Genomic DNA, 144179 nt, shown 5'->3' with positions numbered 1-144179 from the left:
CTGCTCCTAGAAGTACAAGGGCTTCATTCTACGACGAAACACATTCTGCTTCAACACCTGCATTTGGTGCATTTTGTTCCTTCCTTTAACATAGAAATTTCTCACTTCCATATCTAACTTTCAGACTGAACATCCCCTGGCTTTAATTCTCCACTCTCGCCCATTAAGTAGTTCTGATTAATTCTGTTTATCATGAAGAAAAAGCAATATAAGGCTACAGGAAAGGTCTCAAAAATAGGCATTTTCAACCACATCAATGCTACCCATAACAACTTTCTATGATGATGGAAGCATTCTATATCCGGGCTGTCCAATAGGGAAGCCGTTAGCCATATATGGCTATTGACCACTTAACATGTGACTAGTAAGACTGAGAAACTGAATTGTATTTATTGATAATTTCAATTAATTTAAATATAAATCTAAATATCCAAATGTGGATAGTAGCTACAATATTAGACAGTACAGAATAGATATATCATCTCCAAGAAATTCCTTGTTCTATTTATTTGGAATCTATGTGGCTTTTATGTCCTGCCACACTCATGTGTGCCATGCATGTAGGATGCTAAAAGCCAAATTAAATATTTTTCTGGGAAAGTTAAAAGGAACTCTGAACCCATTGTATACATATGACAAGTAAGGCACCTTGTGGCTAAATGACTTGAATCAGGTCACCCAAAATTGAAACCATTCCCAGGTAAATACACAAAGCTGCAGGAAGTCCTGAACTCTCGCTCTGGGTCTCCCTAAGCATGCGACCTTGGGCAAGCCAGCTTCCTCTTTCACTTCTTGGAAGGAAAGGGGGTAGACTAGATACTTTCAGGTCCCTTTATCAACACTAAAAGCCTTAATTTCAATTTTTCCCCCATTAAAATCTAGAAGCTGTAGACACAGTCCAGGCTGGTGAGTAAAACTTGCCTGGTGAGACCTGGAGCAAACTGAACATACACCCCAGCCAGTCATACAGCTGGGAATGTTAGCCCATCATCTGGAGATGCTGATTTCCAAAAAGACCTCAGAAATCCTTTTTTTACTGTTGGAGTCTAAAGCAATTTTTAACAAAATCTCTGTGAGCTAAACAAATCTCATCTGTGGGCAGGGTGTGACTTAGCTTGCTTCAGATAGGTTATAGCTAAAAACCTGGAGCTCTCAAACTGTCCCTTCAAGTGCCCCCCCCTTTCAGAATTTTCTGACCTTCTCCACACCCCCATATTGTTCTCTGTTTAAATGTCTATTTCCAAATGTCTATTTCTATTTCTATTTCTCTGTTTAAATGTCTCCTCCTCTGGGTTCCAAACAGGATTTAAGTTAAACTACCGATTGTTAGATCAAGCCATGACACTGCTCTGATTGTGAAAGTGGCTTTGTTTCTAATAACCAGCACAGAGAGAAAAGTTATCATAATGTGTCAATGATAACTGGCAGATGCCCCATCTCTCCTTTATCATTTGTGATGCTAGGAAGGGAATTCAAGTCTTTTTTGATTCATTAACTTTGTGTTTTATGGGAAATACATTCAACTCATTCTCAGATAAAATTGCAAATAATTACCGTCTCGAAAATTTAACCTTTCCCTGAAGCAGTACTTACGTGTCAACTCCACATATCTTACTGCAGTAAAAGAGCATAAACACCAGGTGGCAGCATTGTATCACTAAAGCTGCTCAGACCTTGAAATTGAGGTATGTTTATAAATCTTCTTGCCTTCTAGAGCTCTTCTTAGCTGATAAACTTCTTTAGAATTTATTTTTCATCAATTATTGTTATTTGAAATTTATTGTTATGATGGCTTAGCCATTAACCTGAAATAGGCCTTAAATTTTTGGAATGTTCAGTTACCAACAACTTTGAGTTTAAATGGTATAAAACTGCCTAAGGAAAATTTTTTTAATGAATTTGTTTTAAGCAGTGCCCTTGCTTATTTCTAATCTTATTTGCGTTATAGGGAATGATGAATATTGCATTTTGGAAGATAAATTCTGGATGGTTAAGATTCATGTCTGGAATCCCAGCACTGCATATTAGCTCAGGAAACAGCCTAGATAATAAGCAAAGAATCTCTTTTAAAATCCAGTAGTTGCACTTCCATGTATTCTGGAAATAAAGCCTAAATTCAGATCTCAACTGTAATGCTTAAAAACTGCTCTCCAGCCAACTGAGAATCAGTCTTTTCTTCCATCCCCCCCCCCCCCCCGCCATCACCCACTCATCCTCAACTTTGTTTTCAGTCTGCCACAGGAAACCACCTTCTCCTCGCAATTGAAACAAAGTATGTATTTTACCACAACAAAAAAATTGTGTATGTGGGTGTAAATAGAAAGATAGATATCCATTATGCCATTTTCTACTTAACAAGTAACAGTAATTCCTTAATATCATCAAATATCCAGAAGGTATTCTAATTTTCAATTGTTTCATAAATGTCCTCAATTCTTTAAAAAAACAAAACAATTTTGCATACATTTTATGCTTGCTGGCCCTCCCCTTACACAGTTACAGCTGGCTGAAGTCTCACTTTTGGACTAGGGAACCCCTTGTTGGGAGGAGCAGGGCCAACGCCAGAAGAAGGTTTTGCCTTGGGCTGTTTGACCCTGAGGGCTAACTCCCAAAGTGACCTCTCCCAAAACGAAGGGCAAATCTCCCCCATCCCCATTCTTAGAGGAGGCGCAGAAGCAAATTCCTGGCAATTGGAGAGTAGCCATTTTTATCCTGGATTCCAACAATCATGAGTTCAAAGATAACTCAACTCTCAGAGCGCCCTGACACAAATTAGCATTATTTTAACTATAAAGAGAAAACCATATCTCTCTTCTCTTCTTTTACTCTCTTTTCATTTCATGAGGCAAGAAGCTAATACATTGACTCATTCATTCCTGCCAGTCCTACAAGCCCCTTAGAAAGTTAAGGAAGTCATGAACTCTCTCTACACACACAAAAAAAGCTGCCGTGCCCTAGAGCAAAGAGTGTATTTTCAGAGGACTGAGGGATCAAGGACCCACCGCTGGCCCCAGGGTAAGAATCTTTGGCAGTTTCAACCTCTGTGGCCTGTGAGAGTTGTGCTTTGCACACAGGACAATGAAAGAATGCATTAAGCCAAGCAGACTGACAATCTCTCTCCTCAAACTAAACACCACTTCCTAGCAGGTTTGTTTGTTGTTCGCTTGTCATTTTATTTTGTATTGTTCTGTTTTCTCCACACAAGGCCTGCGGGGGATCTGCAGTGTGTCTGAGAGCCATACAGAAAACCATATCCAGGAAAGCAAGTCAGAAAGCCAAGGCAAAGTGCCAAGCTCTCAGATTTTGTCGGTGGGTGACAAAATTGGGCCACACATTCCACACGGCAGTTTGGAAATCTACCAAGAGACTTCAACTTCTGCACATGCCTTGACCTGGCAATCCTAATTCTAGAAATTTATCCTAAGGAGATAACTGTGACTGTGCAGGTGATGCAGCCAAAAGGCTAGTCATTAGAAATAAACAGTCTGACAATGTGGAAAACATTAAACTAATTATGCTACATCCATTACACAAAATAATATTCAGCCTTTTATACTGGTTTGATAAAGGTTAGTGATAATATTGAAATGTGTTTGCTATATTAAGTAGGAAAAGCAGATTCTAAAATAGTTTATGCTGTATGACTCTTTTTGATAACATATCCTGGAATGATATATATAAAATGGCTAATAAATGACTGATGCCTCCAGACGATAGAATTATGGTTGGTTTTATATTTTCTCCCTTTTTTCCTTTGATTCTTATTTTTTCTCACCTGTATTTTTCTATAATAAATACATATTGCTTGTATAATAAAGAAAAGTTAGTAAGTATGTTCCAGACACAAGTACAGTCTGAGGATCCTTGCTGATTAAGGTCAGTGGCCCAAAGAAACAGGAAATTTGGAAAGAAAGAGAGGTAGGCACTTGTCAAGCATAAGCATCAACAAGGAGATTGAACCCAAGGCAACACCTATCCCAACACAGCAAGGTTTCAAGGTAGAGGCCAGAAAGGAGAAATCCCAAGAGCCGCAGGTCATGTCAGAGACCAGAGATGCTGCAGGTAAACAGATGTGATAATGTTGACACCTACCCACCCCCTTATTTTCTCCTTCTCCTGAAGTGATTCTTGATACATAAACTCTCTTTATGTAAAGCTAATAAGGAAATAAATCTGAGTTTCTAGAGCTTTATAAAAAGTGGCTCCCAAAGTCTTAGCCTGGGGAAAAGAAAATTTTTACTTTTGCATGCATATCCCTGCCCAAGTCCAGAGGAAATTGCCATGTATAGAGGAGAGAACTCAGCCCTTTCCCAGATAAAGAAGATTAATAGCAGGCTCCAGCTTTTCTGTCAATGGTACTTTTAAAAAAGGTACTTTGTTTTATGTAAGAACATTTGAACCTATTCCTTTGTAAGTCAGACACGTATTAACTCAGACACGTATTAAATTCTCAGAATAGGTCCCTTAGATTTGTGGGCCTCGACTGATTTTTCTCCTATAATCCATGTTTCTAGTCTTGTCTGCCTTTTCACAATGGGCTCAGGTGCTCGAAGACTCCATCTCCAAAGCATGGGTCTCTGCGGAGACGACCCATAAACCCATCAATGACACTCTCTTTAAAAAAAAAAAAAAAAAAAAATATCAAGAATTCCTCATTTCCATGAGTTAAAGATTATCCCTTGTGAAAACATTAGCTAGGACCAAAAACTCAGTGTCAACATTACGGGTATAGTAATTTGACTTACGTTTTGAGCTCCCACTTTGCTACGATGGTAAAAATTCAGTTGTTATTAATTGGGAATTCCATCCTTTTCATTAGTTGTATCTACGTTTGGAAGAGTTTATATAAAGCCAAGGCCTTGAGAGCTGCGCTCCTGGTTCTGCATCATCAGCCATGAAGGCGTCCCCCAGGCTGTACCCAGCTGCCCCAAGGGCTGGCACGAAGGAACTTCCACAAACTTTGACTCACTTCGTTTGAGTTTCCAGGAAGTTCATCAACCTTGTGCCAATGCTTGTTTCCTCAAACCAAATATCAAAGGGTCTAGCCACGTCTGATGAATTCCATGAAGGAGGGAATCTTTACCCTAGACAGAAAAAGAAAAAAAAAAAAAAAAAATCATTCTGTGGATTCCACAGCTAGTGTCTATTGTTTTCTTTACCCGCGTGTTTTTCCTAGGTCTTTTTGTACCAAAAAGCGAGTTGTAACTCGTCTTTATTCAACTCTCTGAAATCTTCCAATTTTTTTTTTACATTTTAATGATTCTAAATTACACACTCTGGAGTATGATTAATTTAGACTTAGCGTGTACTTATCTGGCTTTAAGTCACACTGGTATGTATGCCATCTTCCCAAATGGATATATCATCCCAAGCCTAGCACTAGGAACTTTATAGGACATTTCTGTGCCTCTGTTCCCCTGTCAATCCACATTGTAGTAGGTGTTCAATAATCACAGGCCATGCTGTGATTCCCTTGTGGCTAAGGCAGCAGCAGAGAGCACTGTCCAGAGTGTGGCCAGTGAACTATGAGGGCTGGGTTTGAACACCAGCTCTGCCATACTAACTGGGCAATCTTGAGCAAATTACTTGTGTTCTCCCTGCCTTAGTTTCCTCTTCCGAAGAATGAAGTAGTAATAGTATCCGTCACGTAGAGTTGTTTAAAGGATTAAATAACATAATGTACATCAAGTACATAGAAAAGTGTGCAGCCACAAATATAGGCCATTTTTAACATTTCCATGAAATCAGGTTATAAATCAGGCCATTCTAAAAGGAATCATGTTTTCTCACTCTACAGAAGTGCTACACACCTGTATACTTTTCTTGGTTTTGGGGGTTGTAAGGGATTGGGTGTGTTTTTTCATTTGTACAAAGACTAGCATCAAATGGACTAATGGCTAGACCAGAAAAATTCTACATAAACAAAAATTAATTACAAAAATGTAAACCTTTGTAATTAATCAAAATAGCAATATGACTCAAATTCCATACTAATACACCAACCAAACCTCTATTTCTGGCATAAGTAAAACTTCATCTTAACAAATCTTGCCACCAACACCCCACTCTCACTAGATGGCAATGCCCATATATACCAGGAGTGTCTAAGTATAAAAAGACCCATATAAAGGAAAAGGTAATAATTGTGCATGCCTTCACTTAACAGCACACCTCCAGAGAAAAAAACTCATATATTTTATATAGAGTGTACCAGACTGGTGAGGAGGGCTTACCCTTTTGACAAAGACCCTAAGGAATTATAATTTGCAAGATATATTCCTTTGACAATTTGGATACTGACTCTTTCAGGTTTGCAATATACAATGTTGGGGTTTTTGTCTTCTGAACTCTCCTATGAAAAAGTCACCACTCAGAGACAAGCAAGGGCTTCTTAGCCAGGTAACTATGTGTGTGTTGATTTAAAATCCTTCCAAAGATAACCCTCTCTGCTGTGAAGAGGCCTTCTTAGCACTGCACAATTCATTCATCATCCTTAGCTTCTGCTGAAAAAAAGTTAGCTGTTCACCTCTCCCTAAAGATCAAATCCACTGTGTTCAGGACAAATTGCTTCCTTCTTAGAACTTCAAAAAAAATATAGTTACTTCTAAGTCCTAATGAAGATATATTACTTCAAAAGCTATAAAACAGAACTCCCAGATACAGCTTTTGAGTGAATCCCAAGAAAGGTCAGTTAGGTTGTAGACATAAGAGGTTTATGCTGCCTCAAATCAATCCCTTAAAGTGTTCCTCCAAGATCTCTGCAGTCTGTGCTAACCAGCAGCCTTGGAGGGTCAAGGAAGGGCCATCCGCTGGAAACGACTTGCATCTCTGATATAGCAACAGAACAATGAGATGATTTTTTTTCCTTAAAGGAGGATACTTCTACACTCCTTTCATGCAATACGTTCAGAGGGGAGGACCAAAATGGCAGCAGAAAATGCTTTCCACAAAAGATGCAATAACAATTCTCTTTACTCAAGCCCTTAGAGGGGAAGTAGCTAAGAGTTTTCTACCAGACAAGGAGACACTCAGAGACATCAAGGTCCAGAAGAGTTCAAATCTCCTCCACTCAATCAGGTACAAAGATACCACTTTGAAAGACATATACCAGCTCCCTCTTTTCTCCGAGAACTTCAAAGTGGTGTACATCCCAGTCGGAGGTCTTCACAGCACCTTTATGGAAAAGTGAGGAGGAAATAAAGGGCGATCCTGAGCAATTTTCAAAAGGCCATTCAGCAAGACAGCGGCAGATAAGGGAACAGTCTTCCTGATTCTGATAACTCTATTTCATTTTCTCTAACACAAAAAGTGATCCTGGAGGCCCAACCATTAGATGACCACAGTAACACAAATTGTTCTTTTTAAGAAACCCAGCTGAAAATGTTATGGGAAAAGCAAAATATCACCTCAACAGGGTCTTTCCTGTCCTTAAGATACTCCAGGCCACAGTAATCTCTCCTGACTCTGGGAAGTACACAGTCAGGTCAGTGGTTTTCAAACTTGGCTCCGTGAAGCCCCTTTAGAGAGCACCGGGGGAGTAAGAAGAGCCAGATGGAACTCTGCCTTTCCACCCCAACTTCAGCCAGAAAATCTCTAAGCTTATCTGCTCAAAGGGGTCCATGATTTTTAAATATCTTTTAACAATCTAGGATAACTATATTTCTTTAAAAATGAAGGAACAGAAGCAAAAAGAAGTTAAATAACCAGAGAGAAGCACTGTTGAAAGAATGAGTGGTGGAAATCAATATGTAAATCAAGCAACCAATGCCTGGGTGTAAAGAAGAAAAGAAGGTGAGCTTGGATGGTCCTAAGACCCAGGAGAATGAGCACTTTGAAGAGGTGATCCTCACAAGGGCAGAGTACAAACCCAAGAGGGACTTTGCTGATTGGCTTAACATTGGTGCCTCTTCCTTTGAACCTCATTTTCTTATAACACTGAAATAGCAAATGGTACCATGACTATTGACCTCTTTCATCATAAATATATTTATCCTCCTGCCAATTAACCTCAGTGATTTGTTTCCTTTTCTTCTGTTTCAATTCTAAATTCCTCCTTTCCTTGGCTACCTCTTCAAACCCCGACCCTTCTATGAGGTTTTATTCTGAATTAGTAAAGCCAGTTTGGTCCCAAACAATTGCATGTAAATTATATTATCCAAAAGCATCAATTCAATCTTGCATCTGTGGCACATTCTGTCTTGTGAAAAACTTAGGAAAGAATATTTACAATAATACTGTTAGTTCCCTTCATACACTGGTACAGTGGAACCAGATGATACAAGGAATCACAGAGCTGGAAGGGTCCCTAAGAAGCCATTCAAACCACCACCACTATCTTCAAAGAGCAACATCCTAGACTCTTGACAATAAGAAACGATTTGAAACACACCCAGAGATAAACTTTAACACACACTTCAGATAAAATTGTTCCCCTGCCTTCTCTTCTCAGTTCCCATTTCTACATTCTGTCCTCATATTTTTATTTTTTATTTCTATTTGTTATCTTTTGACCCTTCTTTATACTCCTCTTGGTTCTGCATATCCCCCCCCTCCTCTTGAAATGCCAGACCATCCACTAGGTTTCAGTAAATAAGAACATTTTTCTAAGTTTCTACATACTAAATTCTTAACTGGGCATCTGAGTTGCTTTTTCCCAAATTACTTGAAAGCCTACTAGCAAGTAAAGAGTATTGGTAACATTTTAGTATATTCTATATAATCTTTCATTTTTTTTATGTAGAAGGATGGATAGATACATACATAGATAGATTCAGAATCTTATTGCATATGTTTTTGTAAACTTTTTTATTCAACAATATCTTTTGGACATCCTTCTATATTAATAAGTCAACATTGTTGTTTTCATGCTTTTATAGTATTCCATCAACTGTGTGCAATGACTTATTTAAATAGAGGATGAATTCTGCCTTCCAAGAAGTTGCTTCCTTAGTCTAGCTCAGAGTTTTGATTATTCCAACAGTTCCTAACTGACCTCCTTGTCTGCTTTCCCCTCTATAACCCACCATCCGTATCATTGCTGACCTCATCTTCCTAAAACACAGGGAGGATCATGCTTCTCCTCTTCTTACAATCCTTCTGCTGCTCTTTGGGTAAAATCCAAACTCCTTCCCAGGGCATCCAAGCCCCCAAACCTGTCTCTAGCCTAGGCTTCCTGCTCCATTCCCAGCCTCCCGTTTCCCCCAGCCCCTAACATAACAGACTTTTCATCATTTACTGCTCACTGCATGGAAATTCAAGCCTCTGTGCTTTTCCTGCTACTTATAAAGTCCTCCCCACCTTGTCTACCTGTTAAATTCCCAGTGCTCTTAAGATCTTCCTCTATAGCATCTGTGGCACCAGGACAGTCACTTTTTTCTGTGTGTATGAAGCCATTTCTAAATTTCTATATAATGGCACTTATATTGTGTCATAATTTTTTATGTATATGTTTATCTCTCCCACAATTCTGGCTTTATCCTTAATGTTTTATACAGCAACTGCCACTCAATAAAAGTTTATTGAACTAAATTCAATCCCTCAACCTGTGGACCAGGCTTACAAGATAGGATAAAGCATTCAATTTAATTTAAATTCTGGATCCCAGGGATGAACTGCATTTCCACCCATCACAGTTGCATCCCTGATACAACAACGGCAATTGAAATTGCTAATTTATTTTTCATCCAACAATTTCCAGCTTGAAAGTAACACCCCAGATATGCAGGGGATAGAGTCTTAAGGACAGTGTCATTGATATTATTTCCACTCTTTCTACTAGTAGGAGGGAACGGTGAATTCAGGCATTATGTCCAACATTCTATTACAATCCACAAATGTCCTGGAAGAGGCACCAATTGTGGGAGCAGTCAGTACTGTTCTAGAAAACAATAAAAGTCTGACAACAACGTATAAATAATATTTAAATGTGAATTTTGACAAGTATGAAGTATTTCATTAGTTTTATCAGTATATATGACTTCCTTTTCCCTTTCCCTTTCAAGAAAGAATATACAACTCTCTGAACAGAATCAACCAAGAAGTATCAAATGGCATAGTCTTTGATTATGTTTTCAGGGGGTGAAAAAAAAGAGAAGTTGTCTAGATAACATTGGCTTCAGTGATATCAATGTTTAGTTTTCAGTTTCCTCTTAGGGCTTCTTGGCTTAGTGGAGCATAGCGATTCTTTTTTCAATAAAATACAGTCTTACAGCACTGCAATACTAATCATGTTGTATTTTGCTTTGCTTTGTATTGTTTTCATTGTTTCTGATTGCCACTGATTTACTGGATGTTTGACCTCCTAAGTGTGGTTTACATGGAGACCAAAACCCAATAAAATCAAAATCAACACTGAAATAAAGTGGGTCTGAAAAAATAAATAAATGTTGCCAACTTAACGATTCCTTACTTGACAAACCACTAGAGATACCCAATCTCAGATTTCCCTTGAGAGTCAATGAGAACCATTTTTCCTTTATTGTTCTATTTTTTAAAGAACTGTAACAAAGAAATAGCAAAGTGCAAAAATCATAAATGTACAGCTCAATAAATTCTCACAAAGCAAGCCCACCAATGTAACCAGTACCTAGTGAGGCACCCCAAAAGCCCCACTACGTAACCCCTATTCTGGTCAGACTATAGATGGACTTTGCCTATATTCTAATTTTACGTAAATGGATTCATACTGTGCGTACTCTTTTGTGTCCAGTTTCTTTCACTCCAAGTTATACTGGTGAGATTCGTCTTTGTTTTCACTTGTGGCAACAGTGTGTTCACTGTCACTGCCATAGAGAACTACCCATTTTTTGTTATTGTTTCAAGAGCATCTAAACAAACAAGTGCTCTGAGGAAAACACATGGATCCCAGAGTTAGAATACAAGAGCTTTAGTCAAAAGAGGAAACAGTGACTAAGATGACCTTTTGAAACAGCTTGAAGTCAATTGTCAAGAAGCAGCTGTCTGAGCAGAGAAGCAGAATAGTAAAAAGCACCCTGTGAGATAAGCCAGAATAGCAGGTTTGGAAAGAAATGCCCAGAACTGAGCCAGGGATCCTGGTTCAAAAGAAAATAAACGTTGGCCTTCTGAAAAGGTTTTGATCTAGGCTGGTTCTGCCTCGTGTCTTTAGCACAGTCTTTCTTTCTCCGCCTGTGGGGTTCTCCCTCCAGAGCCCCATGGTTGTGAAGGCAGCACCTCTGTAAGGGGTCAGATTTTACCACACCTTTTCACGCACTGTTTGATATTTAATCAAAAAGTCCTCGCATAAAAAGACATCTGGGCTTCCCTGGTGGCACAGTGGTTGAGAATCTGCCTGCTAATGCAGGGGACACGGGTTCGAGCCCTGGTCTGGGAAGATCCCACATGCTGCGGAGCAACTAGGCCCGTGAGCCACAATTACGGAGCCTGCGCGTCTGGAGCCTGTGCTCCGCAACAAGAGAGGCCACGATAGTGAGAGGCCCGCACACCGCGATGGAGAGTGGCCCCCGCTTGCCACAATTAGAGACAAAGCCCTCGCACAGAAACGAAGACCCAACACAGCCATAAATTAATTAATTAATTAAAAAAAAAAAAGATGGGAGTCCCTTTCCTCACAATGAGAGACTGAGTCAGCTTGTGACTGCTTTGACAAACAGAAGTAGGCAGAAGTGACAGTGTGTGACTGACCTCAGGTTTCTAGAGGCCTTGTAATTTTGCTCTCACCCTCCTGGACCTGCTGATTCCACGGGAGATTCCACTTGAGCTCACCTGCTGGAGGAGGATGTCGGTGTAGCAAAGACAAGCCCTCTCGTCTGAAGTCCCTGACTGTGACGGGGAAATCCTGGTTGAGTGAAATCCATTTCTCCTGCCTTCACTACTCAAGGTCATTTTAAAACTTGCATGTCCTTTAAGTAGCACATAACCTAAGCAATAAGATGTTTGCTTGCGTCACGCTCCAGGAACGTGGAGTCAGCTGTGTCTAATTCGAGCTGAGCTGGTTAAAACTGGATAGGACCTTCTAACCTCCAACTGAGCCTGCGCCGGGTGTCTGCTCGGTGCCCGTTTGAACGTGCAGAGGGCTGGAGCTGAGTTACGCCTGCGCAGAATGGCAATTACGGCGCGTTTTTCCAATCAGCGCTCCCCACGCCTCAGATCCAGCCCGTGAATACCCCGTTTCTTTATCACGTAAATACCACAACCCCTTACCCTCCGGGTGGCATATTTAAGATTTGTTTGGTCTCCTTACTTGGCTGCCTTTTGAATAAACCCACTCCCTGCTGCAAACCTGTCTCAGCATTTTGGCGTGCTGTGCATCGGGCAAAACAAACCTGGTTCGGTAAGAATGATTAATGTACATGTCAACTCAACTGGCCTGAGAGATGCCCAGAGAGCTGGTAAAACATTATTTCTGGGTGTGTCTATGAGGGCAGTTCTGGAAGAGATTAGCATTTAATTCAGTAGACTGAGTGAAGAGATCTGAGCTCACCAACGCGGGCGGGCATCCTCCAACCGGTTGGAACATAAAGGCAAAGCAAGGGCAAATTATTTCTCTGTTTGAACTAGGACATCCATCGTCTCCTGCCCTCAGTCATCAGAGCTCCAGAGTCTCAGCCTTCAGACTCAGATTGAATTATACCACCGGCTTGCCAGGTTCTTCAGCCTGCAGGTAGCAGATTGTGGGACTTCTCGGCCTCCATAGCTGTAAGCCAATTCCTATAGTAGATCTCCTCCAATATGTTTATATATATCCTACTGGTTCTGTTTATCTGGAGAATCCTGACTAACGTACAGTTGATCCTTGAATGATGCGAGGGTTAGGGGTACCGAGGCTCCACACACTTGAAAATCCACATATAATTTAAACTCAGTGCTCCACATACACTGTTCCCCTGCAGCCGAGGTTCCTTCACATCCTAGGTTTAACCAACCTCGGACACATAGTACCGTAGAATTTACTACGGAAAATATCCACGTCTTAGTGGACCCCCGTACTTCAAATCCATGTTGTTCAAGAGTCATCTGTACTAACTAACAAACCCTCAGAAGACTTCTTGAATATACCCCAGGTAAGAGCAGCAAAAGAATTGACTAGCTGAGCCCAGCCCAACTTTTTGAACAAATAAGTTTTTGATTTAAGCCACTAAATTTGAGGAAGTTTTGTTTTGCAGCAAGAGATAACTGAGACGAGTACCCAGAGCCCGTCTCAGTTACCTCTTGTTTTGTTATGTAACATAACAAATGAGTAAGGAAACTGGCTGGTGTATTGGGGGTTACTATCATGTCTCCAACTTTAAATTTCTACAGCACTTTGCTGCCAAATTTAGGCCCAACTTATTTCTAATCAGAACAGCTCTAATTAACTCCTGGTATCTGTGTCTGCCCGCATTTACTTCCTATACCAATCTAATCTCCGTGTTGCCACCAAAGTATCTAGGATCCGAATTAAAATTCTCCCTGCTATCACGCCTCCATTTAAACACTTCTGTCTATGGGATAAAATTCTGAGCCTGCCTTTCAAAATCCTTTATAATGAAGCCATTATCCCACCAGCTAGGGTTGCTCCCAAAGGTGTTAGCCTCCCCGTGCTTCCATGCTGGGCACATACCATGGCCTAGAAAGTTCCTCACAACGTGTGTAACACCAAAGGAAACCCCGAGGCATTAGGTGAAGTACTTAATGGGAGACAATGTCACCTTAAAATTAGTGGAAGCCTGCATGGAATTGTCCAGTACAGCCACAGGTGAAATCACAGGGCAGCCAACCAAATGGGAATCAATGTGCCACTGTCGCTGCTGTTCCATGTCTAAGGTCATATCTGAAGATCCATTTCCTTGGGAAGTCTCAGGAAGCCTTATATCAAAGTTCTCCTGGGAAATTCCAGGAGCTCCCAAGGTGGTTGTGCAAATCCTGGATTCCCATGAATCAGTAATGGGATAAATTGACATCATGTGTTTCGTGATCCAGAGAAGAACTCAAACATCACTTCTTGCCAAAAATGGATAACCTGAACTTAGTCAAGAGGAAACAAAGGCAAAAATAAATAAATGGGACCTAATTAAACTTAAAAGCTTTTGCACAGCAAAGGAAACTATTGAAAAAATGAAAAGACAACCTACTGAACAGGAGAAAATATCTGCAAATAATAGGATCAAAATATATATCCAAAATATAATCCAATATCCAATATATAAATATATATTGGATATTATATATCCAATAATATATATCCAATTGGATATATATATTATATATAATATATATTATATATAATATATATATAATATATATCCATATATTGGATAATATATATCCAATATATAAATATATAATCCAATATCCAAAATATAATCCAATATCCAAAATATATAAGCAGGGACTTCCCTGGTGGTGCAGTGGTTAAGAATCCGCCTGCCAATGCAGGGGACACAGGTTCAATCCCTGGTCCAGGAAGATCGCACATGCCGCTGAGCAACTAAGCCTGTGCAACACAACTACTGAGCCTGCACTCTAGAGCCCACGAGCCACAGCTACTGAGCCCACACGCCTCAACTACTGAAGCCCGTGCGCCTAGAGCCCGTGCTCTGCAACAAGAGAAGCCACCGCAATGAGAAGCCTGCGCACTGCAAGGAAGAGTAGCCCCCACTTGCCGCAACTAGAGAAAGCCCGCGCACAGCAACAAAGAAAGACCCAACGCAGCCAAAAATAAAATAAATAAATTTATTTAAAATATATATAAGCAGCTGATACAATTCAATATCAAAAAATGACTCAATTTAAAAATGGGTAGAACACCTGAATAGACATAATTCCAAAAAAGACATACAGATGACCAACAGGCATGTGAAAAGATGCTCAACATTGTTCATCATCAGAGAAATGCAAATCAAATCCACGAGACTTTGCCTCACACTTGTCAGAATGGCTATCATCAAAGAGACCATAAATAATAATGTTAGAGAAGATGCGGAGAAAAGGGAACCCTCATACACTGTTGGTGGGAATGTAAATTGGTGCAGCCAATGGAGTTTCCTCAAAAAACTAAAAATAGAACTACCATGTGGTCGAGCAGTTTCACTCCTGGGTGTATATCTGAAGAAAACAAAAACACTTACTCGAAAAGATGAACCCCAATGTTCATAGCAGCATTATTTATATTTGCCAAGATACGGATACAACCTAAATGTCCATCAGCACAAATGGATAAAGAAGATGTGATATATCTTCAAGACATAGGGGTAGGGGATTAAGAGGTACAAACTGCTATGTATAAATAAGCTACAGGGATATATGGTACATCACAGGGGATATAGCCAATATTTTATAATAACTAAAAATGGAGTATAATCTATAAAATTTTTGAATCACTATGTTGTACACCTGAAACTAATATTGTAAATCAACTATACCTCAATAAGATAAAAATTTTTTAAAACACAAATTGATATTGTAAAAATAACTGTTCAGTATTTTTCAAAGGGTCAAATCAAGTTTATTGAAAGACAAAGACTAAGGGGCATCACAGATTGAAGACTAAGGAGACATTAATTAAATGCAACATGAGAGTCTGGATTGAATTGCAGACCAAGAAAAGAGCATTAGTGGAACAATTGAAAAATTCAAATAAAGTGTATGTGCCAGGTAATGGTATTGTATCAATGTTAGTTTGCTGATTTTGATCATTGTGGTGTGCTTTTGTAAGGTATTATCACTTGGGGAAACTGGATGAAAGATTATGAAAATTTTTGCTATGTTTGCAAATATTTTGTAAATCTGAGATGATTTAAACCTTCAAAATGAGAGGGTAAAAAGTTTTAATTATTAAAACCAATAGGACAGAAGATGATGGACAATTGAAGAGGACCCTTGAAAATAGATTACAAATGACATCTGTCCCATTTAGTTGGCTATTGTCTGACCAGAGCAATTATTAGCCACACTGGTTTGGGACTACCCTACCCCAATCCCCATACACACACAACTTCTCAACTCTGTTTTGATTTGAATATGTCACAAAATGCTCAAAATTTCACAACAGTATTGCTCAAAATTCACTTTGATCTTATTGTGTAAAATATCCTGTATAAATACTTCTTACAAGGGAGAAAGGAAAAGAGAGGGAAAGTCATACAAACAACAAGAGGCTATTTCCAAAAAGGTAGTTTTAAAACCATCAGCTAAAGTAGAATCACCTGGGTAACTTGTTTTTAAAAACTCTCATGCCCAAGACCCACATCGAACCTAGAGAATCAGCATCTATAGGAGTGGAGTATTTGTGTGAGTTCACTGTATGATTCTGAGACATACGAGGGAAGTCTGAGAACTACCATTTAAGAAAATGACTGGTCTCTAAAACGGGATTCATTAACCACTAGATGGTGCCAGGATTCTGAAGATGGAACTTTCCGTGTACATTTCCCTTTGAGTAAACAGTATATTCATTTTCCCTTTTATCTCTCTCCCCCACATCTCCCCAACTTTTAGAAGAAGGGTATAACACACCAAAATAAATACTCAGCATCAGTGTGACACTTTCTCCTTGAATTTATTTTGGTTGTAATAGTCTTGCTCTGAGTGGGTCTTGGGGAAGGCTGATATAGGGCTTGTTTTTCCCCTAGCATCTTCCTTTCTGAGTGCCAATGTTTCGAAGAAGGAAATCCGCTGTGAGTAGTGGCTTCATCAACAATGAGTGATGGACTAAGAAAGAATTATGTGACAAATTCCTGAAAGCTGTATTTAACCATTTGTAGCTTTTATCTCTGCCCTTTCCCAAAAACCATGACTTCAAAAATATACCAGAATCATCAGTTTATTCTGTCCTAACTCCCACTGTCTCTATGCAAAAGTATTTAACTTCTTTAACAGTTTATCCTTTTTTATTTCCAGAGTTTCTTCACATTAAAAAAATCCTGTGTGACGATAATCTCATTTCAGAATTTTTCTGAAGAGTACATTTGTTTGAAATCTGCTCAAGGATATGTATGTAGCCTTACACGTGTTTAAGTATTTTTAAATGTGTACTGAACAGAAAAAAAGCTGGAAAGCCGACCAAGACAACGAATTTCTTTTATTAACCCTGCAAATACCTACTGAGTAATGATATATAGCAGGCACTGTGATACCTACTAGCATAGATATACAGGGTTGACCAAAACAGACAAGATAGAAATCTCATGGACTTGCATTCTAGTTGAGAGAAACATGTAAATCAACAAAATAATGAGAGAGTGGCAACTCTTTTAAAAAATAAAGCAGAGTGATGTGACAGTTTCTACACAATGTAAGATTATTTTTGACAGGGTGGTCAGGGAAGGCATCCCTGAAGAGGTGCCATTTGGACCAGGAGTGAATGATGACAAGAAGAGCTGGAGATCCAGCTATCTAGGCAGAGGGTAGAGCAAGTGCCAAAGTCTGGGGGTAGGAACAACATCGGCTATGTTGCAGATCAAAAAGAAAGACAGTTGAAGGAAGCGTCAGCCAAATGAGGTTGAAGACGTGAGCAAAGACCTGATCAGGACCATAGATTGCAATTTAAAGTTTGTTTGTTTTGTTTTGTTTTGTTTTGTTTGATGTGGACCATTTTTAAAGTCTTTATTGAATTTGTTACAATATTGCTTCTGTTTTATGTTCTGGTTTTTTGGCCACAAGGCATGTGGGATCTTTTTTTTTTTTTTTTTTAATAAATTTATTTATTTATTTATTTTAGCTGTGTTGGGTCTTCATTTCTGTGCGAGGGCTTTCTCTAGTTGCAGCAAGCGGGGGTCATTCCTCATTGCGGTGCGTGGGCCTCTCACTATCGCGGCCTCTCCTGTTGCGGAGCACAGGCTCCAGACGCGCAGGCTCAGTAGTTGTGGCTCACGGGCCCAGTTGCTCCCCGGCATGTGGGATCTTCCCAGACCAGGGCTCGAACCCGTGTCCCCTGCATTGGCAGGCAGACTCTCAACCACTGTGCCACCAGGGAAGCCCGGCATGTGGGATCTTAGCTGACCAGGGGTCGAACCCGCACCCCTGCATTGGAAGGTGAAGTCTTAACCACTGGACCACCAGGAAAGTCCCTAGATTGCAATTTAGATTGTTGGGTTTTTTTTTTTCTTACATAAAATGGGAAATCATCAGAACGTTTTTTGTTTGTTTGTTTTAATTAATTTATTTATTTATTTATTTATTTTTGGCTGTGTTGGGTCTTCGTTTCTGTGTGCGGGCTTTCTCCAGTTGCGGCGAGTGGGGGCCACTCTTCATCGCGATGCGCTGGCCTCTCACTGTCGCGGCCTCTCCCATTGCGGAGCACAGGCTCCAGACGCGCAGGCTCAGTAGTTGTGGCTCCCAGGCTTAGTTGCTCCACGGCATGTGGGATCTTCCCAGACCAGGGCTCGAACCCGTGTCCCCTGCATTGGCAGGCAGATTCTTAACCACTGCGCCACCAGGGAAGCCCCATCAGAACATTTTAAGGAGGAAATCAATACTGTTTCTTTTTCTTTCTTTTTTAAGATCATCTTGGTTCCTGTTGGTAGAGGGGCATGGTGGAAGCAGAGAGAACAATTGCAATACTGCTGCAGTCGTCTAGATAAGGGATGATGGTAGCTGGATTAGAGATAAGAATGGAATGGAGAGAAGTGGTCAAACTCTAGATGTGCTCTGAAAGTATGGCCAATCAGACTTGCTGGTGGAGTGCTTGTGGGGAGTGAAGGGGTGAGAGAAATCAACAACACGTAAATTGCTGTCTGATCAACCAGATGGGTGGGGAAGCTACTTACTTAGGGTAAAATGGGACAAGCAAGGTTTGGAGGAGAGCTGTGACTTTAAGATTCTGGTTTGGTAACAGTAATTCTGAGATGTTTATTTAATATGGGAAAAGTTAGGAGGAGATTATAAGATTTGATAGTCATCAGCATACAAACAGAATTTAGAGCCATAAGGCTGAATATCACCTAGAGAACAATATTGATAAGCTGAGAATAATAATACTCCCTATGGTTATTGCAAGGAATAAATGAGGAATATATAAAATATCTAAGTGCCCAACAGAGTAGACAATCAACAAAATATGATTTTTCTTCCCTATTTCATTCCTTGGTAAAAGTGGACTCTGCAGTAAATTACAACAGAAATAAAATCTTTCCATTAGCTCAGATGTCTTTACAGCCAAAGGAAATCTTAATAATCATCTGTCTCCACATTTCCAAAATGAGGTTCTTCTAAGGTGTTCACAGGTTTCCAGGATCTCTGTTAAGCCTGAGTTAATAAAGTTTAACAAATTTCTTACAACAAGGACCTATTGTATAGCATAGGGAACTATAATCAATATCTTGTAACCTATAATGGAAAATAATCTGAAAAAAGATATAGATATATAGATACATATGTATGTATAAGTGAATCACTTTGATGCACACCTGAAACCCTAAATCAACTATACTTCAATCTTAAAAAATAATAAATAAAATTTAAAAAAATAAAGTTTAACAGATTTCTTAAATGCAGGTCCTCACAAAGCTCTCTAAGGAACGAAACTTGTACCCAGCATTTCCCAACTTTCATACAGGCTGGAGAAAGTGTAACAGGGAAGAACAAAATCTGACTCCATGTTGGATCTGTTTCTTTTACTTTAATCTTTGCTCTCCGTTACTTTTGCTACTATAATCACTAAAATGATGTTGTCTATAGTTATTGGCATACATAATGGCCTCCCTTGGGGAACCCTGCCCCTCTACCTAAATGTTAAACTAAAGTGCCTTTATTCAGCTCACAGGGAAATATTTCGACCCTGCCCACTTGTGAATGGCTTCAAGAAAGAAGAAATTAACGCATCCCCTCCCTGAAGCTGGCCAAACCATGAGATATTTTGCAAGACTTATGGCCTTTTTATTTTACTTCCTCACCTCCTCCCCCTCTCTGTTCTATAAAAGAAACTAGCATCCAGACCGTGATAAGATGGTACTCTAGGATATTAGTCCGCCATCTTCATGGACGCCCGGCTTTCTGAATAAAGTCGTATTCCTTGCCTCAACACCTCGTGTCCCGATTTATTGGCCTGTGGTGTGGCGAGCAGAGTGAGCTTGGACTTGGTAACAAAAGTGTCCACAGACCACACTATAGGAAAGCACTGATTTACTCCAAGCCCACATTTTACAGATGAGACATCTGAGGACAAGGGGGATAAAGTCTCCTAGCTTGGAGCTCGTTATAACAGAATATACCATTGCTAAGATACTGCTATTGTTACTAACATCACCCCAACTTTCCCACCAGCCTTCCCCTCTGAGTAGTCTGTTCCTTCCCTTTTCCTAAAAGCTGAGTTTATGAGGTGTCCATAGTAAGCTTTCAGGTTGATGAGATGCCTATAGAAGGCCTCAAGTTCCTTTATATGTCTGGATAGCACCCATGTGGTTTATGAGGAGTTGCCTAAGAATGACTGTGCTTTATATCCATAATACAGAGTGGGAGGTAGATTTTTTTTTTTTAAGCATCAAGTAGATGATCAAATTGTTACTATATTTACGGCTTCACCTGCAGTCATGTGTGTGACTTTGGATCCTTCACATCATGTAAAATTCCTGAACTTTCATTTATCTGGATGTTAATAATAAGGACAATAAAATGAGGGTTAATATTTTTTTTTTTTTATAATTTTTATTTATTTATTTATTTATTTATTTTTAATTTATGGCTATGTCGGGTCTTCGTTTCTGTGCGAGGGCTTTCTCTAGTTGTGGCAAGTGGGAGCCACTCTTCATCGCTGTGCGCGGGCCTCTCACTATCGCGGCCTCTCTTGTTGCGGAACACAGGCTCCAGACACGCAGGCTCAGTAATTGTGGCTCACGGGCCCAGCTGCTCCGCGGCATGTGGGATCTTCCCAGACCAGGGCTCGAACTCGCGTCCCCTGCATTGGCAGGCAGACTCTCAACCACTGCGCCACCAGGGAAGCCCGAGGGTTAATATTTGATAAAGCTTTGGCTCATAACTCAAAGTTTCTAAATCAGTAGAAAGTATCTTTTACCAGTGGTCAAAAGTACATTGAACTAACTTTTTAAAAAGCAGTACCTTCTGTTTTTCCCTAATTTCTTTCCCTAACTGTAAGGTTAAGCCTCGGAGAGAAAGAACAGAGCTTTGACGAGGGCCCTTTCTCATTACAGTTTTGCAGAGAAGAAAACTGGAGCACACAGACATCAAACCTTAGCGTGTCTGAGGGCCCATAACATGTCAGGCATGAGCTGGATTGGAAGCCAGCTTCGTCTTACACTGAAGAAGGCGTGCTAGACTCAATGCAAAAACCTGGAGCGCAGTCGAGGGAGAGGTGAGAAGGACGTCTGGAACAGACCTGACAAGAGTGAGTAGCCGGCTGGTGCTGCTGTAGGCTTTTCATGGGGAGTAGGAGGACTGAAGGGAAGGCTGGGGAGGAGGGGCACGTGGTGGCAACAGTGTGCAGGTCTACCAAGTACGATTTTAAGATCTTTAAAAGATGTCCTCTACCCACCTTTCCTTATTTCTGATGATAAGAGGCTTCTGAAACATATTCAGCTATTATCCCAGGAAGATTCCACTGCACTCCCTAAGTTCCCCCTGCTCACTTACTGAAACCGAAGCCTTTCAGAGTGACTTTCGTGTAACTCAAGCAGTTGACAGCAGTTAAAATAAAATTGCCCCTAGGAGGCGCTGTTATCATCTTACCGCATTAATAATATGAATGTAGAATCTGAAGCAGTTAGCTATTGCTCTATAACAAACCATCTCAAAACATATGGGTTTAAAACAACTACTTATTATTTATGAATCCACAGCTTAGCAGGTAGTTCTACTGATCTAGGCCAATTAGATTTTGGCTGGGCTCAGTCATGTGTCAGATGGCAGGTCAACTGGGAGCTGAGTGTTCTATGAAAGCTGGAATGACTCATCTCTGCTCCACGTGGTCTCACCTGGAGCATGCCCCTAATTCAGGCATGTTGTCATGGTGACCATAGAGAAGCCAAAGAGGAAGCAGAAACACGCACGGCTTCTTGACTCAGACCTGTCACAATATTACAGTGTACTGGCCAAAGCAAGCCACAAAGGCAGCCCAAGTTAGAGGGGCAGGGACTCCAAAGTTATCAGACAAACAGTATGGATACAGAGAAGCCATTAATTTAATTGAGATCATCAATGCCTTCAATCTAACACAGGACAGAAGAGCACATTCTGCTTGAAAGAGTAGGAAAAGGAGGATAGAGAATAAAAGTTATGTGTATTTTTAATAATCTCACGCATAGAAGTCTCTAGTTCTAGTATCTAATCTTGAACTCAAGTAAATTGCACTCTTTCTTCTCTATGTAAATCTTCATCTTAGTGTTTCCTATACAAATAAATGTTCTCCCCACATACAATTTGTTCTGCAATGGTCTTAGATTAAAATGAATTAAATATTTTAAAATATTTACATTTGAGTTCAGCCAATTAGACTTTTGTTTGAAATAGAGTAAAAAAAGAATTTTAATGTCATTTTATTATTCTCCTAGTTAATGAGCAACTTCAGTGTTTGCATTAGTGTCATGGTGGAACAGCTAAAAAGAAGGAAGAATAAAAAAGATCAACTTCCATGATGAATGCAGTATAAAACATGTTCTTTAAAAAAAGTATATTCTGATTATAGAAAGCACAGATGAGACACGGGCAATAAAATATTGATATTTTATCAATATTTTGAGAATATCAAATTTGTTATGTTGGGTATGTTTAATTCAAATGACTATGAAAGTTGTTATATTTGGCATGTTTAATTTAGATAATGCACAGTCATGAACTTTTGGGCGTAAACTGAAGACTATTTAGGGAGAATTAGGGTGGAACCTCTGAGGTAGCAGATACTCACTGTCTTCTAAAGTGAGGAAAGACATCAGGATTGGAGTAAGACATAGATCACCGTGAATAAGGGGTCAATGAAAGTAACCCCACACCAGCCTCAAGATAAGACGAAGTTCCTGAGGTGAGAAGTTATTATTATCTTAGCAGTCACGTAGAATGTCTCTGTGGTCAATTGCTGACCCTCACATGTAGGTCTCAGGTGTGGCTGATCCGTCCCTCTGACCATACTCTGAAAGAGAAACCTTCTGATATACCACTTGTGAGGGAAGAACAGGCGACTTGGCTGAAAGGGTTGTTATTGACCAGATCAGGAGTAAACTCAAAGTTCCTTCCTGGCACTCCTCAGAGTTTCTTGAAGATTAGCTGGCCTCTGGAAGATGTGGAAAAGAGAATAGGCCCTGCCAGCAAAGAGGAGCATGCAGCAGACATTCCAAGCACAACTCATGCCCTAGAAGAGTAGGCTCCAGGGGAAAGCAGTGAAGCCAATGGATCCAGACCTAGAACTGTAAGTGACAGGTCCCAGACCTGGAAAAAGTAGTTGAGAGTAGAGTATTGCCTCTTTGCTATGTAAAATGTCTTTTGGGTAGCTCAAGGACAGAAAGGCTCCACATGGAGATCTGTGGTTGCCCACTGGGGGCAGTTTCTTTGTTTATCATCAAGGACTTAAGCAAATCAAGAGTGATCCCACATGCTCAGGAACCTCTGACACAAGTGCCTTTTGCTTATAGGTTGATTGCAAAGAAGAACTGGCAGAGCTTGAGGTTTTTCATGTTGTTCAAGCTGAGGAGGGAAAACTCCAACAGAGGGAGTCAATGAGCAATGCTAGAAAAGGCTTGGAAGTATGGCTGCAATCTAGGACTCAGTTTGTCCAGGAGCACTCACTATGTTCCAGCTCAGGGAAAAGAGAGTAATTACGTACTTGCACTGTCACACTTGCTGTGTCAACTCCGCAAATTTTGGTTTTAAGTTCTTTTTAGTCTAGAAAGATAGGTTAGGTTTTAGGTTAGCTTCTTTGACTTCCTTGTAAACAGACACTTTGGATTAGGCTTTTGGGTTTTTGACTTTTACTGTGTTTTCTAGTTTAAAGTTTGTAAAACTACTAGCAGGGCACCATGTATATGGAGAGGTATTGAATTTTTTGAAAATTCCTCTACAATTTCTTAAACATCCCTCAAAGAATCCTAGCTGCAAAAGATTCTTTTATGGAAAGGTGATCAGGCTCAGCTCAGACTTGGGGCAATAAATAAAAGGTCTCCAGAATGACGTTTGAAGGCATCACGGTGGGTACACACAGACACCGTGAAGGCAGACACTGTATGAGTCGTGCAGAAAACGTAATATAATATGTAAGTAGGTTGAAGAGACAAGGAACCATGTGTTCTATTTTCCTTTAGGGGAGACTGTGTATAATAGTGAAAAGACATATGGCTTTGGATTCTATACGCCTGCATTTAAATTTCAGCTCTGCTGCTGTTTAACTGAAGGTGTGAGCTAGGAGAAGAAACTGTTTCTCTTCAGGTTGGTTCCCTTATCTCCGAAATGGTGAGAAATATACCTGTTTTCTAGCATTAGAGGAAGATTAGATAAGTTTCTGTATATAAAGTGGTAGGCATATAGAAATTACACAACAAATAAGTTCGCTTCCAGTCTTTACCCTCCCTCCCTGAAAACCTAATAAGAAACACTGGAACACAGTTTCTCAGAGAAACAGTCTGTTTCCTCAGCCCCCATGATGGCCCAGCCCAATCACCAAACCACACCTTACTCTGCAGAGTTTTCACAGGTGCATAAGGCAGAATGCAAACTCTGGTTTACCAGAAATCTCACAATGACTTCTAACCAGTCTGGGCTAAACTCTCCCTGTGGCTATGGCGGGGTTGGTCAGTAGCTATACCTAGGTTTGAGTCTCAGCTTGGTGACGTACAAGCTGTGAGATGTGCAATGACTTCATGAAACTTGCTGAGCCTCAGCCTCCTCCTCTGCAAAATGAGGATGAGGACTCCTTTATGGAATCATTTCCAGCAGCGCACACGCGCATGTTAAGAAGCCTGCCACCGGCTGTAGTCCCGAGTGGTGCTGCTGAAATGGGCAAGTTCATGAAACCCAAGAATGTGGTTCTGATCCTGGCTGCATGCTACTCCAGACGCAAAGAAGTCACTGTGAAGAACACTGATGATGGTACCTCAGACCGACCCTAGAGCCATGCTCTGGTGGCTGGAATCGACCGCTATCCCTGCAAAGTGACAGCTGCCATGAACAAGATGAAAATCACCAAGAGGTCAAAGATCAAGTCTTTTATGAAAGTTTATAGTTATAATCACCTCGTGCCCACAAGGTACTCTGTGGATATCCCCCTGGACAAAACTGTTGTCAACAAGGATGTCTTCAGAGACCCTGCTCTCAAACACAAGGCCCAGTGAGATGCCAAGGTCAAGTTCAAGGAGAGATACAAGACCGGCAAGAACAAATGGTTCTTCCAGAAGCTGCAGTTTTAGGTCTGTCTTCTTTCAGTTATTAAAAATACCAAAACAAAACAAAACAAAAAGTCTACCAACCATCACCACGAATGTGGTGATCTTTATAAAAAACTCTGCCAATTTGTTACCCAATTGGATCATCGTCTGCATTTTTTTAGAACTAGTAGAGAATATTTTTCGCTTGTTTATTAGCCATGAACATTTCTTCTTCCATAAATTGCATGCTTGTATCCTGACTCACATCTTAAAAGATACCAGGAAATAAATTTTTAATACTAAACTATCACAGACAGTACCATCACGGTCAGCTGTTGTAAATTCAGCCCAGCCTCACTATTTGTCACTGTTTTTAAAAAAATTACAAGATGAATGCTAAATTGAAGAGAAGTAATCAACAGTAAATAGAAACATATTAGTAAATGAATCTCTTTCTCTTTGCCAGTATTTAAGAGATAGTAGTTCATGCTCTTCTAAATGCCTGAAGATTTTGTAGAGAATCATCATTATTAATATTCTTTGTTATACCACTGTTACAAACAGGTGAAATAAACAACCACCTAAAAAACAGGATTTCAGGATTACCAAGAAGGATAAAGGGAAAATACCAAATATCCTGGCCCTGGACTTATGTAGACTACATGAAAAATATAAAAACACATGTCTTCAAAAGAAACAGTGGTGATCAAATTAACCAATTGTGAATAAGTTTCTAATAATATTGTTAAATAGTTAGCCAGAAATAAACCCTAACATTTATGGTCAATTCATTTTCAACAATAGTGTCAGGAAAACTGGCAAAAGAGTTAAGTACTAGGACAACGTGCAAAAGAATGAAGTTGGACCACTACCTCATAATACACTCAAGAATTAGCTCAGGGACTTCCCTGGTGGTCCAGTGGTTAAGAATATGCCTTCCAATGCATGGGATGCAGGTTTGATCCCTGGTCGGGGAACGAAGATCCCACATGCCGTGGGGCAACTAAGCCCACACGCCGCAACTACGGAGCCCGTGTGCTCTGGAGCCCACATGCCACAACCAGAGTGAAGCCCACGCGCCACAACAAAGATCCTGCATGCTGCAACTAAGACCCAACGCAGACTAATTAATTAATTAACTTAAAAGAAAAGAATTAACTCAAAGCGGATCAAAGACCTTACACTAATGTAAATGCTAAAACTCTTAGAAGAAACTCTTAGAAGACCTTGGGTTAGGCAATTATTTCTTAAGTATAACACCAAAAGCACAAATGATAAAAGAAGATTGATAAATTGGATGTTATCAAAATTAAAAACTTTTGTGCTTCAAAGGACACCATCAAGAAAGTGAAGAGACAACTACAGAATGGGAGAAAGTATTGCAAATCATGTATTGGGAAAGGAACTCATATCCGGAATATATGAAGGATACAACTCAATAATAAAAAAGACAACCCAACTTGAAAATGGGCAAAGGATTAAATAGATTCTTCTCCAAATAAGAGATATAAATGCACAGAAAAAATGCTCAACATCATTTGTCATTAGGAACATGCAAATCAAAAGGATAATGAGATACCATTTCAAATCTACTAGAATGGTTATAATCAAAAAAAAAAAAATAGTAAGTGTTGTCGGGCATATGGAGGTATTGGAACCCCCATCCATTGCTGGTTGGAATGTTAAAATGGTGCAGCCACTTTGGAAAACAGTTTAGTAGTTATTCAAACAGTCAAACATAGCAATTTTACTCCTGGGTGTACAACCAAGATAACTGAAAATATATGGCCACACGAAACTTGTACACAAGTTTCCATAGCAGCATTATTCATAAAGCCAAAAAGTGGAAACAACCCAAATATCCTCCACCTGAAGAATGGATAAATACAATGTGGTATATCCATACAATGAAATACCGTTTGGTCATAAAATGGAATGAATTACTGACACATGCTACAATGTGGACAAAACCTGTCAACATGCTAAGTGAAAGAAGCCAGCTACAGGGCCTTCCCTGGTGGCACAGTGGTTGAGAATCCACCTGCCAATGAACGGGACACAGATTCAAGCCCTGGTCCAGGAAGATCCCCCATGCCGCAGAGCAACTAAGCCCGTGCGCCACAACTACTGAGCCTGTGCTCTAGAGCCCGTGAGCCACAACTACTGAGCCCGCATGCAGCAACTACTGAAGCCCGTGCACCTAGAGCCCACACATGCTCTGCAATGAGAAGCCACCGCAATGAGAAGCCTGTGCACTGCAATGAAGAGTAGCCCCCGCTCGCCCCAACTAGAGAAAGACTGTATGCAGCAGCGAAGACCCAACACAGCCAAAAGTAAATAAATAAAATTTAAAAAATAAAAAAAAAAGAAGCCAGCCACGAAAGATCACATACAGTATGATCCCATTTATATAAAATACCCAGAATAGGTACTTTCTCTCTCTATAGCTGAGATATGAAATGTCTCATATAGAGCAATTACATTAGTAGATTAGCTGTTGCCGAGGGCAGAGAAAGGAGGCGGTGGGGGGATGGAGAGTAACTACTAATGAGTACAAGGTTTCTTTTCGGAGTGTGGAAAATGTTCTAAAATTAGATGATGGTGGTGGTTGTGTAACTCAGTAAATAAACTAAAAACCTCTAAATTATACACTTTAAACAGGTGGACTTTACATTCTGTACATGATATCTGAGGCTGTTTTTAAAACCTTCAAAAACAGATAATTAGTTACTTTATATAAGGCCCTATGATTTTATTATAAATGTTGGTAAAAATAATTATAAATGTTGGTAATAATTATAGCAACTTACTGAGTGCTTATTATGTGCCAGACAATATTCAAAGTCTTTGCTAGTACTAACTAATTTACTTTCCCAACAAACCTATTAGGCAAATACTATTATTTTTCCCATTTTACAGATTAGAAAACTGAAGCTATTAAGTTGCATCGTAAGAATTCAAACACAGAGAGTCTGTGTTTTTAAATAAAATATGTACTAGCCCTGGAATCCAATAGCAAAATATGGGGAGAAAATCCCTAAAATTCAGAGAATTGGGGACATTTTAAAATATTATGATTAATGGCAAAGCCTAAAAAAGTTAATACCAAAGAGTAAAAGAAAAAGTTACTTCACACAATAGCAGTGGAAATGAAAGGCTGTAGATTATGCAATCCTGCTCCTCTCTTGTCCCGTATAAAGACAACAGTAGACACAAATGGGCTGTTGCTGAGACTCCCTGGTATGTTTTCATTCTCCCGTGAGTGACAGGAGGAGGAATTCTACAGAGCCGCACGGTGTGAACAGGAGCCAGATTACCAGGCCAGGAGTGAAGAGAGAGCCAGGAGGGCAGCCCCAGCTCTGCCACTAATTATTCACGTGACCTTGGGTGGGTCATCTGACCCTTCTGAACACAAACGATACATCTATAACATGAAATATCTTTAGGTCCCTATTTCTTTCAGAATCTCATTATCTACCATCTAGTTTCTAGACTAATCTCAGAAACATTTTGGCCAGTGTTATGTTTACTCCCAAACAAATCTTGCTCAAATCTGTTTCATGGACTTCTCCAAACATGTCTTTTCTGGCCCTCTGTCAACTCCTCTAGCCCCTGGTGCTCCAGCTGTGGGGAGGGAACTGAGAAGGTGTGTCTGTTCCTCACTTTGAATGCAAAAGTCCCCTTAAAAGTAATAAAAATCCGTTTAGTAAATGTTGGATGTATTTCCAGGATTACCAAACAATTTGACAGTCCTTTAGAGTAAAACATAATTTTGATGATGATGAAATATTCATTGTGATTATCTCTGGGAACTGAGGATTACAGATGATTTTTAAATTTTCTTCCTTATATTTTGTGTATTTTGTCTTATAAACCAAAAAAGTATGTTTTTAAAACCTTATGGTACAACATTACGAACCACATTAACCACATTATTTAACCACACTAAAAATAATACCAAAAAATCCCTTATGGGGGCATTAAAAAATCGTATGCTGTTCATAAATATCTCTCTGGAAATTATTACCAATTTGTGTAAAATCAAACAAGACAGAATATGCTATAACTCCTATGCAATTTGTCAGATGATAATGCTATTTAAATCAAAGGGCACAGTTTTTTAAATATGGTAACTCGGGGCTTCCCTGGTGGCTCAGGGGTTGAGAATCTGCCTGCCAATGCAGGGGACACGGGTTCGAGCCCTGGTCTGAGAAGATCCCACATGCCGCAGAGCAGCTGGGCCCGTGAGCCACAATTGCTGAGCCTGCGCGTCTGGAGCCTGTGCTCCGCAACAAGAGAGGCCGTGACAGTGAGGGGCCCGTGCGCCGCGATGAAGAGTGGCCCCCGCTTGCCACAACTAGAGAAAGCCCTCGCACAGAAACGAAGACCCAACACAGCCATAAATAAATAAATAAATATGGTAACTCTGGGGCCATATTCATACATTTACCACGCACTGAAGTTGGAACATTTAAATGTTTACTGTGGAGTGAGGGAGTCAGCTCGTACTGGCTCACAAGAGCTAGTGGTCAGCACCTCTTCCTAAAGCCATGTTCAGTGGCATCACATTGGTAACTTAAAATCAACCATGGTGGGAGTATTTACACTCTGGAAGTTGGCAGATGCTCCAAGTCAGAGAACTTGGGTTTTCAAATTTCTTTCCCTAATATGACAGAGACCAAATGCATGAAAAGAAAGATTGCCTTAAGTCTGATATGTCCATGTTTACTGGAACAGCAAGATCACCTTTCTGGAACAGCAAAATCAACTTTCTAATCTTTCCGGTAGCAAAACTTTCTTTAAAATGACCAACTGCTGCAGACAGTAATAGTTTTCCATCATGGGCAACACAGTCAGTCTCTCTACATCCTCTCAGAGAAGGGCTCACAACTTTAGGGGAGGAAATAACCCCTTTCCAATCTTAGAAACCACAGAATAAAGGAGCTTGAAGCAAGAGGAAGGGACTTTAGATATGACCTCATCCATTAGTTAGACTGGAATATTCTAGGCTGCTTGGTGGGGCCATTAGCACCAATGTCAACACTCCATGGGCCCGAATTGTTAACCCTTGCTCTCCCTCTGGGGTTAAGTCTTCCACAAGCCACATGCAGACACACAGCTGATGTGACATTCCAAAAAGGAAATCATATCTTTCAATTATATTATAATAATCCACTGAGCTTTAGAGAAAATATGACCAGCTCAAATCATAATCTTCCCTCCTCATCATCAATAGCATTTTCTGAATGCTTACTATGCACAGGCTTCATGTTTGAAGTTTACATTATCATCAAGTTCTCACAATAATCTTTTAATGATACTATTTTCATTACCATTTTTACGGAGGCTTGGAAAGGTTAAGTACCTTTCCAAAGTAACGCAGCAAGAAAATAATGGAGCCACCCTTCCGATCCAGGCAACCTGACCCCCAAGCCCACACCTTAAACCACAACATTACACAGCCCACTCCAGGAATGTGGGTAAATTCACATTACACCCAACACTGGTTTGCCATATATGGCTATTCCACGATGAAGTCTGAATCTCCGTGTAACCTCACCAGGCCATATGTTCCTTTGCTCAAATGGCAGCAGTATGTGTGTAGAGTATACAAACTAATTTTATTAATACTAGCCTGAACAAACCATAATCCATCAGATAAATCTTAAAGCACAAATATTTATGTTACTTAATTGTAGAGGAAATCTAGTTTATTTATAAATGGAAATTTATATTCCATTCCTTGGAAAGCTGGTTTTCAAGCTCTGTTTATCTGGTAGTTTCAGGTTGGTCTTGTGCCTCAAAATCCAATTCCCACAGCTCTAGGAGGAGGAGAATATACAGGCATGAATCCCCACTTCCTATCTAGCCTGACACCAGTAGGCATATTTATTCCTTATTTGTGGACTTCGGAATGGTTGGATGTAATAACTGTCGACTGAAAAAAAAATACGCACAACCTAAAAGTTGAGAGTTAAGTTTTATTCGGCAGCAATTTTTAGGACTTCAAGCCCGGGAGGCAGCACCTCAAGTAACCCTGAGAGAACTGTTCCAAGGAGGCAAAGGGAGGAGCTAGGTTATATAGAAGTTTTGCAACAAAAGGCAGGAAGTCTGAACATCAGAAGATTATTGTAAATTAAAGAAAACCAGATATTCCAAGTTAAGGAATTTAGCACTTTTCTGTGTATGGGAAGGTGCTAGGGTCTGGGCACACTGAAATCATTCCTTTGATATGCACCTCAGCTATCTGGGGCCAGTATCCAGTGTTTTCACATCCTGAGTTTCCTCAGGGCTCACCAGCTTACCATCGGTGGTGGCTGCAATTCGCTGATGACTGTGACATCCTTTGCTTACTGATATGGCAGGAAATATTCCATTTCTCATAACCAAAGATTATCATCATTGCATAAGATGAAATCCTTGGAACTATGGACCTTGTTTCATTGAAGTAAGAAAAAAATCTTACAGGAAAACTTTAATGAGCCGGGTTTAAGGAGAGAAAACTAGAACTAGAGAAGACTTTCAACATCATCTAGGCTGGGGCTTTCAAACTCAAATGCAGGTTATGAGAGTAAGTGAAACAAAGCAAGCAGAGTGAGGCACTGAGGAAGGCTGGAGACTGAGGCAAACTGCAGAGGTCAGCCCCATCACAAGGGGCCTCTACAGCTTAGTACCAGCCAACTATTGCCATACTCTTGTCAGGTCTGATTTTCCAGGCAAGGCCAGATAACCATGTTTTCTATGAAATGTATAGGAAATTTCTACTTACAAAACATGGTAGAGGCCAAATAGAACATGTCAGCAGGCCAGATCTAGCCTACTATCTCTTCACGTAGTAGAAGAGAAAAAAGTCCAGAGATGTTAACTGAACTCACCATGTGGGAGAGCCCACATTGATTGTTCTCTTTTCTATGTCAGACTCTTCTACAGTCTCTGTTTATAAAGACATAGCACTGTGACTTATTGGAGAGCATCAGAAAAATGAGGTGTTTCCATCATTGCTGGTCTTACTTAAAACTGCCTGCTAGTTGTCAGTTTTTGTTTTGTTTGGTCTTGCTTATTAATCTCCCTTTCCATGGAAGGCTATAAAAGGTCTCTGCTACCTTTATTTTCATTGTATTCTGGTTGTTATCATAGATTATTCATTTTTTTGCCAGTGTCTCTGCTCCTTTTATAGCTATATTTACAAAAATGTCTTACTCCAGTTATTTCTCTTTAATCACCTGGTCTTTGTTTTAATTTTCACCCATAAAAATGAAAGCTGTGGCAAAGGCTAGAAGTGCCTTGAGCAGAGACCACATCTAAACAGTCAAAGGGGTCAAACAATGGCAGCTCTGTGCCTGCAAGTGTAGACTGATGCACAGCAGTCAACCATCCGTTTAAATAAAGCAATCAGTCACATTTTCTTTCAGTGGCCATGTGCCATCAGAACCTTATTCCTGTTTGAACATAAAGTCCAGATGTAACTTCCAGCAAATTTTTTAAGATTCCTCATGGGCATCTCATATCACGAAGTGAAATTCAGTGGAAAAGCCACACCTGCCTTCAGACGCTCCCATCAGCATCTGTAGTTTAACACTGACAGGCTCTAGGGAAGGCATGAGCGCTCCTCTTTTTCTACCACTTTCTGCTGACTTCTGTGCCTCCCTCCCGCCTCACAGTTGTCCTTACCTTCTGGCTTTTGAAGGCATTTGAGTTTGTGACCCATGCTCTAGAGTTTCAGCAAGTCTCATCTCTGGCACAATTGCTTATGATAAGGAATGAACTCAACATCTTACATAAGAGTTCAGTCAATACTGTTTCCACTACTTCGAAGCTACCTCCCATAGACCGGTAGTTGCTGCCTAAATGAAACAACTGTATCACCAGGTGATTGCAGTAGTGAGTCCACTCATCCCCTTCTGCTTCTAAAGCATCATGCACATGGCCATCAACTTAGTCTTTCTTCATTTTATTCCCAGTACCTACAAGATAAAGCTTGAACTGCCCACTGGCATTCAGGGCTCTTCATAACTCAGCCTCCATCTAAATGTTCAAAGCTCTTCCCTTACCGCTCCAGCACAAACTCTCCACTCTCACGTCCACGCCTGGTCCACGCCTGTTCATTTGCTCACAAGCCCTGCTCCCTTCCCTTTCTGCCTTTCCAGCTTCTCCTCATTCTTCAGAGCTCAACTCAAACTCTACCTTTTCCACTAGGCTTTTCTAAATCATCCCAGTCTCAAATGACCTTGCCTCCTTTTAAATATAAATGCCTAATAAACTTTTCTTGAATGAATCAATCAATTCTGGCAAGACCACATTCTTATGACCACTTAATTATGGCCAAACTGCTTAAACTTTTTAAGATATATTTTCATCATCTGTAAAAATGTGGTTTTGGCAAGGATTAAATGAGATGTGATTATGAAATTATCTAGCAGAGATGCCACATAGAGTCAAAAGATATTAGGTAGTACAGAGATTCAAGAAATATTAGCCTGATTTACTGCCTTCTTCCCTCTTTTATTGTTAATTAACTTTTCAATTCCATATATTTTCTCTTCCTAGCTCCATCATTGGAGCAAGGACCCATTTCTTTTCTTTTCTTTTCTTTTAAATTTATTTATTTATTTGTTTATTTTTGGCTGCACTGGGTCTTTGTTGCTGCGCGCGGGCTTTCTCTAGTTGTGGCGAGCGGAGGCTACTCTTGGTTGCGGTGCGCGGGCTTCTCACTGCAGTGGCTTCTCTTGTTGCAGAGCACGGGCTCTAGGCACGCGGCCTTCAGTAGTTGTGGCTCGCGGGCTCTAGAGCACAGGCTCAGTTGTTGTGGCGCACGGGCTTAGCTGCTCCGCGGCATGTGGGATCTTCCCGGACCAGGGCTCGAACCCGTGTCCCCTGCATTGGCAGGCAGATTCTTAACCACTGCGCCACCAGGGAAGTCCAGGACCCATTTCTTAAAACATTTTTGTATCACTCACTGCAGCTAGCATGGAGCCTTACTGATAAAATATTATTGAAAAGAAAGCTCCTCTATTGAAAAATATGTCCAAAGACTGGCTGCTGACCCTGGGATTTCCTCCTTCAGAGACATTTTTTCCTGAGTTAAGCATTGCCCCCAGTTAAAATCCAACCCTGCCTGGGAAACAGTAACATGTTTCATTAGTTATAATATCTGTACTGATTAGACTTTTTTGTTTATAAGGAGCAGAAACTACCTTATAGGTTGTTGCTATTATATGAGGTATGGTGATGGGTTTGATTTTTTTTTTGATTGAAGTATAGCTGATTTACAATGTTGTGTTAGTTTTTTGGGTTTTTTTGGGTTTTTTAAAATATTTTATTTATTTATGGCTGTGTTGGGTCTTGTTGCTGTGCACGGGCTTTCTCTAGTTGCAGCGATCGGGGGCTACTCTTCATTGTGGTGCACAGGCCCCTCATTGTGGTGGCTTCTCTTGTTGCAGAGCACGGGCTCTAGGCATGTGGGCTTCAATAGTTGTGGTATGCAGGCTCAGTAGCTGTGGCACACAGGCCCAGTTGCTCCGTGGCATGTGGGATCTTCCCGGACCAGGGCTTGAACCCGTGTCCCCTGCATTGGCAGGCAGACTCCTAACCACTGCGCCACCAGGGAAGCCCGTTGTGTTAGTTTTGAGCGTACAGCAAAGTGATTCAGTTTTGTAGATAGATGGATGATACATGACATAGATAGATAGATATACTCTTCCATTATAGTTTATTACAAGGTATTGAATATAGTTCCCTGTGCTATACAGTAGGTCCTGGTTGCTTACCTATTTTATATATAGTAATGTATATCTGTTAATCTCAAATTCTAAATTTATCCTTCCCCCACCTTTTCCCATTGGTAACCATAAGCTTGCTTTCTATGTCTGTCTCTTTGTTTTGTAAATAAATTCATTTGTATCATTTTTTTTAGATTCCACATATAAGTGATATCATATGATATTTGTCTTCCTCTGTCTGACTTACTTCACTTGGTATGATCATCTCTAGGTCGTAATGGGTTTGATTAATACACTTTAGTATAATTTAGCTTATCTAATATCTTTCCAACATAAAATTACAACACAAAAGGGGAACATAACGGGAAATATAAGGGGAAAAAGAAAAATACATATACTGCACTATCAGAAAAGGATAAGGAGGGAGGCTGGGTGCAATGCACCATCACAACTGCAGCAAGACAACACTTGGAACCAGGGTGACCACCTGCCTTGACTGGCCCAACCCTAAGCGGTTCCTAGAATGTGGGGCATTCAGTGCTAAAATTAAGAATATCCTGGACAAACTGGGATAAACTGGTCACCTTATTAGGCATCAGTGAAATCCCACCGAAACATACACTTTATCTAATTTCAAAAGTGTGCTTAGAGTCAGTACTACACACGGAACAACACAAACCTGCCCCTGGCTGGTTATCAGCTGGTTAGAGCAAAGTGCTAACAAGAGCAAGGCTAAAGGTTTGATTTCCCAGGAAACTTTGCTCTCTTCCACTATCAGAATCTGTGTACTTCACTTAAGCTCGTCGTTCTCCAATGTCACTGACTAATCACAAAGGGAAGAGAAGAGAGAACATAGCTACATTGGACCAAATCCTTCCCTGCCACTAGTAACACTGGTGAAAAACTGATGTTTTTCTTGTGAATAAACATTAAGTGATTGAAGAAGTTGAAGATCATCACATAGGAAATTTATTTTCCTTCCTGCTTTTAGTAGGGTTATAAATAACAATAATGATAATACATAGAATATTCTGCTATATGATTTCATTCTAATCTCCTGAGAGACGCATGGCTGATACCACGCTCAGCAGGGTTGGGATCACCTGTGGTTAGACAGCCAGAAGCAATGGATGGAGCCTGAGCCCTTGCCTCCTAGTGTTTTTTTTATTTGTTTGTCTTTGTTGTCATCACCATTTTGGTAGAGGGCTCAGCCTCCTATAACCAGCAAAATACACAACCTGAATGTTGAGGCTCCCCAAACTTTGTACATATCACTTCCATAAGAACTTGAGAACTCTTCTGGTCCCAAAGACCAAGCAGCACAGCCTTAAGGCTCCTATGTGTCTTACCAAATGTGGGCTGATTATTTCCTGTATGGTAAAGGCATAAAGCACATCTACATTCCTTGCCCTGTTGATCAGGCTCAGGGGGTTAAAGAAAGCACCCCTGCTTTTAATGTTTAGATCTTGCCTGGCTGTGCATCTCATTGTCTTAAGTTTTTCCTTTTCCATAGACTTTTCTGCCTAAATCCAGAGTTATATGGTGTTCCTATTAGTAAACTGAAAGCTGAGTTTGCCAAACACGTTTATTTCTCCTTCAGAGCAAATGGGTAGGATGAAAACTACTCTTGTCATACTTACATGTTACTCATTAACTGACTTCAAAAAAAAAAAAATTGCCTCAGCTAGATTAGGAGTCATGTGAAGAAGTAGCTTCCTGCAATGCAGGAACTGAGAGAGGCAGAAACGCAGAGATTTTCACATTACTGGGGAGGTTGAAAAATGAGCCCTTGAGTTTATTTCTTGACTTGGCGATTGACAAGTCCACAATGGTGAAGAAAAGGCTGTCATCATCCAATGACACAGTGTTCCGGTCTGAGATTCCAGGCAGCCCAAGCAAGGTGGGTGCGGAGGCCCGGAACAGCATCCCTGACAGCCCCGGCTCAGTGTTTCTCAGGTGGGTACATCCCGTCTGCCCCCCTGATGGCCTCAGCCACCCGACAGGTGTTGCTTGGAGAGCCCCTTCCTCATCCCCGGAGGGAGGATTCTGCCAGGGAGAAAGAGAAGGCACAGCCCAGGCCCCTGGGCTGGTGGATTTTAAGGGGGTACATAGCAAAGGACGTCATCTGCTGAGCAAATAGAACTCTTACCACCATTAAGGGACAATAATTGTTAGTGCCTTCTTCAGTACTTTTTAGTACGTACTAGAAAACTGGTCAGCTATGCAGTTACTCAATTCCTGACCCACTGTCAGGGTCATAGGAAGTGAAGCCAAATGGTTAAACCAAAAACCTTACTTTGGTGTCAAAATTACTGTATTATTATCAAAATAGTAATTATTAAAATATTAAAATAATTTTCTTCTTTGGACCTTTCTAAATTAAATATTAAAATAGTGCTGGCTATGCTCTGATCCAACTACTTACTGTACAGTGACTTAAAGCAGCTTTGACTAGGTTCAGAACGTATCTTCTTTAGCTGTAAGTATTAATATCTACATGAACACCACTCTGATAATTATATATTTTTAATGAAAATTCATTTATCTACTCTTTTTCATTTTATCTCATAATAATTCTCTAGCAACTTATAAAATGTAGAAATCAAGTACACGTGGAATCAGTTACAAGAAAAAGTTCCTTATCCAACTTTTTTAAAATTGAGGTTTAGTTGATTTACAACATTATATTAGTTTCAGATATACAACATAATGATTCAAATTTTTATAGATTATACTTCATCCAACTTTGGTGTAAACTTTTTTTAATGGAGGTGACATTGGTCTATATCATTACATCAGTTTCATGTTTACAACATTATATTTCTACTTCTATGTACCTTACAGCATGCTTACCACTTAAAATTTACTTTCCATCTGATGTAAACTTTAATGTAACTTCCATGTAAATTAATCAAGTCAAGACAGAGGAATAGCCTCCACACCTGAACTTCACTTTTCCATATTATATCCAGAAAGTCAATCATTTGATTTATTTTTTAATCATTTTAAATCATTTACACAAAAAAGTGCTCAAAATTATAGCCTATAAAAATTAAATACAAAATAACGAAATCACACTTCATTTAATAGCATTCGCATATCAGACTGTCAAGTGAGGAAAACAAATTCAATAATTTTTAAAAAGAAGTTTTAGAGATCAAGAGTCTGAATTTATGCAAAATGTTGCTTAAAACATCTATTTAAGCTGGCTTAATTTTTCCATCCATCATTAAAATAAATCTACATAACTTGCATTATGGTCATTTGAGCAAGAGCACAATTCCAGTGATTGAAAATGTAAAACTTTGCATTTTTTCCATATTTTGCTGAACTTTGAGTGCTGCTTTATTTGCTTCGTCTGCCTAATCCTCCTCTTACATTGACCGTAACGCAAATTCTTCTTGGAACTCAAGCTCTAACCAGGAAAAACAAAATCAAATTAAAATGCATAGGACTTCCCTGGGGGTGCAGTGGTTAAGAATCTGCCTGCCAATGCAGGGGACACAGGTTCGAGCCCTGGTCTGGGAAGATCCCACATACCGTGGAGCAACGAAGCCCGTGCGCCACAACTGCTGAGCCTGTGCTCCAGAGCCCGCGAGCCAGAACTACGGAAGCCCACACACCTAGAACCCATGAAAAAAAAAAGAAAGGAAAAAGAAAAAAGACAGAAACCAACAAGGGCCTACTATATAGCACAGGGAACTACACTCAATGTCTTGTTATAACCTATAAGGGAAAAGAATCTGAAAAAGAATTTATATATATACATATGTATATATACACATATAACTGATTCACTTTGCTGTACACCTGAAACTAACACAACATTGTAAATCAGCTATACTTCAATTTAAAAAAAACAAAAAAAAAGATAAACTCTTCCCTTTACCTTAACATTAAGAATTTATGTGGCTGTTGTGGCATCCCATTATCCTTCCCATGAACTACAGCAAATCATATGTACCCTCAGATCAGCAAACCACTCAGACAGGCACAGATACAATTTATGCAGTCTTTTTATTCAACCATTCAATTCAACAAAGATTTGTTGAATAACTATTATATGCCAGATTATGTGGAAGGCACAGCAAATATAATCATAAGTGAGATAGATGTAGTCCCTGTGCTTATGGAAGTTATTAGTTTAATGTCAAAGACAGGCAAAAAAAATTATGAATGAATGCACATATGCATACGTAATTCAAAATATTAATGTATTTTTTTTTTAATTTATTTTATTTATTTATTTTTGGCTGTGTTGGGTCTTCGCTGCTGCACACGGGCTTTCTCCAGTTACGGTGAGCAGGGGCTACTCTTCGTTGAAGTGCACAGGCCTCTCATTGCGGTGGCCTCCCTCGCTGCGGAGCACGGGCTCTAGGCACGCGGGCTTCAATAGTTGTGGCACGTGGGCTCAGCAGCTGTGGTTCATGGGCTCTAGAGCACAGGCTCAGCAGTTGTGGCGCACAGGCTCAGCCGCTCCACGGCATGTGGGATCTTCCCGGACCAGGGATCGAACCCCTGTCCCCTGCATTGGCAGGCGGACTCCCAACAACTGCACCACCAGGGAAGCCCTAATGTACATTTTTATAGGAAAAAATTACAGGGCAGAGATGGAGAATAAGGTGGGAAAAACTAATTTAGATTGAGTGGCAAGTCAGGGACTCTCCAAGGACGTGATATTTAGGCTGACTTCGAGGATGAAAAAAGAGCCAAGCATGAAATGATTGGGAAGGAGCAAGTTGCCCTGAAGAGGGGAATGAGCTGAGTCCTGAGGAACCCCAGCGGGGTGGCACCTGATGAAATCAGAGAGACAAGTAGAGGATGAAGGGGTTTAGAATTCTGTTCTAATCTTGGTGGGAAATCACTGGAGGGTTTAGAGTAGGGGGGTATCATGATGTGATGTCCCCTTTAGAAGGGTATTCTGGCCTCTCTGTAGGTTATTTCCAGTTTGTTGCTCATTCAAGCAATACTCCATCTTGCCCATGTCTCCAGTGTGCTTGTACAAGAGTGTCTGTAAGGTATATATACCTAGGAGAGGAACTGCGGGGCTATAATATGGACATGATTAACTTTATTCATTATGTCAAATTCTGTTCCAAAGTTCTGTGCCATTTATGCTATTACCAGCATTATTCCGCTTCCTCGACAACATTGCCATTGTTTGACTTTTTAATTCTTTCTAAACTGGAATGTATGAAATGGCATCTCAGTGTAAATGGTTTCAATGTGCATGTCCCTTATTAAGACAAAAGGAGCATCTTTTCAACATGTTTATTAGTCATTTTCATTTCCTCTTCTGTTAAATTCCTGCTCATGGATTTATGAACTGTTGGGGAAGCAGAGGCGGGGAGAGAGGGTACTATCTTTTCCTTATTTGTAGATAGTTTTTGAAATACTCCAGATACTGATCTTTTGTTAGCTATGTGTGCTGCAAATGTTTTATTCCAGCATATGACTTGTCTGTTCATGCTCTCCATTATGTCTGAGTTCTTACTTTCAGTTTATCAGTTTGTTTACTTTTATTTTTCATTGAAGTATAGTTGACTTACAACATTATGTTATTTTCAGGTGTACAACATAGTAATTTGATATTTTTATACATTGTACTCCATACAAAGTTACTATAAAATATTAACTATATTCCCTGTGCTATACATTATATCCTTGTAACTTATTTTACACCTAGTAATTTGTACTTTTTAATCTCCTTCACCTATTTTTCCCCTGCCCCTACCACTCTCCCTTCTGGTAATCACTAGTTTGTACTCTGTATCTGTGCATCTGTATCTGTTTTGTTATATTTGTTCATTTGTTTTATTTTTTAGATTCTACATATAGGTGAAATCATACAATGTTTGTCTTTCTCTGATTTATTCGACTTATTTCACTAAGCATAATATCCTCCAGGTCCGTCCATGTTGTCAAAAATGACAAAATTTCAATATTTGTATGGTATATGAATAATATTCCATTGTGTGTGTGTGTATGTGTGTGTGTGTGTATGTGTGTATATATATAGGGTTGGCCAAAAGCTTCATTTGTGTTTTTCTGTAAATCTTATGTTAATGTTGTGTGTATACATGTATATATATATATATATATATATATATATATATAAAACACCTTCTTTTTCCATTTATCTGTTGATGGACATTTAGGTTGCTTCCATATCTTGACTATTGTAAATAATGTTGCTATGAACATTGTGGTGCATACATCTTTTCAAATTAGTGTTTTTGTTTTCTTTGTATAAATACCCAAGAGTGGAAATACTGAATCATATGGTAGTTCTATTTTTAAGTTTTTTAAGTAACTCCATACTGTTCTCCACAGTGGCTGCACCAATTTACTTTCCCACTAACAGTGCATGAGGGTTCCCTTTTCTCCACACCCTCACCAATACTAGTTCTTTGTTGTCTTTTTGATAATAGCCATTCTGACTGGTGTGAGGTGATATCTTGTTTTCTTAATGATTTGCGCTTTCTGTGACTTAAGAATTCCTTCCCCACTCTGAGGTTATAAGAATGTTCTTATGTATTTTCTTCTAAAAGTATGTTTTCTTTTAAAACTAGGGTCCCTTCTGTATTTGGAATTTATTTTTGTTTCTGGTGTGAATTAGGGCCTCATCTAATCTTTTATATGGATAATGAATTCTCCCACATTATTTATTGAATAGTCTTTCGTTTCCCCATTAATCTGCAATGCCAGCTCTGTCATATATCACTGTCTTCATTATTATCACCTTATAATAAAAGTTTTGTTATCTGATGAGACAAGACTTCTTACCCACTTCAGAAGTGATTGTCTACTTTTGACCCTTTGCTCTACCATTTAAATTTTAGAATTTTAGAATTTGGCTTGTCACATAAAAACTTTTTTTAAAAGTTGAAATTGCATCAAATCTATTGCTCAATTTGAGGAAATTTGACATTTTATGGTGTGAAATATACCTATTCATACACATGGTGTGGCCTCCATTTATTTAGATCTTCTTTAATATCCTTTGATAAAGTTTAGATTATTCTACACAAAGATCTTACACATCATTTGTTAGATTTATTCCTAGGTACTTTACAACTTTGTTGCTTTTGGAAATATATTTTAAATTTTATTTTGTTGATGTTGTACAGAAGTGTAATTAAATTTCTAAATTGATCTTATATTCCACATTCTTACTAAATTTTCTTATTAATTTTAATAATCTGTAGACTGAGTTTTTTGTAGACAATAATATTATTTGAAATTTAAAACGTTTTTTACCTTTCGGAACTTTGTCCTTTTAAATCTTTTTTATTTTATTATACAAGCAAGGAACTCCATTATAATGTTGACTATAAATAGTAATTCCAGGCATTCTCATTTTGTTCCTAATTTAAAAGGGAATGCTTTTAACATTTCAGGTTTTATCAGCCTTTCGCAGATTAAAAAAGTTTCCTTCTTATTGAGGTTTTTTAAGAGGTTGTAGAAACTATTGAGTACTTTCCTGGCCTCCACTGAGATGATCCTCATTTGAAAATCTCTGGCACTCATAAAGCGCACAGTACCTCAACATTCAAAGTTCACAAGTCATCACTTCCCAAAATAGAGAACACTGGACAGCCTTGAAAAACATGAATTGCTTTAAGCTTTATAAACAGACTGGAAAAGGCTCTGGAGAATTAATAGTTCCATAAATTAGTCATTCGGCAAATAAAAATCAGGTATTTTTTAAAATTAGTTTTTGGAGATTTACTATGCAAATTACCATTAGAGCTATTGCTTTTAATAAATTTGTTTCTCCAAAATATTTCTTTTTAGAGTATCAGTCTATTTCAGTTTTAGGGAAAGATGGAAGTTGCCCGGTGGAGCTAATGTGTTGAATGAGGTGCCATGGGCTTTGGGAGGCACAAACAAGGTCCAAGATGACAACCAAAGAGGGCAAATATGGGGCAGTACCAAGCTGGAATGTGAAACCAGGGAGGGACCAGCCCAGGCCTACTCATACTACCCGTGCTATGGTTTGGGGACCACTCCAGGCTGCAGTGGACAGTGACCTTGGCAGGTCCAAGACAGTCTTGAATCACATTCACTACGCCTCCTCTTAGTGGCTCCAAAGATTCTGCTTCTACTCCTCTACTCATCCAGTTGTCACTAGTGAGTAGAAGAGGAGATACTGGCCCTTCTTCCCTTCCACTCTACCATCCCGAGAGCCTTGCTTTTTCTTAGCCAATCCCACTTCTGCTTTTAGGGAAAGGATAGAAGCACTATTTGGTACCTGAAGATCAGGAACATAGTAGACATCATATCTTGACCCATTTTTACTAGGTAAGCGCATGGCCTCAGCTCGTGTTCATAGGAATTGTAGTGTTAAGAGTGATATTTAGAAGCTGAAGGGAGGCTGAGTTCTAGGAAATGGGCTTCCTTCTCCGGGAGCAGGGATGTGGGGGTAGCAATCAAAGAAAGTAAGACTGTGTTAAGGGGAAAGATAATAGTGTCCTGAGCACAAGGCAGGTATTTCAGTGAATGGACTAAATCTGTTCTTAGTGGGTGAGGTCAGGGTGGCAGGACCGGTGAACTCTGCCAAGCCTTGGGGCTACCAGGGTGTCGTGAAGCGGGGCTGTGGAGGTTAGAATAGGAGGTGACATACAGATGAATAGGCCTCTTTGATAGGAGAGTTAGAATTTTCCAAGAAGGAGAGCATAGCACTCCCCAGTGCTAACACTGCCAGGAGAGAAGGGACCTACAGTCTCTTTCCCAAACTGTGCCAGGCACTTTCCCACAGTCTACTAATACAAAGCACTCAGTATTCTCTCAATACACATGTTTGATCATGTCATCAGGCTTTTGTACATGCAGGATGTCTGAAAATTCCTATTCATCTTTCCAGATGCACCTCCTGACAGGTCTAGTATAACATCAAAGGAGACTCCCCTTTGCCCCCTTACTTCCACCCTCAGAACTAGCAGCCTTTTCTTATTTGTCGGTACCATATTCCATATTAACCACTTACCAGAATGTGTTGCCATCAGGGGAGTGTTTATTATAAAACCAAAGAAGCTTAAGCTTCTACCCTCATTTATTTGGGCCCCTTCCAAGGCCCTGGGAATGTCCCTAGCAAGATGTTCATGTAGTCGTACATTTCTGTCAACTTTTCAGATAATATTTTAACTACAATTATAATTGCTCTCTCTTTCCATTCCAATTTTCCCTCTGTCACATTCCTCTCCAGTCAGGTAGCCAGGGGCATTTTTGGCACTGTGAGCTAAGGGGAAGTTGTTTGGAGATACATTTAACTTGAGATTAGTGGAATGTATTTATGTGATTTGCCATCATTTCTATGTGCATATAAGTTCTTGTTGGTTGTCCTGGCTTCCAGGAATACTCCAATAAGCAAATTCACCTTGCTTGGTGACACAGAAGTGCAGGGCCATCGTCTAAACATGTCTGACAAGTGCCATGCATCAGAAGTATAGAAGGAATGGAAGAGAAACAAAGATGGAAATGTACAGAGCCAGAAGGTGATCTCTGGCAAATTCTTCCCATCACGACACGTGTAAATTGTATGGATTCTGTTCTCACTGATGCCAAGTCACAGCAGACATTCTCTCCTATTAGGACTTGATACTTGATGACGCAGCTGATATCAGTATACCAAACTTTATGCTTATTGCACAGTTTATCAGAATCCCTTGTTTATGGGGCACAAACCCAAGGTAATACTAAAAGCAGCCATTGTCTCTGTATGTCACATAGTACATCTTAGCATGACATTATCAAGAATAGGTTTGAATCTGAAAGAAAATGTCTAACCTATCGATAAAACTTAAGCTTTTTCTAGAGAAAAGACTAAATTATCTCTTATTGAAAATATTAAAAAATTCTTGCGATATGAAGAGATCAACAAGTATCAGTTAAAAACAAGAAAATAGCAGAGTATGTAAGGCAGTTGATTTATGAGTGTTACATTAGTTTTCTGGATTTGGAGGTATTGATGGAATTTGTCAGCTATTTCCAAACTAATAACTTGATATCTTTTCTCTTTCTAAATAAATACTACCTTTCATGCCTAATTTTTTGTTCATAATTTTTCTTAAAGAAGACCCTAAATTTGTATAAGCGTTAGGCCCACAAAACATTGATCGGCTGCTGATTCTAACTGCTTCTATGTCTGTGTTCTCCAGCAGACCTGAGCCTTTTGGTTTTAAAACCTCGTGGAAATCTATTATGGATGAGTTCAGCTTAAAGTCTCATTTTCATTAAAAGCTTTTTATTGTAACAGATTTTAAAAAATCAGGTTCATTTACGTGCCTTCATCTCTCTCTCTCTCTCTCTCTCTCTCTTGCTCTTGCTCTCTCCCTCTCTCACCTCCATATTTAACAAAACAAAACCAGCCAAGGGTAATTGAAGTGGAAGTTCTAGGAGTTGGCTTCCATGTGTATCTGTATGGGCCTAGATGAGGGCAAATGGAAAGATCTGCCAAGAAGTCCACAAGTGATGAATAAGTGTTTCTGTATCAGCCAGCAGTAATAATAATAATAATAATAGTCTCCCCTATTTGCACAGTGGCTTACTCTTGGGAACTTTTTACAGATGTGACCTTATAAACTTTGGTGGCTTTTCACTGTGGTAGATGGATTATGGCTACTCTCTATGTTGCTTAGGTGAAGAAAGCAAGTAACAGAAAAGGAAGAGAAGTTTTCTGTTGTTGCCGTACGGCATAATCGAACCGACGACATTAGTTCAGATAGTGAATGCGCAGCCAGTTACATGACTGAAATGGCATTATCCAACCTCATTAACCAATTTCTTCACCTGGCTTGGCTCAAATTATTTGGGCTATTTTTGAAAATCAAATCCATCTTCAAGGGTCATTTCATTCAGTTTCTTCATCACACCCAAGGTGATTTTTACAACCCCAGACGGGATACTATGTTTCAGAAGTAGGCATAATTCTCTGTTTGAAAGACTGAAGACTTTTCTGGGATTCTGATTTCTACACTGAGTCATTATATGATCCTGTGAGTTTCAGTTAAATTTATCTGTAAAAAGACAATTGTATTTGCCATATGTACTTTTTTTTTTTTTTCTCTATGTACTTTTGAGTGGTGATAAAAGAACAACTATGGTGGGTAATTTCTTTTAACAGAAAGTTATGGAATACTTTCTATAATCTCTGTGTAGGGATTATCTGTCTAGGAAGGACTGCCTGGTGTACATCTGGTTTCATCACTTTCTAAACTGTGCAATCTCTCTGTGCCTCACTTTCCTCAGTGGCAAAATGGGGATAACCGTAGGACTGTGGAGAGTATTAAGTGAGATAATAGAGAAAGCGCTTGGCACACAGCAAATGTTCTGACACTAGCTGTGATTATTATAAGGCAGTGGGGGAGATCCACAGAGGAATAATGGTAATATTCACTTATCACCTAGAGCTCTTAGAGGCTAGGAATACATCCTTGCCTCTGTATCCCCAGCACCTGGCACAAAGAAGAAACTCTACAATGAGGAGAGACTCTTGTGGAGTAAAGAAATGGCTAAAGACCCAGCTCCTGCTTCCAGGGGCTCCAGTCTCTGTTGGTAACAGACACACACTCAGGCAAACATAGAGGGTAGACAAGGCACATGTACCTTGAAGTTTAAATTATTAACCTAACTCTCCAAACTATAATTTCCCACAGCATGTTTCCTCTTAATCCCCATGTTGCAATACTTAGATCTGGAAATAAACTGCACATTTCAAATGTTTAGTGGGACAAAATAAACTTTGCCAAATGTGAAAGACCACAGCTGCCAGGATGATCCTGGAGAAAAAGAAACTTGTAGTTTATTCCCTCCAATAAACCCATAGGGGCAGAACAGTGTGCCATGAACAAGCCTCACTCCAAGCATGCTCCTGCGAAAAAGAAAAGAAACCTAACAGCAGGAATGGTCAGGTCATACAAGTGTGTTCATTTATCTCGGAGCATTGTCCTTTGGACTGTGAGGAGAACACCCTGTGATCTGGTCGGCTTCCCGTCACATCTCTTGCCCTCTTCATGCCCCAGGGAGATCACACTCCAGCCACAAGTGCTAGTTCTGGACCTTTGAACCTTCTTTTCTGCCTGCAACACATGGGCAGAGTCAATTCTGAGCTGTCCTTCAAAGCTGGACCAGGTATCACTGCCTTCAGAAAGCCTATCCTGACCCTATCTCCCTTTCTCTGGGCTCACATTGTACCTTTTGTTTATTTCCATTACAGCATTTATCACACACTGAACCTTGCTTGTTTTTATATCTGTCTTTCTTCCTTACTCTCTGCCTTTTATTCCTAACCAATCACTCAGCACAGTTCCAGGCACAAACTAAACAATGATAAGTGTTAGCTGGATGAATAAATGGTGCTGGGTGATGGATAAATAAAGAGCTCCCCTGAGTTGGCAAGCATGGCTGACCCTTGCTGGGGCGCTGCTGACCTCACCCCAGGAAGGCTGAGGGTCAGCAGACCAGTCAGGGCGCATAAGTCGGTAATCTGCTCAGTGCAGGGGGAGCAGCTAATGGCGAAGTCGGGTGACCTCTCAGATCTTCTGACTCCGAGTCCAGGACCTTTTCACTCTTCCACAGTGATTCATTATTAGATCGCAACCGGTATTTGCCTCACTGTGGTCCCAAGTGTTTCATCCTTGCCATTGGGAAAAGAGAGGGAAAAATTACACAACTGAAAGGCTACAAGGAGCAGTATAGGCTGAAACTGCTGTTTCCATAAATTTAAATATAAGTTTAATTTTAGCTTAATTCTACACTGAATTAAAGTTTAAAAATAAACCTAATTACTATAAAATTGAATTAAGTTAGATGTAAAAGAAATAATTTCATAAAACATTGGTTTTTAATTTAATAAATAATCCCTCACACATGCCTCACATTTTCATATCTTCATGCCTCTGTGCCTGTTTTCTCTCTGCCTCGGATAACATTTCCCTCCAGCAATACTTAGCCAACAAGTATTTTGCATTTTTGCAATATCCTATGGGTTACACAGGTCAGCCCTGTGTATTCAGTGGGGATGGGGATCATACAAGGGGGAGAAAATCAAGAGGAGGGGATCACATGGGCCATCTTGGAGGCTGACCACCACAAGAGCTGTGGGTGACACCAAAACTACCACATATTTCTAATCTGAAAGGTGATATATGACGAAAGGGCAGTAGCCTTGGAGTTACTCAGACCTGTATTTGAATCACAATTCCAGCACTTACTTCGTCACCTTAGTCTAGTTATCTAATCTTTCCAAACCTCAGTTTTTTCATTTGTAAGATGGGGCAAATAACACGTACCTCTTAGGACTGTTTTGAGGATTAGGTATGCGTAATATACGGTGGCTGGCAAGTAGGACACTAAAGAATTGCTGTTATTGTAGTTACAAGGTAGGCAAAGTGTTGCTATAGAAACACAGTCGGAAGTCGTAATCCACTCAACCCTGTGTCAAACCTTAAGGGTTTTTTTTTTTTCTATTTGTTTTATTATCCCCATACATTCTTTTATAACTTACAAATGACTTAGTGAGAGCTAAACACAGGGGGGTAAAAGCAGATGAAGCTAAAAAAAGTACTGTTTTTATATATCTGAAACATGGAGAAACTTGAGGACTTGAAGATCCAAACTTGAAGAGCCAAGCAGCAGTCGAGTGATTTCATTTCTCCTGTATGACTGAAGTCTATGTTATGATGATCTCAAAGAAATATGAAAATAAGGTAGGGGGAAAAAACCCACCAGTAGTTTCCTCAAAGCAGTTTCCTCAAAATTACAGTTCTTCTGGGAAAAAAAAAAAAAAAAGTAATTATCTCTAGAAAAAAAAGACAGGTTCAAACGGTCAAGTTCTGTCTCACATCAAAATGAAACATTTTCCCAACACTGCTACCTGATTACAAGGTGAAACAATGTTCTATACTCAGGAATTCGAGAATTTGGGCTTTGGCTTTGTTGTAAATTTGTCAACCTTAGCTTCTTCTCCAGTAAAGTCATGATAAAGACACTAAGAGAAGAGGCTTCTTCATATCTGATGAAAAATATTCTCTCTCCAAATTCATCTGCTGAAAGAATAGTGGAAAGAGCCCAGGCCCAGCCCTGACAGGCTTCCGTGACCAGGAACATATCACTGACCCTCTCTTTTTCCTCATCTTACAAAATGGAGAGATCAGGATTTTTCCAGACAACTGAGAAATTAAAAGGAGAAAAAAAAAAAATCAAATGAGGTGATATATATATAATTTTAAAATTACAATCTCCTTCTGGGGGAAAAAAGTGAAGAATTCTTTTCAGGTATTATTTTATTTTTATGGTATTTTTTAAAATTTTATTTTAGTTACTATCTGAAGCGGTGGTTTACCATGAAGCTAATAAAGCTGAAACTTTAGGGCCTATCATTTGAACGAAGCTCTTCTAGTTCAATACTCACTCTTTGCACCTAATTGTGTATTTTTTCTTCTGAAAGAATTCTGCCATATTGTACTGCTTTAGGCCACACAAAACTGAGTCTGCCCCAATTGCTGTTGTTAACATAACGCTTCCTTTTTCAACCAAGACTAATTTGCTAAACGTTATCATCAATATTTCATACCAGGAAATGGGAAAGTATTTACTAACAGCTTAACAAATCTATGCAAGAAGCTATTGTGATGGTATGAAAAGGTATTTCCAAAATGATTGATTTCTGAAAAATATGGGAATGAAACTTATCCCCTACATAGACATAATTTGGGGGGAACGTTCATATTGTCATTATACAAGCTGACCACATTATATAATCCATACATACTAGAGTGTGTGACATATATTTAATGTAGAATTTAATTTTAGAATAAAACATAAAGGTGGTACCATCTTTAAAAGAGAAAAAAGTTATCAGATCTTTTATTTATATGCATTATTATATCCTACATTTGGCGGGGGTTGAAGAAGTAGAGATTCCGGAAATCCAAAAACTACTCTACTAATAATAATAATTCCTCTTTGAGTTGAGAAGTAGCATAGAAGGGTAGTTAAGAACACCAGGGCCTCAGCCAGATTGCCTGGGGGCCCATCTCATCTGAGTGGCTCGGCATGTCTGTGCTTCATTTACCCCTCCTATTAAAGGTGGGGGAGGGTGATAGCTCCTACCTCACAGAGCTGTTGTAAGGATTAAATGAGTAACTGGACTTGAGAAGTGCTTAGAAAACTGCCTAGCATATATAAGCACTACGTAAATGTTATTTAATACACCTTTGGCTGATTTCTAACTTGGGCTGTCATCCCACAAATTGCTTTATCAACTTTGGTAATGATTGAAAATTTTTCATTGTATCCTACTGTCGTTCTCCCATTAATGACAGCATCTTGCTTCTAGATCACCTACTGAATTGCCAAATTTTTAGTAAAAAAGACTATGTTATTCATCTTTGTATCCCACTAAGGTTATTGGTTAGTCTTCTGTCCTTAGTAAGGACAGAGTGATCCCTAAATGTTTTTTTTTTGGATTGCAAGTTAAGATAGGAACAAGTAAAATAGCAAACTGTGTAGCATAACTTAAATGTTTCATGGCATTGGCTTATTATGGGTTTTTTCAAAAGAGTTTTTACTATTTGCTAAATTGTCCCCATTAGGAAATATAATTATGCCAATTACTGACCAAGAGTTGAACTTTTGATGATGAATAAAGTAACAAAATTTTAGGTTGACCGTTATCTGTGTTTATCATAACAAAACAGAGTATGTTTGATTGTGGCCCTAAACCACTCGGTTCATGTCAATACCAAATGATTGGGCTATTAATATGAAAGTTCTAAGGTAATGCTGTAAAGTATGATAAATATTTAATGAAAATATCAAGTGACCTTTCTTAAAGTCCTCTACCTACCTAAGTGACAGGGAAGGAATTTTGTTAGTTTCCATGTAGTTATGTAAACGGCCCTTAATTAATGATAAATAATAAGAAACACACATCGTGATGAAACGTTCAATTATGCTGACACCACAGTTTTTTGGTCTAGGGCTCTTCCTTGGATCCCAAAGAGCAATAGCTTTGTTTATTACTGAATTCAAAAGAAATAAAATACTCCTACTGTGTGCCTATCAGGCTTTTCCGTAGTGCCAGAAAACTATATAACCACAAGCAAATCTGCAGTTCTATATAATTTTAGCAGCCTTTCCGAAATGCACAGTTAGGAACAGAGTGATAGCTTTACTTCTGTTGGGTAATTCTTGATTAGGTCCAGGCTCGGTTCCACCTTCTCTTAATAAAAATGATAACAACCTAACATTTATTAGATGTCTCCTGCGTGCCAGGTACAGTGCTAAGCTCTTTTTGCAAATTAGCTAATTCAAATTTAACAATAGCCTTATGAAATAGTAATTACCCCATTTTCCAGATAGAAAACTGAAGTTTGGAAAATCAAGTACTTAAATCCCGTGACAGATGAGTTGGACTCAATCTTAAGACTCTAAATCCCATGCTCTTTCTACCTCACTGTACTGCAACCCCTCCCACCTTTAATCTCCTTCCATCAGGGAGTAAAGGAATTGGGCTAATGGATGTAGACATCCTAAAATAAGTGGGGTGATTAAAATTCCTACCAAAAGTGGGGAGTTAGATATGACACCAAAAGCCTAAGTTACAAAAGAAATAATAAATTGGACCTCATCAAAAGTAAATACCAAAGACACCATCAAGAAAGTGAAAAACAATCCACAGAATGAAAGAAAATATTTGCAAACCATGTATCTGGTAAAAGTCTAGTATTGGAATACATAAAGAATTTCTTACAACTCAATAATAAAAACACAACTCATTTTTAAATGGGCAAAATATTTGACTAGCTTTTTTTCCAAAGAAGATATATAAATAGCCAAGAAGATGCAATATGGTGATCAACATTATTAGTCACTAGGAAAATACAAATTAAAACCACAATGTGATACCACTTCACATCTAGTAGAATGACTATACTCAAGAAAGAAAATAACAAGTGTTGGTGAGCATGTTTGAGGAATTGGAACCCTCACACATTATCGGGAGTGTAAAATGGTACAACCACTTTGGAAAACAGTTTGGCAGTTCCTCTAAAAGTTAAACATAAAGTTACCATATGATCCAGCAATTCCACTCCTAAGTATATACCCAAGATAACTGAAAACATGTGTCCAGGCCAAAACTTGTACATGGATATTCATAATAGCTAAAAGGGGGAAATAACCCAAATGTCCATCTATTGATGAATAAAATGTGGTATATCCACAGAATGGAATATTATTTGGTCATAAAAAGGAATGAAGTACTGTTACATGCCATGACATGGATGAAAGAAGCTAGTCACAAAAGACCACATTATTCCATCTATACAAAATGTCCAGAAGAGGCAAATGTATGGAGATAGAAAGTAGGTTAGTGGTTCCCAAGGGCTAGGGAGAAGGGAAAATGGGAATTGACTCCTAATGGGTACAGGGTTTCATTTTGTACTGATGAAAATGTTCTGGAATTAGTGGTGACAGTTGCACAACTCTGTTTTGTGATACTAAAACCACTGAATTATATAGACTTCAAAAGAGTGAACTTTATGGTATATGAATTATATGTCAATTAAGCTGTTATTTTGTAAAATGCTAGTGAGAGATCATAAGAAATCATTTCTTTTTTTGAAAGTTCATATTCTGTAAGTACAAAGTATGTAAATAAGTTTTCCATGACTGATAAGTATGGCTTCCTGACTTTCAAAAGGATTGGCATGTTTTTATTGAACCAGATCTTCTAGATCAATATTTTCTTTATTTGCCATTTAACTTTTAAAAAATGCTCCCCTTTTACCCTTTCACTGGAACTGTGTAAGGTTAGGATAAGGATGTAGGAGTACTGTAGGAAAGGGAGTTGCGTCAGAGGTCCCCAAGACCACCCCACACTCGGAGATTCACAGAAAGACTCATGGAACTCAGTGTATGGTTGTACACATGGCTAAGATTTATTACAGTGACATAGTAAGTTGGACCAAAAGGGAAAAAGATGCAGCTGGAGTCAGGAATCCATGTACAGGCTTCCTCGTGCTCTCTCCCTCCCATAGAGGGTCACAGGGAATGCACTTCTCCCCCCAGCAACCAAAATGTAGCAACATGTGTATGATGTGCCCAGAGAAGCCCATTAGAGACTCAGGACCCAAGGTTTTTATTGGCAACTGGTCATATAGACACCCTCTTCCTAGTATCAGTACATACTCCAAATTTAAACTCCTAGAAAAAAAGCAGATGATGGGCATAAATCATATTATTTGCATAGTCTAGGCTCATGGAGCCACTTTTATCAGTTGGGGAACAGTGGGAACACCCCAGAATCCAAATTCCAAAATGCCAGCTTAAGAGCCAACCTTGCCAACAGGTCTTTCTTAGAAGACCAGTCTCAGGCCTGCTGTGTTACCTCTTCTGTGCACAGGGGTGGAAAATGAAGATCTCAAAGTCACCATCTAATGAGAACAGATCCTCGAGGGAAAGAGGAAAAGGACTAAGAGATTCTGGAATAGACTCAGCAGGGTTTCAGAGCCAGGGGGACACTGTAAGTTTTGGTTCTCAAGTCAGAAGTCTGCTGACACCCACAAACCTGGCAAGAGGACTGATTCAATAGTCTTAGGGCCAATTAGGCCTCCTCACTTTGAAGTGGTCCCAAGAGTTTCTAGCTTAAGTCCTGTCTATTACCACCATTATGGCCTTCCACTCTCCAGCCCTCCAGGTAAACCCTTGTTCCTTTCCTGGCATCAACATATCTTCTGGAGGAGCAGTAGAAAGAAGGATAGATGAATTACAAATTCTTTGACTCTTACCTTTTGGCCCTGGTATTCAAGGAAGAATCCTCCCAGATGAACAGATGTTGAAATTGTTATCACCAAGAACAGAGTTCATGACACACCCTTGAAATATTTATCAGCCCAGCTGTTGTTTTTTTTTTTTTTTTGGAGTGTAGTGGCTTTACAGTGCTGTGTCAGTTTCTACTGTACAGCAAAGTGAATCAGCCATACATATATATCTATATCCCCTCTTTTTTGGATTTCCTTCCATTTCTGTCACCACAGAGCACCGAGTAGAGTTCCCTGTGCTATATAGTAGGTTCTCATTAGTTATCTATCTTATACATAGTAGTGTATATATGTCAATCCCAATCTCCCAATTCATCCCACCACCCCTTTTCACCCTTGGTGTCCATACATTTGTTCTCTATGTCTGTGTCTCTATTTCTGCTTTGCAAATAAGATCACCTATACTATTTTTCTAGATTCCACATATATGCGTTAATATACGATAGTTGTTTTTCTCTTTCTGACTTACTTCACTCTCCAGGTCCATCCACATCTCTGCAAATTATACAATTTCATTCCTTTTTATGGCTGAGTAATATTCCACTGTATACATGTGCCACATCTTCTTTATCCATTACTCTGTTGATGAACATTTAGGTTGCTTCCATGTCCTGTCAACCCAGCTGTTCTCACTAGCCCAGACGTGATGGCCAAAGATGTAACCTTGAGAAATAAAGCCTCAGCAGGAGGACTCTAACTTAGTCCTTTTCTTTCCTGGAAATACTGAGTAAGAATTACCTTCTATCTCATGAAAACATGAAAGGATCTGTTGGCTGTCCCAGCTATTTTTGGAACCAATAACCACCATAAATCAACTAGAATACATTCAAAACAGGAAGTGGAAGGGATTTTTTTCCCCAGAACAATAAATTTCTATTACATAAGAATTATTTAACTTTGACCAGTGAGTTACTAAATATATCATAGTGCAAGACTCAAAGTGCACACAAGGAAACAGGTAACGATTCTGTGGCCACTTGGAAATTCTTAAACATTCTGCCTTCTCTGTCCCCTTTCCCTTTTACACCCCCCGCTCCTTTCCCCTTCCCTGTCTTCGCCCATCAGCTTCCTCCTCTTTCTTCTCCCACTTTCCATCATCCCTACCTCCCCAAAAATTATAAACTGACTGTAATTTCAGAGGATTGAAATAACTTCAAAAAATTTTGTTTTCTTTTACAATTTTCTCTACCCAAATGTAAACATATTATCTCACTAATCGATTATTTCTAGTAAAAATGCCTACATATTTGCCTATACATGTACCTGCATCTTCCACATTAATAGTTTGATTTAAAAATTATCTTCAGTCAATACTAAAGTTCATGAAAATCAATAAATTCTTTTTGCTAAATTGTACCTTTAGCCCTATGAGAAAATATATAGTAAATCCTTTTTTAGCAGCAGCCTTTCGAAATCTTCAGAGTTCTGCCTTAACTATCAGGCAACCACATGGGGAGACCTTAGTTTCCCAGAATCAGACTTGGCAGTCCCGATGATTGGCTTGGCTGCCATGGAGGAAACATTCCTGGCAGAGATCACCCAGGGAGAGATGCTCCATCTAACTCTCTACGTCTAATCTTCACAAAGAGCCAAATTATCTTGAATCCAAATAAGTCACCTTGGAAACAAGACACAACAGATGAACCATTAGCAGGCTAAACCTGCCTCCAAGATAATAATTATCTGCCATTTAATTTGCTTGCCTTTTAGGTAGGCTTTGCTAAGACTGAATTAGAAGTTCTCTCTGAAAAGCTGAAAAAATTGATTCCTCCAAAAAATTAAAAAGTTAATTTGATATCAAAAATCATCAATAGACTCTAGAATGCAGAAGGTAACCATCCTATGCAGGTCAGGCCTTCTCTGGCCATCCTGCCTACTTAAAGGTGATAATCTAGAGCATGCACAGAGGGGAGTATCTGAGAACGCATGGGGACACTCAGATTTATGCGGCTTGTGAAAGAACTAGGGATGTTAGCCTGCAGAAGCAAAGCTCAGAGGCCAGGTGGAGAGAGTGGGGCATGAGGGTCAATTCAGATATTTAAAGGTTTGGCACGTGGTAGAGCAAGTTTGTGCAGCCTGAAGGGCTAAAATGGAACAAATGTGTGGGAAGAGATGACAGTCCAGTTATATTGCAAAAGAGAACTCTGAGCAACCAGAATTGCCCAGGCATGAACTGGGCTGCTTTGAACAGTAATGAGTTCCTTGTTCCCAGAGGTTTTCAAGTCTTTGATAGTTTCATTCAACATTTCTGCATTCCTTTTATCAAATAATTACTCTGAAAGCTCAACATAAGCTGCCCACAGGTGAATGAAATAGCCATGGTTCCTGCTCTCATCCCACTTAGAGTCTGGTGGGGTGATTGGGTCAGAAGTATAGAGGGGACTCAAACGTACATCTAGACAAGACCTGTGAAGTTTTTCCTAATCTCAAGAAACTGATGCTATGAGTTTCTATGAATCAGTTTCTATGAAACTGATTCTATGAGTTTCTTCTTCTATGAAGAGCCCCAAATATGTTTTTATTCTTACCAAGAATGAGCCAGCGAGATTCATAACCCTTAGCTATGAAACAGCTTAAGGCTAGCATAAAGAATATTTGGGATACTGTTGGGATAAAGCCATTAGAGTTATAACTGTGGGTCTCCAAAGTACATTGACGAAGGAGCCTCAAGTCCATTTTCCTAAAGTGAGCTATTTAGAATCATCCTTTTGCTCTTGGGTACAGTTTTCATAATAGAGTTATATATCTTTCATGGTTAGAAAATAGTTTTCCTTTGGAAAAATGGAATAACAGTATTTTGTAATTAGGAAAGAAACACAGGCTGGTATATATTGAAGAGAAGGATTTTTTTTTTTATTGGTTAACATTTAGTCTCAGAATTAAATTTCGTCATAAACTTAACAAATAGATTGGTTAAGTACAATCTATTCTTGCCTATTAATTTTAATTATTGAAGTTCATTTCTAATTACTTACCTAATCAGCACATTTCAAGATATGATTACTTTATCTTGATCTGAATTTAACAACTATGATCTTAGAGTTGGATCACATGATGTTTTGGAAAAATGACCTGTTGTAGCTAAAAGGCCCCTTAGAGTTTGCCTAGCTTGACAGGATGCAGAGGAGAGAAGCTCTGGGGAAATTCCAGGTTAGACTCACTGAACCTCCCAGCAAGGCTCCAGGCAACAGAGAACTCACAAACATGCCTTCATGGAAAATACACTGCCATTAACAAAAGCTCAGTTCATTTCATTTCTTTTTTTTTTTTTTAAAGCCTTTTTTTTATTGCTAAGACTAATCCCCAAAAAATCTATTAGCAAACCATGTATTAATCAATGCTAGAATGCCAGAAGTTTAAAAGAGAAGAAAAAAAGAAAAACAAAGTCAGGGACTGAAAGTCAAAAGCAGCAGGACAGAGCCTGCTATTCAGTTTCTAGAATGAGAGGGAATGTTTTATGGAAACTTCCAGATTCAGATCTTCTTTACTGGTACTTACACAGGAAAGTTTACTATCAAATAGAGCGATGATAGTTTACTATACACTTTTCTAAGGGCATGTCTTGGGTAGACCATACCTACTCGAAATAGTCCAGGTATCTCTGCTGCTGGTTAAGCTCAGAAAACGAAATACTGAGGTAACCCATATGACCCCACTGTCATTTGCCGAGGTCAGACACTCTAATCCCAGCGGATGGCACAAATGTGTAAATCGTGGAAGTAAGATAATAAGGACCATTGGGCCAACAGCAAATTGGAAAGTCCCCAGTTCACTGTTAGGCTTTCAGAATTCTGACAAAACACACTAGTTGGTCATATTTAGCTGAGGGTCACTATTTTGTGACTGCTGAACCAGCCATAGGGGCAACCAGAGCTAGGTGGGGCTCCCAGGGGAGTCAGGTTTCAGGCCCCGCCCTGCCCCAGTATTGGCCCTCCCCTCCAGCACCTTCAGTAGCATCCTCCCCCCCTTTACATGTATCTGGGGGGCTTCTGCCACCATCCCCACTGGGGGCCAGGGCCATCCCTCTGCCTTCCTGTCGCCCTTCCACAAGTGGAAAGAAGTCTCCTCTCTAAGTGTGACAGTTCTTTCGGCCAACTCAGAAAGCCTGGCTTCATAAGCAATGGGCCTACTAGCAACGAACTATGGCTAATGAGTCTGAGGGTTGGCTGAGCTAGGAGGCATTGGTAAATGCCATCCCAAGGGCTATGCCAGCCTTCTCAAAAGAGGTAATTCTCCTAATCTTCCTGGAGTAGGAGCCCTGCTTCTTGAGAACCCAGTCCAGGATTCTGGGATGGGGACAACCTCTTTTTTGAGACATAATTTCTCTGGTATTACAGCTCCACAATCCCCTACCAGCAGTTCTGAGTTAGAAAGAGCTCTGAAAACCAAAAAAACATTTATGACTTTGCTTGCAGAATCTGAATTGAAGCGATGTAAGGCTATAAGCAATATCTATTTATCTCACTTAGTGGGAATATTCACACATTTAGCTGAAGAAATATTATTGCATTGAATTACAAGCTGGGGATATTATATAACATGCAGCTTATGTGTCATGTTGCCTTCCTAAAATTCAAAAATCTCTCTGAATTACGAAGTACACCTGTCTTCATGGGTTTTGGATAAAGGCCTGTAGATCTGTAGTGGCTTCAAAATTAGTTCCAGAGGTTTTTTTACTATTTTCCTCAGGGGGCTGAAGTAATTATACAGGATGTGTGGCTAAAAGGAGAAGGTCACGTATAGAAATTAGAAGTCCTCATAATTGAGTGGGGAATTTAATGGAAAGAGAGTACCTCTGTAGAGCCAGGAGTTAGGGTAGCGTCTCCCCCCAAAGCCCTGGAGAAGACAATGTTTACCCCTTAACAGCCATTTCCTCATCTCTCCAGACACCTTTGACTAATATTCACCCAGGAAGGAAACTAGATAGAGGGAAACCTATTCTTGAATTCAGTGCAGAGTTCACTGTAGGATAAGAAGTTCCATTACGATATAAACAAGTTTTAAAATGATGATTTGATTCCTGAGCTAACCCCAAAAAAGTTTGCTCCTAGCATAGCTAAAACAATAGAATTTACAATATGGGATAAGCTCAACTTTAGGAGTGAATCTAGGGATCTAAGTTCTTTCAAATTACTGTTTAATATGAGAAAATATATTCTGCATCCCAAATAATGAAATGCAAAATGCCATTTAGAACACAATCCATTTCTACATCGGATGTTCCCTGTAATATGTAGTGTTTTTCTAATTGTCATCATTTATTGTTCAAGAAATAGTTACTGAGCCCTAATCATAGGTACTAGGAATACCTAGAGGGCTCAACAAGAGACAGTGAACCAGTCTTCACACAGTTTAGACACTAGAGGGGGAGACAGCAGGAAAAAACATGCAATACGGACTAAAGTAATCTTTTTTTTTTTTTAATTGAAGTATAGTTGATTTACAATATTGTGCCAATCTCTGCTGTACAGCAAAGTGACTCAGCTATACACATGCATACATTCTTTTTTTTATATTCTTTTCCATTATGGTTTATCCCAGGAGACTGGATATAGTTCCCTGTGCTATATAGTAGGACCTTGTTGTTTATCCATTCTAAATGTAATAGTTTTCATCTACCAACCCCAGACTCCCAGTCCATCCCTCTCCCTCCCCCCCATCCCCCCTGGCAACCAGAAGTCTGATCTCTATGTCTGTGATTCTGTTTCTGTTTTGTAGATAGGTTCCTTTGTGCCATATTTTAAATGCTATATATAAGTAATATCATATGGTGTTTGTCTTTCTCTTTCTGACTTACTTCAGTTAGTATGATCATCTCTAGTTGCATCCATGTTGCTGCAAATGGCATTATTTCATTCTTTTTTATGGCTGAGTAGTATTCCATTGTATACATGTACCAAATCTACTTTATCCATTCATCTTTCGATGGACATTTAGGTTGTTTCCATGTTTTGGCTATTGTAAATAGTGCTGCTATGAACATAGCGGGTGTATGTATCTTTTTGAATTACAGTTTTGTCTGGATATATGACCAGGAGTGGGATTGCTGGAGCATATGGTAATTCTATTTTTAGTTTTCTGAGGAACCTCCGTACTCTTTTCCACAGTGGCTGCACCAATTTACATTCCTATCAGCAGTGCAAGAGGGTTCCCTTTTCTCCACACCCTCTCCAGCATTTATTGTTTGTAGACTTTTTGATGATGGCCATTCTGACGGGTGTGAGGTGGTATCTCATTGTAGTTTTGATTTGCATTTCTCTAATAATTAGTGATGTTGAGCATCTCTTCATGTGCCTACTGACCATCTGTATGCCTTCTTTGGAGAAATGTCTATTAAGGTCTTCTGCCCATTTTTTGATGGGGTTGTTTTTGTTGTTGTTTTTAAGTTGTATGAGCTGCTGTGTATTTTGGAGAATAAGCTCTTGTCAGTTGCATCATTTGCAAATATTTTCTCCCATTCCGTAAGTTGTCTTTTTATTTATTTATTTATTTTTATGGTTTCCTTTGCGGTGCAAAAACTTGTAAGTCTGATTAGGTCCCATTTGTTTATTTTTGTTTTTATTTCTATTGCCTTGGGAGACTGACCTAAGAAAACCTTGGTACAATTTACGTCAGAGAATGTTTTGCCTATTCTCTCTTCTAGAAGTAAGCTCATCTTAATGTAAAATTAATATTCAATAAAGTTACATTTCTCTTGTAATTTTATACATCAAAACATTTACATGATGAGTTTTATCTTATTTAAAAGCAGCTTCATATTTCCTGATATCGAGTTGGACACACTAAAAGATTCACATTGAATGACTCAAAAGTCTCCAAACCTTTGCAAAGGTCAGGGAGGCTTTCTAAATATATTCATCCCCCCAGGTTCTGCTAATAAGGAAGTGGCTATCTGGAAGGGAACAACTTACGAAATTCACAGTGGAATAACAGCATTATTTTTCCAAAACTCAGAGCCGCTGAACAATATTTGAATCTTAAAACAATAGCGCTGAATTTGTCATTTAAAAAAAAACATCCACTACTCTGCCAGAAGAGGATGGAATGCTAATGTCCGACTGTGGCTGTCCACATTTTTAGAAAGCTTGTCACGACGTTCCACATATCATACTTTGGAAAACAGTAGTCTCGTGCTACTGAAATAACGAGGTAAAATTTTCTGACTGGAAATCAAAAAACAATAGCGACTTTCCCTGAAATCGGGAAATTTCAAGATTCCACAGTCTCGATACAACTCAAGGAAAGGAAGCCTTGGACTTCTCTGTGGTGGGAATATTTGGTAGAGAGCGGAATGTGAAGGGAAGCAAAAAGAGATAAAGGCCTTACTTTTCCTCCTGGCAGCTCGAAGGGGGAGTCGAAGAGACAGTGCGATGGAAATGGGAAGCTGCCGGTAGAAAGCACGTTAGGATTTACTTGCTTGTTACATTAGCCCAGTTTGCATCAACCACATAATAGCAAGGCTAGAAAGGCAGTCCATGCTTGATGTTAATCCCCTAAAGGAACAACAAAGAAATAACTAATTCCTGAATTGAATCATGGGCATATGCAACTACCCCTGTACTTTTAGATTTCCAAAAGCAATGAGGAATCCCGGGGATAAATGCCAGCTGGGAAATCAATAATCAGGATTGTCAAGTGTAGCAGAATAATGTTTGGGAGGCTTGGATTCTGCACTTGACGGAGTCGTTAACTGGTGAAATTTGAAAAACGTGGAAAATTTGCAAAGTCATTAGCTAGGTAAATGAAATCAATCCAAGGGGCCTTTGTTCCATGTCTAGAATCGTTAAACACTGATCTTGGCACTGAGGGGAGAATTACCAAGATGTGCCAGACACCATCTCAATCCCACTGGAAAGACGAGCCTGTACACATGTATCCATAAATCAAGATAGAAGTATTATGCAGCATAATAACAAAAACTAATCGCTAACATTCATGAGACACTTATTACATGCCACACCCCATTCTAAAGGGCTATCCATGGCTTTTTTGTTTGTTAGTTTGTTTTTCTGATAGAGACTGATTCTGTATCTCCAGGGCCCTTAAATTTCTATAATGTCTATCACTAGTAGTCTTCTAAAGGGAAAGAGAAAGGCAAAGTATGATCTGATGCAATGAATCTTTTAATCACATGTCAATAAATTTTTCCACTTGTAAATCAAGCAGGTGAAGCATATCATAAATATCAATCTACCTGTTTTTTTCCCACTGTTAGTGAATGTATGCATGGTCTTGAAGAAAGGTCTTGTATACAGAGACTGACCAGAGGTATCCTGAAGCATGTGAGCTAGGTTGTACTGTGGCAATGAATAACAACAAAATTTCAATGTCTTATAATAAAATTGCTTGCTCACTGCACATGTCCAACATGGGTTGATGGGGGGAAGGGCCATCCATGTTTTAATTCATTTAATTATCACACCCACTCTATGAGATAGGCACTATTATTCTCTTCTTTTTCACAATGAGGAAACTGAAACTCAGAGAGGTTGAGTAACTTACTCAAGGTCACACAGCTCATAAATAGTAGATCAGGGATTTAGATTCAGGCTCCAGAAGGCACTCACCCTTGCATACCACAAAATATATACAAAGGATTTTAATTCTGACTATGGTAGATTAGTGGGGCAGGATGAGGTGGGGAGGTGAGGAGAGAAGTAAAGGGAGCTTCCAGGAGGAAATGGCAATTGAGCTGTGTGTTGCCTAGATGGACACAATATAACCTCCCTAGATCCAGTTTCTTTTCTTTTTTTTTTTAAACATCTTTATTGGAGTATAATTGCTTTACAATGGTGTGTTAGTTTCTGCTTTATAACAAAGTGAATCAGTTATACATATACATATGTTCCCATATCTCTTCCCTCTTGCGTCTCCCTCCCTCCCACCCTCCCTATCCCACCCCTCTAGGTGGTCACAAAGCACTGAGCTGATCTCCCTGTGCTATGCGGCTGCTTCCCACTAGCTATCTATTTTACATTTGGTAGTGTATATATGTCCATGCCACTCTCTCACCCTGTCACATCTTACCCCTCCCGCTCCCCATATCCTCAAGTCCATTCTCTAGTAGGTCTGTGTCTTTATTCCCATCTTGCCGCTAGGTTCTTCATGACCTTTTTTTTTTTTTTTTCCCTTAGATTCCATATATATGTGTTAGCATACTGTATTTGTTTTTCTCTTTCTGACTTACTTCACTCTGTATGACAGACTCTTAGACCCAGTTTCTTACCTCCAAACAAGTGGGACTGATGAGATTATCTCAAAGGCCCTTTGAATCTTTTAATCACTTCAGAATTCGCCTCTTGTGGCATCACCAGAGATAGCACAAAAAGAGCAAGCTTCAGAAATCAACACGACTGAATTATTAGCTGTGCGATCTTTGTAGAGTTGTTTACTTTTTCTGAACCTTAGTTTCTTCATTGATGCAATAAGAAAATCCTCATGGGGTTGTTGTAAAAATTAACTAGTCTATGCTAGGCACAGCATATGGCGCATAGGAGGCACTCGATTAATTGTAGCCTCTCCTTCCCCCTTACTTTTTCTTTAACTGAATATCATCTCAGTTCTTGAACTGACCTAAATCTTAGATCATTGTGTGCTGGCTACACATTAGTAGAGTACCATTTGGGGGTAGATAGCAAAACAAAAGAGGATATTTGAGGGTATCAAATATTTTCTAAAATATCTGTTAGTTCTAATTTGCAGAGCATTTATTTTATAGTAAATGCCATTTGCTTCTCTTGATCCTTTTGATTATATAACTCAACGAACTTATCAAACAGTCACATGATAAACTGGAAATCAAGAGGTGAAGCTACGCTACTATTCATAAGCTGTGACTGGTATTGCTCAGGAAGCTTTTGGTAGCTATTTCATGGGTTATGCAAAAAGTGCAGAGTTAAAGGAGTTTAAAACTTTGTAATGTCACATACTGAAATAAACATGTGAATGGAAGTAGGAAGAAAAAGTCTTATCCAAAAACTCTTTTGTCATAATTTGCAGTTTAATTATCAAAGACAGAGGTAATAAGATATATATCCATAGAAAAAAGTAAAGAGACAAAGATCATATTGATATCCAAGAGAAAAAAAAGAGATAAAATCTTTAGGTAAGTAGGTGTTTCGTTTCTTCTTTCTGTTATTTTATTAACCAGAATACATTTTTTTTTAACCAGCTCTGGCTAAAAAGATTTGAGGCTTTTCTTTTTACTTGTTTTAATTGAGGTTTAACTTAAATACATTAAAATGCGTACACTCAAGAACTTTTACATATGCATACGCCCACATAACCACTACCCAGATCAACATATAGAACATTTCTAGTGCCCTTGAAAGTCGTCTACCCCCTTCTTAGTCCATACCTGCAAGGTAACCACTATCCACATATTAAATAAAGCAGGTAACAAAAATAGAAAATGATAAATGAAAAAGTAAAGGAATCCTAAACCTGATTTTTTTTGTTTTCTGGTATGTGCTAGAGTTTTTCTTTACAAAGTTTACATTGGCGGTTTACTAACCATGAGGTACCCAAGGATCTAAGGAATTAGCTCACTAGGTGGTAAACTGAAAACCATAGCCTGCAGCTTAAGAGAAGCAGCAGCCTTCAAATTCTTACTGTAGAAGAGTCATATGACCCATTTCTTTCTTCTAGAGCAAAATGATTAAAGGAAGCATCTGGAGAATTAAATCAGATTGTTTACAACCTCAGTATCAACATAAGTGTTGACCCAGTTAGGTCTAAGCAAAAATTCTGCCTTGTGGTTAGCAAAGCCAAGATGAGTAATAACAGGGAATCACTTAGACCTAAACTCTTGGTTGGGTCATGAAGCTGTCAACTCTGCGCATGCCCCTGATTTGACACCAATGGAGCATGAGCTTCGAGTTGTTTTTCAAGTAACTGTGGTAATTTGACATTCTTGCATACATTGATTTTCACCCCAGCGTTCCGTAACTTTCAGGTCATTTAATAAATTGGGGAGGACAGTGAGTGACAGAGGGTGCCCTCCTGAGCAGCAAGGCAATCAGATCCAAGAGTCCGGTTCATTAGATGCCTAGCCCAACAACTGAACTCACATGATACTTCACTTTGGCCAGTACTATGCATTGGCTATCAATAAATTATCCAAACAGGGACACCTTTTGAGAGTGAAAGGGGCACTATCATAATTATGCCAGAACTGCACGACTAAATCAGGACTGACCCAAGCAAACCAGGACATACAGTCAGTCACCTTAGCTATCACAAGCCTCCAGTCCGTAAGAGTTCATACTGATTAACTCTCAATTCCAATGTCTCCTTTAATGGTTAAGCTAAAGCTTTTACGGTGGCAAAGACATCTGAGAGTGAAAAAAAAACCCCAAGGACACATGAGAGACTGTAGCTGAGTTCCGGCAAGTTAAACATATCAATGCCACTGATACAAGGATGTAGCCTCAGCTTCTGACATAAGGAAATCAACCCGAAGAGGGCAGAGGACTCAGAGGAAGAGAAGTTACATCTCCAGCTTTTGTAAACCTGTCTAGCATGCAATAATACTCCACACGCTGTCTTTCCATACTGAGGGCTGATGAACTAAGGGAGGGCAATACCCTCAATTTGTTAAAATATTATCCTGGTCAGTAATAATGTAATAATGATAATTAGTAGTTTATATGACTTGAGTGCTTACTATGTACCTGCATAGTGTACTAATTCCTTTATATATATTTGCTCTTTAAACTCCCCAGTGGTCCTATAAGATAGATACTACTGCTGTTCCCATTCTTTTCCCACAGATGAGGAAATTGAGGCTTAGAGGAGGTTAAGTCGTTCATCCAAGGTAGCATGATGCATATTAGGACTCCAAGATCAGTCTGAATCCGGACTCCTCCCCCACTCCTCCCAGGGCTCTTTAATTGCCAGATAAACTCACTCAGCTAGCTCAAACAAGGGGATCTGTTTACTGACGGGATACCACAGGAAAACCCTTGGACACCAATAGCAGAAAAGCAAATACTGTAGGACCACCTGGTGCAGGGGATGGGGTGATGGACAACTGAGAAGCTAGGAACCAAGACCATTCCCACCAGCTCTCATCTCCTGTTTCTTTGCAGTGTCTACTACAAATGTATACAATATTTTTTTGAAATCTGGGGGATTGGGATTCTATAGTACCAAGCATTTCCAATGTCTGAATCTCCCTCTATTATGTGTCTTATTAAAGAACTTACATATTTTTTGATATGGAGAAAGGATGAGCTTTTCATTTTGCTGACTACTACTAAAAATAAAAATTAAATTCTGATTTTAATTAGCCTGTGATCCTAACGCACAGGGAAACATTCAGTTTTCATCTGGTATGCTTTTAAAAGTAGAAACGAATGCAAAGAAGCACAAAGCCCTACAGGAAGGAGGTCAAGGCCTTAGGTTTCCAAAGGAATAGATTTCCATAATTACTCTCTCCTCATGAAATTATTTAAAATTGCCGTTTTGCAATTGGTAAATGCAACATTTCTGTGTAAAAGATGTTTTGTTTTGTTTTCCCCCTAGTTCTTACAGTTAGTCTATGTAAGGCAGAAAGTGATGTAGCTATAACCATGAGGTTTAGGGTCCTTCCCTCGAGGCCAGCGTTCTGTTACTTCAATGCCGTGTTTCATGAATAGATTCATATTCTGGCACCAAGCAAAGTGCTTGGACTGGAGCCCAGTCCTCCTGACTTCCAGCCTAGGGCCTTTTCAATAAGTTGTGCAGATGTCTGGGGGGAGGGGGTGGCTCGTGTGTGACCCAAAACAGTAGAACCTGAAGAATCAAAGGGCCGTCTCCCGCCCCTCCCACCATTTTACAGCATGATGTTACTTGGTCCAAGTGTCTGGTTGTGACATGTGAAGGTGGCAGTTTTTGACTAAGGTTCTTTGTACGTATGTTTTGTAAATATCTGTATATTGAACTCTCCCATTGGACTGCAAACTCACTTATAGCAAGCAGGTGCTTATTTATTTTTATATCTCCGCCACCCAGAATATAGCCTGGCACATAAAAGGCATCAAAAAAGTGTTGATTGGAGGAAAGGAAGGAAGGGAGGGAGGGAGGGAGGACAGACTGCACAATTTGCCTCAAATGTAGGGTCTATTTATGAGGTTCAGCCACAAAGTAAAAGCAAAGTGAATATGTAGCTATTTGAGAGAAATAGAAAAACTTCCTTATTTGCCTGAGGTATTTGTTGGTTCCTTCTCCCATGTTCCTTCTTTGCCAGGTTATTTGTTGGATATATTTTTTAAATGAATGGTGCTACATAGAGAACAGATTGGAAGATAACAAAATGCTAATAGGAATTGTCAGAAAATATGAAAGTATGTAAAAAAAGAGTGAAAAGCAATTAAAAGTGTGCAATATTGGTGACATAAAGAAAAATGTAACTTGCAGAAACTACTTTAACAATAATTAAATATTACCTGCTTCAAAACAATGTGCTGATTGCCCTGCATGGACTGCCTTGTCAAAACATTTCACAGGGAGGAAAACAGAACATGCCAAACCAGGGTGCAAGGAAAGAGAAAGGCCAGTCTTCATACTGACAGCATGGCCATTAGTTCCCAAAACAGGGGAAGGAAGTAGCTGTATGGATGTTTCTCTAAGAAAATATGAGCGATTCCATAACTTTAAAGTGTTGCCTGTGGGTTGTAAACAGTAATTCTTGGACTTGCTCCGGAGCTAGACCATCTGGGAGTCATGGGACCTCTCTGACCTGTTTGAAGCACTTGCACTCAACTAGCAGACAAGTGAGAAGTAGCACAGGCCAAAGGTTTTCCTTTCTAAACTGGGAAGGAGGGCTCAGGAGAGATTTCAGTTATATTTCTTTTCCATGCACTCTTTTTTTTTCCCCTGATAATTGAAAAAAAAAAAAAAAAAGACCAATATTATTCAAATCACCATCTCAGGTCAGCTAAAGTTCCAGATGAGTATGGTTGAGAACCACTGTTTGGAAACAATCACCCAATGATTCATTCATTCATTCAACACATATTTATTGAGCATCTAATATGAACCAGGCACTGTGGATACAGTGGCTAACACAACAGACAAGTCCTTTATTTTTGAGAAGGTTCCATTCTTGTAGGAGAGGACAGATAATAAACAAATGGGCAGAGGAGATAGTGTCTCTCTTGAGACCATTTCCCGCAACCTTCTCTTCCCTCCTTATACGCCAGGCACGGTGTAGAACAGTGGCCTTCTTGCTGTTCCCTAGAATATGCCAAGCTCAGCCCTGCCTGGAGGTCTTTCCCCATGCCCTTCACTCTGGCTGGCAAGCTTTGCTCCCAGACTTCACATGACTTCCTCCTTCCCCTCCTTCAAGTCTCAGCTGAGATGCCACCTGTCAAAGAGGCTTCCCGGATCATCTTATGTAAAACAGACCTTCCTCGCTCTCCCTGATGTTCTATTTTATTTTCTTTATATCTCTTATCTGTTGAAACTGTGTTATTTATGTGTTACTTTTTTATTTTTGATAAAAAAGTAGAATGTAAGAGCCACTGCAGTATGGGTTTTTGCTGGTTTTGTCCATTTCTATATCTCACGTGTTTAGAACAGTGCTATTAGAAATGCCCACTTACTCACATGCCCAGTGACGAAGTGTCTGGAGTCAGAGGACCTAATCTCTTATCTGCACTGTGGTAGCTGGTCTCCAAAAATGGCCCACGGTGAGCTGCACTCCTGGTATTCACACCTTGGGTAGTTCTTTTGCCTTGAACCTGAGCTGGCCCTGTGGCTCACCTGTGACCAACAGAATGCAGCAGAAGTGAAGACGCCTGATGTCCTAGGCTATCTCATAGGAAGCCTTGCAGATTCCATGTTGATATCATGGAACACATGCTCTGGAGGAAGCCAATCACCAAGTTAAAAAGTCCAACTATACTGGGACTGCCATGCTGTAAGGAAGCCCAAGCTAGCCATGTGGGGGGCCATGCAGAGAGACTAAAATGCTCAGCTAGTCCCCAGCTGTTCCAGCCGTCTCAGCTGAAGCATCAGATATGAGGGTGCACATCCAGCTCAGAAGAACATTCAAATGACTCCAACCTTGGGGGCCATCTGACTGCATCTGCATGAGAGCCCCCAAATGAGAACTATCCAGCTGAGCCCCATCAATCCACCATACCATAAGAGAAAATAATACATCATTGTTTTAAGCCACCAAGATTTGAGGTGGTTAGTTTCGCAGCAATAGATAACTGCAAAATGCAGCCACCAAAGGTAGTTCTAGATTCAAACATTTCTTTCTCCACAAATACTACATATGTCTAAGGATCCTTGGGCTTTGCTCCCCTCACACACACTCTCCTCTAAGGCACATGTCTCTGCCATTAATAAGCTTTGTTTGCACTGTTCACTCTCCTACTACCCTTTATAAACACCCACTGGGAGTCAGAAAAGCTGGGTCTTCATCCTCATGGGACCACTGTAATTTTGGCCAAGTCACTAAACTCTCTGAAGCTCGGGGTCAGAGAAATGGTGGCAGGGATTTGATATTTTAATTCTGTTGGATGTGTGGCAGACAACCCCTTCCCTCAAACTGAAACTAATACAGAACAGAAATAAATGAGAGAGATACAAGTGGAAGAGTTCTGACTGAAGCAGGACAGGCTGTATATTGGAGTAGTGGTTAGAGGCAGGGACTGCAGTCAGAAGACCTAAGCTCAGATGCTGGCCCATCCCCTCACCGGTCACCCCGGAACCCGGTGTGAAAACCACTATCCTGGCTGGTCTCAGAGGCCTCCCCACTTCATATTGTTGTGATCTGTAACATTTACCACGCAGAAAATAGACATATATTTTAAAACTTCGGTGTAGATTTTAATTTATTGTTTATATGGTGTCATTTATTTTAATTTAAAAACAGAGTATTGACCTGGAAGAGTTTTTTATTGCTTCTGCTTTCTCACAGAATCAGATTTATACTAGTTTTTCCCAACTACCCTCTGCCCCTAGAGTAGTAAGCCCTTACGATCTTGCCTCTTCCTCTCAACACAGGTGCTAAACTTAGTTCTTGCTTCATCCCTAGAGAGAGAAATAGAGTATTTCAAATTTCCCCATCTGCAGTATAACTTGGCTTGGGAAATACTGGTTTAAAACCATTCTATTTGATTTTTTAAGATTTTATTTTCAAAGGCCTCTATAGTAGGAGATTCCATAGCCTACTAGAGTTTCCCATTCCAATGTTTAATGGCTGTATTCATTTGGAAATTTTCCCTCATATTTGACAGAAATCACTCAGTAAAGGTCCCCTGCATATAATGCTTCTCAACTTTCATTTCTACAACTTTTAAGAAATGTCTTATAATTAAGTTCTTCAGTGTCACTGTTCAGCTCTCTTCTTTTTTTTTAAATTTTTTGTTTTTTTAAATAAATTTATTTACTTATTATTGGCTGTATTGGGTCTTCGTCATTGGGTATTCGTTGCTGCGTGTGGGCTTTCTCTAGTTGCAGCGAGCAGGGACTACTCTTCATTGCGGTGTGCGGGCTTCTCATTGCAGTGGCTTCTCTTGTTGCGGAGCTTGGGCTCTAGGCGCGTGGGCTTCAGTAGTTGTGGCGCACGGGCTTAGTTGCTCCGCGGCATGTGGGATCTTCCCGGACCAGGGCTCGAACCCATGTCCCCTGCATTGGCAGGCGGATTCTTAACCACTGCGTCACCAGGGAAGTTCCATGTATAGCTCTCTTCTGAACTCTCTCACTTTTTCCCCATTTTCTCCTCTGCATAGTAACCTTAAATTGAAAACAGGAATGGTCTGAAGAGTGTTCCTGGATTCTTTGACTTATGATGTATATTAAATATAACACATAGTTAACTTATTACAGCACTTCCAGGTTTCATCTTGGTAAGAGCATCAACATTTTCTAAAACATATGTCATCAGACAATATGCATAAAATTACAGGCATGTAGTGACACTTTACATGTACTTATATTGGCTAATAAACACATACCCCTCCCTGTGTTATAAATTAGGTAACTTCTTGACCATACATTGCAACCAAATAGCCACTCAAATCTCCAAACTCATATTTGAACTCTGCCCCAAAACTATGGACAGATGCACAGTGTTTCTGATCAATGTTAAAAAGAGACCGCAATCTGATCAATATTGTTGACTGAAGAAAAACTACACAACCTAAAAGTTTCAAGTTGAGTTTTATTCGAGGATCTTACTGAGGACTATGGTCCAGGAGACAGTCTCTCAGATAACAATGAGGAACTTCTCCAAAGAGATAACAGAGGAGCCAGGATATATACAAGTTTTTTTGCTGGGAAAAAAACCCCAAAACAACATGTAGTCGAACATCAAAAGATTACTGCTAATCACAAAGAACAGATATCTCAAGTTAATGATTTTAGTGTTTTTCTATGTATGGGGAGATACAAGATTCAGGGTTCACTGAAATTATTCCTTAGATACACATCTTAACTATCTAGTATCTAGGGCCAGTATCCAAAGCACAGAAAGCTTCCTGGTTTTCTCCATCCTGAATTCCCCATAGGGCACACCATAAATGGGTACCTGCAGTGGCTAATGGCTTGATCCTTACAGAACAGGGATGGCAGGCAACATTCTCTGTTCACAATATTCTAAGCTGTTGAATAGAAGCCCCTACCTCCTGAAAGGTTATGGGTTAGGCATTTTCTACTAGAACTGGAAAAAGTATTGGCTAGAACTTTTCTTTGATGTCAGAAACAAGAAATTATGTTCCCAGAGGCTTGGAGGAAGAAAAATAGAGGGTAGGATTTTTTATTGGTGCCAAATCAAAGAGTCCCCCAAAATGTATTTTAGATATAATCTTATGTCTCTATTTTATCACACGACAATGAAGTTTCCCTATCATTTTACTGCTGCTGCCTTTTAAATACTGCATTCCATTTTACTGTAGAATAGCCCAAAGAATAAACAAATTAGGAAGCTGTTTGACAATGTCTTTTAAACTCAAGCAAATGCCACTAAGTAAAATAACGTTGTGTACTAGCTCCTTTCTAATTCCTCCCCACCCTAGGAAAGGGCTATTGACTATTTTCCCAAACTGCTCCTCCAATCCCTCCCCACCCCACCCCCCCTGTTTTCTCCCTTTCTCACTTAAAACCACACTACTGGAAGTCCTCATCACATACACCGAAGAACAAGTTTCAGGGCAACTGAGCGCTCCCTAACTGAGCTGTAAGCCCATGCGGGGAAGCTATGAACACTTGCCCTTACTCACGCATCAAAAGAGGACTGACCATGGTTTCTGAAAAGGTTAAACATAGCACTACCAAAAGACCCAGAATTCCACTCCTAGGTATATACCCAGAAGAACTGAAAGCAGGGACTCAAACAAATATTTGTACATCAGTATTCATAGCAGAATTATTCACAATAGCCAAAAGGTAGAAACAACCCAAGTGTTCATCAAGAGATGAATGAATAAACAAGTGTGGAATATACATACAAATATTATTCAGCCAAAAAAAAAAAAAAGAATGAAGTACTAATAAATGCTACAACTTGGATGGATCTTGAAAACATTATGCTTAGTGAAATAAGCCAGATGCAGAAGGAAAAATATTGTCTGATGCCATTCACGTGAGGGCCCTAGAATAGACAAATTCATAGAGACAGAAAATAGAATAGAGGCTACCAAGGCCTGGGAGAAGGTGGGAAGGAGGAGTTATTGTTGAATAGACACAGTTTATGTTGGGGTGATTTTTTTTTTAATAAATTTATAGATCTTTTTAAATTTATTTATTTTTATTTATTTATGGCTGTGTTGGGTCTTCATCTCTGTGCGAGGGCTTTTCTCTAGTTGCGGCAAGCGGGGGCCACTCTTCATCGCGGTGCACGGGCCTCTCACTATCGCGGCCTCTCTTGTTGCAGGGCACAGGCTCCAGACGCGCAGGCTCAGTAATTGTGGCTCACGGGCCTAGTTGCTCCACAGCATGTGGGATCTTCCCAGACCAGGGCTCGAACCCGTGTCCCCTGCATTGGCAGGAAGATTCTCAACCACTACGCCACCAGGGAAGCCTGGGGTGATTTTTTTAAGTTTCGGGTATAGATAGTGGTGATGGTTACATACATTGTGAACGTATTTAATGTCACTAAATTGTACACTTACCAATGGTTAAAGCGATAAATATTATGTATATTTTACAGAAATAAAAAAATTACTTATGGGGCAAAAAAGTCAGTTCTGGTCCAAGTTCTGCAGTGGGGGTAGCTTGAAGGGCACCTGAGTTTTAAGGTGAAAGTCACTACCCAGAGTTTGGGACATTCTAAGCCCATTCCCACCCCAAGTATGATGGTGAGCTAGAGTAGGGACCTGGAAGCTGAAGACCTCAGTAATGTCCCTAAGAAGTGACAGCTATGGACACCAAAGAGATGGCTTCCAAGCCTCCAGGGCACCTAGAGCCTTCCCCACCCTGCCCCGCCGGGCTCCTGAAGCCAGGGGGTCAGTGGTGCTCAGGTAGGAAAAAAGAGGAAGAGAGAGAGAGAGAGAGAGAGAGAGTGTGTGTGAACCGACCAAGCCAACTCAAATGGAATTTCTGTAAACTTTTTTCTTTTACTTATTTTTCAAGTGTCATGAGAGTCCATTTTGGAGCAAGCAGGTTACAAAAAGATGCTTTTCTTCTCTCAGACTAATATATAAGCTAGTAAATGTAGAAGGAATTAGAAAACTTTGGAAAGGACTTGAACCTCCAAAATGTTTGAGGTTATTTAGAAGAGTAGGTGTTTTCTTTTACACACACACACATACACACATACATTGTCGACTGAAAAAAAATGCACAATCTAAAAGTTGAGAATTATATTGTATTCGGTGGGCCGGGAGACAGCTTCTAGATCACTCTGAGGGACAGTTCCAAAGAGGTAAGGGAGGAGCCAGGATATATAAGAGTTTTTGCAAGACAAAAAAACAAAACAAAAAACAAGGGTAGTTGGAACACCAAAAGATTACTGTTAATTAAAGAAAACCAGACACCTCAAATTAATGAATTTAGCGCTTTTCTATGTATGGGAAGATGCACGAGTCTGGGCTCATTGAAATCATTCCTTTAATATGCACCTTAACTATCTAGGGCCAGTGTCCTGCTTTTCTCCATCCTGAATTCCCTCAGGGTGTGCTGTTGTGGCTGGCTCCAGTGGCTGATGGCTTGTTGGCAGGTGACATTCTTCCTCCACAACATAAACACTATGGTTGCATATTCTTTGTAATTATTCTTAAATCTAAAATTAATTTTAGAAGAAAATCCGAAGGCAGCCCCAAAGCATAATGTTAGTAATGTTTTTCCAGCCGTAAAGTTAGGCCTCCAACAATAAGATTTTATATTAGTTATTCTTATTCTCAACTACTCTGTAGCAAATTACAAATCTACCAACACATACGTTATTTGCTATTGCAGGGGAGCAAAGTTTGCCACCCCAAAATGCATCCCTTTGGCATGCAGATTATTTCAAGCTAAAAACAAGCAAGGCCCAAAAGATTGGGGAAGAATCTTTGAACTTTCCCCTAACTGCCTAAAACAATTTAGATAGAAGACCTGTTCCAGGAAGGGAGCTGTCACCGTAGATTACTACAGTGTAATATGAACTAGGTGTGTAGACAGGGAGGAACCTAGCGAAGTCTGCTTGTTGAAATTCCTCTCTGTGTCCCATTGTTTCTGTATGACCCAGCAAACATTTTTTGCCGCCCCTTTGCTCATTTTCATCTTCCTGTGAATTGCCTTCGTTCCCTCAAACAATGGAGCCATCCACAACTGTGCACCCTGAGGGGATTCAGGATGGAAAAAAGCAGGACACTGGCCCCAGACAGTTAAGGTGCATATCAAAGGAATGATTTCAATAAGCCCAGACTCTTGCATCTCCCCATACACAGAAGAGTGCTAAATTCATTAACTTGAGATGTCTGGTTTTTCTTTAATTAACAGTAATCTTTTGACTCCCTGGTTTTTGTTGCCAAAACTCGTATATATCCTGGCTCCTCTCTTACCTCTTCAGGGCAATCCCTCAGAGCTATCCAAGAGGCTGTCTTCTGGGCTTAAGTACTCAGCAAGTCCGCCAAATAAAACATAATTCTCAACTTTTAGGTTGTGCAGGTTTTTTTTTTTTTCAGTCGACGCTATGAAGTCCCAAACCCCTGCCCCATTCTCTTCTCTCAGATGGCATATAAGCCTCGATTGCCTAACTTGTCCTTGGGCCTCATTTTCTTAGGGAGCCCCCTGGACGCAGGTAATTAAATTTGATTTTCTCCTATTAATCTATCTCACGTCAATTTAACTCTTAGACCAGCCAGAAGAACCTAGAAGGGCAGAGGAAAGTTTCTTCTCCTTCCTCACTCTACTAAATGGATGTTTAGAATAATGGCTAGAACATGGCAGGTCTCAAAGGTCCTTAAATGTGTACGTGGATGCTTCAAACACAAAACTTGACAGAACCAGCAAGGCGGGAAGAAGAGGCTTCATTTTATTGGTTGGGCGCATAGTAAGCAAGTTGCTGGTGAGGTTTTGATGGCCGCTTCTCCACGCCCCCCTCCGCCCCTACCGACTAGGAAGGGTCAACCAGGCAACTACCTCTTATTACCTCAGTCACTGAACCGACCTATTGTTTAAGCTCTGACAGGCGGTCCTCAAAGAGACTACACCCTGCTTGAATAATTTAGGCTGGGGCACAGGCCAGCCCACAAAGCGCATCTGTGCGAGAGAGAGCCTCACTCAGTCCTGTCGTTTCCTGCATCTACAGCTGGCTGCCCAGTTTTCAAACCCCGTATTTACAGTCGGGGTAGAAAAAAAGCCCAGTTTACCAGGAGGCTACTTATACGGTGCCGGGTTAGGCATATGTTTCACCTGCTTGGCCAATTAGCTTCCTCTGCCCGCAAGACTAGTTCAACAGGTTTCCTTTTTCTCTTCCTCCGCCTCCTGGGTTGGGGAAAGAGGTTGTCACTTCGCTTCGACCCTCCCCTTCCCTCCCTCCCGGCTCTGCCCCGCCAGCTCGGACCAATCGCGCCGGCTCGAACGTGTCCAGGTTGGCGGCCCCCGGCGCGGCCGGCCCGGATGCGCCGAGCAGCCCAGGGCGCAGGGGAGGGCGCGGCGGGTTCGCTGGGCCTGCGCCCCGGACGGTGGGAGTCGGGGAAGCGGGAGGAGGAGACTGTCTGAAGGTGCACTCCAGACGCGGCCCTGATGACTGAACTACAGCAAGATGTGGACGACACAAAGCCTGCCAAAGTGCTCGGGAAGAGAGAGAGCAAAATTGGCTCAGCCCAGTAAGTATCCTTCGCTGGATCCCAGCTGGGGCGGTAGAACGCGCGCTGCCCAAACTTCTCCGCCAGGGAAGAGTTGGGAGTGGAAACGGTTTTCTGGAACTTTAACGTGGACAGACTTGTGGCTTGAACTCTTTCTGTGGCGCCCGGTCTCTTTCTTGCCCCCGATTCTGTAGTAGAGAAAAGGCACGGCCGCGTTTCAGAAACGCACAGCAGCTTGCAGTCCGGTGGGGATGGGAACTATTTGAGCCGAGAGCACGACCGGCGTTTTATAAATCCCAAGGGAGGTCTGGGGCGCCTCTTCAGAGCTCCAAGCCACATCAAGAAGCAGCGCTCAACATTTATTCTAATTGTCTTACATCTTAATGACTTGGGTGAAGATGCAGCTGTCCCGTAGATGTCATCTGGTCACTAGCTTCACAAAGATGCGTATTTTGTCATTCGATTCGGAGCGTGAGGGTGTTTTTTTCCCCCATCCCCTTCACTGTTTCCCCTCACGAGAGAGGAAAAGTAGTGGAAAATATGAAATACGCTTTATCTCTCCCCCTCAAAGACTGCCTGCCTTTGTTGGGTACTTAACACAAACTTGTTATACGCTTTTTTTTTTTTTTTTGAGGGAGGGTGTGGGCGTGGGGTGAGGGAGCACAATGAACATAAAATAAAGCATCAGATATGGGGTTGTGACTATCCTCTTAAAAGATTCATGTGCGTAATAGGATTTGCACATTGTTTGACCTATAAACTCTTCTGGTTTAAGAAACTGAAAACTCAAATATTTGATCACAAGGATTAGCTTCCTGTAACGAGATGTATTTATTTATCTTACGTACTTTTTAAAATCCAGAAGTATGGTTATTTATGTGATTGTTATTCCCAAACTTTTCTTTTAAAAAAGAAAATAATCTTTAAGTGTTTGGTCATTTTCTATATCACTGTAACATTAAGTGAGACAGGTAAATATCTAAATAAGCCCAATTTTAATTTTTATGGTACCAAGCTGTTGGGCATCTAAAATGCTTTATTGCTACTAGTATAAAAAAGATGACAGATTTTTTTAATAGTAAAGATTCAATCCAAAAAAAAAGAAAAGATTAAAAAAATTCAATCCTCATCATTCATTATTTCAGCATTTACTCATTTTTAAGAACACAGCCTGGTTCCACATAAAGACTTGTGTTTGTAAAAGCATGTTCCACCCATTTATTGAAGTTTGGGCCGACCTTTTAGAAAAAGAATAGCTTTTATTAGCTGCTTTGAATTGTGGTTTCAAAGGCTTTGGTCATATTCTCTTCAAGTGTCTGCTTTCCTCGGCTACCTCAGCATTGTCAACTTCAGCTGATGTTCTTTCCTCTTTACTGACTGAAGAAAAGGTGATTGAGGAAAAATTGCTCTGGGTATAACTCTCACAAAATGTTCTTGTTTTCCTCATCCAGAAATAAAATCCTTACTTTATGCTAATAATTCAAGCCCAAGAAAAAGATGAACCAGCAAATGACATGTATTTCCTTAACCATTCTTTTATAAACTTTACCTCCCTGAAGAAGAGGTGCTGTGGCTAGTCAGGTCACCATTTCATAGATGTTTGAGGTGACAGGAGTGGTAAGTGGCGCTGGTAGGTCTGGAACCCAGGACTCTAAACTCCTGGATCAGAGCTCATCCAAAGACCCTGTTTATTTCCAGCTACACAAAGCAGAATGATTCAAGTCCACCCAACAGCTGTTAAGTTTTAAATCTTCCCATTCCCTCCCAGTCCTCAAGATACTCAGTCAAGGAGATCATTCTGATTGATTGAAGACATCTGCTATAGCATTAGACTAATTTTGTTAAATTAAAACTCTTTAGATGTTGAGAAAATAATTATGTAGAAGATACACAACCACGTTGAAGCTCAAGGCCCCGAACAGCCAGCCCTTCATTTGGAACATTCAGTTTCACAAATTCATTTCAGTTCTACAAATGGGAATACCTACTCTTTGGTCAATAATGGTGGGCAATACAAGAATGAATGTGATTTGGTATCCGTCTTTCTGTAACTCCAAGAGCAGTGTTGAGGGGAGCCATGTGTGTATATTATAGTACTTCAAGGGACGATGGTGGCCATTGCCACATTAAACACACAAACAAGATATTATAAAAAGTTTGGCCTATAACGGAATCTTCTCCGCAGTTAGAATGTGTACCCATTTGGCAGTCTTTGGTTTATTGAGTCTTTGGTTTTTCCCCCGCAAAGTGGTAATTCCCAGGCCTACTAAAGTCACTTCTGATTCAGTCTAAGATTTTAGACCCTCTTTTTTTCTGAGCTCTTAAACTCCTGCTTTGGTAACAGAATAAAAGTAATTTAAAGACACAGGTAGATACATTTTTCACAGTGATATATTGGTGTGATAATTCCATATTTGAAATCATGTTGAGTAGCAAAATTTTTATGCTTGGAAACCCAGTCTAACTTGTCTGTTTTGAATTTCATCTTAGATTAATCATCACTAAGCTCAAAGTTGTTGAAGTCTGGGTGTCCCAAGGGACATTTTCTTCAAGAGTGTTAGAATGGCTTGCTCCTCCCCATTCTCTGCATCTGTAACTTCACCCACATGGGCCTCATCACCTAGGACCTTAGCCTCTTAATTAATAATAGCTGCCAATTATGGAGAATGCTTGCTATGTGACAGGCTGTGTGCTCAACACTTAACGCATTCATTGTCATACAGAATCCGGTCGATACTATCATTATCTCCATTTTACAAGTAAGAACACTGAAATTCTGAGAAGTTAAGTAACTAGCCAGGCAGAGACACAGTTAATAAGAGAACAGCTCAAATTCAAGTCCAGGCCTCCTAACTCTAGAGCTTGACCTTGAATCTTTATCCCTCCTCCTATACGCTAGAATCTATGACGGCCCTCCATGACCTACTCTTAAAAAAAAGCCTCCTCTGCCAAGAATTTAAGACCCTTAATGATCTGGACACACATAGACCATTTCAACCCTGTTTCCTAGTCCTGGTCAGCTTGCACAGCCTCTGTAGCCAGCCACACTAGCAGCCCTGTAAGTCAGAGGCGATAATGCAGAAGAATAAGGAACATGTGTGCCAAACGTAGTACTGAATCAGGTTCCCTCATTCTTCCCTCCTCCTCAGCTCTCTATTACTTTGCTCAAGCAGTGCCCTCTCTTCTCTCTCTTAAGATACTTCTGTAAATCAACTCGAGCTTTCCTTCATTTAAAGCCTCTCCTAATCACTGGCCATGCTCTCCTCTCTCTTACCATTGCTCCCCTTGTATGTATGTGGTCAGCCCAGAGAAGTTCGCTGCTACTACTATTACTATATATTAACAGTTAATGTTTATGTAACGTTTAGTGTGTACGAAATACTGCTCTAAGTTATTAACATATATTAATTCACATAGTAGTCCAGTGTATATTAGTTGACAAACAGAATAAGAGTTGCAGTTGGGGACTGACCTTGCATTGGAAGCAAGAGGAGCAAAGATGAATAATTATTGAGTATAGCTTGACTTCTTAGTGCTTGCTGAAGTCCAAACATTGGAAGTGACTAATTAGCAAGAAAATCTCTGTAAATTATCTATACATTATATATCTTTCCATATGTGTGTTTGTATATTTTTTTTCTTCTGTAATTCTAATTTCCAGCTCACCAACTCTGACAGATTACCCAGCATACTTTTTAATATAAACTTTGGGATAAGAAGAAAAAATTACAGCATTAGAAAATATTAAAATTATATTAAGGTAAAACAATCAGTTGAGGAGTTTGAAAAGATGGAGAAAAATAAATAGTGTTCTGGTTTTAAATGTTTTAAAAAGAAATTTAATGAACCAAATCAGCTCCATGGCTCAATGTTAATATCATTGGAAATTGCTGATTTGTCAAGGCAGTACAGAAAGAGATTAAGAATGCAGGCTCTAGGAAACTAGGATCTGAAGTCTGACTTTCCTATCTCCTGGAAGTTTGACCCTGGTGAGTTGCTTAGCACCTCCCAGTTTCATTATCTGTAAAGAATAATAAAGTCATCTGTGGGAACTCCCTGGCCATCCAGTGGTTGGGACTCCACACTTTCACTGCCGAGGGCGCAGGTTCAGTCCCTGGTCGCAGAACTAACATCCTGCAAGCTGTGCAGCACAGCCAAAAAATAAATAAATAAATAAATTTAATTAAGCCAGATGTTTCGATTAGGCTTGCCTTGAAGTTTAAATGCGAAATTTCAGAAATTCACTTCACCTAGTGCCTGACATGGTCAGCGCTCCATAAGCCATAGCTGTGGTGGTCCTCACTGTTGAAGGTCTGGGACTGTGGTAACCTAAATGGGAGGGAAGTCCAGAAGGGAGGGGATATCTGTATGTGTATGGCTGATTTATTTTGTTGTGCAGTGGAGGCTAATGCAACATTGTAAAGCAAGCATACTCCAATAAAAATTAATTTAAAACACAACAAAAAAGAAAATGTAATTAAACAAAATCATCAAAATTCAAAAGGCCTAACTCTTAATAGTCGCAAGCACCAGTGTCCTAGGAAGTGAGCCTCTGTTCCATCAGCTACACCTACAGGGCACTTTGACAGCCACTGAACATTTCCGTGAATCCAACATGGCATCTTGGTTTTTAGTTGATGCTAAAAGGATCTCATGCCATAACTCTTTAGTGACCTACCAGCTTATTGAAATGTTGCTTACTGATTTGGTGTTCTCACATCTGTTGTCCGGTGCTTTTATCTCTGATCCATTGATTTCTACATCCTGCATCCTGGCGCTGAGCTTTTCTTTCATGGCTCCTCAACTTTAAACTGCTGAGTTGTTTCCATTTGCTAAACTTCAGTAGACCTCCCCTTCCACATCTTTCTAATTCTTTAAATGCCCAGCTTTAGGCATTTCACACATTTCCAAGTGGCATAAAGCACAGGTCCTGGAGACAGACTCTTCCACAGCCACCTGAATGACTGTTCTTCCTTCTTAAAGAAAACAGTGTGCTTTTATCCATGCTCTTAAACTTGATCATTTACCCTTAGGAGAGAAGCAGAACCAACTTAAACTCCATTCCCTAAGGTAAACTAGTTGATACGTTCTCATTGGTCGTTCCACGTGTGTCAGAGGTTCCCACATTCATGATGGGACATGATGTCCCAAGAGGCAGATTATTTTTAACAGGTTTATTGAGACATATTTTACATATCATAGAATTTAGCCATTTCAAGTGTACAATTCAATGACTTTGAGTAACATTACTGAGTGGTGCACCATCACCATACCCAGTTTCAGAACATTTTCACATCCTCTCTCCATTAAGATCCCTTGGGCCCATTTATACTAATTCCCATTAGTATGACATAAAATGTAGTTAAACAAAATAGTCAAAATTCACCCCCCACCCCAGCCCCAGGTAGTCACTAATCTATTTTCTATCTGTAAATTTCTCTTTTCTGGGCATGTCATATAAATGGAATCATATATAATATGCAGTCTCTTGTATCTGTCTTCTTTCAGTTACCATCATGTTTTTGAGGTTCATCCATGAAGTAGCATATACCACTGGTTCATTCCTTTTCATTGCTGAATAGTATTCCACTATACGGATAGACCACTTTTTTTTTTTTATTCCCATAGGTTTATTTTTTATTTATTTATTTTTTTAAAACATCTTTATTGGAGTATAATTGCTTTACAATGGTGTGTTAGTTTCTGCTTTATAACAAAGTGAATCAGTTATACATATACATATATCCCCATATCTCTTTCCTCTTGCATCTCCCTCCTTCCCACCCTCCCTATCCCACCCCTCTAGGTGGTCACAAAGCACCGAGCTGATCTCCCTGTGCTATGCAGCTGCTTCCCACTAACTATCTATTTTATGTTTGGTAGTGTATATATGTCCATGCCACTGTCTCACTTTGTCACAGCTTACCCTTCCCCCTCCCCATATCCTCAAGTCCATTCTCTAGTAGGTCTGTGTCTTTATTCCCGTCTTGCCCGTAGGTTCTTCATGACCATTTTTTTTTTTTTTTTTAGATTCCATATATATGTGTTAGCATATGGTATTGGTTTTTCTCTTTCTGACTTACTTCACTCTGTATGATAGAGTCTAGGTCCATCCACCTCACTACAAATAACTGAATTTCGTTTCTTTTTATGGCTGAGTAATATTCCATTGTATATATGTGCCACATCTTCTTTATCCATTCATCTGTTGATGGACACTTAGGTTGCTTCCATGTCCTGGCTATTGTAAATAGAGCTGCAATGAACATTTTGGTACATGACTCTTTTTGAATTATGGTTTTCTCAGGGTATATGCGCAGTAGTAGGATTGCTGGGTCGTATGGTAGTTCTATTTTTAGTTTTTTAAGGAACCTCCATACTGTTCTCCATAGTGGCTGTATCAATTTACATTCCCACCAACAGTGCAAGAGGGTTCCCTTTTCTCCACACCCTCTCCAGCATTTATTGTTTGTAGATTTTTTGATGATGGCCGTTCTGACAGGTGTGAGATGATAGCTCATTGTAGTTTTGATTTGCATTTCTCTAATGATTAATGATGTTGAGCATTCTTTCATGTGTTTGTTGGCAATCTGTATATCTTCTTTGGAGAAATGTCTATTTCGGTCTTCTACCCATTTTTGAATTGCGTTGTTTGTTTTTTTGATATTAAGCTGCATGAGCTGCTTGTAAATTTTGGAGATTAATCCTTTGTCAGTTGCTTCATTTGCAAATATTTTCTCCCATTCTGAGGGTTGTCTTTTCGCGGATAGACCACATTTTGTCTGTCTGTTCACTTGTTCATGAACATTTAGGTTGTCTCCACTTGTTGATTATGATGAATAATGCTGCTATGAACATTTGTGTGCAAGTCTTTGTATGGGCAGATGTTTTCATTTCTCTTGAGCATATACCTAGAAATGGGATTGCTGGATCATATGGTAATTCTATGTTTAACTTTTTGAGGAACTGGCAAACTGTTTTCCAAAGCAGCTATACCATTTTACATGCTCACCAGCAATGCATGAGGGCCCGTGCTGTAGATTTAAGAGAAAGTGCTTTCACATAGCAGGGAAATAAGATTGTAAACACCTTAAAGATAGGTCAGTACCTTACACTTTAGAACATAAATATCTGTTGAATTGTTGACTGAGTGAAATTCATACTTAGGGTTTTGAAAACTCCCTCAAACTGCACTGTTAAAGATAACTCAGACTGTCATACTTGGGTACTGTTTTTACAAGCTCTTAAAATTTTGCATGAAACATTTGTTACTGTTTTTTTTTTTTAAAGACAATAATACAAAGAAGAAAATTTTAAGTGAGACCGTAATCTTCCCCCCATCTGTGCTGACATATTTTAAAGGCTAGAAAATTAAAACAACATAGATAGGTACCAAATGAAAAGGGAAGGTCTTCTTCCCATCTCCCACCTGACAGTTCCTTGTCTCAGGGGTAACCACTTGCCAAGGGTTTGGGTTTTGTTCTTATGCTCTTGTCATTTAAGGCCAGAATCAAGTTTTTTGTTGTTTTATTTTTCCTTAGAACCTCCACCTTCCAATATGCCTCTAAGTGTGTTGGGCTTGGCACAATGAAGCACCTCGTGAGGTTGTCAGGAAGATTCAGTGTGATCCTACAGTATCTGGACTGCACACTGTAGGAGAGCTCAATAAATGGCAGACATTAATCCCGTAAACCACTGTTTTCCCAGACTTCTTTGCAGAAGAATTATCTACCACTAAGTTGACCTACACAGTTTTAATATTGATGGATAAATAAATCCATCAGAACAGAGGTTTCTTAAGTGACCTTAGCCAGGTGGACTCAGAGTGTTAGACAGAAGGGCTGCTGTCTGACTGACCCATCCTCAAGTTACCTGTTCATCTTCTAATCTCTTCTGTGCCCCTGTCCAACCGGATGATCCTAGACAGGCCCCCAGTCAGATGAGGCAGCAGTAAATCTGGGCCACCCTGTGAACAACTAGATAGAAGTCACAGTAGTGATGAGACCTGTTTAAGAAGAGCAGAGACCAAAATGGAGAAACGGAAATGTGACATTGGAGACAAGGAGTAAGGAGATGGGGAGAGAATAGAAGAAAGTTAGAAAGAGAGGGGGGGAAGGTTGAGTCATACTGAAAAGATGAAGAAAAAAATGCTACTTCACCATTAACCTATGTGATCTCCCCCTTCTCTCCTGGTAGATGCTCCTCCTCGTCTCTCCCTGTGCTCTTCTGTGTCCTATCACTGAAATCTCAGGCACTGAGCTGGGTGGCTGACGTGCCTCTTCTTCCCCAGTGGAGATGCTGCCGTATATAAATGTTGGTGTTTTCTTTAAGTCCATATATGTCAGGCTTATGATTATATCTCCATAGTTGTTATCGTCTAGATTTTTCAAATTATGTCTTCCATCCTGTGCAATGAGTTAAAAACTGGGAAGAACCTCAGAAATACTCTAATTTTTGTGTCTTGTACTGTTAAGGATTATTATCTGAAAACAGTTACCTTGTGATCCTACAAATTATTTTGAAACCCCTAGTGTGTAGTGCTGTAAAAGCTGTATTGTGAGTTGAGTTGCCATATGTCAACGGTGAAGAAAAACTGTTCATCATGACAACTTTTATTATCACTGTACTATTTCTATAATTCGTTAAAAAATAGTTCCTCATTTGATCCTAACAATGTAAATGTTGTGCTGGATGCTTTATATAACAAATAATGTGGTCTTCTGAGAGCCCATACAAACTGTCAAGAATATCTTTTCCCTCCCTCTTTCCTTTCCTCTCTTCTAAAGTTGGACTAGTTTTGATGTGAAGTTGGTAGATTTCTTATACTTGTTCTTGATTTGATCAGAACCTTTTCTGAAATTTTTACAAAGAATCACATGTTTTCTAAACTCAAATTCTGAAATCACAAAATGTCACACTTTTCATGACATGAACCTGAGATGAGAGAATAATAAATGGCTTATGAGCTGGGAGAAAGGCAATATTTAACAGTTGATAAGGACCAGAGAGATTGGCTCGTGTGTCAGCTGACATTTACTAAGTAGTTCTGTGTATTGGGCACCATGCTGAGTGTCATGGCAGTCACCAAGGTGAAGATGAGGCCTTTGCCCATAAGAAAAACAGAGTAGAGGAAAGGAATATTTTGTTTAGAGATTTGATCTTCTTTCAAAGAAGAAACTAGGTAGCTCCAGAAAATATATCAAACCAGGTAGCTTCGGAAAACATATCAAATATAGCAGTTGATATATTTAGATGAGATGAGGTACTATCATTGTTACATGCTCAACCATTGTTCAATGTGCTTTTAAATATATACATGGAATGAGGTAGGTACAATTATCGTCATGTTTTGTGCATAACAGACACAGTGACTTGCCCAAGTTTATAACAGCTGTTGAAGTGTTGGAGCGAGAATTCAAATGCAGGCAGTCTACTCTGAACCAGGCTCCTAAAATGATTAACTGTACAACCTCACTTGGGGTACAACGTCACTTGGGAAGAGCAAAGATGCAGAAGGTAAAGTGGCTCCCATTAGGTGTCTATGCATCCCTGCATAGGTCTCTTAACTTTTATAGGTCTGCTTTCTCATCTATAAAACCGAGACTCATTTCATTTCTTTCTACAGTTCTAACATTGAAAGGATTTCTAATGATCTATAGAGGACAGAGTAGAGAGAGCACCTTTAGCTACCAGTTGGGTGCTGGTGCTTTCTCTGTGTACTGTCAGACACAGGTGCCTTTCTGGATGCTTTTGTCTTCATCTGTGCTCAGACCTGACCATAGGGAACTTTGTTTCAATTGCAGCGTTACATGGTGATTTGCACAGCAGTCATTCATGGATTCCAATTTTTAAAAACCATGGCTGGGTTCTTCTTTGCACAAGTACAGAGTGTTTCTGTAAAGTAATGTGACCGATTTTGTTTTTAAAAACATGTGAATGTTGTTTTTTGTTGTTTTTTTTAAAGTAGTCACCTAAGGGACCCAAGAACTTTTCCAAAAATGCTGCAGTTGCACAAAATCTTCTTGAAATTCTTCTTGCGGGGTACTTTCAGAGCCTGGAGCTCATTCTTTTTTTTTTTTTTTTTTTTAAGTCTGGCCAAGATTCATTAGGAAGCTTATTAGTCACAGTGAATAAAAAGCCATGAACAGAAGAACTGAGATCTCCAAATTCTGCCATTGGGCTTACAACACTAGTTAGAAGCTAATAAACATTAAGAATGTCCCAAGAGGAGTCTTATCTAAGTCCCAATCTTACCCCGACCAGGATACCCACAAACACAGAAATGATGCCCATGCTCTCCTCAGACTGCTTACCTGGTTAGCAGGAAAAAAGACCTTCTCCTCAAGCTATTAAACATCAGCAGGAGATTCCTGCTCTTCTAACTATAACCATGGGACGCTAGCGCACGACAGACAACTCCAAGCTGGGCAACTTGACAAGAATGTTGAAAGATGACAGGGAGAAGGAGCAAGCAGGGACAAGTATTTCTAGGTGGACACGCTCCTCATGGTTAATACGAACACAGTGCTGAGGCTTCAGAAAGTTTACTGCAGCCCAGGAATCGTCTCCATTTAAAAAAACACAAAGTCACACAAAAATCCTGCCACAAAGCAATAAGACACTTGGGATCCCATGGCCACATTAACTGGGAAGGCAGGCATTATCCATGACTGCCAGATGCTGACCACCCCAAGACCCAATTTCTGCAGGGCCCTAGAGAACCACGATTGTCCCTCAGCACCCACACAACCCTTCCCGGGGGTGTGGCATCTTCCATAGCTCAGGTTTCTGCAGCAAGCCCCAAGGACAAAGCTTGGCAGAGGCCGTGGCAGCCAACTCTCTCTGGAGCCCCATCACTCTTTGTCCTTCCCAACAGGATGTCGTACATCTTCACTGACACAACACCTCTGTGGGAGCCTTGGCCAGCCCTTAGAAAGTAAAGTGTGTCTGTGAGGTAACCTGATGGACCCTGTGGTCAGCTGGGTTGGCCGATGAGGAGCTCATTCTTTGAATAGTCATAAGGTTGGCAAATCCTCTTTCTTTGAGAATGAATTCAATGTTTGAAAACAGCCTGAAGCCAAATTTGATGAATAAGAATAGTTTAAACACCTTTAAACCATTCTATGGATAGGATCATTTTTGATCCAAAAGCAAGATGTGGCTATAAAATAATAAGACTGAGTTTCTGATGAATTGGTTACAAACCAATTTCTACACTTCCAATTTAGGTTTATTACTTTGTAACCTGATTATGAAAACAGTAAAATGTGCTAGTTATTATGCTGTGCTAAAATCACTTTTCAGTGTTTATAATATACCCAAGTAGGTGTTGGGCATGTCATGGCATTAAAAAATACTTTGAGGATACAAATGTAACGTGATGACTTTTTTTGAGGCGTATGCCCTATGTAATATTATGGAAACAATTTTTTTTTATAATTTATTTATTTATTTTTGGCTGTGTTGGGTCTTCGTTGCTGCGCATGGGCTTTCTCCAGTTGCAGCGAGCGGGGGCTACACTTCGTGGCGTGCACGGGCTTCTCATTGTGGTGGCTTCTCTTGTTGCAGAGCACGGGCTCTAGGCGCACAGGCTTCAGTAGTTGTGGCACGTTGGCTCAGTAGTTTTTGCGCACGGGCTTAGTTGCTTCGCGGCATGTGGGATCTTCCCAGATCAGGGCTCGAGCCCATGTCTCCTGCATTGACAGGCGGATTCTTAACCACTGCACCACCAGAGAAGTCCCAGAAAACAATTTTTGAAAAGAATTTCCGTGAGTTTAAGCAGTGAAGTAAGTGAAGGTTCAGCTATCACAATCATCCTGTTCTCTCTTCTATTTCATTACACACTATGGGAGTTTGTATACAAATTACATTTCTCTCAGGTCCCCTCCCCATATCCTAGTTTTATACCGGATGGACTTTTCCACTGGTATATGCAAGGCACTACTCCTGACTTTCCCATATGATAGCAATCAATTAGCTATGAAGCTAATGAAGCTTTCCTTTTTTTTTTCCCCCTATTCTAAGTGTTACCTGCTACTTAATATCTGTGAGCTGATTGGTCTACTACCTGATCAGTCCTGGAGCCTACTTAAAGACAAGCATATTTTCCTGTTCCCTTTTCTTGACTTTTTGGTTGGAATGCATTCCTTAGCATAGCATATCTCATTTCTGATTTTAATCCTGTATTGTTTGGTAACTTCTCTGTGACGTACCTCCACTCCTCTCTAATCCAGTGTAATTCAGCAAGCGTTTCTTAACCACTTACTCTATACTGAGAACACATGGTTGAGTGAGGTGTGAGCGACGCCCTTTAGGAGCTCCCGGTCTAGGGAGAGGAGAGCGGGACACACACACACACACACACACACACACACACATATACAACTAATACTGTGTGATAAAAAATTCCACAATAATTATCAAATGCTAATAGAAATGGTGTAGGGCATGACCTCCAGACAGCTCCCTGGGAGATACTGAGGGTCATGTGTCAGACGCAGATTAGTCACTGAATTGGGGGCACCATGGTAAGGAGAGTTCCGGCTCACTTCTTCTCCTGTCTTCTAAGCAGTTTGCTTTTTTTGAGGTGAGCTGAGCTAAGTGGTGACATCTGAAGTGAGGTTGATGGGTAAGAAAGAATTTGGCCTCAACTGGAGGGAAAAATTATTCCAGGCGAGGAATGAACAAGGATAGGCTACTTGAAAGTCCAAATTCGTGTTTTTGATGAATCCTTAGGGGTCTGTGGCTAGACTGTTGACTGGTTGGGACAGGAGAGCAGAACACAGGAGGACCTGGATCCCCCATTCAGAATTCTCCTTGCTTGGCTCTCTTTGCTTCACTTCCGGCTTTGACTCTACTACTGATTCTTTGAAACTTTAGGGAAGTCGTTCTCTCTGGTCTTCAGTTTCCTCCTCTGTAAAGAGAGAGGGCTGAATGACCTGATTTGTTAGATCCCTTCCAACCTGAAGAGTATGAGTCTTTGAAGAAACTGCCCTATTTCTCTGTGCTCTTCTATAGCCTTTGTGTAAAGAATTCTTTCAGACTGAACAAACTGAGGAAAGTGTTTTGAATATGAATAGAATCCTTGCTTTCTGACTTGGTTTGGCCTCTTTTATTATTATTATTTTTGCTTTTATTTCTTCTCCTTGGTAAACTTATACCTGGTTAAGGCGGGACTGCCGCTGGAACATACCTCAACTCTCCTCTTACGTATTTGTAGATACATATCAGCATTCACATTGCATTTGGACAACTCTGCTTTGCCCTTTGGCTGCAGGTGACAGGGCCACAATGCCTTCTGGACAACTCATAGTAGAAAGGTCTAAGCAAGTAACAATTTTAAACCTATAACACAAATGGGGAGCAAATTCATTATCAATGGAATTGCACGTTTCTCCGGTATACTTCAGGTATGAAAATAAACATATATTCCATTTGAATACAGAATACAATTTAAAGTTAAAAGGCATACATATAACTGATTCACTTTGCTGTACAGCAGAAACTAACACAACATTGTAAAGCAACTATACTCCAATAAAAATTAATTTAAAAAAATAAAGTTAAAAAGCCCTTTTCCTCAGATATGAAGTCAGGGATACTAGCTTACCACTTCAACTTAATAATTATTATAGCATTTATAAAGCACTTTGTATTCTTTAAAGTACTTTTATTTATATCAAAGGTTGGAATTTAACACATTTTTTGAGGACCTACTATTGTTAAGCACTATAGTATGTTACAGGGATATTAGGATGTATTAGACGTGGATCTTGTCCTCAAGATAGCATATTTCACTATAACTTGAGCAATATCTTACCATGACATTAAATATGAACTTCAGTCTATTGTGATAAATAAGAATATGTACAGGTATTTTAAGAGAATAGTGGAGAAGCATCCAGCCCAGGGTGGGGATTGAGTAAAAGCCTTCTTAGAAGAAATGATGATACCTAAATTTTGAAGGAGGAATAGGAATTAGCCACAAAAAAAAAAAAAAAGAGGTCATTTTATCCAGAAAGAATATCCTAAATGAAGACACAGTGATGTGAAACAGCCTGGTGATTATGGAGAACTAATATTACTAAAACATAAGTTATATATTGAGTAGCAGTACTGAGCAGGTGCAATGCATTGGAGGAAGGTTACAGAGGATGACCTTTTATGCCATGAGAAGGAGCTTGGTCTTAGCTATAAGACATAGGGAGTCACTGAAGGGATGTGATAAAGTCAGGTTTGAGTTTTTTCAGAAATGAGTCCAGTAGCAAGGTTTAATATAGATTTGATGGAGAACAAAATAGGAAGCAGGGATTATCTGTCTGTGAAATAATCCAAATGAGATTGTTTCAGTAGGAAAAATGGGAGAATAGGTTTGAGAAATGTCAAAGGGATAAAATTGGAAGAACCAGGTGATGGATTGGATTGACGGAGAGAGGAAGGTAGAATGACTCTTAGTTTCTCTCTCCAGGAAAGCTGCATGGATTGTGATGCCATTAATTAAGCCATGGAACATAGGAGGAAAAGGAGATTTAGGGTCTAAAATGATGGTTTCCCTTTTATAAAAATTGAGATTGGGATGTAGGTGTGTGCTGTAATAAGAAATATATTTGGTCTTTGTCCCCAATTCCTGGCACAGAGTTCCTAGAATTGGAATTTCCTGAGTGCTAAGAAGGAGTGTCTCTTGTTATTCATAATGACCCCTTTTGATCACACCTGAGTTTATACTAATGAGATGGTTTAGGGTAGAGCCCTTAGATAGCCTCAGGATGGGGCTGGTCACAAAAAAGGCCAAGTGATTAGAGCTTGGACGCTTTTGGCCCCATCCCTAACCTCCTGGGAGGGGAGGGCACCAAGAAATTAAGTACTATAAAAACTCTTGAACAGTAAGATTTGATGAGCTTCCAGATTGGTGAACACACCAAGGTGCTAGGAAGGCAGTGCACCCAGAGAGGACATGGAAGCTCTACATGCCTACATACCCTGCCCTATGCAACTCTTCCATCTGCCTGTTCTTGACTTGTCTTTTATAATAAAGAAGTAAATGTAAGTTAAGCATTTCCCTGAGTTCTGTGAGCCATTCAACAAGTTATCGAACCTGATGAGGGGGAGTCATGGGAACCCCTGATTTATAGCCACTTGGCCTGGGACTTACAGCTGGCATCTGAAGTGGGGGCAGTCTTGTGGAACTAAACCCTTAACCTATGAGGTTGGCTCTAACTTTGGGTAGTTAGTGCCAGAATTGAATTGAATTGTTGGATACCCAGTTGGTATCTGGAGAATCAGAGAATTGGTTGTTGGTGTCAGAAAACACCCCAAGGACTTCCCTGGCGGTCCAGTGGTTAAGACTCCACGCTCCCGATGCAGGGGGCCCGGGTTCGATCCCTGGTCAGGGAACTAGATCCCGCATGCCGCAACTAAAAAAAAAAAAAAAAATCCTGCATGCCGCAACGAAGATCCTGTGTGCTGCAACTAAGACCCGGTGCAACCAAATAAATAAATATTTAAAAAGAAAAGAAAAGAAAAGAAAACACCCCAGAAGGTCAGAGTTGGGAGACAGATTTGGGAAATGTCAGCATATAGGTGATAGTTAAAATCATGAGACTGGATCGAATTTTCCAGTGGAGAGAAAAGTAGAGGACCAAAGAGGGAACCTAGGAACGATGCTATGTTGAGATGAAGGTCAAAGAAAATGCTACAAGGTTGATGGAGAATAAATAGCACAGCAGAAAATAAAACAAAAGCAAAAGCAAACAAACAAAATGGTATAGAAACATTAAAAAACAAGGGAAGAAAAATCTCGAGAGATAGTCAACAATATGGACTACCAATAGCAGCATTAAGAGAACTCCTGAAATGCCCTTGCCATTTAGCAATATAGAGATCATTGGTGAACTTTGCCAGAGAAATATTAGTGGAGCAGTGGGAATGGAGGCCAGACTCTAGTGGACTGGGTTGATGGGAAATGCAGAATCAGACACATCATGGGTAGACAGACTATGGCTCCGAGAGCCTTGGCTGAGAAGTGAAGGAAACACAGGAAGGTAACTCTAGGAAGTGAAGTCTAAGGAAGGTTTTGGTTTTTTGATCAGAGAGCTTTGTGAGCCTGTACATAAACTAGGAGAAAGAACCAGCAAAGAAGGAAAAGATGAAGATGTGGCACAAAGATGGAATAACTGATAGAACAAGCCCAGAGGTATCAGAAAGTGGGCTTGAACATCAATAAGAGAGAGACCTTGTCTTCTGAAACTGGAGGAATGTATGATGCAGTAGATGCAAGTGTAGGTGATTGCAGGTCAGGTGAAGACATGCTTGTCTGAATACTTCATTTTTCAATTGTCTCAGCAAGATAGTGACGTGACCCCTTTCATCCAAAGGGATGAGTAGTGTTTGGTTAGGGGCTTGAGAGCATGGAGAGTGTTTGGCATGCAAGTTGAGGGACTAGGAGAGGACAATGTCCAAAGACTGCTGAGGGCCCCGCTGACAGCAAAGGACCAATCCACCATAGGGCTAATTTTTCCCCCTTTGACGTCACTCAGAATCCAGGGATTAGAAGTTTAAAAGGCTAACTTTGAGCTGGTCTTGGGGTGTTTATGCTGAATGGCTATGCAGAAGAACAGGCATGACTGGAAACTGAAGGTGATCAATCACATACATATATATATAAGTCCAGGAAATAAGTCCAGAAGGGATTGATTCGACTAGGAGAATATGGAAGTATCAAGGACTGTGGTCTGTGTCTGAGGCCAAAAAGCACATGGTGGGAACCGGAAGGAGAGATTACAGGCTGACAGTGGGAGATTAAAGATGTCACACTGACAGAGGATTTCTGGATGGAGCAATCTGAGCAATGATGAAAGCCAGGCATTGGCGGTGACTTATGTGAAGTGAAAATAAAGGTCCCTGGACTTAACGCCAAGTTGTTGGATGCCATCCTCCTGGACACTGAAGGATCTAGGTGTCAGCGTTCTCAAGAAAGGGAACATGATCAGTATGTTAGAGGATGAAGGCAATAAGGAATATTAAATGCAGCTAGGTCAGTGTAACCCACAGGAGGTTGGACTTTCTGTATGCTGAGTGTAGGTGAAAATTCATTTTATTTTTTCAACTTAAGTGAACTATCACAGTTAGAGACAAGAGTATTCAATAAGTTGACTGATTATCTGAAATATTTTAAAAATTAACAACAGAAACTAATCCAACATTTTAAGTCAACTATACTCGAATAAGAAAATTTTTAAAAATCAGTTACTGGAACTTCCCTAGTGGTACAGTGGTTAAGAATCTGCCGGCCAATGCAGGGGACACGGGTTCGAGCCCTGGTCTGGGAAGATCCCACGTGCCGCAGAGCAATTAAGCCCGTGCACCACAACTACTGAGCCTGCGCTCTAGAGCCCACAAACCACAACTACTGAAGCCCGTGCGCCTAGAGCCCGTGCTCCGCAACAAGAGAAGCCACTGCAATGAGAAGCTCGTGCACCGCAACGAAGAGTAGCCTCCACTCGCCACAACTAGAGAAAGACTGCGTGCAGCAACGAAGACCCAACACAGCCAAGAATAAATAAATAAATTAATTAATTTTTAAAAATCAATTACCTTTCTTACTAATACTAATTTAAAAAATAAACTGTAGGGGCTTCCCTGGTGGCGCAGTGGTTGAGAATCTACCCGCCAATGCAGGGGACACGGGTTCAAGCCCTGGTCTGGGAAGATCCCACATGCCGTGGAGCAACTAGACCCGTGAGCCACAACTACTGAGCCTGCGCGTCTGGAGCCTGTGCTCCGCAACAAGGGAGGCCGCGAGAGTGAGAGGCCTGCGCACAGCGATGAAGAGTGGCCCCCACTTGTCTCAGCTAGAGAAAGCCCTCTCACAGAAACGAAGACCCAACACAGCCATAAATAAATAAATAAATTTTAAAAAAAATAAAAATAAACTGTAGGAAAAGACACTGAAAAGCAACAAAAAATAAAAATTCCCAGAAATAGATTTAATAGAACTTAAAGTAAAACAATACAACTACTAAAGGAGACAACTTAAATGGAGAGGTTTACCTTCTTTAAAAGGAAAACTTCACATTATAAAGGTAGCTTCATTCCTTAAATTTATAAGTTCAGTGCAACCAAACAAAATCTCAATGACTCTCTTAAAACATTACAGAATGATTCTAAAATTCCTCTGAAAGAATAAGCCTGTAAGAATATCCAACCTAAATCTGAATGATAGTAGACTCATAGCTTGTCATGATGTATTGTCAAGCTATAGGATTTAAATTTAGAGTAGTAACCCATTAACTCCTGATCTCATGTTCAACAGCTTTCTTTACCTGAATATTTACATCAGTCATAATTTTGAAACAAGCTCATTCAAAAACCTATTTAAGATGCATTTCCAAGGTGTATTCAAATGTATGTGTTATGTCTTCTAGATTTTCTTGTATGCTCCCTGCTTAAAAATCCCCGCTAAACGTTTACTTGAAATCTACTCTAGTTTAAGATATTGTGTGTAATTAGTGTCTCAGAATCTGATGTCATCCCTTTTCCTTTTTCTCTTTTTAAAAGAACTTTTAAACAAATTAACATCTATGATTATAAGAAGCTCACTGTAGTAACCTTGAAAACCATAGATCAAAGCAAAAAAACATGTACCACATCTTCTTTATCCATTCATCTGTCGATGGACATTTAGGTTGCTTCCATGTCCTGGCTATTGTAAATAGAGCTGCAGTGAACATTGGGGTACATGTGTCCTTTTGAATTATGGTTTATCAGGGTATATGCCCAGTAGTGGGATTGCTGGGTCGTATGGTAGTTCTATTTTTAGTTTTTTAAGGAACCTCCATACTGTTCTCCATAGTGGCTGTATCAATTTACATTCCCACCAACAGTGCAAGAGGGTTCCATTTTCTCCACACCCTCTCCAGCATTTATTGTTTGTAGATTTTTTGATGATGGCCATTCTGACTGGTGTGAGGTGATACCTCATTGTAGTTTTTTTTTTTTTTAAAGAAGTGAATGTTTTTGTTTTTTTAATTAATTATTTATTTATTTATTTATGGCTGTGTTGGGTCTTCGTTTCTGTGCGAGGGCTTTCTCTGTTGCGGCAAGTGGGGGGCCACTCTTCATTGCGGTGCGCGGGCCTCTCACTATCGCGGCCTCTCTTGTTGCGGAGCACAGGCTCCAGACGCTCAGGCTCAGCAATTGTGGCTCACGGGCCCAGTCGTTCCGTGGCATGTGGGATCTTCCCAGACCAGGGCTCGAACCCGTGTCCCCTGCACTGGCAGGCAGATTCTCAACCACTGCACCACCAGGGAAGCCCAATACCTCATTGTAGTTTTGATTTGCATTTCTCTAATAATTAGCGATGTTGAGCATATTTTCGTGTGACTCTTGGCCATATGTATGCCTTCTTTGGTGAAATATCTATTTAGGTCTTCTGCACATTTTTTAATTGAGTCGTTTGTTTTTTTGATATTGAGCTCCAATAGATAGCTAGTGGGAACCTGCTGTAGAGCACAGGGAGCTCAGCTCGGTGCTCTGTGATGACCTAGATTGTGGGGGGGGGTGTGGAAGGAGGGGAGGGAGGTCGAAGAGGGAGGGGATATAGGTATGCATATAGCTGATTCACTTCATTGTGCAGCAGAAACTAACAATATTGTAAAGCAATTTTACTCCCAATAAAAAAAAAAAAAGAGAAAACCCACCAGTAATTGTGTCTCCCAAATAAAACTTAACATGGTTTGTATTTTGATTTTGGATAGTGCATTTAACTAATATAGAAACCTCATTCCTGAAGTAGCATTGCATATTCGTCATTAAGGGGGAGTATTTTTCCACAAGTACTGGTTTGTGCTGATAAACTTACCACACTCTCCCAGTCCTCATCATACAACTGCTGGGTGAAAGAAACAAAAGTTAATTGACTTGCTTTCCACTTGGCTCAATAATCTTGGCATGGTTGACACCCGGTTCAGTGGTTCCAAGATTGTAATGGGTATAAGACTTAAAGTGGTCTGAAGTTGGGCTAATAATGTGCATTTTTACAAGGCCCCTCCCCCAACCCCAGGTGGTTCTGAAATAGAAGGTCCTTAGGTCCCACTTTGAGAACCACTCATTTGTGGAGTTCACAGACTGATCTTACCAGAAACTGTATGGCTCAAACTGTACACCTAAAATGACACATCCTGGAGGTGAGAAAAGTTCTTCAGCCTGATTTGTATTCTCAGTCCTGGTTTTGGTACGTGTTGTTTCAGCCTGTGTATTTGTGTCCCGAGCCAGGGTGCTGTCAGTTAAAAGAAAACAGGGTCCAGGCAAAACCTTGAGGGCACAGAGTCCTCCCACATCCTCTTTCACATTTCTCTTCCCTTCAGTCTCCAGAGACATCCTTTACCCAGTCACCTACTGCTGTCCCAGTGGTGGTATTGACACAGTGATGACTTTCCCGCACAGTAACCTTGCTGTCTCCCTTCCGTAAAACCGGCTTTCCCTCGGCTGTGATGGAAAGATGCCGTTAGTTACTGCATGTATCGGTGTGGTTACATGCATAAAAGTAAAAGCTAGAGATGCCTTCCAACATCTTCCGCCTCCTCAATCCTGGCTATATGGGGCACGCGGGGTGGTTGTAAGGGGATTCAGGGACACTACAAAAGGGGGGACCCTCCCCGTGATCTCGCACTACTGAGCAAACCATACTACGCAGATAGCTGCCTTAAAGACAAACTGTCTTTCCAGCTTTGAAAAGATGTTTCCTCAGTGTCTTTTCTAAGGTAAGCTGCTTGTTTGGTACCTGAAGCCATTCAAGGAGAGGGTAGGAATCATTGTTCCATAAGAGCTGTTTTTCCTGAACAAAATGCTATAGGTTTTTGTTCTAAGAATTGGCAAGAACCTCTTGTAAAGATAGGGAGGCAGGTACCATTTGTGGTGTATATTTATGATTGACAAATTCTGAGAATCTAATACTTTCGAGAGCACTGATCTTTGCACCTAGAACTCCAGATTTTGTTTCAAACCCACATACTGCTTGCTTTTTAGATGGGTACAGAATTGACACTCTTCTTTGCTCAGGAGATGTGACCTAACGCTGAAAATTCTCAAAGGCAAACGAGCATGTCTGTGGGAAAGCCCAGACAGTCTCAGGTGCGGGCACAGCCTGAGGCTTCGCTGACACCTAGTATTGATGGGCCAGAGGAAATGGGCAGTTTCCCTATCACATCACCACCTGTGTCTGCTCCGCTCAGGTTTCTCTCAAGACTGTCCTTTGGATGTGAGCCACGGGAGGCTGCAGAGGAGCATTGCTGCATGAGTCGCAGGCAGGATACAGGTGTGGCTCCATCATCCCACCTAGAGTTATGGTAGCTCATCCAGTTGGATATGCTCTGCTCATAATTACAACTAGCTTCATGTTGACCCACGTAATTACGAATCTGTTTTCTTTCACCCCCAAGAAAACCTCATCTGGCCCAGGTATCGAGATTAGGGTGTGTCATGTCTGTTTCTGACTCTCCCCAGAGTAGCCAGGGCAGCTAGGCTCCCAAGAGAAAAGGCACCCCCAGCAAGTGGAGATACCAAGGTGGGTACCTTCTATTGCCAAGCTGGCGACAGCCATGTGGACTCACAGGGAGTGTGAACTCTCCCAAATCCCATATTGGATGCTCAAATATTCAGCTCTGTTTCGGAGATGATTTAGTCCACTGCAGTCCTAAATACTGAACAGCAGGAAAAATGATTTCCCCTCTACCCTTCTGAGTTCTTAGCTGAGACCCCTGTAATTAATACAAGACAGATTAACAAGAGAAAAGCAAACAAGTTTATTAACATGTGTATCTCATGTATACATGGGAGATTCCTCGGGGGAAAATGCGTAACTCCAGGTGGCTATAAAATTTAGGATTAAATACCATCTTAATGAAGAAAGAGGAGAGAAGATATAGGCCTCTCAGGGGAGAGTAAATGATTTTTAGGAAAGATGAAGGGCACATAGAATAAAGGGGAGTATGATAGTTTTGACAGTTTGTGTCTAGGTATGGTTTGAGGTCCCCGTCTCCTCTCTGTGATAAGAGTCAGCCCTCCCTGGTTGATGAAACTTGGGGAGGGGATTTATGACAACTGAGTTCCTTCAGGAGGATCTGTCTTTAGGCAGATATGGGACATTCAGAGAAAGCCTCTCCCTGCATTTGCTGTTCTCCAAGTGCCTACAGCTCAAAATCAGTATACCAAGTTGGCATCTCTTAGAATTGCCCCGCTATTCTTCAATAATAATTTGTAATGCTAAAACCTTCCGCAAAGAACAGCTAGATTTCACATGTTTTTTAGTTAATTATAATTGCTAATCCTTTTTGAGTTTGTTACTGGTATTGTGCTTATCTTTTTTTAAAAAGTCCTCATCTTTTAGAGCTACATATTGCAGTAATTACAGATGTGAAGGTAATGGGATTTGTTTTAAAGTAAATATGGGGTGGGAGGAGTGTGCAGAGATACATGTGAAACAGGATGGGCCATGAGTAGATAATCATTCTTCTGCCTACTCTATGTCATAACATTTTCATAGTAGGTGGTTGGAAATTTTTGTAATCATTTATGAAAGTAAGTGGGTATCTTTGATTACTCAGCTATGATGTGAATTAAGTATTAATCACAAGGCGTAGACAGTCTGAGTTTTTCTGATAAAATATATGCCTGATCATCAAACATTGCCACTATTCCTCTTGTCAAAGCCACCTAGCTTCATTGGTCAAATAGAAAATGCATACATTTTTCTAAGCTCCTTTAACCCCAGTTTTTTTAATGAAAAAAAAAATGTGTTTTCTAAACTCAAGTTTGATGTGACAGAGAGCAGCTCTGTGCAGTGCAGCTCTGTAACACATGCTGTGAGAGCGAGGACCTGGTATGGAGGAGAGAAAGCCAGGCTCTTACTAAGACACTGAAATATGATAAATATCCCTGATGAAGACGCCACTCCCAGAAACCGTGCATTGGGCTACTCTTAGAAAGCCACAGGTCATGGAATTGATTCTTCTCCTGGAGGCTTATCCAGTTCAGAGGCATAAAATGAAGAAAAGCAATCCTGTTTTCTTCCTGTTTCTTGGAATCTGCAATAACCAAGTGTTGCCCTTTAAACTCTTATAGTAAAGCCAGCTAAGGTGCAATGGCCCCTCCCAGCGATAATGACAGCTCATTTGGCCTTCCTAAGGCAGACTCCATTACCTTTCACCCTGTTTAGTGAGTGAAATGGTGATGCTTCCTCAGTGGAAGTGTTTCTTCTTTGCCCCCAACATTTGCAGGATCAGTTTGTCAGATCTTTGTCTGGCAGGATTGGAAGGGCAGGCCATTTGCCTCACTGAAAGTGCCCCTGACTAGTTTAAGTTTGCCAAAACATGACCCAACCCCCAGCAGAAAACTTCTCTGGCCTTTCCCATGCCAGTCTTCCTGAGTCCAGGAATTCACAGTGAAGTACATCCCTTCCTGTTGCTATTTATAAGGTCTGGTGTAGTCAAAAAGGACTCTGGGCTAGAAATCGGAATGCCTGGCCTCTGGTTCTGGTAGAAGGAACATGAAATACTTAAGGGAAGTGAGTGGAGCACCTCCTCCTCCCCCTGACACCCCATACAGAGATAAGATCCGGACCCTGCCCTCTGGGGCTTATGCTCTAAGGAGAGTAAAGATGAGCAAATAGTAGCCCATTCATAATTCTTAAACCCCATATTAAAGCATACAGTTTCCATGGCAGTCATACCTTTGAGGGTACTGGGGAGAAACATTAGATAAAGGAGGGTCAGTCCTCAGGGCACAAAGATGGTTGGAGAAGGCTTCCTATAGGAGAAGGCCCCAGCCAGAGCTAAATCCTGGAAGATGACCAGTGCTTGCCAAGGCCACAAGAGAGGGCTCGGGCAGCCCAAGCACAGGGCTGGGCAAAACATGGCAAGAGGTTAAATGCCAGTGAGGAGGTTCCAGATTGCAGAGAGCACCAAATTCAGCTTTATCCTGTAGGTAATGGAGAACCAAAAGGGTTTTAAATGGGGTGGGGTTGGGGAGATGATGTGAATATCATATCATATTTGGGCTTTTCAAAGATCACAGGGCAAAGTGATCTTCCATATAGATGGAAGGAGGTGTGAGATGGACAGAGGAAGTGTTGCATATCATTCAAATGAGGTGGGGAGGTTTAGGGGTCCAGGCAGGAGACATTGAGGACGGTAACTAACGCAACAGAACTGCGAAAGAGCAGGAGGGGGCGTAACTGGAAAAATGTTAAGGAGGTAGAAATCCACAGGTCTTGGTGTCTGACTAGGTTTGTTAGGAGACAGTCAAAGTATGAGAGCAGTTAGCTTATTATTCTTTGGTCGCTCAAAGCTCTCATCTCAGTTTCCTTATTTATGAAGTATGGATAACACCTGTCTTACATACCTGCCTCATAAGGTTGGCATGAGGGCTAGTATGGTATCGTGGTATGGGTGTGAATGCTCTTTGAGAACAGCAATGCAAGTGTAAAGTCATCTAGAAAATCCAGTAGGAAGGAGTGGCAAGGAAGAGGGAAGGGGCCAAGAATATATGTTTTCCAAAGAGATAGATAGATAGATAGATAGATAGATAGATAGATAGATAGATATATTAGCACAGGTAGAGAAAATGCATATTTGTAGTGGGAGAAATAAAGGACAGGAAATAAGGATATCAGATGTAAGATTTATTAGACTTACTGCTTATTTCCTTGAAAGAGGTACCAATTATCATGTATAAATTACATTAATTATAATTCTTCTATCCTGTGAAAGTTAGCTGTCATTAAAATACTAGGATAAACATTTCTTTTCAATAGAGTTCTTAGTTCTACAATTATTCCATATTTTGATATATATAATATCAATTATATATAATGATATTATATCATGTGTGATTTTTATGATATTTTATGATATAAATATTCTGATATATGATATATTATTGATATCATATATATTATATAATTATGGAATTAATTCCATATTGAAATAACTAAAAATGTACTCTTATTTTCTGCCATAGGGTAGCATGAACTGTTCTTTCCTTAAGTGTATCTAGTTTGGAAGTGTTTTGGTTAGACCAAAGCCTTTTACAGAAAATTGTTTTCTCTAACGTAAAGTTATCCCATTTTAAAAAAGTGATAGTGTCTCTCTTCTTTAGAAATTGAGTCCCATTAATTTTTCATTAGAAAGGAAATCCTGAGTTTCAATAATATTACTCTTAGCGTTCAAGCAAAGAGAATTTTCACGTGTGCTGATAACATCCATGAGATTCCATGTGCATTTTGATCACTGGGGATGATGTGGCATAAGGTGTGAAGCTGACCTCTGGGAAATTCCTACACAGCACGTCCTGCGCTGTCCTCATACACGTGCAATTCTGAGCCGTGAGATCAGAGTACAGGAGAGTCAGGAAGTGGTACTGCCAAGTTTGTGTGGGGAAAACAAAGGAGACACGGGTTTCTGGATGGCTCCCTGGTGCTATTCTGGACTCTTGTGGAAACTTTTAACTCTGTTGCAGTGCCTACATACCTCGGTCTTTCGGCTGTCTGGCATCTGATCTTTTTTTTCCCCCCACATGGAACACAAAGACAGAGTTCCAGGAAATGAAGGGTATAGAGGAAAGAAAGCACTTAAGTCATCACAGATGGCAGCCAGGGTGGTGGGAGACAGCTCATTATCTACAGTGCTTCAAGTCCAAAGGCCTCCTGCAACAGCTAAGGGCCAAAGTAGCGCAACTCGTCTCCATGGGGACCAGGGCTCCTCAAAACAGAAGCAACATTTCTTTCTTCCCAAGTCGGCTTCTGATGGCCTTGGGTATTTTTATTGTTTTCTTTAACCTTAAACATTATTGTGCTATTAATAGGTAAAATATTCCCTTCTGGCTAAATACACGTATTTCTGGCATGATACATTCTGTCTCTCTCTCCAAGTAAAAGTTATTATCGTAGGTATGGTAACAAGAGAAAGGAAGTCTAACTCAAGAGGAATTTCTATGAAGCTAAAGGACTGTTCTGTCCATGAAGTTTACTAGGACTGTCTCCCTTTGGGGTGTCTCTCCCTCCTCCCTTTTCCTTTTGCTGGAAAAGGAAAAGGAAAAGGGTCCTCATTCCTTCTATTTCCTGGAAGAGTACCTCTAAGTTGGGTCCCCATGACATGACTCTCTTCCAGTACCCCCCTATCAGAAAATACACAACGGACTTCTCTGGTGGCGGAGTGGTTAAGAATCCGCCTGCCAATGCAGGGATTATGGGTTCGAGCCCTGGTCTGGGAAGATCCCACATGCCACGGAGCAACTAAGCCTGTGCGCCACAACTACTGAGCCTGTGCTCTAGAGCCCGCAAGCCACAACTACCGAAGCCTTCGTGCCACACTGCTGAAGTCCATGCGCCTATAGCCTGTTCTCTGCAACAAGAGAAGCCACCGCAGTGAGAAGCCCGCACACCGCAACAAAGAGTAGCCCCCGCTCACCACAACTAGAGAAAGCCTGCGTGCAGCAAAGACAACCCAATGCAGCCAAAAATTTTAAAATGTAAATAAATAAATAAATAAATTTATAAAGAAAACAAGAAAATACACAACAATTTTCTCAGGAGTAGCATTTTCATAAAGCTGAGCCTCATTTCAGGAGACCATGGCAGGGCTCTGTTAATCTCTTACAAACTCAGAGCTTCTCTGCTCAGCTGCACCCTCATCCCTCCAGCTGTAAGGACAGCACCTCAGACACTCAGGTCCTTGTAGTCCTTCTCACCTCCCAGGTTCTTATACTACAAATACTTTCTTATTGGCATTCCTGATATACAAGTTACTTTTCTTTTTTTTCTCCTTCTTTGCATACTGTAAAGTTTTTATGACTTTTGCCTGAAATCCTCATCCTCCCAATTTTGTGCTATTCTTGATCCTCTGTTCCTTTAAAATGGGGTTCCAAATTGATCATTTCTGTGATGGATTCCACTTACTTCTGAAAAACCCAAAATTAGAGGTCCTAACATTTTTTTTTTAATTATTTATTTTATTTATTTATTTTTGGCTGCGTTGGGTCTTCGTTGCTGCACACAGGCTTTCTCTAGTTGCGGCGTGTGGGCTTCTCATTGCGGTGGCTTCTCTTGTTGCGGAGCACGGGCTCTAGGTGCATGGGCTTCAGTAGTTGTGGCCCACGGACTCAGTAGTTGTGGCTCGCAGGCTCTAGAGCGCAGGCTCGGTAGTTGTGGCGCACAGGCTTAGTTGCCCCGCGGCATGTGGGATCTTCCCGGACCAGGGCTCGAACCCGTGTCCCCTGCATCGGCAGGCGGATTCTCAACCACTGCGCCACCAGGGAAGCCCCTAACATTTTTTTTATTCTGGGTTTTAATGGGGTTGTTTTGACAGTGGGTTTTGTTTTTTATGTGTGTGCTTAATCTACAGTACCTGAGGTACCTTTCAGTCTTATTTGATGTTTATGATATTTTGAATATTTACCATAATAGCTGACGATCTGTTAATATTGTACTTCCTCTTAAAAAACTTTTTTCCTAGATTTCATGCCCCAGACTTTTGCATACTTATCTTTCTGTTTTGGTAAGTTTCTCATTACACTTTATTTTTACTTTTATTATTTTTAAAATATTTATTTATTTATTTAGGCTGCACCAGGTCTTAGTTGCGGCATGCATGTGGGATCTAGTTCCCCAATCAGGGATTGAACCCAGGCCCCCTGCATCGGGAGTGCAGAGTCTTACCCACTGGACCACCAGAGAAGTCCCTCATTACACTTTTAAAATCTAGGTCTTTCCCAGACACTTCCTTTTGGCCAAAAGCCTTAATTAAATAGATCTCCTCTAACATATCTTAGGTATATGAAAGGCGGCTTATTCTGACATTCAGCAGTTGCTGGTGGAAGAACACCTTCAAAAAAGGTGTAGAGATAGAAATACAAAAAATATTTGAAGGCCTTGCCCCTGAGAAAATTACTAGCTTGAAGGAGATATATACTTTTAGAAACTTTGTTCGTACTGAGCAATGCATTATACAAAATCCTATTTACATGCTGAGGGTGTAAATAACAACACGGAACTATCAGTAGCATCAATCTACCCTTCCTGGAAATTGGAAAAGTCAATTGCTGTCTCCTTGATGCATTTTCTTGTCATTTTCCTTTGTTGTTTTCCAATTGTGCTTGGCCTCAAAATACCACTACTGAGAAGTTATTTAGTTTGATTATGATTTTGCTTACGACTGTTGTTTCTTCCAGCAATGAAGACAGTCTATTCAAGTTTCCATATAGTTTCAAATTATTACTCACCTAACTAATGGTCAGTTTGAAAGATAAGTATGCACACAATGCTGATTCAGTGAAAGGGAAAGTGGAAAGACGACCTTTCCCCCCTCTTCTACCTTCAGCATGGCCCTCTTCCAATAGGACTTGTAAATCACACTTGGGAAGGAGTTTACTACATAGGTCTTGAGATAAAATTTTAGCCCAAGCCCTTTTTCAAATGCTGATTATTGTTCCGAACCCCATATATACTCAAAGTTGTCCAGTCAACAAGTATTAATTGCATAATTTCTTATATCCAGACATTGGAAGTAAAGAGATGGGGGCTGGTATCAAGAGGGTGTATAACTGGACATGTCCTGGGCATGGAACGATGGATAGTTGTGGGTAGTTAAGAAGGCACAGAGAGGATAGTCCAGGCTAGAGGAGCCAAGAGCCACGCACAGCGGGAGGATGAAACACGATGTAAGCGAGGCTATGGTGAGAAGACCAACACGGCTGGAATGGAGAACTCTTTTTAGAAAGTAGAGGGAGACTGCAAAACTCTGGAGGGTCTTGACTCATAACCAGATACCTCACTGTGATGCTCAATAGAAAGCCATTGTTGGTTCTGGAGCAGGGGCATGACATAATGGAGGCAGTGTCTTAAGAGGATGAATGGGGCATTGATTGTCCCAGAAGACTTGGAGAGGGAGACCCTGGAGACCACTGCTGAATGTTCCCGATATTGAGGGGACACGTCTGCAGCTGCAGCTGTTCTCTACTGTTGACTTCATCTTAAAGCAGTGACAGAAGCCCTCGTGGGTGGTTTTTATTAAAAGAAAAGAAAAGAAAAAAAAAACATAAACCAGTTTGAGTTGGGTTTCTGTCCCTTCAGAATCAGAATCCTGATATTTGAATACTCTTTGGAGTTACGTGAGTTGCCTTAGGCTTTGAAAGAAAAGCAATGATTTAGGAAAACAGAATTGGGAGTAGATATAAAGAAGGTAGAAATGAATCACATGAATGTTCATGGGACCAGTTAAAGGGGCATGTTGGGGCCACTGGTGGCTGTGCTAAGCCATTCCTCCAGCCCTGGTATTGCAGCTGAGATTTAGGTACCGCTCTCTGCTATGGCAATATGCTTGGGACTCAACAGAAATTGTTTCCAACTGGCAGAACCCTTCCTCTGCAAGGACAGTATCTTTTTGTTGTTGTTCTTCGGGCTCTTTTGGTTTTCAAATACAGTTTTTTACCTGCTAACATTATGTGTCTATTATATCTCAAACTAGATTTGCAAAGTCCCTCCCACCAAACTACATTTTCTCTTGTGTTCCCTGTAACTATTCACTGGTGGTGCTAATCTCCATTCCCCAGATAACCTTTGGGTTATCTTGGATGTTCCTCTCCAATGCTCGCTCTCCCACCCATTCTGGTGTTATCTCTGGATTATCTCTGCAGTGCAGTGTCTGCTTCTTGCCTTCAAACTCCTCCCCACATCTGCCTCTGCATTTTCTGTCTCTAGTCTCCACCCCAGCCCATCCCCATTCTTATACACTGATGCGAGTGTAGCCCTCCAGGAGCACATATCGCATCGGGCCTCTCGTGATGTATGTACAGGAAGAGGGGGACACTGAATAATATCTCATCCCCATCATTTCATTCCGTCTAAAAATCTTCAATTAATCCCTACTGCCAACCAAATGAAGTCTAAAAGCAGCCCTTTCTCATTAGGAATCAAACTTCACAACAATTTAATTTGCTTCTTTCTGCTGCCTTACTCCAGAAAAAACCAAAATGCTAGGTTTTTCATCTGCCCCCCCCCCCACAATAGCTTTTAACTATGCCTGATTTTAGTGTTAGTGGCACTTCATTATCTGTAAAAATGTGTGCATCCTGCTCTTTCTTGCTTACTAATTCTACACTTTCTGTCTCAACTTCCTGTTTTAATGGAACACAAGAGTCAACTCACTTATACTGACACCCTGCTTCCCTCTCTTCCTTCTCCCTATTTTAAATAGGCATATCACTCTTCCTCCTTCCTATTTTCATACATTTGCCTCTTTAAATAACACGTTGACCTAAATCTCTTGTTAAATTAATTTGACTCCCAACTTTTGAGAATAAGAAATGAGTAACCTCTGCCCTTCTTTCACCTTTTTACCACTCCTATTTTTTCTTTAATAATAACTTCTCCTTTTTTTCCTGTTTAGAATTCCTACTCATTTGATATAAAAGTGCCTGGCTTAAACATGTCTTGTGTTTCCCTCTTAACTTTTTCTCTGTTTTGAATTTCTGTATCTTGATGCTATTTTCCAACCCTTTGATTAAATAAATAGGTCTCGTTGAGAAGGTAATATTTGAGTAAAGACTTGAAGGAAAAGAGGGAGAGAGCCACATGGCTTTATGGGGGCAACAGCATTCCAGGCAGAGGGAATAGCCAGTGCACAGATTTTCTTGTGGGAGCGTGGAGTGAGAAAAGGGGGTCAGAGAGATGAGGAGGGGCAGGCAGGGCAGGTCATGAAGTGCCTTGTAGGCTATTAGGGATTTGGACTCTGAGAGAACTGAGGCGTCAAGGAAGGTTTCCTTTTCCATAATATTGTGATCTGTTTTAGTTCTATCTTCTCTCTGAAGATATTAATTAGAAGGTTTTGGGGTTTTGTTTTTCTTGTTTGCTTGTTTGTTTTCTTCTGTTTTCTGAAGTCAGTTTTCTAAGGGTTTTACTTTCATGTTAGTTTATCTTGGTCTTTTCCTTAAGACTTCAGATTTTCTTCAAGGGTCTGGCAATCCTTTGCTGTCATTTCATATTTAAGAATGAGGGACTAGAGGGAAAAAATAAGGAAGGGATTAGAGTAGTTTTGGAAGAATATGAATAGGGAGTTGGTACTTAGCTTGGAACCACTTTATTCAAAATGGAAGGAAGAGAAGGGATTTACTCTGGGGTTCCAGCCCCCTTCTTAGGTACCCTGATTTTCTGCAGCTAAGTTACAGTTTTTTAATTGACAACCCTTCTGATATGTTTTCCTCACAAGCTAAGTAGCTGACTGTCTGCCATTTGTGTCTTGAGGATGGGGGTGTGGGCAAGGTGAGAGGTGGGCAGAAATTTCTCACACACACACCTTTAATTTAGTCTAATGTTTTTGGCAACTTCTTACATCCTCCTCCTGTAGCACCTTATTGGACTCTGACAAACAGATCAGTATTCTCTTATCTTCCACTTATACCCAAATTCTGAAATACAGCTTCCTCTACTTTGCTGCATGAGTTAATATTTACTTTACTTTCTACTTTCCATTTTTCAGAAATTTGGGGAAATCACTCTTCTGTTGATGGTTTCCCACTGTAATTGTAAGCAGGATTACTACTTCTTTTATAAATCCTCATCTTAACAGGCCTTGGAAAGGAGAGGCAAACATCTGTGCTCCTGTTCTCCATCCTGGACTGGGAAGCCTGTTGGGTTTTCATCACAGGTTTTGACAAAACCAAAGAATACTGTGTTTTCAGCATTCCTTTTTTAAAAAATCTGCCAGTAAGCCTATCAAGAAAAAAGAGAAACTTAATTTGTCATTAACATTTTATTTTAACGTTATGCTGGGCCCTAATATCCATTTAACTTTTCTAAATGTTTATTTATTTAAAAAGTCAGTTCTAGGATATTGCCAAGAATTGGTGATGCAGTTATAAGAATTGTTTTCCCTAAATGTTTCGATCAGCAACCCATTAGAAAAATTGGCAAAATGTACATACAAACAGCTAATTTACAAAACAGGAAATAAAAAACACTCTTAAATATATGAAAATACACTCAACCTTACTCATCAGGAGAGAAATGTAAGTCAAAACTATAATGGGACTTTTTTTTTTACCTCTCAGATTTGTAGAGATCAAAAAGTTTAACACTTAAAAAAAAAAGTTTAACACTAATCATTGGTAAAATTGTTATTCTATGTGCTAGGTACTCTGCTAAGCACTCTGAATTGTTTTTTGGGTTTTTAAAAAATATTTATTTATTTCATTTATTTTTTCCTTAATTTTATTTATTTACTTATTTTTTGCTGCATCGTGTCTTAGTCGCGGCACACAGGATCTTCTTCATTACGGCTCGCGGTCTGCTCGGGTTTCTCTCTAGTTACAGCACGTGGGCTTCTCTCTATTTGTGGCGTGCGGGTTTTCTCTCTCTAGTTGTGGCGCACAGACTCCAGAGCGCATGGGCTCTCTAGTTGAGGTGTGCGAGCTCAGTAGTTGTGGCGTGCGGGCTTAGTTGCCCCGCAGGATGTGGGATCTTAGTTCCCCGACCAGGGATCGAATCCACGTCCCCTGCATTGGAAGGTGGATTCTTTACCACTGGACCACCAGGGGAGTCCCTGAATTGCTTTTTAAGTGTAACACTTTAGTAAGAATGTGTAAACACTGCTACATATTATGGGTGTGGGTCACAAAACCTTTTACTAAAGGCAATTTGGCAATAACTATAAATTTTTCTTTAATTTGTGTACATTTTAACACAGCAGTTCCATTTCCAGGAAGCTCTCCTAGGGATATATTCACACATAATAAACATAAGGACATATGTCACATAAGGACATTCTTTGCAGTGTTGTGTGTATTTGTGATAAGACTGAAATCACCTAAATGCCCATCAATAAGGAACTGGTTAAATTATGTAAGCCATTACAGTGGAACTCTATGCAGTCATTAAAAAGAATGAGGAAGCTCTATGGGTACTAGTAGGGAAACAGCACCAAGTTAGTTTCAAAAAAGGGGGCGGGGGGTGTCTAGAATAACATGCTCTCACTTGTGCTTAAAAAATACACACACTCATATGCATTCAGACTCCCTGGAAGTACACACAGGAGCTGGGAACAGTAGGTGCCTCTGGAGAGAAACAGGGCCAGCATAAAACAGGGGTGGGTAGAAGGGAGATTTGTTTTTCCGTTTGTAACTTTTGAATTGTGTTGTTGTGCTTCTAGTACCTATTCAGAAATAAATTTGTAGATCAATAAATACAATGTAAAGTTTCCAAAGATATACTTATATCAGAATTGTAAATGAAAGACTGTTCTTCCTGATTTAGAGAAATCTAGTTGGGAGACTGAGTGTACTTTGCGGTTGGAGAGGCTTAGGGGTCTCGGAGAGGTCCTGGTCTCGATCACCAGCTCCTGCACCTTCTGCACCCCGTTCTGCTTCCTGCTTTTGCTGACTGTGTTGTCTCTGTTTCTACTGTGGCCGCTGCCCAGCAGCCCCCAGAGTCCTCCTCTGTCCCTATAGCCCATCTCTCGGCTTCCCAAGTATCGCCACCCTTGCCTGCCAGCCAGGGAGCCACCAAGTGGGCAGCACACCAAAAACAAGCGTCTTTCAGGCTACAGATCTTGGCGAGTCCAGGTGCAGCCTAGTTTTCAGTACAGGGTTCCCATCCCATTTCCAGGATTTTATCTTCTGGGGATCCTCTGGTGAAACATATCCTATCTACAAGTCACTTCTTAACCTTTGTTGGTCAAGACTGTGGTTTTGAGTAATGACCATCAGGGAGTTTTTTAAATGATAGTGGGTGTAAAACTATCTCACTGGTACTACCATAAAGGAGTTTAGTGACCTTTTTTATGCCTAAGCTTAGACTAATTTAACTTGAAGGGAGACAAGCACGGGTTTATGACTGTAACTAGGAAGGAGCACAGCTTCCTGGACTGAACCACAGTGAGGCACTTGTTTGCATTTACCTGAAATACAGCTTACTCACTCACCTGAGATAGAACCTAATTATCACTTACATGTGATGATGCCCGAGTACAACACATCTTCAGCAGGAGAGGCAAAGGGCCTGGGAGATGGATATGACAGAACAGAGGAGTGTTGAGTTTACTCTAACTCAGAGAGACACTTTTCAGGAGGAATGATAGTTGACCCCATGTAAGAATTCTAATTCTGAAAAATTGTGAAATCTGAATCAAGTCATCATCAGACTAATGAGGTCTAGGAAGTGAGGAATATTGGACTGTTGATAGGGATCGTCCAACCTGTTTTTTATTTATAGATTGTGGTGCAACAGTGTGTGGCAGTGTCTTGTTGAAACCAGCACTTCCTAGCCGGTAATAAAAATGCTGTTGCCTAGTTGGTGAAGTCAGGCTTGGTTGGTATAAGTGTGTCTATCTCACTGCTCTGAAATTCCTACTTAGAAGCTTTCAGGGCCCATAACTGATGCTTACATTGGGTTGGAGATAGGAGAAGAAGTAACCTGCCAAAGCCAAGTGAGGGTGGATCCTGTGTTCCCAGCATCTTCTGCTGCTTCTATGCTTCCTTAAAACTGTCACTCATTTTTTTAAAATCAATTTATTTATTTTATTTATTTAGTTTTGGCTGCGTTGGGTCTTTGTTGCTGTGCGCGGGCTGTCTCTAGCTGCAGCGAGCGGGGGCTACTCTTCGTTGCAGTGCACGGACTTCTCATTGCGGTGGCTTCTCTTGTTGCGGAGCACAGGCTCTAGGCGTGTGGACTCAGTAGTTGTGGCTCACGGGCTCAGTAGTTGTGACGCACGGGCTCAGTAGTTGTGGCTCATGGGCTTAGTTGCTCTGTGGCATGTGGGATCTTCCCGGACCAGGGCTCGAACCCTTGTCCCCTGCATTGGCAGGCGGATTCTTAACCACTGTGCCACCAGGGAAGCCCCCAAGCTGATTTATTTTCATGACTTAAGTGAGATCTGTTATTTCATCTGCCTTGTCAATGAGAGTTCAGCTTCACTGCCAGTAACTTTAAAGTTACTGAGAGGCCTCGCAAAAGCGGTCTGTTTCTTCTCCTATGCCCTCCTCACTCAAACACAGGCGAGCCTCTGCTCTTCAGATCCTAGCAGTTTCAGTTTGCTGCCAACAAGACCTCCGTGGTAGGTGTGCTCCAGGAATCATCTCGCCTGTGTTGGGAATTACCTTGCTTGAGTTCCGTAGCATCTTTGAGTAAACAAAAACCTACAGTTGAATTGGCCCATTGATGAATTTCACTTCTGTTTTGGATGCTGCAGAATTAATCCCACATCAGTCAACACTGATAAATGACCACACTGAGCAAAATGCTGAGCTGAGTGCTGTGGAAAAAAACAGAAGTTCCCTGCTTCTCGAAGTTGGATCATTAATTGATGAGGGGCCTGGTGAGTTATAGAGCCAGCAGCGGCAGAGCTGAGGTGATGGGATGGGAGGCTCTGTGGAGCTTGTGCCCTCTGGGGAGGGCTTTCCAGGGCAGAACCAGTGCTGGAGACCAGGAGCCAGTCTAGGGAAGAAGAAGGGTGGAGACTCTGTAGAAAGAAGTCATTTTAATCTGCACATACCTGAATGCTCTGTCATTGAAAGACATTGTGTGGGTGGGTTGACCTAGAGGCAGGCTCTGTAATCTTGTCAGTGCTAAGTTAGGGGCCCTGCATCAGGACCACCCACTTGGTGAAGGCTGAGTGCCCAGCACTGCACACAAGTAGCTGGCGGGGCAAGGAGGGGCTGAAATCCAGCCGCTTTGCTTCCTCTGCTCCTTGGTGCTGGGGGCTCTTTCTGCCCAGAGCAAGGGGCACCATTTCTCTGCCAAGTCCTGTGTCAGTAGGGCTACATCCAGAGACACAGCGCCTCTTTATGAGTGCTCCTGGCCGGGCACGGCTCTTTCTGAGTCTTCACGGGTGCTGCTGTGCGGGACAGCTGCCGTGCTGCCTGTAAGCCTGAATCTGACCCTGCGTAGCACAGAATTCCATACGTATGTGAATGAATGCTGAGGTGGATTATTGAAGTTCCACACACACTTCGTCTCCCTACTTAAAGAGGGACTCGAGTGGATTTCTTTTTGCCTTTTTTTTTTTTTTGTGGTTTATTGTATTTCAATTTACTCGACTAGTTTGTGGAAACGTGTTGAAGAGATTTTCTGATTTGCTTTTTTTCAACCATTTTTTTCCCTTGAAGTATAGTTAATTTACAATGTTGTATTAGTTTCAGGCGTACAGCAAAGTGATTCAGATATATATATATATGTACTTTTTCAGATTCTCTTCCATTATAGCTTATTATAAGATATTGAATATAGTTCCCTGTGCTATACAGTAGGTCCGTGTTGTTTATCTATTTTATATATAGTAGTGTGAATCTGTTAATCCCAAACTCCTAATTTATCTCCACCGCCCACCCCTCTGCCCCCACTGCTATCCCCTTTGGTAACCATAAGTTTATTTTCTGTCTGTGAGTCTGCTTCTGTTTTGTAAATAAGTTCATTTGAGTGGATTTCTTTTTCTTTTTTTTTTTTTTTTTTTGGTTTATTGTATTCAATTTACTTGACTGGTTTGTGGAAACTTTTTTTTTTCATTTTGAAAAACCTATTTACTTTTCCAAATATTATTTCAAGCACATGCTTTACAGGCCACTATGGGTCAGAAACATTCTGTAGAAGAAATTATTTTGATAGACATTGAAAATAATTTTAATAGAAGAAAAAGCTCATATTTATCTAGATGTGGCTATGTTCCACAGGAAGATTTCGACGTCTAAAGTGCAAAGACAAAATGACTGTGGCTTTTCTTGCCACTCAGAATATTGACAATCTTCCCTTAGAGCCTACTCTTTTTTTTTTAATATCAAAATCTAATAAGCCAAATTTATTCAAGAAGAGTTATATCCATTTTCCTTTAAGCTTCTTAATCTACCAAGGACAGTAACTTATGTAAAAGCATGCCTGTTTTTTCCTTTAGAGCTTCTTTTTTCTTTTTTTTTTTTTTAATTGGAGTATAATTGCTTTACAATGTTGTGTTAGTTTCTGCTGTACAATGAAGTGAATCAACTACATGCATACCTATATCCCCTCCCTCCCGCCACCCCCCATCCCACCCATCTAGGTCATCGCAGAGCACCGAGCTGAGCTTCCTGTGCTTTATAGCATGTACCCACTAGCTATCTATTTTATGCATGGTAGTGTATATATGTCAATCCTAATCTCCCAATTCGGCCCACCCTCACCTTCCCACCCTGTGTCCACGTGTCCGTTCTCTACGTCTACATCTCTATTCCTGCCCTGCAAATAGGTTCATCTGTACCATTTTTCTAGATTCCACATATACATGTTAATATACGATATTTGTTTTTCTCTTTCTGGCTTACTTCACTCTGTATGACAGACTCTAGGTCCATCCACATCTCTACAAATGACCCAATTTCGTTCCTTTTTATGGCTGAGTAATATTCCATTGTATATATGTGCCACATCTTCTTTATCCATTCATCTGTCTGTGGACATTTAGGTTCTTTCCATGTCTTGGCTATTGTAAATAGTGCTGCAGTGAACATTGGGGTACATGTATCCATCTGAGTTATGGTTTTCTCAGGGTATACGCCCAGTAGTGGCATTGCTGTGTCATATGGTAGTTCTATTTTTAGTTTTTTAAGGAACCTCCATACTGGTCTCCACAGTGGCTGTATCAGTTTACATTCCTACCAACAGTGCAGGAGGGTTCCGTTTTCTCCACACCCTCTCCAGCATTTGTTGTTTGTAGATTTTTGATGATGGCCATTCTGACTGGTGTGAGGTGATAACTCATTGTAGTTTTGATATGCATTCCTCTAATAATTAGTGATGTTGAGCATCCTTTCATGTGCCCCTTGGCCATCTGTATGTCCTCCTTGGAGAGATGTCTATTTAGGTCTTCTGCCCATTTTTGGATTGGGTTGTTTGTTTTTTTGATACTGAGCTCCATGAGCTGTTTGTATATTTTGGAGATTAATCCTTTGTCTGTTGCTTCCTTTGCAATTATTTTCTCCCATTCTGGGGTTGTCTTTTCGTCTTGTTTATGGTTTCTTTTGCTGTGCAAAAGCTTTTAAGTTTAATTAGGTCCCATTTGTTTATTTTGTTTTTATTTTCATTACTCTAGGAGGGGGGTCAAAAAAGATCTTGCTGTGGTTTATGTCAAAGACTGTTTTTCCTATGTTTTCCGCTAAGAGATTTATAGTGTCTGGTCTTCCATTTAGGTCTTCAATCCATTTTGAGTTTATTTTTGTGGATGGTGTTAGGTAGGTGTTAGGTAGTTGGGTGCCAAGTAGACGGTACACTGACCTTTAGAAGTAGGGCTCCAATGGACAACGGGGGGTGGAGGATTGTCAAGCATCAGAATGAATTCAACTTAAGAACAAACTGGCTCTGATCCCAACCAACCCCAAAGTCTAGCCAGAGGCCCATTAGAAATAAATGCAAATTGTAGTATCACTTTTACAAGGTTGTGCCACTTAACACTGTTAAATCTAATCAATCCATATTAAAGCTAAGCACACTCCCATTATTAGCTCAGTCCTCACCGTATCCCATTTCTATGAAGGCTCCTGTGGAAACTTTTTGAAGAGATTTTCTGATTTACTTTTTTTTTTAACATGTTTTTTCTTGAAGTATAGTTAATTTACCATGTTGCGTTAGATTCAGGTGTACAGCAAAGTGATTCAGAGATATATTTATATAAATACACACACATATATGTGTACTTTTTCAGATTCTTTTCCATTATGGGTTATTACAAGATACCGAACATAGTTTCCTATGCTGTACAGTAGGTGCGTGTTGTTTATTTTATATATAGTAGTGTGAATCTGTTAATCCCAAGCTCGTAATCTATCTCCACCACCCACCCCTCTACCCCCACTGCTATCCCCTTTGGTAACCATAAGTTTATTTTCCATGTCTGTGAGTCTGTTTCTCTTTTGTAAATAAGTTCACTTGAGTGGATTTCTTATGCTTTTGAAGAATAGGAGTAATGTGTGTGTCTTGGGGGATAGAGGGAAAAGGCAGGGATGTGCTCAAAGGGCCCTTAACAGTTCTAAAATTCTTGGAGTCCATAAATTAAACTTGATATTAAAATAAATCTTCTATTTTAAACCAAAGCAATGTTTTCCTTTTAATATTTCAAGGCTTTCCATGTACCTTTTATCACATAATGCAATTCAGTTATGGACTGAGTCCTTTTAATGTACGTAAGTGCTTTATGTACTTTGAAAAGAATTGAAGAAATAGAAGGTTGGGCCTATGTCCTCAGATGTTAACCTACCTAGAAAAAGAGAAATGCTCACTGCAGAATGAGAGTATCAACCATTCATAGGGATTATTACTTGGATACCTTGTCAGACATACCTGGTTTTGATTTTGACACGACAATAGGACTCCCAATGTGCGCTGGGATTTCCATGCGCTGTGAAAAGTGGCAAGCAAGCAACCACAAAGGTTCAAGTAACCAATAACATTTCCTGCCTGTGAGGTTTTTTGCAGGTGAAGATACCAAATGGGTGGTAAGTTAGGATTAAAATTAGCTAAACTGTCAGAGCAATGCTGTCTTCCTTTACACTCAGCCACCGTGGAGTTCTCGTGCTCTAGAAGTATGTCTTGTGAGTCCTCGGCTGTGCAGGCTGACACCAAAGAAGGTCCGATCCATGCTACCACCTTGTGTTCTCCCTGGCCACGTTCCTTCCTCTCCTCCCATGTTGAAATGGTTTCCCCTGATCCCGAGACTGAGGGAGCTCACCTGTGTCCACCGCACTGGCCGTCCTCCATCTGTTAATGGTTCAGAGTGCTGACCCTCTGACTTACTGTCCCCTCTACTCCCTTTTTCACCAAGGTCAGACCTAGTTTTCCAAAAGCCTACTGAGTGTGATTATATACCAGCACTATCCTAGACCTCGTGGTCAGGATAAAAATCAATGAGATTCTTCTCCCCAGCCTGGGGCTCCCACACTGAAGAGCTAGTAAGAGGGCTCGGAGGATAGATGCGTGGCTGGGGGGTGGATGGAGGCGAAGAAAGAAAATATGAGAATGGGCATGTACACAAAGGCCTCCCGGATGGACAGACCTGAGTTTGAATCCCAACTCAGACAGGTACTAGTTCTGCAAACTCGGGCAAGAAATTCACTATGTGAGAGCCTCAGATGCCTAGTCTGTGAAATGGGAGTAATAATTCCCACCTAGCCTGGGTGGTGGTGCGGATTAGAGAGTGTAATTGCTGAGAGAAGCGCTTGGTGAAATTAGCAAGCACCCAAACCAGGACCTATATAACTACAACGAAAGATGGTAAGTGACGTAAGTGCAAACAAACGGGGTGGGAGCGCCCAGCAGAAAGGTTCACAGCTGGCAGGAGGCCGCACGTGAGCTCGTGCACAGGTCAGGGGCCCTCCCAGCCTCTCGGTGATCTTCCACCTCCATGCTGGGCTGGGCAGAGCCAGGCAGCACGCAGGGCCCACGGGCCGCATACCCGGGAGCCGGCGAGTCCCTGCAAAGTCGGACATTTACCGGCACATAAACCTGCACGTGTATCTGAACCAGGCAGGACCCGGAGCTCCACCCCCTGGGGCACCAGCTGAGGGGGTAGAATGGAGGGATGGAAAGGGCACTGCTGTCCTTGTTGACTTCAGCCAGTCCCGGGCATTGAAGATCATTCCACTCTCCAGAAAGCGAGGTCACGTCATCGTTTTTCCCTCCTCCCCACTCTGGATATCTAAGGTGAAGTGTTTTCTCTTCTCCAGCTCAGAGGCTGAGAACGGTGTGGAGGAGAAAAAGAAGGTCTGCAGGGCGCCAGCAGCCCTGTCCCCTGCTCCGTGCAGCGAGGCCGAGTCCGCAGACCAGAAGAGAATCATTTCCCTGCGGTGAGTCCTCAGCTTGACTCTCTCTGTTCTTTCGGCCTTTCGGGGAGGAGGGGTTGCTGGGAGGAGCTGGTGTTTCCAGTTTTGTTTTGTTTTTTTTAAACTTTTGGGTTTATTTATTTATTTCTTTTTATGGCTGTGTTGGGTCTTCGTTTCTGTGCGAGGGCTTTCTCTAGTTGCGGCGAGCGGGGGCCACTCTTCATCGCGGTGCGCGGGCCTCTCACTATCGCGGCCTCTCTTGTTGCGGAGCACAGGCTCCAGACGCGCAGGCTCAGTAATTGTGGCTCACGGGCCCAGTTGCTCCGCGGCACGTGGGATCTTCCCAGACCAGGGCTCGAACCCGTATCCTCTGCATTGGCAGGCAGATTCTCAACCACTGCGCCACCAGGGAAGCCCCTGGTGTTTCCAGTTTTATGGTGGTGGTTAAGAGTCAAGCTTTCCTACAAGCAGATGACACCCCTGAGAAAGAAGTGGGGTGTTTTTCCATGATATCCAGGCACTGGCACCTGCCTTCCTTTCTCAGCTCTTCCCACCAGCCTCTCTTCTCCTTCCCACTCCAGCCTTCTGCAGAATGTCTGCCCCTTTCTGAAAGCACTGATTTTGCTACATGATAAAGCCGGGGTGGGCCCCTCTCTGGCAGGGAGTTAGAAGCACCTGGAAAGGCTGCCAGGGCTGCTGATGAGGACGCCCAGGTTGGATTGTCTGCTCGGCCTGTGGGTGTGCACACCTGCTGTCTCACTTTCCTGGCAGCCACGGAAAAGAGCGGAGGGAAACCCTGCCTGGGATCCCCGGGTGGGGTGTGCACATCTCCCTGGGCTGCCCATTTCCTGGGGCCGGTGCTGGAAGCCGGACTCAGTTTGGTCGTGGGGCTGTGAGGGGACAGGCGGTTTGAGATGTGGAGCTCTGGTCCCCATCACTCTCAGGGGCACCAATTATGTGCTTTCTTTCACATGGAAGGAAGAAGTAGGAACTTCGAGTTGCTTTTCTGCCCTTAAAAGAGAATGGTTAAGCCAGTGATCAATTACAGGTAACTGTGGCCATTTATCCACACCAAGTGGAGGAGTAATAGCTCTCCTCCCCGTATTAGAACTGTCAGAACTGCTACCTTCTACGTCTTTTTTCCTCTGCTAAAGGATGATTAAATAACTCCTGCTTTTCCTTTCCTTCCTAGCTACCCAGCCCATGGCTTCTCTGCAAATCTATACCTCACTCAGGACCAAGCATAAGTCTTCACTCTGCCCCCAGATTTTTGTATTCTGACTATCACTCCCAATTCTGTCTCCGTCTTTTCTGCATGACTGTTTTGATGCATCTCACTTTTAACCGTTCTTTCTATAGCCGTTTCCTGTCAGAGCATCCTGCCTCACTTACCAAACAAAGGCACCAAGCCTGTTGTTTCTTGTATCTTTCACCACTATTGACTGGCTACTGCAGGCGCTCTGAATGCACTGCACATGTAACTCCACCTTCCCCAGGCTTCAGATGAGAATAACACACATCATGAGGGCATGCTTGTTCAACTTCACCAGTGTGTTATCTGTGTGGCTGCAGAGAGTCCTGCGCTTGGTTGAAGGCTCTGCTCTCACTGTCTGGCAATTCTGAATTTTTGAATAAAAATTTTTTGCACTAGGTTTCAGGTCCTGCTCATAGTCATCTGTATGAAGTGAGACTAACACAGTTGAAAAGACACAAAGAAATAAGGCATGTAAATAAGCATGCCTCCCACCCCTCCCTCAGAGCCAATGCTCTGCAGACAAGCCCTTCTGCTTGTGCCTCTTGAAATCATCAAGGATTAGTGGCTAGTATAAATAATAGGTAATTTGACATTTGTAAAAACAATTTTATTTTCAAGTAGAGTACAAATGTCTACTCATAGTTTTTTTAAAAAAATAATTCCTAGAATTCTAAAGAAATTTATATCTGTGAATTGGTTCAATGGCCAGTAACTGAATCCAAATCTCTGTGCCTTGAATTGATGAGAGATATTTTGCCTCTGGTTTGAGCACTGTGGACTCAAAACTGTTGCGGGTAGCAGAGGCCTGGGACATCACATAGTCAGTCTCTTCACAGCTGAGAAAGCCAGAGTCCAAAGTCTCTCTAACTTCATTTCTGTCCCTCTGTCACACCCATAGGCCACCCAGATTGCTTAAGAGTCTTCTTAAATTCACTTTGAACCAAACATTATTTTAACTGAGCCTCATTCTAAAGAATCCTATCGTGGAATCATGAATTTCATGTGCCATTTTTTTCCCCCAATAAACAGAAAAAAATCTACATAATTGTATCACAAATTTTTTTCATGTGTATACCTCTAAAAATCATGCATGCATTCCGCTTTGAAATGGCTGGGTTTCGCCATACGGTTGAAGATGCAAATTCTACTCAAATGAAGAGCCAGGACTAGAATCACCTTGGAAAGAAATCCGGGAGCTCTGACCTCTGCCCTTATGCGAACAAAGGAAGGACTTCCAAACATGTTCTTTTTTTATCCTGATTTCACTTCTATTTTCCCACTCTGGGATGTTCTGTCTCTCTTTTCCTCATACCCAATTCCTGCTAATCCTGTTAGGCCCAGTGTATTAAACCTTCATAGACCTGCTGGTCTCTTCTCTTACCTCCTGTTGGACTTAACTGTCTCTATACCGCCTCCTAACGCCTATGATATGTATTGTTTTGATGCTACATCATGTACTGCCTTTTTAAAAAGATGCTTGATATGCGCACAGGCTCCTTAAGGATAAGGGCTGTCTTGTGTGCCCCGAGGCATTTAACATTACGCCTCACTCAATTAACACTTGTTAAGTATTCATAGAATTCTGGATTGAACTATAGCTGCAGTTTCAATAATCAGCCTCCAATACTCCTCTTTATACTGCTTAAAATACTTTTGAGATGATATAATTACTTTCACAGCTCAATCGATACTTCTCCCTTCCATAAGGTACAGTTTCTTCAGTTTGGGATCCCAGCCTGCTGGAATCACCCCGTCTCCCACACCATGTCCTTAGAGTCCTGAGGGATTATCGATGTCTAGAAGAGAAAAATCAATGTCTGGCTTTCTTGTGAGCTGGTATAATAATCAAGATGTATTACATTGTATAGTATACAATTAATGGTAGCGTAAAAACTTCATCTTACGGACTTCTTGGATTTTCTTTCCTCAGGTCAAAATCCAGTTTTGATGGTGCCTCTTTAGCAAGTGAGAAGAACGACTGTAAAACAGAAAGCAAGAATGACTCTAAGACTGAAAGGAAAAAGTTCTCATCTTCCAGCCAGGTAATTTGGGAATGAAATGTGTATTGTCTCAGAGGGCAACAGAAGCATTGAAGCCAATGGGAAGAGGGAACGCAAGGGTCAGGGCTAAGGCAGGCACAGATTTTAGAGAATCAGGAAGAAAGGACCGGCTGCAGTTCCCTCGGGCGAGCTTTCATCAACATTATATTTCACAGCTGACCATGCAGCACATGCAGAGGGGCAGTGAGTACTGCACTGTGACCCCTCACTCTGACAAGTGCCCAGAGAGCAGGGGCCAACCCAGAGCCATGTGCTTGTCTAATAATTAGCGGAGACCAGGAGAGGTGTGACATCCTTGCACTACAATTAAAGTGTGTGATAAGGCACCTGTGTGAATAGAAGGCTTTCCAACTGCACAAGGAGGAGGAAAACCTGGGAACAGGGTCATGATTCTTCTTTGGAAGCAATTTGGGGTCTGCTCCAAAATACACCCAGATGGGTAACAAAGCCCAGTTCTGTGTCATAGAGTATGACATACTTACTGGGGCCAACAGTTTGGGGTTTTTTTGACACTTCACTCCTAAAATACTTGAATATGTGTCTACTAAGAACTAGAACAAGAAATTGTTGGCTCACCCAAGAAATTTAACTAAATAGTAAATATACAAAAATATTACTAATATAAAATCCATTTTCGATTTCCACAATTGTCCCAGTAGTGAATGTCCTTTATAAAGATTTTTTGCTCCCCCCCTCTAGAATTCAGTTGAGCCATGCATTGCATTTATTTGTCATGTCACCTTTAACTTAGATCAGTCCCTACCTTTTTTTTGATTTTATTTTTATTAATTTCACATTTTTGAAGACTCCATGGCCCAGGATATTTTTAAATCAAGCATGCAACCAATGCTCACTGTAGCCATTAAAAAGAAGATCTCGGCAAAGCACTGATAGAACACCTAGCTTTAATCAAGGAAACTTTCTGGATGCAAGATGTACTCCAAGGAAGCAGCATGAGCTAACCTACTTTATGTGAGGTGTTCATCTATAAACGAGTTGACTTGAGGGGACCATCCGTCATACACATGACCTGTCTGAAGCTCTTCTTTATGGTGATAGTAGGGCCATTTCTGCCATTGAGACTACTCCTAGTTTGGATAATGCATCATCAAGGGCCAACCTGTGGCATCTCTCTGTTCCGCACATAAGACTCTGCCTGCTAGGATGCTTTTGAAGAAAAGTGGTCCTGTGGTTGGTGGACCCAGCTCTACCTCTTAGTAGCTGTGTGGAGCCAGTTAAGTCACTCAGAATCCCTGAGGCACAGGGTCCTGAACTGACATCAGTTCCCAGGTTACTGTGGGGCTGGGAGTGGTGTTTTGTGAAAGCATTTTACAAACTGTAAATTGTTATCTATACATTGTTGTCACAACTGGAAACAGATGAAAATGAAGTGATTTGCAGCATTTCAGACTCTTGGGCCTTCTCCCACCCTGGAGAGTTAAGTCTTTTGTGTGAAATCCTACTTGTCACCTCCCCCTGACACTGGTTAAGGAAACGCCTTCACAACAGTAACAGTCACAGTGACAAACCAGGTAGCCAGTCCTGGAGATGTATTACCCCATTTAAGCCTTACGGCATCCCTCTGAGGCAGGTACTGGCACAGAAGAGAAAACTGGCCCAGAGAGGTTAAGTAACTAGGCCAGGATCACGTGCCATAGAAGAGGTGCAGCTAAAACTTAAACTCAGGGTAATCTGATACAGGGCTTTTAGCCACTACCCTCTTCTGAGAGTACTCACTGGGATCTTTAGTGCCCTGGGATCCACTACCTGGTGAGATTTGTTAGAATTTATCTCATTTCTTATTCGGAACATCCTTGTGCAGCCACTTCTGCAGAAGGCTGACCACCAGCTACTTCACGATTATAGATATCTTTATGTCCAGTCAGCAAGTCACCAATCTTGTTGGAAAATGAAACCTTTGCGCCCTGCCTTCCACTGTTTTTCTCTGAAGGGTTGTGTTGGGGACTCTAAGATCAGGGAGAATGAACTCCTAAGATTCTCTATTAAGGGTGGGGAGATTTGTTACATAATTTAGATTGAAGTTAAAATTCGTGATGTTTGAGAAGAAGAGCACGAGCGGTGATGCCTGTGTTTTGTCGTCCTTGTAGGACAAGGCAAACATGCACTTCCACAAGCTGTTTCTGGATGTCCCCACTGAGGAACCCCTGAGGCAAAGTAAGTTCTGACCTGGTTGACTTTGAAAAGATGCTAATTGGTTTGGGGGGAGAAAGAGTCTGGGGACTGAATCACCAAGGGGAATAGGTTTCTGAAAGTCATGGTGTAACAATAACACGGACCTCACTCAGCTTTCACCCAGCACCTTGAAAGATAAGGGAGTAGAATGGGAAAGTGACCTCCTCCACGTGATATGGAACCATCCAAGGGGATTCCAGAATATCCTCGCCTTGCATACTCACTGCTGAAATGTGTTGTGATTGGATCGTGCTGAGTTTTAAGATTACAAGACCAGAGCAAGAGAGGCCACTAGAAGAAGACAACACAGACCTAGGTGGACAGACATGTCAGCCCCTGTGCTGTGCAGGGCTCAGTGGTCACACCTAAACACCTGGCCCAGCACGACGTTCAGCACCTGCTCCACTCTGCTGAGTGCATCTGGGGCCCAGGGTTCCATTCCAGCTTCCCTCAGTACACAAATGCTAAGGCAGCATGCTGCCTTCCTCCCACCATCTCCAAACAGGAAGGTGTGGGTCATGTGCTCTCCCCACGATGAGACCATCTATTTCAAAAAGAGTCATTAGTGACCATCCCAGGGAAGAAAGGGCAGCAGTGCCAACATTAGCACAAGGATGACACACCTTCCCAAAGAGAGGAGATTTTTGAAACACCATTCTTGAACCCTCATCTGCAATGATAGACTTGCCTTTCCATTTTGATGTTTACACTGAAGTCTGTAAGACTTGGAATTAAAAAACAAACTCTCATCTCCATAGCTTTATTCCACTAAAGATGACTGAAAAAGAGGTGAGAGATCTTTTGAGCATGTGAGTGTATTATCTCTGCCCATCTCTGAGTCACCAGCATATATACACAGTTTTCATTTTAAATGGAAATTCTAAATGATGTATATATTTAGATGTATATATTTAGATGTATATATGTATATATATTATACCTGTATATATTTTCCCAGGTTTTACCTGTGCTCTACAGAAAGAAATCTTATACCAAGGGAAGCTCTTTGTATCAGAAAACTGGATTTGTTTTCATTCCAAGGTCTTTGGAAAAGACACTAAGGTTGGTATAATTTTTCAAAAAGAAAGCTAATCCTGCATTTTCTTATATATTGTGACTATTAATTGTTTTAAATGTAGCAATGTCTATAAATATTTGTGTCATTATTATTCCTTTATACCAAGTTTCCTTTACTGTAGTTCCAAATACTACAGGTTCTAAATGCCTCTAGATAACACGAACTTCCCTTTTTCCCTAAATAGCACTCTCTCACTCATTTCCTTATATATATATATATATATATATCTCCCACAATCCTACCTTAAATCCTTTTTACCAAGATGTCACCAGTACACTCTCAAAGTTCTTCATATGGAGAATGTGTCATAATTTGTTTCAAAGACATACATTCAACCCAAAACAATTATTTAAAGAAATTTGAATTTTACACCATATTCACACAGTTACCATCAGAGATATCTAGGCAAACAGACCTATAAATAAGATACTTATTAGAGCTCACTTTGTCACCAGCACAAAATGAGCAGGATTTGGAGCATTTTAGGCCTAGTCTGGGGGAGTCACATACCCACAATCCCCGGTGAACACTGACATCTTTTCCTTCTCACTAAACACAGATTTGGGGGAGCAGAGGCCCATGATACCTGAGCCATTAAGGAGAATAGCCTGAAGAAGTTGGCAGTTTTCCCAGGGCACCACCTTCTAAAACGAGGCCCTTGGGACTTTGGCCTGAGAAGGAAAAAACTAATTCCATCCTACTGACATTCTTTCCCTTTGAGCTGTGATGTCACATCACACAGTTCAGTCAGGCCACAAGAACAAGGTGTCAGAGAAACACCTGGGGTTTGCGTGACCTCAGTGAGTTTTTAATCATTCTGATTCATGATTATGAATAAGCAGCTTTTATACTCTTGAAGTTGCTGATTAAAAACTCCTTTTGTTTTGACTGGTAGATATGTTTTATTTAAATATTCTCCCTAAAGCCACTGGCAGTCTTATAAATAAAGACCACTTAACAAATATAATGGAAGTTCTTTATTTTGGTTTTGAGTCAGCAGACTAACATCAAACATGTAATTTTTATTGTATAGAGTTTAGATAAACATAGTTTAGATTCACAGTATTATTTGAATCAGTATAATGCAGGGCAATATTGAATAGTATTGCACCATATTTCTAGATTTCTGGATTATAAGCACTTGTTCATGGAGTGGGGAAGGGAACTAGGTAGTACTGATCTCCAGTTCCGTGGGATAAAGATAATTCTCAGGAGGAGAGAGAGCCAACACCTCTGACCAAAGCAGCAGGGGTTGAAAACAGTAGTGAACAAAGCATTAGTCTCAGGCTTCCCTGGTGGCGCAGTGGTTAAGAACCCGCCTGCCAATGCAGGGGACACGGTTCGAGCCTTGGACCAGGAAGATCCCACATGCTGTGGAGCAACTAAGCCCGTGCACCACAACTACTGAGCCTGCGCTCTAGGGCCCGCGAGCCACATCTACTGAGCCCGTGTGCTGCAACTACTGAAGCCCGCATGCCTACAGCCCATGCTCCGCAACAAGAGAAGCCACGACAATGAGAAACCCGTACACCGCAAGTAAGAGTAGCCCCCGCTCTCCGCAACTAGAGAAAGCCCACACGCAGCAATGAAGACCCAACACAGCCAAAAAATAAATAATTTTTTTTAAAAATTAGCCTTTGTTAAAGGATGGGGAATTCACAAAGCCAGTAAGTGATTTCAAGCTAATATGATTCTAGCAATGGTTTCAAAATCCTATCTCTACCTAAGAAAGAACTGACCAAAAAAAGCTAAAAGGGGTGACCTGGTTTTTTAAAGACAAGGACATGTGGGATTGCTTTTGCATGTGCTGTATCTAGTCTAAGAGACAAGAGGGGGTGGGAAGATAAGAACCATGATAGTGACTTGCACATTCCTTACCCACTGAGGATGGTATCAAGGAGATGTGGGCTTCAGCTCTGCAGCAGAATTTGCTCACTGCCAACGGACCTTGGTCCAACATGATCCAATGTGAACTAAAAGCAAGCAAGCAATCTGCTCTAGGAAGGGGAATTTTCTAAGCACCCTAAAGTGTAACCTTAATCAGAAGCTTTTCCTCAGCCTGTGTGTATTTTTAGATGCTAGTAAAATTAAAGGCATGTATATGCACATTGCATCTAGGCTCAAACAGAGAAGTGATTCATGCTTTATTTCTCAGATGTTATCTAGTCACTTATACTCATGAAGCAATTGAGTGAAACTCCTTCTTAAGGGTGTTCCATGCCTTACATTCTGCAAAAATCCAAATTTATAGCCCCTTATCACTGTGTGTTTGTGTTGCTGCTGAGAAACGAAATTAGACTCATTTTTATATCATCATCTATCTTGGAAGATCTTAAATTCTTTTTCCCAAAGTAATCCCAATTTATCACTTCTGAATTATCTCCCCAACTTCAAAAGTTTTGTGGGTAGAGTTTTTGGCAAAATAGTTTTTTTTCTTTAGTGTCTAATTTAGATTAGCCCCTCATTCTTCATAGTCTTCCCATCAGGAACTTGGAGGGGCAGTAGAACAACTCCATCTCATAAACCTAAATATGAACGCAAACGTTCTAAATTAAAATATAAGAAAATTGAAAGCTTAGTTTTGGTCCTTCAAGCTGGCAGTACTAACATAAGCCCCTCCTCTTCCCCACTAACCTTGTTGATCTCTTTCAGAATATGTGAAGCATTTTTACAAAATGTATGTTCATGTTGAGTGTGTGCACCTGTGGAGGGATTCAGGCCCTTTTCTTTTTACCAGGAGTGGGGGTGACTCTCTTTTCAGGGATCAAAGTGATGTGATCCATTTTCCTTTGAGATCAAACCTGGTTGAAGGGCTGTAACATAAAAATATCAGGAACATCTACTATTCTTCGCAGCATCTGGTACATTCTTGCAGTACCTTGTATGAAAAAGAACCCCTATTTTGGATCAGATTGGTTCAAATTCTATCTTTGTAACTTATTTATGACCTTGAGAAAGTCATATACCTCTCTAAACAAACATCCTTATCTCTTAGAATGTCTACATTATAGGACTGTCATACTTAAATGAAATTGTCATCTGGTAAATAGGTATTGATAATGGTAGCTGCTGTAATTGTCATTGTTGTTATTCTTTATTGTTTGAGCCAGAAAAGAACTTAAGAGTGCTTGTATTTCACCCATCCTCTTTTTTATGAGACAGATGAAGAAATGAATGACATTTTTATTGAGTGCTAGGCATTTTCCATCTATTATCTCATTTAATCCACAGAAAATCCTGGGAAATAGGTAAGACTGTCTCTATTTTATAAGTCGGGAAACCAAGGCCAAGAAAGGATAGCTTACAAGGTTGAATAAGTCATGTGGATAGTAATAGAATTGAGAATTCAGGCCCCAGACTTCCTGTTCAAAAATGGGTCTACTATACCAGTGCTTTTCAGCCTTTTTCCTTAAGGACAGAAAAGAGCAGGGTGTGTGGAGATGAGCTCAAAGTAGATGACCACAAGCAGGTAACTTCTTTAGAGCCTTGGGATTACCTTTAAAATGGCTGTACATTTTGCATTCTATTCGCATGTCCCAGGTTTCCCACCAAACCCTTCTGTAGACTTGATGGTCCAGATTTACCCTCCAGCTTTGTAAATACCACATTGAGATCTCGGTGACACTCTTCTAAAATTCACTTTTCTTCACGGAGGCTGGAGAGCTTGCTGCTGGTTTTATCATTTTTTCTTTTTCCTTTAACATGAAGATGTGGAGTGCTGCTTTGTGAAGCCTGAACCCATGTTAACTCAGTGATTCTGTTTCAGATCTCTATTCCGGCTTTCTCGGTAACCCTGATAAAGAAAACCAAAACTGCCCTTCTGGTGCCAAATGCCCTGATTATAGCGACTGTCACAGACAGGGTGAGTACGCAGCAGGTGCGGGCACCTTGCTTTGTCCTACTCTGGGTTTCATTGCCTTAGGGGCTTCTTGCGGAGGACCAAGACCCTGAACCATAATACCATGAATCAGGAGTTACTCTGTAAGACTAATTTTTGAAATCACAGCCTTTAGACATTTGTGTAGTGTTGTTTCCCCTGACAAGGTGATTTATTCTAATGTAATAGTTGCCAATTTTGAATTTCCTGCTGACTTCATTATACTTACTTGACCAAAGTCAAAAAAGTAAAATTCTTTCCCAACTTCCTTTTCCCTAACATCTATTAGGTCAGGTCAGGCTACAGGGGTATATTTCATTTCTTTATTATTATTTAAAACGCCACCATCTCCACCACCTTATTCACAGGGTGTGGCAGGGCGATATGAGGAGTCCCTGGGGTGGGGTTGGCCAGCCTCCCCATAACCTCCATTGATGCCTCCCCAGAGCCAACCTAAAGACATAAAACGGGCTTGCTATTCAAGTTCAGCTTGAGGACCAGTTCCTAGGCCCTCTTTGCCTCCAGGTTGCCTTAACTACCCCCTTCAATACAGAAGTTCTGGAGCTGTCATTGACTTGGGCTATCCTAGACATGGGCAACCTGAAATATTTGCATGGAGAGCGATGGGTGTTTCACCTTGGCAGGAGAGAGAGAGTAGAATGGTTTGGTTATTCATGTTTCACTTGAAATTCTTTTTTAATATTTTACCTACTATTTTTATGAAAGCATAAAAGCTACATTTCATTTCTAATCATACTGAATAACTTAAAGGGGGAAGGAGAAAGAAGGAAAGATTAAAAGAGGCTATTCTGATGAGCTAGGAAATATGTTAATATCTGTTTCTAGATTTTTTTTTTTTTTTTTTTTTAATACGAATGGCTAACAAGCATCAGGTACTTCTTGCCAGGCGTACACAAGATGCTTTCCTTATATTTACACGTTTATTCCACACTACCATACTGTAAGGGTTGGGGGCTGTTAAGAAAACTGAAACTAAGAGTTTGCCCAGTGTCACCCACTTGGTAGGTAACAGAGCCAGAATTTGCAACCCGGTCTGTCTAATGCCAGAACCCGTAATGTTAACTACTTTGGAATACAGTATTTGCTTGGAAAGTATATCAGGTTCTCTCATGGGAATGCAAGAGAGGGTAATCACAAACTTTGGAAAGGGGGTGTGAAAAGATGCTATGGCTCAAATAGATGGAAAAAGTGTGAACTTTTTTATTTCTCAACGTGTGGTTTATGGTAAAATCATTTTTTCTTGTGTTATTTGTCTCCAAATTACTTGTCTAGCTCTGACTTCTTTCCCATATCTTACTTATAAGCATTCACCAGAAAAATCTCCATATTTGTACAAGAAAGAATCTGGAAGTGGCTTGAAAAAGAATGAGCCTTTTAGAGTGGCTGGGACATTTTCAATGGAAATCTAGGTCAGAGCAGAGAAAGCAGACCCTTGGGAATTGTTAAATACCTTCTAAAAGGGGGACGGGGAAGGGAGGGAGAGAGGCTTAAAAGAGGACCTGGCGAATACAACTGGCCTTTCTTTACTATCCAGGTCTTTTCCATCCATGCTTGTTTGGGGCACCTATGTCAGAGCACCGGAGCTTTCATTTTGCTCTACATTTCTGTATTATTTAAGTTGGGTTTGAGAGTTTTGTTGCTATTGTGGGAGAATATATTCACTTTATTCCGGGAATGGAATAAAAACCAAATGTGTGGTTGAGCGGAATAAGAATATAGACTCGGTATAGAATATAGTCTATGGTGTTTGAAAATGAAAAAATATACAGATAAATATTTTAACTCTGAACTCTCACTTCTAGTCGAGCGGTATCTGTTAATAATTAAATAATTATTATTTTGTTTTTCAGTACATATTTGTCTCCTTACTCTCCAGAGATTCAACTTACAAACTACTAAAATCTGTGTGTGGACACTTAGAAGTGAGTACAACATCTCTGAGCCTCAACTGCTGTCTCTCTTCTGTATTTCTTATGGTTTTGTAGTTGATCTGGTTTTTTCATTTTGTAAAAGTAATTTTGTTTCGATAATTTCAGACTACAAGTGTTGGCAACAGTCCCAATCCATCTTCTCTTGAAAACAGTTTCCAGGCAGACCGCCCTTCATCTCTGCCTCTGGTGAGTTGCCTACATAACTATCTAAATGCAAAAGAAAGTGAGTAGGTCCCACAATCACACTTCTCCTTACACCATGACCAGGGTGCGGGAGGAACTTAGGGCCACAGTACTGGAGGCAAAGTTGAAGAAACAGGGCATTTCTGTCCTGAAGAAGAGGGGACCATAGGAGGTCATCAACTTTTTCAGGTAACTGAAGAGAAGAAACATGATAGTGCACTGTTTTAGCCAGTTACTGGTCCATGGAGGTATTCAGCAAATCTTGCTCTGTTTGTCAGTGTTGTTTTAGAGGGATTCACCAGTCTATTTAGGTAGGGCATGATTCATCCCACAAGTCGTTGAATGCCTTCTATGTTCAAGGCACCATGCTAGTGTACCCATAAGGACACCAGGAAAAATCAAAACTAGTTCTTGCCTTCAAAGTCTTTACAGCTTAGTAGAGAAGATGAGGGATACCCAGAAATAACTGTAAAAGAAGAAAGCTGTAATGCCCAAGAGGTAGAGATTCTTTGATTCCCTTAGACTTTCTGACTACAGAGTAAATCTCGAACGGGAAGTAGCTCCCCCGATTTGTACAAGATTTGTACCTGTGATGGTATCATGCAAGCCCAAGAGAGTCCTAGCCGTGTTGTTCAAATGGTTGTTCCCAAATTGATAATCGTTAAATGTTTTAATACCTTTAGTGAAGCGGTATGAGCCCAGGGTTTCAACATCTACATTTTTTTTTTTTAAACTTTATTTATTTATTTTTGGCTGCGTTGGTCTTCGTCGCTGCGCACAGGCCTTGTCTAGTTGCGGCGAGTGGGGGCTACTCTTCGTTGCGGTGCGTGGGCTCCTCATTGCGGTGGCTTCTCTTGTCGCATTGGCAAGTGGATTCCTAACCACTGTGCCACCAGGGAAGCCCTACAAATCTTTTTTTTGTTTTGAGAGCTGTTAAAAAGTACAGGGATTGAAAACGTGTTCACACAAAAACTTAAACCAGAATGTTCATAGCTGCATTATACATCATAGCCAAAATGTGGAAGCAATCCTGATAGCCATCAGCTGATAAATGGATAAATAAAATGTCATATATCCATACAGTGAAATATTATTTGACCATAAAAATGAAGAACTACTGATACATAATACAACATGGACGAACCTTGAACACATTATGCTAAGTAGAAGAAGGCAGACACAAAAGGCCACATGTTGTATGATTCCATGTATATGAAATGTCCAGAATAGACAAATCCATATGGGCAGAAAATGCATTAGTGGTTGCCAAGGGACGGGATTGGGAGTGACTGCTAACGGGTTAAGGGTTTCCTTCTGGGGGGAGATGGACGTATTATGAAATAAGACAGTGGTGATGGTTGTACGACAATGTAATTATTCTCAAAACCACTACATTGTATACTTAAACTGGTGAATTTTATCTCAATTTTTTAAAAAAAATCTACCTTAAAAAATAGTGAGAAACAGTACAAAATAGAATGAAACACTTAATGATTTGGAATCCCTCAAACATGGTTTCAAATCTGGGTTCCACCCAGCTGAGCTATGGCATGGGGCAAGCTCTTTAACTGCTCTGACTCAGCTTCCTCATCCAGTGAAATGCCAGGCTCCTGACGTGGCTGTGAAGATCAGGTGCAGTCATATGTGTGTGGAGCCTTGCATATTGCCTGACCCGTAGTGGGTGTTCAATTAATTAAATATTAAATTGAGGAGACTTGAATTTTAAAATTTTCCTTCCCCTATAAATTCTTGCATGAAATTGAAATGACTATTGAAATGATCAAGAGGCAGCTAGTTGAAGGTGAAAGGCTGGTAATTTGCTTACAAGATATGTCTCCTCTCCTTCACTTGGCAGCTAAATAAATTGTGAAAAGCTCGCCAAATTGTACCTTCACCGAGACATTTTAGTGACGCGTCTTGTCTCTTCATTTCCTAAGAACTTTGGGGAACACGTGGGATACACAGTAAAAACAGCCTGCTTCCCCACCCCACCCCCCACCCCCGACTCCTCACTCCTCTCTCACCCTTTTGTCATTTAGAAGTATTGTTACTGACCCTGTTTTGATTTGTTCGAGGGAAGAAAAAAGCTAAAACTTTCCTTTCAGTGCCTAATTTGCTAAAGCCATTTTCCCTTTTCTATTTCCAATACCTTTTTAAAACCATAATTTGAGAAAACCTTTCTCTGCATTTAGAACATGCATCTAGAACTTTCTAGCTACTTTTTTGTCATGTATATGTCTGTGTTGGTCACTTTTTCTCATTACAAAATGCTAATGAGACTTCTCTAGCTTTACCCTAGAAGCTTTTCAAACATCAGCATCCCAGTTTTTTCCCTAGACATTTGTTGTTTCAAACGAGTTGGCCACTGTTTGTTAACAGAATTCTAACTGCCCAGAAAAATCAGTAACCAGATACTCTGTGATCTGTTGAGGAAACCCAGTAGTACGGGGGTAATCCTTCCTTCTTTTCCATTTTTTATAGGTCAGGCCTAAGTGAAAGGCCTGGAGGTTACAAAGTCCTGTCTGTTGAATAAAGGAAAATGGGCCTCTCTCTTCATTTCATTATTTCCCTTCAGGATTTCAACGATGAATTCTCAGATCTGGACGGAGTGGTACGGCAAAGACGGCAAGACATGGGAGGATACAGCAGTTCTGGATCCCAGACTCCTGAATCTGAGAACTCTCGAGGTCTGGGAGATTTTGTATCTTTACTGAAATTTAATTCTCCACAGAACATCCTTAGCTTAACCAAAAACCAAAACCAAAACCAAAACCAAAACCAAATCCAACCAAAAAACAACACACCTTCTGAGCTAACAATTAGGAAGGGTCTCTAAACAAAGGGTAGTTTGAAAGTTCAAGGAAAAGGAATTGCCTATGTGGTAATACTCATTTAACAAATGTCTCTTTGGGAACTCCCTGGCGGTCCAATGGTTAGGGCTTCACGCTCTCACTGCCGAGGGCCCAGGTTCAATCCCTGGTCGGGGAACTAAGATCCCGCAAGCCACATGGTGTGACAAAAAAGAAAAAAAAAAGTCTCTTAAATAGACATAATATTGGAGTGGTTGAAAGACAGAAACATGCAATATTTTCTGACCTCTTCTTTAGTAATATTATTAATTATTATAGCTGAATCGTCCCCATGAGTCAGTGGGATAAGGACAGACTGCCCTTATATCATTTTATTTCTTATTTGCTTGAACATTGGATTTCATCCCCAAACCACTCAACCAGCTTGTAAGAAGATCCATTTATATTCTTTGGCCATTATGCATATTAAGGGATTGATTTGCTTTGTGGTTGATCCTATGTGTTTAAACGCACTGGGGAGAAAGCTTACCCAGCCCCGTTTCATCTTGGTAGATTTCCATGTGACAGAATCCCAGACAGTTCTGAATGTCTCCAAGGGAGAAGCAAAACCAACTCGGGTAGATGCCCTTGTGAACAGAGTGCCTGAAGGAAAAGCCAAGAGTCTCCCTGGGCATGGTAAGGAATGGATTATTTGGGGGGCAGGGGTGGGCATCTGCCTGTAACTTTTAAAGGGCCCTCATGTTTCACTTTATGACTGCCTTTGCTATTCCCTCCCCCTCCCTTCCTGCTGTACGTCTTGGCATGTTAATTCATTTATTCACTCAACAAACCATACCCAGTTCCATGCTTTACTGTGGGGCATACAAAGGTGAACAGCCTTCATGGAAGACCTTTCATTATTCTGAATACTTTGAGATTGCGATTCAAAAATTACCAGTAAAACTCACATTATTTTATTATTACTTACTGATTATGATAATAACTGCTTACCAGTTGTACTGGTAGGAGATCAAGGACGGGGTCTGTATTGTTCACCAGTCACTCCATCGCAATGCTTGGCACAGAGAAGGCTCTCAATAGATATGTATTGAATGCAAGATGTGGGAAGGAATTGTAACTACTGGTTAAAATGAGAAGCGAAGGCTTTGGTTAGTATTTCCTCTGATTTTTATTACCTGGAAATAATTCTGTCTCTCAAGTACTTCTTCCCTATAGCGATACTGCTGCGCGAAGGAGATGTATTATCATTTTAAAACAGAAGCTTTTTGTTTTCCACCCAACAGGTCAGTCAGAAACCATTGGAATCATACCCAGAGTAAAGTCTCAGAAATGTCCGACTCTCCACCATATTCTTATATTCTACGCAATTGTGTAAGTAAGGGTATTTATTATGAATGACTTAATGATTCATTTCACTACAGGAATAATGTCATCACGTTACCAAGAGCCATTGTGAATCTCAGTTGCCTCTAATATGACCCAAATCTTTTAGGGGGGCATTTTTGTCTCCTACTTCAACACCTTTTTTCTTAAACTCAGGTCACCTTTTCATATTCATCCCCTTTTTATTTAAATAAATAGTGAGAAGGAAGAAAGGAAAAGCAAAATATGCCAAATCCAGCAGAAGACTAAGTTCTGAGTAGATACTCTTAGTTAGGAAATTGCTTCCTGAATTATGAAGCATCTTTGTTCATGTTGTTTATTTTTCCATCTATCCCGTGTCCTCTGGATAGAGGCCCAAACAACTTGAAAATGTCATCCCCTTTATTGAAAACTTAGGCATTGACTTTTTAAAGTTCCCTCTCAGCTTCTAGCCTGTAACTAGCCTGTAGCTTCTAGCCAGTTGTTCTTCTGAAAATAACCTGACCCAGTTCTAGGCTGTTCCTCAGAACCAAGGAGGATCTGCAGTTTGGTTTCCAGATAAAGCAGAGAATGTGAGTCACAGACTGGACACTCGCTGGCCAGGGCCTTCAACAGTACCTGGTGGGAGGAGAAGCACCAGCTCAGGAATCTACGTTGGCTGGCCTTGAGTGAGACTACTGAAATGCCATTATTTGTAAATTGAGGAAATAGAGAATTTTCAATATCCTTCTAGTTCTAAAGTTTGGTGCAAGCATCAGTCTGTTGAAAAAAGACTTCTGAAGTCTCTGTAGCCAAGTTATTTTGGAAAATACCTTGCCTCAAATGTACAGTGTTGCCTCTGTGGTTACTGTTTTATGAACATCAGTCAGGTCCTGGCCACTAACCTATTGGGAATTTCTCTTTTATCCCTTTCCAGTGTCTGTGCACTAATCATCTCGACCTTCTACATGAGATACAGAATTAATTCTCTGGAGGAGCGGCTGGGGTCACTAACCTCCATCCTGGACACCCATCAGACTGAGTAAGACAATTCCCTCCAGCGCTGTCTTCCGCTTGCTGTTCACATTAGTATAATGTTTGACCTGAGCTTGGCCTCCTTCTTAGCAAGCATTAATTGAGGATACATTCTGTATGAGACATTTTGTTAAGTGTAGATATGGAAAGTAATGAGTAGGAGGGTCCTAGAAATAAATGACCTGACTCTTCATGTTCTTGAGTTGCTACAGTGTCGCCAGTGATAAGGCAAGAAACAAGCCTAATTTTACATTATCTTGTTCTCTTATCCTAAGACTCAGTTGTGACCTTGGCCCATTTATTAAAATAGTCAAGTTTATCTTCGTACAATGGCAATGAGTCAAGACATTCATAGAAAAGAAGCAATTCAAGTAACTCAGCACATTTCATCATGTATAACTCTTTGTATGAACTCACTTATTTACAAAACTCTTGACCACTATAAAGATCCATGTGACTAGTAATTAGTTGAATGTGTCTGTGAAGATTTTCTACCGCAGTATTTTTAACATGCCTAACCTAATTAAATCTATTGGCATAGTGGTCTTTCCTTTAAATCCATTTACATGAGGATTTTGACACATTCTCTAAAAAGTAAAATAAAGTATCCCATGTTTAAAGCATACTTTTACCTGAAGTTTTAAAAGTAGAGATATTTCTTTACAGAGTGAGTACTGTGTGCTAGAGATCTATTACAGTAGATCTCTCACACACAGATACAGTTTCCTCTCATATCTTCACCATAACCTTATAAGATAGCTATTATTCCCATTTTACAGATGAAGAAACTGAGACTCAGAGAAATAATTTTAACAGAATCAGGTTTCAGGTCTATATGACTACAAAAACCTAGTCACCAGTGGTTGTTTATAAGGAACAGCGGAGAAGTGAGTCAGGATATTTTCAGTGTGTATCAGAATCATCTGGATGGCTTGGTAAAACAGATTGCAGGGCCCGTTCTCCAAATTTCTGGTGCTGGCCTAGGGTCTACACTTTGATAACTATTATGCTATACAATTCTAAGGCCTTTCTTTACAGTCTTAACAGTCACCTAAAAGTCTTGTTCTATGGCTTATGCAATGCTGGTACACAGATTATTTCTGAACCATAAATATACATTTGAACCAGTAATAAGAAGTCTAATGAATGGTTTGGGATAAACTCATACCCTGCGCTTACTCTCTCACGTGTTGTTCAAAATGTTAATAATACACTTAGAGCTAGCAGGTAGCTCTACATTATTGCAAGCTATTAGTTCACTATCATATAAGGGGTTGATTTTATTAGGAAAATGTACCTCATGTCCTGTTATCATTTAATTAACGATGATGATGAGGGGGAAATTCCACTAATGGAAGGCAAATGGAATACTTATTCTACTATTTAAATAATCAATCCAGGAGGAGATACAATTTGAAAAACAACCATTTAAAGGGAAAATCACAAAGATCACGTATTATATGAGGTCAGGGAATACCCATGACGGGAAGGTCTGGATTGTCAGAATTTCGTGTGGATAGATCAGTACTCTGGGTCTCAGATACCTCATTTAGAAATCAGAAGATTCAGATTCAGTTTCCTTTTTGGGATCTAAGATTTTGATACTATGGATCAAGGACAAAGAAAAAACTGTTTCAGTACTACTCAGTGAAAAACATCTGATTGCTTTCTTAATGTTTAGATAATCATCGATAACTTACCAAGTACCTATGTCTCAAAAATGGATCCTATGTAAAATAAATTAGACCAGTCAATGCCATCTAAAAACTTCACATCTAAAATTAAATTACAACCAAGAAATAGAAAGGAGATACAGACCATGGTTCTTAGCCTTAACATGAAAATCTAATCAATGGTTTTAGAGCAGCCCTCTGGGAAAATGTACACACCTCTCTAAATTTCCTACAGTTTTAGCTGGTATAGGACCCCAGTGGACCTCAGAGTAAGAGCCCATGCCTTTAACAGTCAAGTGGTAAATAGTGAATACATCGGTTATATTACTAGACAAGGGCAATTATGTTTGTATGGCAGGTCTCAAAGAAGGAACTGCAAAAGTCACACATCAACAGAAATTTGATTAAAGACATTCCTAAACATTATGAAAGTTCTAGTGTAGATGGTTGCTTCTCCTATAAAACAGTACATACATGACTGAGAAGAGCAGTAAGCCTTGCAAATGCGTGCAGTTGTGGGCAGAGAGAGGGTATCGGGAGTTAGTAAAAGTAGTCTAAGAAACTGCGTGCTTGAGAATAATTGTCTGATTTGTGTTTGGAAGCTGAGGCACAACGTAGCCACTTAAACAAAAATAGCTTAAGAGATTTCCAGCTAAGCTTTGAAGACTTAGTCCCCTAAACATCTAGTCTGAAGTTGAGGATTACCGCAGGGCCTTACCTTGTGAACAAGGTAAATGCACACTGTCTTCTATTATAACCTAGTTTTCTGGTCAGATAAATTTAAAATGTGTTCATTCCACTTCTTTCTTTACCATCCCTGCCCACAGTAATTCTTCTCTGTGTTCTTACAGACAGACAGCACCATCCAGCCCGGGGTCGCACGTACAGTTAAATGTGGAGGTTCTGTGCCGAGAGCTTACAGCCAACATAATGAGACTAGAAAAGGTGACAGGTCTCTTTCCTGGGTTGGGGGCGTCGCAGTAGTGCCTGTCCACTGCCACAGGGCAGGGCTTACACACGCATGGCTGTGCAACAGGCCACCTAAATGACCATACGCAGCCAGGGGATTTTCCACTGAGAAATACGTTCCAACCTCATCTTCCTTGTTGGTTGACCTTGCGGTTTTCCCACTTGGTTAGAAATCATTCTCTGTGCCATAGGGCCCAATGGTAAGTGTCGGCTGACGCAGGGCTCAGGGAGGGGCACGGTAGGGAGTGCCCCCAAGCAGAGAGGGCAGCCCCCAGCTCCACCCAGGCTGGTTGTCGCCATACAGAAAATAATTGCATTCAGTCTCTCTATGATACATGCCATTGTTCCCACCTGACAAAAGAAGCCAAGTTTCAAGTGAACTTGCTCCAGGAGACACACCCAGAAAGTTGGCAGAACTGGAATTTGAACCAGGTCTGACTCCAAAGTTGTGCTTCGAAGCCCTCTGCTTTTACTGCTCCTCAGAATCCAACCTTAGGCCTGGGGGATAAGGCCACTGAATAGGGAGGTGAACAGGAGAAGGTAGGCACCCAGAAATATCCCCAGAGTTAAACCTAGCTAACATTTCTTTCTTTCTATCTATCTATCTATCTATCTATCTATCTATCTATCTATCTATCTATCTATCTATCTATCTATCTATCTATTTATTTATTTATTTATTTATTTATTTATTTATTTATTTATTTATTTATTTATGGATGGCTGTGTTGGGTCTTCGTTTCTGTGCTAGGGCTTTCTCTAGTTGCGGCAAGTGGGGGCCACTCTTCATCACGGTGCACGGTCCTCTCACTATCGTGGCCTCTCTTGTTGCGGAGCACAGGCTCTAGAGGCGCAGGCTCAGTAGTTGTGGCTCACGGGCTTAGTTGCTCCGCGGCATGTGGGATCTTCCCAGACCAGGGCTCGAGCCCGTGTCCCCTGCTTTGGCAGGCGGATTCTCAACCACTGCACCACCAGGGAAGCCCAAACCTAGTTAACATTTCTTATTTCTCCTTTCAGCATGTCTGTCCCTGTCTCATGCTTTGTTTTGACCCTTATCCTTAAAGGAAAGGTTTAGAGTGAGTTGTTCAATTCGAATTGCTGCCACAAATGCCAAGTATTTGGTGGCTTTCCACAATAGTGCAGTTATGCTCACTTGGGAAGAAACATGAAATACAAATGAGTCAAATTATGCTTGTCTTGCAATACTAAATGGTATCTAGCATTTAACCACTGAAGTATGGAGAGCAAAGGAGTCTGCATACTTCTGTTCTAAACCGAGGCATGACAGATAATTCCCACTGAGTCATTGTATCGGTGGGCAAGCTTGGAAATTTTCTCTTTTAAATCCACAATCAAGCTAGAGAAGGTATGGGATAGCAACCAGAACTGTTTTCCCTTCTAAAATGTCAGTTGCTAAGAACTGAAGATAAAATTTTTTGATGAAATGCTTAGAAATGTTTGGCTTCCATGCTGACCTAGAGAATGGGGTGGTAATTTTCTCTCTCGTTCACTCTGGCACACAATGGTGTTCTTTGGACTGGACGCACACGGAACCCTGCCGCCCTCCTGTGCATTTCTTCCCACTCCCCTGCCGGGCCTGGCTGGAACACCACTTTCTGTAATGAGGGACAGGAAAACAGGAGAGCTCGTCCACAACAGGCAGACAGCTGGCCATGTCTTGTGCAGAGCCCAGCTACTTGGCTAGGAGGCCTGTAGTACCAGCAGAAACCTGTGTCCCAAAGCAGAAGCAGGGAAGAGGGGATTTAGGGTCAATGCGTGTGTTGAAGTTGTAAAAAGTCATAAGTTGCACACATTGCTCATAGGCATCTTAGTATAAAAATAGTCACCAGGCCACACCCATGTGCTGTTGCTAGGTCTGCACCCCCAAGCCTCCACCCCCCAAAGGGAAGCTGGCAGTAACGCAGCAGCGCATGGTCAGGGGACAGCAGCTGTGTGCTGTGGGAAAGTCAGAGCCAGGTCTCAGCTCTTTCTACTAAGTACCAGCAACTTCCTTCTACTCTCCTGCAGGGACTGGTCATGTCTCAGCCTCCTGATCTGCCCACTTGTAACTTCCCCATTTCTGTTCATGGCATCACTGCCCTTTCAGTCATCCTTTTCACTTGCCACTGATAGATTACACAGGACTCTGTCAACTAATTAGTCTAGCTTCAAACGTCTCCTCAATTTCTCTAAGATGGGCACCATCTTAGGCCATTCTGACCCCCTCCTACCTCCTAGTCTAAGAGTATGAAGTCCAATCTCATTATGGTTTGTATTTGCATTTTCCTAATTACTACTGCGGTTGAGCATCTTTTCATATATCTATTGGCCATATGGATTTCCTTCTGTGATATTCCTTCTGTAAATTGCCCATTTATCTCCTTTGTTTTACTTTTGGGGTTTTTGTCTTTGTAGGTGTTTCAAATATTTTGGATATCAGTCTTTAATTTCATTTGTTTCTCTACCTTCCCACTCCTGCTTTTCCATTCATCTTTGGTCCTGTGGGAAGGTAGGGAAGATATGAAGTAGGAATTTGGGGGATGAAGGCAATGCCTTTTACAGGTAAAGAAGTAAATACTTATTTTCTTAGTACTGGGAATGGCATTAATGGTGGAGCAGTGCAGAAGAAAGAGCATGAACTTTGGAGTCAGATGTCTGTTCTCTTCCCTACTCTGCCACTTACTGTGTGACTGGTCTTGTTACGTAACGTCTCTGGCCCTTAGCTTCGTGTATAAAACCTGCCTCTGTTTGTGGTGGTGTGTGGTCAAGGTGAGCACACACGATGTTCCTGGCACATACTGATTAGATCTCTTCCTCTCCACTTATCCTGTGTATGCCTCTAGGACATCACAGAATGTTCTTCCAAAAGAAGACTATGTTCTCTTTCTTTTGTTCCACAGGGTTCCCTACTCCCTCACAGTATTGATTCTTGAAAATTCCTTGCTCTGAATTCTTTAAAGTTCGTTTACCCAACAAACATTTACCAAGCACATTTTCAATGCCCAACACTATACTGTGGTCTTAAGATCCACAGATAGGCAGGGTCCGTGGGAAACGTTATACCTAATAGGAGTGTTAAACATTATTTGTGGTGTTTGTCCGATTCAGACCATCACATGGGCTTTGTCAAGCCCGGTTTCCCATTGTCTCTGAATGCATTTGGGTCACACCTGGTGTTGCCAGGGCTTTTGTTCTGTTTCTCTTAGTCTCTACGGACATTTTCATCTTTGTGCCACCCTTTCATTTTTAGCCTATCATCTTTTTTCATTTTAAAGTGGTTTGTCAAACAGAATTCTATGCCACAGTCATGCATTTATTTGCCTGATCTAAATTTAACCCATGTGTAGCTTTTTATTCAAGATAGAATAAATAGATTAAGCTCAAGCATTATATAGACCATAGCAAATATGCCCTTAATATACTCCATTCTATGTAATAACAGGAGCTTTTCTCTTATTTCAAGATACAAAACAACTTACAAAAGCTACTTGAGAATGGTGACTGACCAGCCAGAAGCTTGGACCAATGCAATACCTCACACTTCCCTTGAAGTAGGTGCTCCCCAGGCACTCTGGTGGAGCGCTCCCTGCTGGCCAGAGGAGTGAGCAGATGGGCAGCCCCAGCCATGCTTGCCCTTGGAGGTCTCCAGCTCAGGAAAGGGGGGAAGGGGAATAATTTTGGTTCCTGTGCAATAAAATTTGACCTTGACTCTCTGAGGAAGTTTTAAGGGCTGCTGTCTGAAGAAAACAGATCTATCTCTGGAGGTCTCAGGAAGGGCCTGGCGGACTTGGACGATTGTGGTTCAGTGGGTTATCGTGACTGTGTCAGCGATACTGACATATTCCTCCACTCCATGCCTTTTCAGTCCTACCCACCTGCCTTTTCTCTCCTGTATACCCCTCTTAACCAACCTTCAAACTAAGGGATATATGGTGTGCCAACAAACTCGATAGGATCCTTTAAAGAATTTGCCATGACTCTCCCAAAAGACAAAAAGAAACAAAAAAGCCCTAATGGACAGACTTGCTTCAAACAAATAACATTTTAGTTTTTGGTTTTTTCCCTTCTGCTGTTATGTTCTGGTTTAAGTCACTTGTATATCTTAACTTCTCAGTTGAGTATTGGCAAGAATATCGGGCAAAGTGGATTAAACTATCTCATTTTATGTTTTGTTCCTCTAATAACTAATAGGACTGATTCTCACCCACCCCAGGTCAAGAATTTGTGAGACATGAGACTGAAGTACTAAATTAACTTACTTTGAAACCAAAACTAATCTTTAAACCAAAAAGTATGATAGTGATTTGATGCAGGATGAAAAACACTGCATTTTTAAGATTGTAGGTGGACTGTGTGTTTTGAAATAGGATGTCTGTAATTAATGCTGAAACCCATCTCAGCATGATGATAGCATGCTTTTCTCTTTTGCTGACTAAAATATTTAACTAGTGGTTTTGCTAACTTCTATTTACCATATGGGTTGGCTGGTTTTTATTAATAATTATTTAGGTACCCTAATATCTGTAATATAAAAGATATTCTGTTTATGATGCATTTTATAATCATTTCTATGAAATGTATTTTGTTTAATCAGATAAGCTAATAAGTGAATTGGTTACATCATTTGTATTTGTTAGCCTACTGGACAAGAATTGTGCCTGGTGCACCCCTAGCTTTTAATAAATACTCATTGGTTAAAATGCCCTGCCAACGCTGTATTTTGTCAGTTTGTAAATTCTTTTAACAGAGACAATATGCTTTTTAACTGCTTCTCACCTCCTCTCTACTACTTCCAACTCACCCATACGTCTTTCCTCCCAAGTATTCACTTCCGAAAAACTGATTTAAGTTCTTGGGTTGCAATGATATAGGGGAAAGAAAAGTGAACTGTGAAATAAGAAAACCAATGCTTGATTCCTGGGTCCTCATTTTATGAGTTATGTGACCGTAAGCAAAATATTTTGTCCTTTTCCCACATTTTATTGATGAGGATAAAAGTACCAGGGGAAAGTGTCATTGTGAGAATTAAATGTTACAAAGTTTCTAAAGCACATGGCCATGTGAGGCAAATTGTATACTCTCTTAATAGGAACCATATTCATTATTTCTTAAAATATCTGCATGTCTGACAGTCCGTTTTTATACAAGTTCTATGTCAATGCTTTATAGTTAAAACCCATTAGAGATTCAAGAGTGGGTCAGCCACCTCTGGAGAGAAATTTTACAACTGTGTGAAGCTCCTTTAAATGGTTCAAATTTCACTGAATTAGTAATCTGCTATCCAGGAATTTATACCAGAGCAATAAGCAGAGATCTAGTCAAGGATTTATATACACGAATACTCTTTGAAGCCTTAACAGCAAAATATTAGAGACTATTCAATAGCAGAGCACTTAAATTATGACACTATTTAGAATGGCATTGTCAAAAAATGGCATAGAAAATAGCATTAAAAAGGTAAGCATATAGAGAGGATGTGGAAAAGGGAACCCTCCTACACTGTTGATGAGAATGTAAGTTGGTATAGCCACTATGGAAAACAGTATGAAGGTTCCTCAGAAAGCTAAAAATAGAATTATGATATGATCCAGCAATCCCACTCCTGGGCATATATCCAGACAAAACTATAATCCAAAAAGACACATGCACCCCAATGTTCATAGCAGCACCATTCACAAGAGCCAAGACATGGAAACAACCTAAATGTCCATCGAGAGATGAATGGATAAAGAAGATGTGGTACATATATACAATGGAATACTACTCAGCCTTAAAAAAAAAAGAATGAAATAATGCCATTTGCAGCAACATGGATGCAACTAGAGATTATCATACTAAGTGAAGTAAGTCAGAAAGACAAATACCATATGATATCACTTATATGTGGAATCTAAATTATGACACAAATGAACCTATCTATGAAACAGAAACAGACTCCGGCATAGAGAACAGACTTGTGGTTGCCAAGGGGGAGGGGGTTGGGGGAGGGATGGAGTGGGAGGTTGGGATGAGCAGATGCAAACTATTATATATAAAATGGATAAAAACAAGGTCCTATTGCATAGCACAGGGAACTATATTCAATATCCTATGATAAGCCATAATGGAAAAGAACATAAAAGAATTATATATATGTATAACAATCTCTTTGCTGTACAGCAGAAATTAACACAACATTGTAAATCAACTATACTCCAATTAAAAAGAAAACTGTTAACTTGGTGTTGTAACTGAACAGGGCCCTATGGAGCCTTACCATAAAAGACCCCCTGGCGCGACCCCCCCCCCTCACGTCCTCTGCCTGCTTCTTGTCTGTAGAAAAACCTTAGCCTCCTAGGCCTTCCCCGAGTTCCAAAGAGTAACTTTAATCAGAGAAGTGAGAAAATGCAGAAATAAGGGAAAACAGTCAAGCAAGACAAAATAATAATACGTTAGCCATTAAACAAAGTGAAGGACCTTTAGTTCCCCCTCAAGGGCTATAGATAATATTGAGCCAGGTCCTCTGAGCTGTTTTGCAGATACTGAAACCCCCACCAGGTGGAAGAAGTTAACTGTGTGCTGCCCACAAACACGCAGACCCCAGACCTGTTGGAACAGAAGGTTGATGATAGTGACTCCCAATTAACCTCACCACCAGCCAATCAGAAGAATGGCCAGGAGCTGATCACACACCCCATGACCCCCTCCCTCACCCTGTCTTTAAAAAACCTTTCCCTGAAAGCCTTCAAGGAGTTGGGGCCTTTTAAGCACTAGCTGCCTGGACTCCTTGCTTGGCCTGCAATAAACACTGCACTTTCCTTCACCACGACCCAGTGTGGTGTGTCAGTAGATTGGCTTTACTGCACGCGTGCAAGCAGACCCAAGTTTGGTTCGGTAACAGTGACAGTAAAGGGAATCAGAA

The 144179-nt window shown here is 40.6% G+C and overlaps 1 protein-coding gene and 1 pseudogene across 2 annotated transcripts; both read left to right on the top strand.

Annotated features, from left to right (window-relative positions):
• The first annotated feature begins 22358 nt into the window (after positions 1-22358).
• LOC309658855 (large ribosomal subunit protein eL27 pseudogene) lies at positions 22359-25327 on the top strand (annotated as a pseudogene). The gene has a single exon. The product of its transcript is annotated as a large ribosomal subunit protein eL27 pseudogene (transcript).
• Positions 25328-36684: 11357 nt separating this feature from the next.
• On the top strand, positions 36685-141989 carry GRAMD2B (GRAM domain containing 2B). Its single transcript, XM_082457875.1, is given in 15 exon segments — positions 36685-36729; positions 36732-36934; positions 116757-116876; positions 120038-120149; positions 122276-122342; positions 123319-123422; positions 127205-127300; positions 129187-129258; positions 129373-129453; positions 132026-132137; positions 132813-132935; positions 133544-133631; positions 134539-134643; positions 137161-137254; positions 140742-141989. Coding segments are annotated over 15 exon segments (1449 nt in total). The 5' UTR covers positions 36685-36699; the 3' UTR covers positions 140784-141989.
• Positions 141990-144179: the final 2190 nt, after the last annotated feature.

This window comes from Balaenoptera physalus, assembly GCF_965194825.1.
Source record: "Balaenoptera physalus genome assembly, chromosome: 3".
NCBI lineage: Eukaryota > Metazoa > Chordata > Mammalia > Artiodactyla > Balaenopteridae > Balaenoptera > Balaenoptera physalus.
The sequence above is the reverse complement of the archived record's forward strand: the minus strand, read 5'-3'. Positions and strand labels throughout refer to the sequence as shown.